The 121927-nt window shown below is 37.5% G+C and overlaps 2 protein-coding genes and 1 pseudogene across 6 annotated transcripts; all 3 read left to right on the plus strand.

Annotated features, from left to right (window-relative positions):
• The first annotated feature begins 39610 nt into the window (after window positions 1-39610).
• On the plus strand, window positions 39611-59495 carry LOC113440800 (arylsulfatase D-like). Of its 2 annotated transcripts, none has more exons than XM_026707424.2 (11): window positions 39611-40066; window positions 41770-41839; window positions 48041-48190; window positions 48924-49045; window positions 49434-49556; window positions 52120-52543; window positions 53436-53572; window positions 55043-55177; window positions 56986-57148; window positions 58371-58492; window positions 59027-59495. In XM_026707424.2, exons 2-11 carry the CDS (start codon window positions 41817-41819, stop codon window positions 59383-59385), a joined length of 1758 nt encoding a protein of 585 aa, XP_026563209.1. In that variant the 5' UTR covers window positions 39611-40066; window positions 41770-41816; the 3' UTR covers window positions 59386-59495. The 2 variants fall into 2 exon arrangements, with proteins under 2 accessions (XP_026563209.1, XP_087794507.1); XM_087938381.1 differs by having other exon boundaries at window positions 57112-57148.
• Window positions 59496-74592: 15097 nt separating this feature from the next.
• LOC113440799 (arylsulfatase D-like) lies at window positions 74593-93367 on the plus strand. Of its 3 annotated transcripts, none has more exons than XM_026707423.2 (10): window positions 74593-74684; window positions 75806-75955; window positions 77602-77723; window positions 79779-79901; window positions 82260-82683; window positions 83157-83293; window positions 88157-88291; window positions 88995-89157; window positions 91017-91138; window positions 91893-93367. In XM_026707423.2, exons 1-10 carry the CDS (start codon window positions 74638-74640, stop codon window positions 92258-92260), a joined length of 1791 nt encoding a protein of 596 aa, XP_026563208.2. In that variant the 5' UTR covers window positions 74593-74637; the 3' UTR covers window positions 92261-93367. The 3 variants fall into 3 exon arrangements, with proteins under 3 accessions (XP_026563208.2, XP_087794504.1, XP_087794505.1); XM_087938378.1 differs by having other exon boundaries at window positions 89121-89157; XM_087938379.1 differs by lacking the exon at window positions 75806-75955.
• Window positions 93368-103619: 10252 nt separating this feature from the next.
• LOC113440802 (arylsulfatase H-like) lies at window positions 103620-121042 on the plus strand (annotated as a pseudogene). Its single transcript, XR_015744550.1, has 11 exons — window positions 103620-103676; window positions 104439-104578; window positions 106184-106299; window positions 106962-107086; window positions 107812-107990; window positions 113151-113387; window positions 114094-114229; window positions 115062-115196; window positions 116872-117034; window positions 119057-119178; window positions 120392-121042. The product of XR_015744550.1 is annotated as an arylsulfatase H-like (transcript).
• Window positions 121043-121927: the final 885 nt, after the last annotated feature.

Below are 121927 nucleotides of genomic sequence, written 5' to 3' on the forward strand. Positions count from 1 at the left end.
GCATCATCCCCAACTGTTTGCTATCTTTGGCTATCTTGCCCACACCTGCTCTCCTCACAGCTATTCTCTTCCAAACAGCCCCAAAACAAAGAAGCTGTGCATCATTGAATGGCTTCACCTTCCCCATACTCCTAGGGCAACTATTACCTCCCGGGCCCTTCAGCTCGCCTTGCTCTGTACTAAGGGCGTCACCGAGCTAAGGCCCTACTCGCCATGATCTCCAGGCAATACATGTTCCCTTCAAACTGTCTCAATGGGACCCCCTTTTTCAGACATCTGATGTATTACAGGACGCTCTGGAAAATTGGATTGGTCCCATCTCTTGCCATCTTCCTTCTGACCCTCGTTTGCAGCTAATAAAAGCGGTACCTATTACCTTTTCCTCTCCAGTAGTTGCTTTTCCACTAACTCAAGCCATCACAATCTTCACTGATGGCTCTAAAACTCATGGTGCCTGTGTCTGGTATGATCAAGGCAACTGGCACAAGCAATTGACAAAGCCCCAATCTTCAGCACAACAAGCTGAATTGGCTGCCTTTAACTTGGCTTTGAAAACATTTCCTGAACAACCAATTAACATCATAACGGATAGTCTATATGTCTCCCAATTGGTCTTACATATTTTTGAGGCATATCTATCTCCTTCTATACAACCATCATTAATGACACTGTTGCTTCAGCTGCAAATGCTCATTCAATCTAGGACCCATTCTCTATTCGTAGCCCACATACGTAGTCATCAACATCTGCCAGGTTTCCTTTCTGAAGGGAACCAGGTAGCTGATACTGCTTGTAAAATACTTCCAATCAGTATTAAGATGCCTCAACCTTCCCCTCTATCAGCAGGGGAAAGTCATAGTTATTTTCATCAAAACAAAAAGGCTTTGGTTAAACAATTTGGCATTTCTCTGGAAGAAGCAAAGGCAATCATCCAACAATGTCCCACTTGCAGTTTGCAAGCAAAAACGCTTCCTCAAGGGATTAATCCCAGGGCATAGAGGCTTGTGAGACATGGCAAATGGATGTCACTCAATTCTCACCTTTTGCCCCTTGGAAATACCTTCATGTGTCTGTTGACACCTATTCAGGGTTTATTATGGCCACCCCTCAAAGGGGAGAGGCGTCAAAGCATGTTATTAATCATTGTATTCGGACCTTCGTAGTGCTGGGATCGCCAAAAATTCTAAAAACAGATAATGGACCAGCCTATATCAGCTCTCAATTCTCTGAGTTCTGCCATCACTGGTCCATTATCCACAAGTTTGGGATTGCCTACAATAGCCAGGGGCAAGCTATTGTTGAAAGGGCTCATCAAACCTTAAAATTGGCATTGCAACGATACATGGGGTCAAAAGGCCTTAAAGGCCCCCAGCCTCCCAGTATTACAAAATGTGTTAAATGTTTGTCTGTATACGCTTAACTTCCTCAATCTCACTGGCACCCCCTGTCTGCTGCGTCTCGACACTTTACTAAACCACCTGTTCCCACTTCGAGACCACTAGTCTATTATAGACAGTTACCTGATCCTGCGTGGAAAGGACCTGCCGAATTGATCACCTGGGGTCGAGGCTACACAGCGGTCCAGCTTCCTGACAGAACTCTTTGGGTTCCTGCAAGGTGTGTCCGCCCATATCACCGCCCACAACCAGCGGAGCCATCATCCAAAAAAGATGACAGCACTTCTCTTCTTCCTGCTTGGCTGTTCGTTTTGCTGGACTGATGGGACATCCACCAGCCTTAACGCCCACAAACCACACAACATCACATGGGTCATCAAGGACGCTTATGGACAAATACTCAACTCTACAACTAATTACACCGTGATTTCTTCCTATTTCCCCAAATTACATTTTGACTTTGCTGAAATGATTATGTATTATTGACAAAAAAATCATTTTGTATTCAGGTACAATTGTTTCCCAAAATTGATGTATATAACTCAGAAGATTTTGTTTCTTTACTAGAACCTAGACAATATAACCTTAGGGCAAAAAGAGAAGTAGTAACTGCTTTGATGCTAACTGTACTGCTGGGATTGGGGGCTTCTGGGACGGCCACAGGTATAGCTGGCCTTGTTATTTCTTATCAGCATCTTCGCCAGTTAAGTGCCACTATGTGCTGCTCTTAAAGAAGAGTGTTGTTTCTATGCTGATAGCTCAGGAGTTGTCCTAGATTCCATGAAAGAACTAGACACCAGATTAAGAGAAAGGGAACGAGCTTCACAACATACTTGGTATCAAGGACTATTTAACCTTTCCCCATGGTTAACAACATTGTTATCTGCTATAGCTGGTCCACTTATCCTTCTCTTGTTGGCATGTACCATTGGACCATGTGATAGGTAAATTCTTAGAAATCCTTAAAAGAAAATTTGGCCAAATTGATTCGGATTTATACTCAAAACAAAAACAAATTAATGCGCTAATAGAGAAAAAGGCCCTCTTGCAATTCTCCTCAGATTCCGATGACTCTGATAACGAGTTCACCAAAGATGCTGCCAAAGGGGAACCACGAATTCTCATGAACCTATGACAGGATGAGTCGGAGGACCTAGACTGGACATAACAGTGAGGATAGTGAGTAAATAGCCCTAAAAACAAGATAAAAACAGAGGAGATGTTGCGATATGACACATCAGTAGGAAGTCACGTAAATACACATACAATACATATATAGGGTGACACTATAGGAACAGCTACGTGTAAAACCTGAGTCACTTAGGATTAACCATATATGGCAATGTTTCCTGTTCCTGTACAAAATCCTGAGTCAGCTATAGCATAAGGATTAACCATATATGGCAGTGTTTCCTGTTCCTGTCTAACCTCATGTAACCTAAACCCACCCCCCTGCTTGCTGCACAATAAAAGAGAGGGGCAAAGTTTGCTCTGGGCTCTTTTTCCTCTCACCAAAAGAAACCTTTGTGTCTGTCATCTTTGCCATCAAGAGGAGCCCACCCAGACAGTCTGTCTGGGTGCAGGTCGTCAGCTGATTCATCCTGGTACTGGGACCCGCAACTCATCACATTGCAAAGCTGAAACTGGATGAGTTGCAGCAGGGAGTTTTGAAAACTAGAAGATCAAAATACAAGCATGGATGCTTCAAACAGGAGCTTGAAAATCAAAGGACAAACTGAGTTAGACTACGATAGGCAGACAGAAGTTTAGACCTTTTTATCCCAGCTACAGTATTTACTTTGCAAATCCCCTGCTTTGTTATTCTTCAGCACATAATTAGACAAACCCCTTGGGCTGAAATAGCTAAAACTTGTAAAAATTCACAGAAAGGAGCAAAATGCACAAATAGCTATGGACTATTTCTTGTAGTTAACAAGCAGTTAACAAACTGGTAGGTACAGGTAGTCCTCAAGTTACGATCACAATTGAGCCCAAAATTTATGTTGCTAAGTGAGAGATTTGTTAAATGAGTTTGCCCCATGTTACACCCTTTCTTGCCACAGTTCACAGTTGTTAAATGAATTGTTGCATTTGTTAAATTAGTCACATGGTTGTTAAGAGCATCTGATCACATGACCCCAGGACACTGCAAATGTCATAAACATGAATCACTTGCCAAGCATCAGAAGTTTGATCATGTGACCATGGGGGGGCTCTGCAATGGTCTTAAATGTGAGAAACGGTCATTTTTTTCAATATCATTGTAACTTTGAACAGACACTAAATGAACTGTTGTAAATCGACAACTACCCGTATTTTAACATTTTCAAAATATTTTTCTCTTAGTCTTATTTCAAGTATGCCTGGAAAGAAGCAGGTGGTTCATTCTTAGCCCTATGTATACCCTGAATTTATGTATGAGTTTCAGGAGCATTTTGATGTATAAAAATTATCTGAGATTTTAAGTCACAAATGGAAAATGAGCCAAAATCTAAGTCAGTCAACTAAAAAATGAATTTTCTGGGCATTTGATCAAATATAAAATGAATTCTTTTAAATTTTAGTTATTCTTTGCATATGAAGGCTTCAACCAAAAGAACTTGAAATGCCTTGAAACGAAATCCCTCAAAGCCCATCTCTAGTATTGGGTGGGATTTGTGGGTTTCACATCTGAAGTCAGTGTCTGAAATTTCTATAACAAATGAACACACAAGCTTAGCCAAAATAGAACTTCCAAGAAACTGAGCATGGGAAAAATTAGTTAATGGAATCCTTGTAAAACTGAATTGATGGCAACAATTCAAATTATATTCATCTACAGGTATACTTTTAAGTTAACATGAATTGAATCTGCATTTATGAGTAGTGAAGGGATTTCTGCATCAGTTTGTCTAAATATTATGCTACAAATAATATTTGTTTCTTTATTGATCAAATGTGTATGACCAGCTGTCTAATTATTGGAACTTTAGGTGGCCAGTTATAGTTTGCCATTTAATATTGTAGAGTTATTTGCACCATTTGGAGGTCTTAACTTCATAAGAGAAATTCTTTGTTAACCAGAAAACTAAAAACACCTTGCAAGAGTGTATATATTACAGTCTGGGAGCTGAAATGGCAGAACATCCCTCCAAAATAAACCCACAAATCTATCCCAAAGAAGATGCATAACATCAATTAAATTGCTGGATTCACACACTGTGCTAAATAAAAGCACAGGTTGTTTTAGTTTGGTTTTAATATGTTATGTGGTTCCATAAGTTCACTTTTCTTTGACTTTCTTTCAAGTGTCAAATGTTAGACTGTAAGATAGAAAAGACCATCCAATGCACTTCATAAAAGGAAATATATGGCAACGGCACTATGTTAAAAATCAACAAATTTTAAGAGGGGGAGAACACGAGATACTATTTCACCCTGAGAAAAATAAGTATACTTGAACAAATGTTGATTCCTCCATTTTAATTTTCACTATGTGGCTATCCTTTTCTACCTTACCTCTTCTTTGAGAATAAAAACCTGTGTAAATTGTATAAACTTTAATCCATTAAACTTTAGTCTTTGGTTCCTCCCAACATTGAAACATTGGCTTGTTGAAAGAGAACAGCCCTAGAGATACATATAAACTATTCATTTCCAGATTTACAGAACTAAGGGGATTGCATATGCTGGAATTTTTATATGGATTATGTTCTCACACTGTGGCAGGCTACTTCTAAAAACATGGCAATTTAATAAAAAAATGAGTAAATTGAGCAGTCTGTCATTTTAAATAAACTCAGTCATATGGTAGGGATAAATCTTCCAAATGCTGAACTTTTTATAAACTGGCTCTTTTGACTTCATTTTTTAAACACCTGAAATAGACTTCCTTGCTAGTGAATGGGACTATTGTGTAAATTAATCCTCTGTAGCTTTCTTTAAATAATCTAACTCTATATTAACATTGGCTGTAAAATAACTTGAGGATCCAGGAATAAGCTCGTGAGATAATAATATACATATAAATGTATTCACAGAACATTGAAGCATAAAATTTGAAGAAACTATTTAGGCCATAAAATCCACCCCACTGCTCATGTAAGAATTTAAATTAAAACATCCCAGATAGATGGCTATCTAGTTTCTGCTCAAACCATTCAGTAAGAGGAGCATGTTACCTCTCTCAGTAACTTGTTTCACTGATGAATTGTTTTTTCTATTTCTATCTATCTATCTATCTATCTATCTATCTATCTATCTATCTATCGATCGATCTATTCTATCCTATTCTTCAAGCGATATTTACCTTTCCATAACTTTATATATTTTGTTTCTAAATCAAATGAGCAAGAGCCCATGGTTTTGTCCCTGCTGGAAAACAGGTTAACTTTTATAGTTTTAGGGTTTTAGAATTTAAGTATTTATCCATGTCTTTCCTAATGTAGGTTCTTCCTGATTTTTTTCCTGTTTTTTTCACTAGCTTCAGCTATCATGACTAAATGTCAGGGATCATGAAAGTTACAAACATCTATATAAACTATGAAGGTACCATCACTTACTATTTTACATACCTGTCCTTAGATACTTTCTTACTAAAGGTAAAGATAAAAGTTTTCCCTGTCTAGTCATTTCTGACTCCAGAGGGCAGTGCATATCTCCATTTCTTAGCTGAGGGATCCAGCATTGTCCAAAGGCATTTCCAGGGTCATGTGGTCACTATGACTATATGCCAAGGGGCATGGAACTAGTGCAGACTAAAATTCACTTCCATGAATCAGACTATCATCCATTTAAAATTAATTAATAATTTTGTTTTCCACAGAATCACCAACAAGGTTGACAAGTAAGCCATGATGTAATTTCCTTTCTCTAATTTTCTGGATAAATTTTGCACCTGACATGCTGATCCTGGTTCTTGTTGATCTCTTGGTAGTATTCTTATACTCATAGCTCTTTGGACTGCTTCCAGAGAATAGGAATGGAAATCAGTTTTATGCTGGTTGTTCTCCTTTCTCCAGGACAATTCTAAGATCTGTGTCGATATAAATTAATTGACTGATGGATAGAAGGAAGGGAGGAAGGAAGGAATCAATCTGTTCTTCATTGGGCTAGTAGGAAGGATGAAAACAGCAGCAATGATTGCTTTTTGGTTATCCTCTAAAAAGTGGTACAAAAGGTTCATTGATATAAAGGTAGTCCTCAACTTATGACCACATTTGAGCCCAACATTCTGTTGAGAGGAAAACATTTGTTAAGTGAATTTGTCTCATTTTATGACCTTTCTTGCCGCAGTTGTTAAGTGAATCATTGCAGCTGTTAAGTTAGTGTCATGGTTGTTAAGTGAATCTGGCTTCCCCATTGACTTCGCTTGTAGAAAGTCACAAAAGGTGATCACATGACCCTTGGCTGCAACCATCATAACTATGAGTCAGTTGCCAAGCATCTGAATTTTGATCACATGACCATGGGGATGCTGCAATGTGTTATGTCTCCTCTTGGAAATTCAAACGAACAAACACAAAGCAGCCGTTTCACAATCAAATCAAACTGAAGGAAATAACAAGATAACGGCTGGCAGAAACTGTCAGGACTCCCCTTCAAAATTCAAACAAACAGAGAGCTCTTTGCAGTAACATCCTCATTCAAAATAGTCATTTTGTTTCTGGCGAAAGGCACCAGCTCAGCTGTGTCCTTTTATACCCATTAAGGCAACGTGCTAATTAACTGGCTTGCCCTTCAGATTAACGTTTCCTGGTTCTGACGTCAATCCACGATCTAACAGTCATCAGAGTCAAAACTCCCAACAGGACCAATCCTTCCAATCACAACACAATGGTTGTTAAGTGTGAAAAATAGCTATAAGTCACTTTTTTCAGTACTGTTATAACTTTGAATGTTCACAAAACAAACTGTTGTAACTCAAGGACTACCTGTATAGAAAGTTAGGCAGAATTAGTGCCTACTTTAGAAAATGCCATGGATGAATAGGCTAAAGATGCTAAATCATCTAAGAATTACCACTTATTACCTTTAAAAGCCCATGGACTGGGAATTAAAAGCAAACATACACTCATTAATATTTCCCTGAAAATTTTTGGTCAAAACCCACATCCTCAAAAGAAAATATACTACTGGAAAACTTCTCTCTCCTCCCACCATCCCACAAAATACCATCCTGTTTGACTGCTAATGATGTAGCTCTCATGCAAATTTGATATCCCCATTAGACAATTTAACTCACATAGATTATGTTACCTGTTCACAGCCCACTTTTTTAATATTCTTGTTGGAACTGGGATGAAATCCAATTTTAACAAAGTCATTATTGAATTGTGTACAATGCTTGGATGAGAAAACTTCATAGGTCTTTCAATTCTTACATGTTTTATAATGGCCTCCATTGTTCACAATGTCTGTTAGAAAGACCTTAAATTAAGCTTAATAACATGTTTTGCTCTTTAGAATAAATTTAAGTTTAGAATAAGAAAGTGATGTTTATAGTTGGGACAGCTAGATTTATTTTTATTTTTCTTAGCTCAGGCCCATAAGGGGCCAAAACTTTCTCTGAGGTTAACAACTCAGCAGATGCCTTCATCACATCTCTGCATATTCTGCTTCTTAGTGTGGCAGAATTCTTTAATGCATAGATTTGATAATTGAATGTATGGATGTAGAATCACAGGGGGAAAGGAAAGCTACAAACAAAAATACTACATCCATGCTTTTCCCTCTTTCAAAATATATATATATATATACATATACATATACATATACATATACATATACATATACATACATATATATATATATGTATGTATGTATATATATATGTATATATGTATATATGTTTATATGTTTATATATATATATATGTTTAGATTTACAGAAAACCAACTCTCCACTGAAGCTAATGATTCAGTACACTGCTTAATTACCTTTATGATGGCTTTTGAAATGTGTTCAGCTTCAGGACCCATCTTCCTTACTCATTCTACTTTTGAGGAATGTCATATTGAGATTTTTTTTTTAGAATTCTCCCCCTGTATCTATATCAGTGAAAATTATTTATTTATTATGGTAAAGGCATATCATTTTCCTCTGAAGCGAACATCCATCTAGCCAGGAAGCTTAGATTTTCATGAGACAGTCATAAATATACTGATGTTTATTTTTGCAAGATTTCTTGTGTTCAAATTTTCCTTCCTGGGCAACTAGAGTAACAATTAACACAATGAAGAAGAGGTGCTAAATTGTTTTCTTCTATATAATCTGCCACTGAGCTTCCGGATCTGGTCAAAAGGCATTCTATCTTTTATTATACTCCTAAGCATAAAATAATAATATTTAACACAGTTAAATTATCATTCTGAACTCAATTGTATCAAGACATTCACAGGATAATCCCACCACAATAATAGTTTCAGTACTAACTATAATTTCACCAAACATACATTAAGGAAAGAAGGAACTGTAGGAATAATTATCTTTTGGCAATTTTGTGATCCTTTTTTATTTTTTCTCAAACTGAGCACAAAGCTACCTTATTTATTGATTTAAAGCATTTACATAGACATTCCTCTCATAACCAACTCTGGTCAGCTCCCAATTAAAACAGCATAAAAACCCTGTTAAAACTATAAAACTAAACACATTTAAAAACAACAAAAACCTGGTGCCAAGTCAAATTTCTGATGTGCACTCACCTATTCTTATCCCAGTACTTGAGGGAAAAGCCAGGTCTTCAAAGCTTTACAGAAGGCTAACAGGATAGAAGCTTGCCAAATTCTAGGAAGAAGAATATTTCATAGGGTGGGGGTTGCCATGGAGAAGGCATGTTTCCTAGCTCACTGAGCCATGGTGGTGTAGTGGTTAGAATGCAATACTGCAGGCTACCTCTGCAGACTGCTTACTGACTGCAGTTTGACAGTTCGATCCTGACCAGCTTGAGATTGACTCAGCCTTACATCCTTCTGAGATCAGTAAAATGAGGACCTAGATCTTTGGGGGCAATATGCTGACTCTGTAAACTGCTGAGAGAGGGCTGTAAAACACTGTGAAGCTGTACATAAGTCTATGTGTTATTGCTATTATTATCTGCTATTATCTTAAATTAGTTAGAAACATTTTGCTATTTTTACTACTGATAGGTCTTGCCACCACTCTGAAGAAAAACAATCGGATATTGCTCTCCTTTCCAGAGACGTATTCCTATGTGGCCAATCACCTTCTTTCAGACCTGCAATATACTCAAACTTTATCACACTTTCTTCTCTTTTTAAAGAAAAGATCTTCAACATTACTTTATATAGCAAAGCAGTATAAATTCCCTGTATTGCTAAATTATGTTCATGATATACCTGAGCTATAAATTATTTTGTTGTATTGCTTGTCTCATAGGGATATTAGTCCTAGTTCTTTGTTTGCTAGTTCATTCATTCATAATTAATTTATGCTCCCTAGTGACAATTCAAAACTGATGGCTAGCAACAGTTCAAAACTGTATTTAAAAACAAGAAACAATAACATAAAAGTACAACTAATAAATGGGACCCATCATAATTGGGCAAGTCAATCCCTTAAATAACCCAGCCCAATGCCACGAAGGGTTTTATCAGTCATCATCAGCCCTTTCAATTGAACCTAAAAGCACACTGGCAACCAATGCAGAGCAGTGATGTAATATTCATTGATCTAGAGTGCACATAATTGTCTGCACTACTGCATTCTATATCAGAGATAGCTTCCAGATGTTCTTCAAGGATATCCCATGTGAATCACGTTGCAGTAGGCCATTTGTGGGCGTGACTGAAGCATGAGTGGCTGAGATCAGAGTCCAGGTAGGCCGCAACAGGCACACAACATGAAGTTAGTTTCTCTGGTAAAATACCCAGCTTGTACAAATTTATTCTGGATGCAAACTCCTTTCTCTGATTGTTTTCTCCAATTCTATTTCCATACACACACACAGAGAGAGAGAGAGAGAGAGAGAGAGAGAGAGAGTCATAACTGCATCTTTAAAGTTTGAAGTGATGCCTTCCCTATAACTCCTATACAAACTAATAATTACTTAAAATGTTTTAAAATATGTCTGTAGAATGCTTTTCATTATAGCTGTAGAAGTCTTTTCTCATCCTTTTGACTGAATTCATAAAAGAGGCTAAACAGTTTGTTGATAATAATGGCCTGCCACATAATCAATAAGCTATAAATCATGGCACAATGGCTAGTTTCATAACCTGCCAAAACCAAACAAATAATGATAGGATATAAGTAAATCATCTTTACAATGTTCTGTTGTAATAGTCTCTATATCTAAACCAATTAGACTTAGACTTAGAATAACTTTATTATCACTTTAAATGTATACTAATCAGCATATATTAAAATGAAATTTCATTGCATACAGCGATCAAAGGATCACCACTTCCAATATACACTACAGAAACATGACAAACAAGCAAATAAATAAATAAGCATATACCCACATGCCCATATATATTACAAGACACAGAGAAACAACACAGTTTAGTTTGGATATATACATGTACATCCCTAGAAAAATGAATCTTGTGAGTTTACTAGACCGATGGCATAGGGAACAAAGCTGTTAGGGTTGTCCTGCTAGAAATACTTTGAAACCTTCTCCCAGAGGGGTGCAACAGAAACAGACCATGAAGTGGGTATGTGGGGTCTTTAACAATGCTTTGAACTCTAAACACTTACAAGCAGCTTATATATTCTCAGCAGTCCTTGCCACTCTCTGTATGGACTTTGTATCTGAGGCACTGCTGCCACCAAACCAAACAGTAATGCAGTTTATTAAAACACCCTCAACTGTGCTTTTGAAAAAAAGTGGCCAGGGCAGAAGGAGAAAGTTATGCTCTCCTAATCCAATGCAGGAAATGAAGACACTGATTTGCACACTTCACAAAGGATGACATGTGGAGAGACCAGTTCAGATTGTTAGTTATCTGCACTCCAGATACTTAATACTGTTGACCATCTGTACAGCTGCATCCTTGATACTTAGTGGAGTATGACTATGCTGGCTCTTTCTAAAATCTACAATGATTTCCTTTGTTTTCTTAACATTTAGAACCAGGTTACTTTTATTGAACCAGTCCACCAAAGTCTTTGGTAGAACTTCAGGTGTTTATAGGAATAGGTATTTATTCCACCTATTCTTTTTTAAAAACAAAATTGAGTCAGTTTTAATAAATCATATTCAAAAAGACTATTCATAATTTTGGTGTTGCATCAACCAGCCCTGCATGCTAGCTTTCCAGGGAAAAGAGGCTACAGGCAGGCTGTCATTCACAACTCTTGAACACATTGTTGACAACAAACGGTTAAGTGACAAAGGCTTAATCTAGTGCAGAAATGCAGATAACAAACTTGGGTAGAACCTGGAGGCATTAACCCTGTTCAAGCCAAAAGTTCAAAAAATGAAAAATACTTTAAAATAGATCCCCTATTGTGCATTGTGACAAATGCCCCAAATATGTTTTCATAGTTATGTCTGCATGCAGGCATAACTGGAGTGTTTTGACAGTAATCCCCCTTAAACACATATATGCCATAGGTTCACACATCAAATACTGCTACTCCAAACAGGAAGAGGCAACCACAGAGAGAATGTAACTTTTTCCTCAAACTCTTCCTCCCTCCCACATTCCCCAGCTATAATTTGCAGTGGGTAAGACTATGCGTATATTGATGTTGAATTATATTGAAATTTAAGGTACAAAAATTGTTGATATGTGGTATCAAAACATTCGCTAATTGTTGTATTATATACTATCTCTGTTTTATACCAACAGCACTTAGACTTATATATTGCCACAGGGCTTTATAGCACCATCTGAGGAATTTACAAATAGCAGCACATTGCCCCCAACAATCTGGATCCTCATTTTACTGACTTTGGAAGAATGGAAGGATGAGTCAGCCTTAAGCTGATCAAGATCGAACTTCAGGCTGTGGACAAAGTTTGCCTGCAATATTGCTTTCCAAGTACTGTGCTACCATGGTTCCTATGTTTTTGTTCTTGGTGGACTTGCTCTTTTGTTAAGTTCTCAGCAGAAAGTGATTTTTTTTTCTCCTGAAGTCTATCTCTGCATGGATAGGCATTAACCATCCTTTATATTCAATCAAATAGAAATCAAAGAGTGGGGACTTTAACCTGGATGAACTGAATTTGAATTTAGTACTTGGTTTTGGATTATTCATAAAAGTCTAATTTGTTGATAGGACGGGAAGAACTTTCCAAAATGAAATAGAATGTATTTAAAAAGTCATTAGGCTTGAGGCCTATATTTATTTATATTTAAACATAAACACAATTAACTCTGTTGTGAGGTTAACAAATTACCAAGATGATTTCTAGTGTATACCTATTTTTTTAATATGAGTTTAATTTCTCTCCTAATTATTTATAGTTATCTAGCAGTCCTTTTGTTTGAGAATACCTATGGTGTATAAAATCATTACTAGTAGATTATGTGATCTACAAAATATTCAATACTTTGCTGGACAAAACAGTAACAAGCATGGATTCTCTGGAATAAATGTGAAAAAAACAAAAGGAAAATAGCTGCTATGATTTCTGTATAAATAAAGTCCTGAGAACTTGTGATTTATAACAACTTAATCCGCTAGCTTTAACTTCTCCATTTCTGTTTCCTATTATTGAAGTTCTAAAGATTGGTAATTGCAGTGTAATGTAGAATTGGCAGAGATTCAGCTCAGCTAGGATTTTATCAGGTTTTCCACTATAAGTATCTGTTTTGAAAAGTGTAGTTGTTATTTAGTGGAAATGAAATCCTTAGAGGGATACAGGATTTGGAATTCACATCCTTAAATACAAGGTTTTTACCTGTAGGATAAGAAATCTCTTCATCCTGTATCTGTGAAAGAATTATTGCCTCCTATACGTGTCTATGAAAATGAAGTACTTTTGATGTCTGGAAATTAAACATTTTCATCTGGAAAAATGCACTACTATTAGGAATAAGGTTACATTGTGATGGCTGTTCGGTTTTGTAAATCCTGCCTATTAGAGCTTTATTCTACTCTCCTTTTTGAAAGCCTACAAAAATCTTTTGTTTCTTTGTCCAGAGATTAAAGCTATTTCAAATATATGTGTGCTGATATTGTTCCAAAGAAAGGCAGGCAGGAAAGAAAGAGTGCTTCCATTGTTTCCTGTATGCTTCTGTTTTCATTAATATCCCTTCTTTCCAGTTCTTTGCACTGAATCAAGAATTACTATATAATGCCAATTGAGAGTATCAGAATGTATTAACTTTACGGATGAATTTATCAAGCATTAAGTCTGATTATTTATGTGGACAATTCTGAAACAATTATCCAAACTCAAGAAAAGATACTTCTCAGGCCATCAGTTAGAGGACTGCATTGCTAGGCAAAAAAAACCCCAAACCCATGTATACTATTCCTCTTTCATTATCAAAACTCCAATAGACAGCTGGGGGAGGCTGTGTTTCAGGGGTATCAAAATTAATCTTAGATTCATTGAAGCCCCATGGATTTGGTAATTATATATTTAATTGTACATTCTCCCCTATTCTTATGATTAAGAATGGGGAACAGGGAAGTAGAAGCAAAGGAAGAATGAAAAAAACCTGCCTTACTCCCACTAATACAGATACCTTCTATCCTGGTTGATGAAAGCTTTATATTTTAAGAAACACCCCCTTTGATTTCCATGTGATTGAATATAAATGCTTATCCATGCAGAGACAAATCTCAGCACAAATATTTATTATTTAAATTATAGAGCTGGAGGGACTTTGAAGATTTTCTAATCCAAGCTCGTGTTCAAGGCAGGAGTCCTATAACATCATAGTCAAATGGTTGTCTAGTCTGTTTTTAAGCAGATAGAGGTGGAGTACCCACCCAAAGCTTGCACTCATTGTTTATTTCCTACCCTCTGGTGCCTTAGAGCAGGGGTGTCAAACTCGAAGCCCTCAGGCCGGATGTGTCACATGTTAGCCCCACCCCTGCCCAGTTTAGCGAAGCGGGGAAAAGTCCCAATACATCATGTGACACTGCTGTGATGACGCGAGTTTGACACCCCTGCCTTAGATAATAAATCAATTCCTTCATCTTTATGACAGCCCTTCAAGAACTGGAAGACAACTATTATGACCTCGCTAATCCTTCTGCTTGATAGACTAGACATATCTAACTCCCTGAAATGTTCATCATATGATTTAGCCTACATACTTTTTATCATCTTTGTTGTTTTTTTCTGTACACTTTCCAGGTTCTCAATATCATTTCTGGAAGAAGCACCAGAAACTGGAAGAGCAACAGGCAACAGCTGGTGTGCCTAGAGAGATGGCTCTGCATGCCACTTCTAGCACGCGTGCCATAAGTTCACCATCATGGGTCTACTTTGTCAGATGCTTCACACACTATGTCCAAAGCCTGTTGCTGATCCTTCAATTACATTATCATAAAAGGCAATAAGGTTTGTTTTGCATGATCCATTTTTAAGAAACCTGTGCTAGTAATCACCTTGTTTGGGATCCTTTGCCACTAAAGAAGCTTATATAAATAGTGAAATTTCAATAATCAAACATATAATGGTAGTTAAATATCAATTTTATCATTTCAAGTGCTCTAATGATGAAATGCAGTAACATTCTAATCAAGTTGAAGTTCTTTATTAAATGGGGAACATATGCTACTATGAAGATTTCAAATATATAAGCACTTAAATATTAAAATCCATTCTTCTTTCTGGGTCATTTAAACAAAATAGATTAAGTGGGTACAACTGGAAACTATTTGTTATTATTTTTCCAGACCATTCAATCATGGAAAATATTCAGAATGGAGACATATAATTGTTTCAAAATCTGCAACATTTTCATTGTGTTTTTCTTATAATTCTCAAGCAATTCTACATGACACTAAGTACAATGCAGAATTATATATTATGAAACACTAGTAATATTTCATATCCCAATGACAATTCCCAATGACAATTCCTGAAGTGTTAATAGCAGTTCCATTTTGAAACATAATTATTAATTCCCAAGAAGTTTAATTTTCAGCTACTTGTTTCCATGTGTTGATTATGCCAGGTTGCAGCCCAATAATTTCAAACCTTAACCAATTATTTGACTTTGCTGTCTTTTTTCTTGCTCTTTTTTGTTAGGGCATATCAATCATCCAAATAAGTTCAGTTTCTTAGCAATAAATTTCCCTTTAGCAGAACATAAGCAAATGATAGCTAAGCCAGATGCATTGTGTGTTAATTACTTGCTCAAGACCAACACATACATGTAAAGCCCAATGGCTGAGTTCCATTGAGAAGATCCAAAATGGCTTAATTCTCCTTGCACTGTACTTGCAGTTTATTCAAACTGTCTACCATGCAGTTAATTGCTCTGCATAGGAGCATCCACAGAGCTATTATTGTGTATACTATGTGTGCAAGTGGCATATAAAGTGTTGGTTATGTTCTTGGAGAAAAACTGTATGCTTTCATATCCTTCCACATATTGATCTAGACTGGGAAAAACAAATCATCCTATTAAGTAATAATGTTTATAATTTCTTTCTACGTTGTATTTTCATTTCCTTTTGAGTAGCAGTTGATCATCAGCCACTATGAGGATTTTCTTATTTCTTTAATTTACCTTATTTAAACTGCTTTCTAATTTCTTTAGATTTCTTCATTACGTATCAAGAATAACTTAGTATCCCTGGTGGATAAAACCAGACACAGTAATTTTAAAAATTCCCAAATATGCTGTTGGATCCTTCTCAGATTAGAATGGATCTGGCCTGGATGCCAATTTGTTTTTCAATTATGTGCATTCTCTGAGCAAAATCTAACAATAGACCATAACCACAATGTGGTTGGATTTCCTTTTTCAAAGGCAGACTGCTCCTGTATCAGGTCTTCTGCCAAATCTTAATAGCTTTTTATGCAGTGGACAAAAAGTGGAACTTGAGTTGCATTCTCTTGGTATAAATGAAGGGATGAAATATCTCCATTCCAGATTTTAACTGGGAAGGCATCTGGCAAATATGCTTTTAAAAGTATCAACTCAATGGTAATTCCCAGGCTTTTAAAATATGTATTTCAAAGTAACATATAAAATACATCTATTTTGCTCCAGCACTGCATTTTATGGCATGACTAGGAAAATGAAAAAAACCATAGAATCTAAGAGTATACAAATTCTATTAATTGCACTTAAAAACAAAAAAAAATAGCCAGAAATGTAAACTGCTTCCCAACTTTAAGTTAAAATGTTAGACAGATCTGTATGTAGGCAGAAGTATATTGCCTTGGGATAAAAGTTGATAATTTTCTATGAAAAGGGGAGGGAGGGAAGGAGGGAGGTGGGGGTAGAGAGAGAGAGAGATTTCTTTTTTAAAAAATAAAGTTTTATTGAGTTTTAACAAAACAAATAAAACATCTTATTTGAGTACAGCATGGTTCCGGGTTATCACATTTCCATAGAGACACAATTTCATATGCATATTCATCTTACGTATTCAACTTCATATCTTATTACTCTTTTTCAAACTTCTCACTATTTCTCCCTTCTTTCACATTTCTTTTCAATATCTATCAATCTTTGAGAACAATTGAAAAGTTTCCCTCCCTTCTTCATTATTATTTAACTGTTAATAAGCATACCATTGGATAGTCATACAGTTTTATCTTATAAATTATTTACTATTAATAAGCAAAATAATTATTCAAATTCATTCTAATAACTGGTATAAATTTCCTTATAAATTTTTCACATTTCTATTCAATATTTTATCAATCTTTAGAAACAAATGCAATGTTTTCCTCTCTTCTTTATTATTGCATTAATTATAAATAAACATACCATTACATAACAATACAGTTTTATCTCATAGATTATTTATTTCATTTCTAACTCTTTACAGTATTCTACTGTCACAACACTAACTTTTGTACCTTTGCAGAATCCTCACTTTTAACTTAATTTAACCATTGTCTCTGTGTTTTCTAGCTGAGCAAATACCTTGAATCCTAGTACGTTTCCCCTTTTTCTTTATTTCCTGTTTTTGTCCCTCATAAGTAGTTTCCCTTTCTATCTTCCCCCCTTTTTCTCATCCCTTTTTTTATACCCTTCTCTCTCTAATTTTCCCTTCTGTAGTTTTCTTTTTTGCTTCTCCTTGCTGTTATACTTCTTTTTCAGACTATTTCTCTTTTTGGCTGTTCCCTTTGATCTCAAACTATTAACTTCTTTTGCCCTTTTTCTCCTTATTAGCACACTTTGCATTATTTGATCATTGAAAATGGCTTCTTCTTTGTCCTGCCCTTCTTCTTGCTCTTGAAGCTTTTCCTTTTGCTTTTCATAGTTCAGGATCTCCATTTCAAAAAATTCAAATACGAAGCCAAAGGATCTTCCTCCCCTTCCTGCATCTTCTTTCTGTTTTTTAAGACTCATCTTCAATTCCTTCAGGAGTGATGGCATTTTAAACACTTTTGAACAACCACCCAATTGACTTTAAGTAAAAACAGAAAAAGAAAGAAAAAACCAATGCCAAACCCTTTTTAAAAAAATCACCAAATGATTCCAGACTGTTCCTTCTTGTTTCTTTCCTTTACTTTTCCTTTTCATGGGTTACTATAACTTTTAATAAGATTTCAGTTACAATGTATCCTTGGGAGTCTTTTCAAAGTTTCACTTTTAATCCTCTTTATTTTTCCAGGTGGCACTCCATTTTTCCATTATTCCAAGTCCCACCCTTTTGCCTCCACTCTTCTCCTTTTTAGGGCTTTAAAATGACCAAGAAAAAATCTTTATTCTCCTTTTGACACTTAAATTTGCCTGTTAGTGTCAGAATAGATTAATATAAATTTATTCCGTACCATTTGTAATTGTCAATATAAAGGTAAAAAAAGGGTTTTTAACCTCCTTTTCTCTCTCCTTCGCCACTTAAATAACCTTCTTTCAGAAGTATCCCTCTAGGTACTTTTACATTCAGGGTACCTTGCTTAGATGTTCTCTGTTGTTTAGCCCGGTCTGTCCTGCTTACCTCTTTGTCCTCCTCCTATACAATCTTATCCAGTCAGGTTCTTCTTTGAGCTGGCCATTTCTGACCACCGCTGCAACCGCCTTCGGGGAAGGGAGTTTAGACCAGCCAAGGAGAAGAGATGTGGCTCCACTCCACTCGGCTAGCAATCTCCCCCCTCTTCACCACCTCTACTGGGTGGCTTCAGCCCAAAATCCAAAGGATTGGGCCCTCCAGCGGCGAGCACAGATTGAAACTGTGCACAATCGCAGATTTTGGTCTGTCGCTGAAGAGACCCAAACTGGAAGTCCAGAGAGAGAGATTTCTATGTTTAACTTTTCCCCTGAAAGATATTTTTCCCTGTATGTTACTACTTTCATAACCATGTAGACTTCCTCAAGTTTTAACAAAGAAAGCATAGAAGCACAATTCTAGGCCTTAGGCTGACTGCAACTGTCCAAGCCGGTTTCCCAAAAGTTATATGGTCCTAAATTACAGAAAATATGAGAGTGACTTAGCTGAGTAGTTTTACTCCCAGATCTGATACATGTGGCATTAGGGTAGGTGGAAGGCATCTTGTGGCAGGAGAGAAAAAAAATATTGGCAGGGTTTGGCTATAGTTACTGTGTAAATCCCATATATTTTTGTATGTTCTTATTTGTAGGTGGGCAATGGAAGACACATAACATCATACATGCCATTATGCCCCAACAGGTCATTTAATCATAGTGGCAACTGATATAGTACATAACATAAATGTCATTATTATGGTCTCCATCAGAAACTTGTGCTTCTATGGAAAACTTAACAGGTGTGAATCTGCAGTGGCCTAATAGAAAGCTTCCAAGGGTGCAGATATGAAATAGCTGTACATATGATGGATTTAATGCCTTCTTTTTCTTCTATCTATTTCTATGAATCATGTCAGGTTCAAATTTCTCAACTTAGGTCAGCTTGGAGATGAAAATTTTTATTTCTTGTCCATTAATCCATCCAGAATTGGTGTTCAATATGCTCCCATCTAAATAATGCCATGACAGAAATAGTCCTGCACAGAGACTAAGTCTTGTCTTGTCTACAGAAATTGCCCACTTATTAAATCCAGGTTGTTGAACTAGAAGGAGCTGTTTTGGTGTTGATTTCTATCACCTACATTGACTGCATAGTAATTTCCTTCTTGTGTTCAGGTCAAGCAAAGCTACGATATATATTTATAGAATGTTGTACTCTTGAGCACACACAATTGTGTCTTTTGATCTATGATTATCTGTTCATGACTTTGAAATATAAAAGCTCACATGCTAGTTTTCCTTCAAAGAATGTGGCTGGAAGCAGTTTTTACATGCCTCCCTGTAAAAGGTTGGGTACATCACGTAGCATAATATACCTTAAACCAATGATGGGTTGGGTTTGCTTCAGGCTGGCCTCTCCTCACGCTTGTACTATTTACTCATAGGATATAGTATAAAATTAGCTTTGCAGAAAGAGCCAAGGAGGACCCAACAAATGATTTGTCCCCTTTCCATTGTGATTAAAGTAGGGTTTTTCCCCCCCAGTTGACAATTATAGGAGGGACTTCATTCCAATTAGTTTACTATGGCTAGCCTGCAAAAACGCAGATGATCACTTAATAGAAGCAAAGGTACTGACAACTCTAATCATCTAGTGATCATCTGAATCTTTGTAGATCAGATAAAGTACATCTAATTTTTATCAATATAATGGTCACAACTGGTAGACTATATGCTAAAAATTTCAAGGACTTTTCATTCAGGTATATCAGGGGTAGAAACTATGGCCTCTTTATGACTTGTGGACTTCAGCTCCCAGAATTCCTGAACCAGCATGGTTGTAAAAGGCCATAGTTCCCACTCCTGAGGTACACGAATAAAGACCCAGGCTAGAGTATAGTTCTTCTTTAGGAAGAACTTATTTAGCTGTCTGGAACTGTGGAACTATCCAAACTTGAAGACATATGTTTCCACAGGGAAAAATAAGAGCTATACAAATGCGTATTAATCCAGGGCTAATGTTGCATTTATTAGTGCATTAATGCTGATTTTATGATAATATTAGCTACAACCCTCTGTTACCAAATACATTTATTTTAATAAAGTAAAATATTTGTAGCACTGATGATGTTAACTAGTTTGGGTAATGAAACAACTGGAAGAAAACTATCAAACTCAGAGCCAAAAACTGCACGTTTTTTTTTATTGTATTAGTCCAATAACCACACAAACTGCTAACAGGATGTTGGGAAAATATTATATACATCTAAGTTAATAACTTAGTGGAAATTTGGGTTGCCTTTCTGGATAGGAGAATATTCCATTTGGTTGAAAATAATCACAACAGAATGGACCCCAGCAAAAAGTGAGTTCTAAGACTCTTACTTTTTGCTGGGGTCTATTCTGTTGTGATTATTTTGTGAGAATTAAATAAAACATTCAAGAAGTTAATAAGTTGATTACATGAAAGAGGAGTGCTTGTTTTTGCTTAATTTGTATGAATTGATCAAAGCAGCAATTGATATAAAACAATATCCATTCCTGTTATCAGACCTACACCCAGATTCTCTTTTGTAATTCTATTCAAAATCTCAAAGGAACATATTGTATACAAAGTTCAATGGAGATAGTCATTGTAAAGCTTCTTGTAGTATATTTCTACCCTCTAGTGGTGAAAACATCTAGTAAAAATATGTTTAGATACTGCTATCTATTTCAGGCTTCCTTCAAAGGGAATTTCCCTCCTGTCAGAACAGGATTTCCAGAAAATAAACTGAAATTATATTTATTTTTTCCTGTTTGAATTCCTGAAGATGGTTGAAAGCTTAACTATTGAAGAACAGAATTCAATGCATCTATTAAGTTATTGCTGTGAGTATGAAAAACAGAACACCTATTCAGAAATCCAGCAGACAGCAATACTCAAATTGTACCAGGTCTCATTCAGTAGCTGCATCAAACCCAGTTCTTCTGTGCATGCCCTTCAATTCCATATATAGCAAAAATTGAAGTGGGTTAGTACTCACATTCATCTGAATGGAGGCATAACAATCTTTGGATTGTGAGTCCTGATTGTGAACTTCAAGACAATGGGGACAGTTTTACTTGCATTCAAATGTACAAGGCAGCAATCAAACTGAAGGGACAAAAAGTAAGAATGCATATGAGACATAGGTAGTAGTTGGTCAAAGAGCGTGGCTTCAAAAAGTCAGACAAAAGGCCCAAGTATTCATAGGTTCTTACAACATAAAAATTAATAATTCTATATTACACTGTTTATATTACATTTGAAATCCTACCATGAACCAGTCTGGTCTAATAATTAAAGCATCAGACTAGAATATGGGAGACCATGAGTTTAAATCTCACCTTACCATGAAAGTCAGCTGAATGACTTTGAACCAGTTATTTTCTTTCAGCCCAACTTACCTTATGGGGTTGTTTTGATGGGGAAAATAGGAATATAGAACATCAGAGTTAGAAGGGAACTTGAGGTCTTTTAGTCCAACCCGCTATTCAAAAAGGAGAACCTATACCATTTTGGACAGGTGGGTATCTAGTCTCTTCTTGAAAGCCTCCAGTGATGAAGCACCCATAACTTCTGAAGGCAAGCTGTTTTACCAGTTGATTGTTCTCACTCTTACAGTAGTTAATTTCTCCTGAGTTCTCCTTGGTTGGTCCATCCATTGCTTCTTGTCTTGCCTTCTGGTGCTTTGAAAAATAGGTTAACCCCCCTCTTCTTTGTGGCAGCCCCTCAAATATTGGAACACTGCTATCATGGCACCCCTGGTCCTTCTTTTCATTATACTAGACCACAGGTGTCAAACTCGATCACATCACAGGCTGGATCATGATGCATCATGATGTTTTTTGCCTTTGTGGAGCCGGAGTGGGTGTGGCATATCTGGCTCATGGGCCATCAGTTTGGCAGGGCTGTACTAGACTGAGCATTCTTCATATGCTTTAGTCTCCAGTCCCCTAATTTTATTTGTTGCTCTTCTCTGCACTTTTTCCAGAGTCTCAATGTCTTTTTTATAATATGGTGACCAAAACTGGATGCAGCATTCCAAATGTTGTCTTACAAAGGCCTTATAAAGTGGTACTAACACACTTGATTTTATTCCTCTGTTAATGCAGCCTAGAATTAAATTGACTGTTTTGACAACTATAGCACACTGCTAACTCATATGTAAGTGATTGTCTACTAGGACTCCAAGATCTCTGTTGCGTTTACTGCTATTGAGTCAATAGCAGTAAATTCACTTAATGTACCTGTACATTTGTTTTTTCTTGTGTAAGTTTAAACCTTGCTTTTCTCTACATTTAATTTCATTTTTGTTAGATAGGGTCTAGTGTTCAAGTCTGTCAAGATCCATCTGGATTTTTAGCCTATCTTCTGGATGTTGGCTATTCCTGCCAGCTTGGTCTCACCTGCAAATTTTCAAAATCAGAATAGATACTGGAAGTCTTCTAGGCCAAACCCCTACTCAAGCAGGAGACCATATACTATTTTAGATGGGTGGCTATCCAGTCTTTTCTTAAAAACCTCCAGAACCTCAACTTCTGAAGGCAAGCTGTTCCACCTCATTGTTAGGAAGTTTCTCCTTAATTCCAGGTTGCAAATTCCAAAAATAGAAGGGAAATTTATCAAATTCCAAATGGCCTAAAACAAAATCTTGGTGTACTTCTGCTTACTTATCTCCATGAGGATGTAGCTCCATTAAGGACTACATGTTGAGTCCAGTTTGTCACCCAGTCAAAAATCAACCTGGCAATGATGCTGTCTATCCCACATTTTTGTAGCTTACCAAGAAGTAGCCTACTTTGTTGAATGCCTTGCTAAAGTGTTAAATATACTATATCCACAGCATTTCATGGGTTCACTAATTTAGTAGCTTTTTCAAAGAATGAAGTAAGATTTGTTTGGCATTTGTTTTGTATTTTTGACAAACCCATATTAGCTTCTGATTATAACTTTGCTTGTTTCTAGGTGTTCACAGGTCTATTACTTTATTGTCTTTTCCAGGATCTTTCCAGGTATTGATGTCAGGCTGATTCGTCTCTAGTTTCCTGGAGTTGTTTTTTCCCTTTTTGAAGATGGGAACCACATCAGGATGAAGAAGGTATGTTGGATACATTCACTGCCTTAACTTATTTATAAAAATAACAATAGTGGGATACAAATAAATAATAAAAATGAGCTGAATAGTGCTGAATCATACTTCTGTCTGTAATAACAAACTAAATTATCTCACTACAGGTATCAGACATCTCTAGAGATTAGTAAGCAGCAGCAGATTTTTCCCTCAGAAATGACTATTTTCCACTCATTTATGTACCTGAATATTTCTTTTAAATGCCATAATTTTCTTATCTTATGGCCTTTGGATTCATCACTTTAAAGAGATCTCATTTATCCACTTTTAATTCCAAAACAGTCAGAAGAGGGCACTCCATTAAAGGAGGTAAAAAAATTGTTCCAGCCTTATAGGAATCAGGTCAATTCAGTAAGAAAAAAATTAGATAAATTAGATGTGAGCTCCAGAATCATCTTCTGTGTTGATTGAGGCTATCCAAGCAGTGAGTCTATTTCCCTCTGTCTCCACCCCAGTCTTTGCAACCTTATGGCCATGGATAAAAGAAATTTAGTCTGGAAAGCAGAATGGAAAATCTGGTCTAATCAAAAGAGACAGCATTTTCTAAGGGGAATTTGGGCTATTTTCTGAATAAGACTGAAAATATCAACCCCAGGAAATCTCTGACAATTATAGAAATTTTGGAGGGAAACAAAAGACAGCTAAAGAAAAGCAGGCCTCCTTTCTTCAACAAATTGTGTTTCTAAGAAGCAGAACATGTATTAGAAAGATCATCAGAAATCACTTTGCTAAACCTGAGGAAACACATGATAAATGAAGAGTTAGCAGATTTGGATTCATGGCCAGTGGAAAAAGTAGTTAAAATAACTTGATCTAAAGAAAATGGTAAATCTATTTCATTTTTATTGCAATATAAATAAATGCATTTAGCTTAATTTGGGAAGATAATACTATAATTAATTATCTTAATTCTAGAAATATTTAATGACTTGAACCCCACAACATATTTGTTAAAATAGGAGGCTGAGTATGTTACAGAAACACTAAATAGCGATCAATTATTCCAGTCATTTAAATGTAACCCAAAGCAGAGCTAACTGCACATAGATTTAAATAAACTCTACCCAATTGGACATGTCTGTGAATTCCTTGATGAATCACATGTTTACTTATTTAATCCTTTGAGAGAAAGAGCATAAAAGCAGAAAAGTTGAAAATGTGTATCTCTCATTAGGAATTCATTCTTAAGATTGGCAAAATAAACAGAATTGTCAAGCAAAAACTGATTAGTTGTAGCATGTAAGCACATTGTCATGAAATGTTGCCAAATGAGCTCATGGGAGAGAAAATAGGCAGGATTTGAATTTTTTCAATGGAGACTTTATACCCAGTTAGTCTGTATGTTGTCATAACCCCAGTAAATTGAATTGACTGGTATAGTAGTTACTGGGTTAAGCATATTATCAATCAGTTATCACTGCCATAATAATATCCCTTGCTAGATTTTCCCACCAGAACTAATTGCTTCTGAATTTCTCTGCCACTTAGTGACTATTGTCCAAACAATATAAATGGTTTTCACGGCTGCTTTCTTTTCCTTGATCTAGGAAAAGGTGTAAAGAAGGAGTGTCAAACTCACGTCATCACAGCAGCATCACGTGACATATCGGGACTTTTTTCCCGTAGCTAAACTGGGCGGGGCCCGTGAGTTTGACACCCCTGGTCCAGTGGTGGGATTCAAATATTTTTACTACCAGTTCTGTGGGTGTGGTTTGGTGGGCATGGTAGGGAAAGGATAGTGTAAAATCTCCAGTCAGAGGTGGTATTTGCCGGTTCTCTGAACTACTAAAAATTTCCACTACCATTTCTCCAGAACTGGTCAGAATCTGCTGAATATCACCTCTGCCCTGGTCTAAAGAAAAAGTTGTACTACATTTTTGACAATCCAGGCTACATTTCTTGTTCTTTCTTATACTTAGTTTTTCAGAATGTCAAAGCAGCCAATCAGGTCAATGGTATTTTAGGTTGGTCAAATGAAAACAGTTTGCTAGGAATGTCAGTTCACTCTAATGCAGTTTATGAATCTTGAGCTGTTGACTTTATCTATTTAATCTTTTGTCAGTCATCAATATACTATTAAAATTCTCATGTTTGTAACTTCTAATTGGGCACAATTGTGCATAATAGGGCACATTTTTTAATCAATATACCTTAAATGGGATAACTAAATGTCAAGACAGATTTGCACTTTCACCTACATTTTTCCTTCACTTGCAGCTTGACAATAACAGGGAGGGGGTAGATGAAATACAAGGGTGGGAGAATGGTATTCAAGTTTCCACCAGCACCACTGCATGGCATCTCAAGGACACACCAAGCAGATGTCTCAGAATGGCTGGCTGTTTCCTGTAACAAAATGAACAGGAGTGATTGGTGGATGTTTTGGACCGTGGGTGGCCTGGAGGGAAAAGGCAGAATTAACTGTGCTTGTTTTTGTGTGGGAAAGCCAGAGCTGGCTTAGTTTCTTCTGTGCCAATGTTGTTTATTCAGTAAAGTTTTAGAGTCTTGGTAAAATAATGTCCCAGAAGTTCCTTTATCTTGGACAGTTGACACTAACTTGCAAAATCCAGTACCCACGATACCAATGAGATTAAAATTTTGCGAAGTTGCTGTCATACTTTAGTGCTCTACACTACCCCACTGCCAAGATCATGTGATTGTGATCTCACATGTGAAGTTCCCTGGCAGCTTCCTACAAGGAAAGTTAATGGAGAAGCTAGCAAGTAGCTACAAATATGTTTTGTTCCCACTGCTTTTTTGCTCCCTATGGACATTCTGTTTCTCTGTCTAGGTAAGGAAGTATCCCTGAAAAAGTGACCCATTGGATCAAGAGTTGTCTAATTTCTTTATAAGAATAAGAAACTGCTATGGTAAGTTAACAAAAAGTGTCATAATTATAATCTAGTATTTTGATATTTGAAAATTACCAAGATTACACTTTACGATTGGAGGATTCTAGAGACAAGTTGAATAATGTAGAAATTGGATGGAGACTACAAGTAATTCAGTGAAAAATTGATTTGGCAGCTCCAGTAGCTATAGCAATAACGCTTACTTCACAGTGCTTTACAGCCCTCCATAAGCAGTTTACAGAGTCAGCATATTGCCCCAACAATCTGGGTCTGCATTTGACTGACCTCAGAAGCATGGAAGGCTGAGTCAACCTTGAGCCAGTAAGGATTGAATTCCTGGCAGTGGGCAGAGTTAGTCTTCAATACTGCATTCTAACCACTGCGCTATTATGGCTCCTGGAAGACAGACTGTGTATTGTTGAATTGCATCAGCAGGAAGGTTGGTTGATACATGTAAAAATGTACTGAGCAGTTGACACTAATTAAGTTTTATAGAATGTCCGGGTAAAACCAGGACACCTTCTGAAAAAAGACATGCTCCAGGAAAAAGTGTGCTGAGGAAGAACAGTACTGTGGGAGTCCCAACCAGATCATCCTTTGCTTTGACTGGGATTGAAAATGATGGAAGATAAGAGCATCAAAAAGGTTGCTTATCAAAAATAAGTAAGAGTCATCCATCATCTTTTCAGTTTGGGCGAGTTGATAGTCCAGTATCAGTTAATTAGACAAGCATTTTATTTAAACCTAGAGAGGTAAATAAGAGTGGAACTAGTAAATAAGAAATTGAAAAGTACACACATATATATATAGCATGCATCAGATTGTGTTAAAATTTCCTGTCTTGAAAAGCTTTGTAGAAAAAGGCAGGTCTAAAGAAAAGAAAAGCTCATTTTGTTCTTTTACTATAGATTATATCTATTTTCTCAGATGAGAAAAACCTTTAAGAGTAGAGCCAATGTGCAGCCTTGCTCGACATCTTTCTTAGTGTCAGTGATACTTGCAGGATGGCCCTGAGGGTGACATCTTACCTTGATTGAGGCTCAGAATGCCAAATTATTTTTAGTGGTCTCTGGATAGATTAGGTATTTTCCTGAGTTAAGTTGGTCTTCTGTAGTTCTTTCCCAAAATAACAAGATTCTTTATTTTTGTCACTGTGACTAATGTCCACATTTTCAGAATATTATTATTTTTTGGCATTATTTCCAATAGAAGTATCCATGTACAGTTCCTGAAAGTATGCCTTCCAGAACTGGAAGGGGGAGGGATTTGGCAGTCCACCATGGTTGGACTGTTGCATTGGGAACTGGATTTTATTTTAGAAGGAAAATTTCAAAATGCACCAGGCAACTTTGTTCATGATCCTAGAGAAAACATGAACAGTTTCACATGTCTTCTTGCTATGCCCTTTTAATATAACATGGCACATTCAGTTAATAATTTTACTTCTGACTAAGCCATGTAAGATCAAACAAAGTGATAGTTGCTATTTTTCAACTGACAACTCAGCAAATATCTCCAGAAAGTCACTTCAATTCATTCTCTAGTCATCTTGATAATTTGCTTTTCCTAAGCTGATTTATCTTTCTTTTTCTTTTTAAAAATAATTGTCAGGAGTGTCAAATTGGCAGCCCGTGGGCTGGATGCATCACACACAGGCCAAGCCCACCCCATCTCTGCAAAGGCAAAAAATGTTGCTATATGTTATGTGATTTCATGTGATTTGATCGAGTTTGACACCTGTGTTACATGTGAACTCTTAGTTTTGCCATCTGACTGTAAATTTAATTGAACCATGTTTCAATATCTGTAGCTCTTTATAATTTCTTTCCTTATGTATATATGACTCTATACACTGCCTTATACTGTAATTCAGAAAGGAACTTCTGATTCAAGGAATTGTTACTTGTGTATACATAACTACAGTTAGCATTTCACAAAGGTTATTATTTTCTAAATGCCAGTTTATATATTTTATTTTATTTTTATGTGTATTGTATTGTTTAATTCTCCTTAAGATTTCTCTGCAGAAAATTGACCTGGTCCCTGGAGGTGCAAAACTCAGATTTAGGATCTGATTCAGACAATGCAAAGACTATCCTATTCCCAGATGTTTCTTTTATTTTGTTCAGAAAAATAACAAAAATAAACAGTTGGAATAATTGAATAGACCATTAGATTTACTTTTCACCACATTTTTACCCTCTCTCTTTTTCTTAATAAAGCCTTATTATTCCATTATTGTGGTATGAAACTAACGTCTAAGGGACTGTTGATTTCTCTAGTGACATACAGGTTTAGCTACTATCTTGTTTAGTGACCATTACAAATTATGATGTTAATGAAAAAGTAACTATACAAACAATCCTTGCATTTATGACTTTTGTGGGTCTATCAAGCCAGGGAAAACTGAAGTATCAAGCACAGTAACAGGTTCACTTAATGACCAAATTGCCAGTCCCAATTGTGTTCACTAAATGAGGACAACATGTACCTCAAAACTATAAGGGCCAGAGAGGTATACTCCAGACTTTATTTCTTTATTTTTATCATCTTTTTCTTTTCTATTGTCAAGTAAGATAACATTTTGTTGATGCTGTGGACAGGCTTTCATTATCCCAGAATGATGATGTATTTACCTTTTGTCACATTAATCCCACAAATAGAATGGCATGCAGAATTATGCCAAAAACTGGGTTTAGCCCATTACAGAACACATGCAAATATATCATTCTTAGATGATCCAAATAAAATCTGGTATAAATTGGATAAAAACCAAGCAATAATACTATGAATCTGTCAGGCAGAAAGGAAAAGCTCTCCATGACATGTTTATGATGTTCTATTTTTCAATCCTGTCAGTGACTTTACACCCCACCTAGTTTCAAATAGAACTAGGCATATTTCTGCGAAAAAAATATTGTCAACTAATTGAAGGTAAAATTACTGTATGTTTGCGTAATATGGTCAAGGGCTCAGCAACTGGTATTTTTTCATTGCTAGACTGAATATTTCTCAGAAGAGCAGATCATTTGCAATCCCTGTGTTGCTTCTGCTATCTCTTTCCCAAGTTACTGAAATAACTCCTGACTTCTCTTCAAATTAATGGGTGATGAATCCTAAAAGGGGTTTTACTTACTTTCAGGATACGTACTAAGTATAGGAGATTTTATTATTATATAATCTTTCTCCTCATTTGAATCTAATGGATCACCAGTAATTCAATCCTGGATCATCCATCTTCCTGGATTAGAGATTGAGTACTACGGGCAAAAACAGATCATAGGCATTCTGGTTTGCTTTCAGCTAATGTATCAATGAAAGTAGTAACAAGTGTTTTGTGTCATACAATCATTTCAACATGAAATGATAGCAGGGGGATGGGCTGCTGCTGGTTTGCAGTGGTTCAGGCTAACCTGTTGTTAATTTTAGGGCCAGTTCAGCAGACTGGCAAATCCCACCACAGGCTGCCATTGCTCTGTTCCGCCCAAACCGACCACTCCAAACCTCACCTTGTAGATCCACACAGGCCTTGCCTTGTCTCCTTTGGCGACTCGTGTCTGGCTGGATCCACCCTTCTTCACCCAATCCAGCCCTGCTCCACCCAACCCCGCCCCTCGCAACCCCACCTTATAGATCCACCCGCTCCTTGCCTTGTCTCCTTTGGCCACTAGGGTCTGGTAATGTTGGAAGTTAGCATCCACCCTTCTCCTAGAAAAATGACATATTTTAGGAAATATTACAAAGGCAGAATATTTCCCCTAAAAGAGAAATTTAACATGTAGGCAGAGCTGAGTTTCCTCCCACCTTTGTTAATGGGCCATCAAGGACTGAGCCAGCCTTTTGTTCTTGCAAAACTGCCATAATGGGCTTTTAAATACTTTTGTGAAGGCCTATTTTACACTCAAAATGGCAGTTTGTCCTGCTTGGAATTCTGTACCTAAACCATTTCTAAAAATTGATGTTGCAGGCCTTCTGTAAGGGTCACTGAAATTAGTGGCAGAGAGCAACATTACCAGTTTTTGACAGATTTAACAGATTAAAAGAGTTGGAAGGGACCTTGTAGGTCATCTAGTCCAACCCCCACCCCAAGCAGGAGACTCTACACCATTTCTGACAAATGGTAGTCCAATCTCTTCTTGAAAGTCCCAAGTGATGAAGCTCCCACAACTTCTGAAAGCAAGTGTTTTATTGGTTGCCTGTTCTCACTGTCAGAAATAATAAACAACCTTTTGGTATATATCTCTTTTTAGGTAATTAGGGCAAAGAAGTGACATTGAGTTGGCTATGCCCACCAGTGACATGACACCCAGCCATGCCCACTCAATCACATGACCACCCGGCCACACCCACCCCAGCCAGTCATTAGTCAGAAAACCTGTTGTTAAAAAATTTGAAGCCCACTGCTGAATGATAGGAATAGGCCACTCACATCTGGCTGGCTCCACCCCACTCCACCCAACCTCGCCCTGCCCCACCTTATAGATCTACCCACTCCTTGCCTTGGAACAATTTATTGGAACAATAAATTCAAATATTTGGGGGATAGGTTAACTCAGCTTCTAGCATAGTAGATTGGACAGGTTTTTTTCTGTTGCTGATCACCCACCAAGAATCCATCTGCTTGTCACAGTTAAATCTTATTATATTCATTTTCATCCCAACTTGGATTAAACATTCAAGTACTGAACCGGCACAATCATGATTTTGTCTGGCCCAAAGAATAAAAGAACAGACGTAGCCATGATCTGGATCCTGGCTAAAGTTGTGGTATAAAGAAGCCTCTGTATGACTGTTTTCTCCTCTGTTATGAAATATTATGATAATTTTTTTGCCTGTAATAAGTAACATATTCATTTGATCTTCCTTATTAAAGTTCAAATCTTGCCATTGTACACAAGAAACAGCAGACATTAAAGTAGTTCCAAGTCACTGTGACCTGAAAGCATTAACTTTGAGGTGTATAAGCTTTATTTTGTGAGATACTGTGATCCTGTAATAATATTTGATAGTTCATTGAAATGTAATTAAAATTGATTTTTTGTGTTATGGGCAACTGTACCATTCTGTGATAAAGACACTTGATTATCAACAATAAAGTGAAGTTTATGATGTTGATCTTTTTATTCAAAAACTGGATTATAAAATAGCTTATGATAGTTTGGATAAGGATTATTCAGGATCACCATTTTGTCTCAAATTTAGGGGAAATTTTACAGTTGCCTATGAAATCTGAGAAATCTGGGTGTTTTCAAAGTTTTCTTCCCTACTTAACCTCTGTTCCAGTTCATGGATATGGCTAAGCAATAGGAACAAATACCAATAAGATATAGACGCATTACATTTATCTTATAAATGCAGCCCAATAATGGTGATCTAAAATAAAACTAATGAATTCATTCCATGCTTATTGCTAAACAAGAGACCAACTTTTAACCAGAATGCTTTTACCAAGGAATCAAATTTAGACATACATTGCAGACAGCAGGTTCTGGTTGTCAGAAAGGATCCACAATTTTTTGAACTTATTATTTTATATTTAATATGAAGGATAGGGAGAATGTCTATAGTAATTTCTGATTCTTATACCAAAGTTATTTGTTTATTTTAATGTATTATGCATCTTCAGTGTAAAGGATTGGTTACTTCATTGTGGAGAAAAAACATCTAGACCCGTGCTGGTGAACCTATGGCATGCGTGCCACAGGTGGCATGCAGAGCCATTTGTGCCAGCATGCGAGCTGCAAGCAAACTTACCTCACTGTGCATTTGTGTGCCTCACAGCTGATTTTTGGCCAGATTGAGGCCTTTTTCAGCCTCCCAGAGGCCTCAGGAAGGCTTCTGCAGGCTTTTCAGGATGAAAATTAGGCCCACTTTGTCACTTCCTATTTTTCTGGAAACACCAAAAGTGATGAAATGCGCCTAGTTTTCAGCCTGAAAAGCCTGCAGAAGCCTTCCTGAAGCCTCTGGGAGGCCAAAAAAGGCTTCAAACCAGCTGAAAATCAGCTGTGAGGCACAGTACAGGTAAGGGGGTCAGCGGGGGTGGGTGGGTAGGGATTGCGTGTGCATGCGTAGGGGGCATGGGGGGCATACATTGCCTTCTGGGTGCTGGCATGTGAGCACGAGCATGCAAGCACGCACACAATTTTTGGCACAGGAGCCCAAAAAGGTTAGTCACCACTGACCTAGACTGATCCTAATTATGAAATTAAGGCAAATTTAAAAAGCGATACAGATATTGGGAAAATTATCAGTCAAGAAAAAGATCACTATGTGTAGTTACCTTAAGGAAGTTTTATAGTTTGCATAACATGCTTAACTGAATACAGATGATGATTAGGAAGTTGCACCAGTACTATAACCCAACTAATAAATTAACACAGATGGGTCAGTTTTATTTTAAATTAGTTCCAGGATTATCTGGAGCTAAACTATTTAAATCAGGGGAGTCAAACTCACACCATCATGGCACAACAAGCCACGTGATGTATTGTGACTTTTCCCCCCTTCACTAAACCAGGCGTGGGCATGGCCAGCGTGTGACACATCCAGCCCGCAAGTTTGACAGCCCAGATTTAAATAATTTAAATGGTGTGTTCAATGTATCAAACTATTGCTTCTAGTAGATTTGCTGCCTTTGAGGTTGAAGACAACTATAAACCAGAAACTTCTTCAGAGAATTGGAGGACTCTTGAGATAGCTTCATCTGGTTTTCAAGTTACTACTCTCTCTCTCTCCTAGCCTGTTAGCATCAATCTAAGAAATTTCAAATGATAAACCTGTGTCAGCTGAGGATTCAATATTTCAACATAGAGTAGCAAGGACAGTTCAAAATATTCTTGTATTTCTGTGGTAAATTTCAGAATTGCTATATTTTACAAAGCAATCTTACAATCCATTGCAACTAGAGCGATGGCAAGGGTACCACTATGATCACTCATTATAAGGGGAGAAAAATGGTGAAGAAACACTTTGATTACTTCATATACAGCTAAATGGCCTGTTTTATCTGTTTCTTCCATTGTAACAATGGTTTGTATCTTGCTGTAAAACAAATTGTTTGCTTAGCACTTTAAATGGGATTAACAGGCGGGTGTTGGCAGCATTCCTGAGACATACTTTGCTCTCTAAGTTCCTGAAAAGTGAGTGTTGTCATATCAGCATAGGATCTATTCCTTGTCTATTTAATTCAAGACATATACAAAGGATTTTATTTCAATTCAAAATTACTTTTTCTCCGCTAGGCATCTGAAAATATTTTTCTTTCTACTCTTCAAATCAAAGCCAACCAAGCCTTCCAGACTTTTAAAAGAGTGCCTCTATTCTCAAATAGGGTTAATTATCCCAAAGGTAAATTGTTTAATTCCAGCATACATGTCTCTGATCCTTCAGGCAAGGCTAAAGACAAAGATTAAAATAGACACCGCTTATCCTTTTGAATGCAAATGAGACACCATTATCACAGCAGCCTTATTTGCATTCTAGTCCTACAAAAGTGTCACAGCCACACGGAGAAGTCTAATTATAAAAGAAAAATCCTTATAGTCATTGTCCTCTTTAAAACTCCAAATAAGCACTCTAGTGTTACAGAAATACAATCATCCAGCAGAAAAATATAGCTACATTTGTATCAGCTGTTGCTTAGATAAATAACATAAATAACAATTTTCTTAATCTAGGCACTATTTACAGCTAAAAAGAAATATCAGAAACCCTCCGGCTCTGGGATCTATAACCCGGCATAGGCACTGGATATACTATGACAATGAGGCAAACTGCTATATGCTCATTTTTTAAAAATATATTACATAGACCTAAGATATCCAGCCAAATATTTGGCCTAGGACCATGATGGCTAACCTTCTGGGCACTGAGTGCCCAAAACATATGCATCCCTAAAATGCAATGCACACACATCCCCCACGTATGCACCCCACACATGTGCCCTGCCCCCACACATGTGCTCCACACATGTGCACGTGCCCTGCACATGTACCCCACCACCCCCCTGGAAGCACCCACTTCCCCCCACCATGCATGTGTGGCAAAGACCCAAAGATTAGCTGGCTGGTGGCAGGTGCACCCATGCACATGTGTTATGGAGCTGAGCTGGGGCAATAGCTCACATGCCCATAGAGAGGGCTATGCGTGCCACCTCTGGCACGCGTGCCATAGGTTTGCCATCATGGGCCTAGGAAATAAGAGGAGGATGACAAGATCAACTCATGAAAAATTTAGAAGATTATCACCCAAGTTAAGATGTTTTAAGTTCATTTACAGGAAAAGTTTCATTCTTGCATATATGGTATGTAATTAAGTAATTTTATCTGTCTCTTTAACATCTGCAATGTTAACCTTAATGTCTTTTCAAACTCAGCCTGCAGGCTATCCACCCCACACCATCTCTCCATCTTTTATCCTCTATTCTCCATTCCTATGTCAGACCAACAATGCCTTTTCTGGGAGTCACCAACAAAGGGGTCAGGGTAGCCCTATTCTCATATCTTTCAGCCCTGCCCAGACAACTCCACAACCTGTAATTAACCAGTTGAATGGATTCATGGATAGCTGCACACACACACACACATACACACACACGCACGCACACACACACGCACACACCATTCAGAATCAGAATAACATCCTCTTTCTTTACCAACTTCACATAAAGCTTCTGTCAGGTTTCCAAGTAATGAAATCCATTCAAAAAGAAAACAGCAAAGTCCATCTTCCATAATAATTTCTTTTATTTAGAATAGCATCAAATTGGCAAAGTCTATTGTAATTTGGGATCTGACACAACCTGGAATTATACCACATAATATTGGAAGTTAGAAACAACCTCTAAAAGTCACATTCTCGAATAGAAGTAAATCAACATTGCATGGTATCATCAAACTCCACCTCCAGGTCTAGCAAGGTCAGCTTTCATTCCCACAGGAAGAAACACCACCTATCTTAAACAATTCTCTTTATCTCCACTCCTCCCACTTTAGGAATGTGGTGAGCCTGAAACCCTTCCCCCCAATACCAGCAAACAGAAAGAAAGAAAAAGAATATATTAAAAGGTTAAATAAAATAGCTACATGTCAATTTTGGGCTTGACATGCTGCCCCCTCATTTGAAAAGAAACTCCTACAACAACATAGAATACACAAAGATTGAAATTAGGTTAAACACAATAATATAATACGCAATTTAACTTCCTCTTCCACATGCAGGATTCGCCTTGGGCTTGGAATTTTCCCCCAATCTATCCACATTAACTTTCCAGCTATTTACTCAAGTCGCTTGTGAAATAAATAAATAAATAAGATATTGTAACTTCCCACTAGAGTCCAAAATTTTCTTAACCTATAATGTTCATGCCCCGCAATGAGCAAAGGCTTTGGAGCTTCATGTGCTGACCTCAATGGGGAAGTCACAAATGGTTTTAACAAACTACTATGAAAAACCCATTGTACTTTTCCCAATAACCTAGGGAGATTAAGCTTCACAGTTACCGGGTTTAATTACTTTAATTATCTGAAAAGGCCCTATAAATTTTGGACTCAATTTTCTAGAAGATAAATGTAACTTCAAGGGGTTAACAAATAAATGTTATCTCCCATTTTAAACTCTGGTAGCTGCGAACGATGTTTGTCACCTTGCATCTTGTGGATTTGTGCTGCCTTACTCAAAGCCTTTTTTGTGTTTTCCCAGTACTCCTTAATTGCATCCATCCATCCAATTACTGACATGGAGGGGGGTCCCCTCAGCAATTCAGGCATGGGAATGAACTCCATCCAGTATTAATGTGGAAAGGATTTAGCCCAGTACTGATATGTACAGCATTGTTATAAGCAACCTCAGCAAATGGTCCTGTCAAGCCCAAAATTGACGTAAGTGTAGCAGGGGTGGGATTTAAATTTCTTAACAACTGGTTCTGTGGGTGTGGCCTAATTTGTGGGTGTGGCTTGGACATCATGTAATGGGGTGGGCGTGGCTTGCTGACTGGGTATGGCTTGGCGGTCACGTGACTGGTTGGGCATGGCTTGGTGGTCACATGATCAGCCAGGCTTGGCTTGGTGATCACGTGACCAGCTAGGCATGGCATATACTTTTTTAAGTATAAAAAAAAGATATACCAAAACAAAAGGTAGTTTATTATTTCATGTCTTTAATGCTTAAATAATAAAAAGGTACACAAAACTAGATTGTTACATTTTAAAATATTAATCAAAAACTATTACATAACAAAACTTTACAAGAAACAATAAAACTGTTTAAAGTACTACTAAATTGCTTTTTTATTGGCGTCCTCAGTTAGTTTTCTTTTGTTTGACAAAATGATCATCAGCTGTGTGATGTGCCCATAACCATTTCTTTACTATAGGAACAGGGTCCCATTCTTGCAGAGGTAAGCCAATTAGATTGATCATCAGCAGGTTTGTTATATTGGAAACCATTAGACGACTTCTGCCCTCTGAACCTATTATGTTCATCTGTGAGAAATCCCTTTCCGCTTCTGCTGAGCTGACTGAAATAGTTCTAACAATATCTATAGCCTTTTTAATGCTGCAAAGAATTGTATATTTTTCCGAATCTTTTAATACATTTTCTATGAAATAAATCACAATAATCATTAATATTGATTCACAGAGCAATACTGATTTTTTTCTGAAATTTATTCCTCAGTTTAAAAAACTGGAATATATGAATTAGGTTCAGTATTGGGCTCTGCTAGTACTCAAAACAGCTATTCAAGATTGTGTCAAGGTTAGAAAAAATGGTAACGCAACATATAGATTTAAACTTTAAAACCAGAAATATTTTTGTTGGTACCCACATAAATAAAGGGAATATAATACATATTTAATTTTACACGTGTTAACAGCAGCTAGAATTATGTTTGCACAACAGTGGAAAAATAAAGAGATCGCTATCAATGAAACTGTAATTAAAAAATAACAATGTGCAAAAATGAATAGAGATTGCTATGTATTAATTAAATATAAATTGTTGATAATTATAAACATGTTGATGTGACTCCGAGATTTGAACCTGATCAGTCAGCAGGTGGGTTCGAGCGATGAAGAAGATCTGGCACTGAGATTCGAGCCTGCATTATTAAGTGACTTAGAGGGGAGTCAAGTAGAGGGAGAGGAGTTGGATCTGAGATATGAGCCTGAATTATTGGAGGTTTCAGAGTCCACTCCTTCCCCTGAATCTACTTCCCTGATTGCACCTCAGGTGTTAACTGTTAATCAGGAAAGTGTGTCAGAGGCTTCAAGCGGTGATGAAACTGCCGGATGCTGGCTGGATGCCAGAACTAGGAGAAGATTGAGACATCAATCTCAATTAGAAAAGAGACATCCATTAAAGGATTAATTAATGAGACTGACACGCCCTCTCTCAGAGGATATAAGGGAGCGTACGAGTTCATAATCTTTGCTGGAAACAAAGTGGATTTTGCCTTGGAAAGAAGTGCATCTGACTACAGCATTGTGATTTACGAACAGAATTGCCAGACAGATTCTAGGAGGATTGCCAAAGGACTGTGATAACAGAGCAATTGAATCTTCTGTCTCTGGTTTTGTTTGCGTAAAGTATTTGAACTCTGTAACTTGAGATTCTCACCTGTGGATACAGGTGGGACAGAACATAATTAGCAAAATTATAAATAAGCTAATACTAAGAAATTTAGTTAAAAAAATTTGTTACACTTTTGTTGTTACATGTTGATACTTGTTTTTCCTTTGTTTCTTCCTAAATGATATATGCCCTGCCTGACAATACTTATTCATAAAAACAAAACATATAGTAAAAAAATAAATAAATACATAAAAAATATTTTACTATCATTGTTCCATGTTGATACTTCTGTCTGTTTCTCCTTTGCTTTTTCCTAATAGGAAAAAGCAAAGGGAAAACAAGTGTCAACATGTAACAATAACAGTAGTGTAACCAAAAAAAAACATGTATGCATTTATTAATGTTTTTAGTATCTCTACTGTTTTTATGATTAATAAAAACAAACCCTAAACTAAAAATTATTAAAATTAATAATTAATTTCATTATTAATAGATGGATTTTGCTGTTTTCTTTTCCCATAATAATTTATTTTATTTAGAATAACATCAAATCGGCAAAGTCTCTTGTAATTTTGGATCTGACATAACCCAGAATTACACCACACAATATTGGAAGTTAGAAACAACCTTTAAAAGTCATATTCTCCAATAGAGTAAATCAATATTGCCTGGTAGCATCAAACTCCACCTTCAGGTCTAGCAAGGTCAGCTTTCATTCCCACGGGGAAAAAAACACCACCAAGCCTAAACAACTCTCTGTATCTCCACTTCTCCCACCTTAGGAACATGGTAAGGCCTAAACCCTTCCACCCACACAAAGAGAAAGAAAGAAAAAGAATATATAAAAAGGCTAAATAAAATGGCTATACATATGTCAATGTCAGGCTTGACAGCTTCCCCTAGGCTAGTTCTTGCTCTGTGGTACTAAGGCCCATGCAGTCATACCTTTCTGCCAATTCCATGGGAGGGGGCATGTCCCTCAGGCAATTAACATTTCCCACTGAAGAAGTTGCAGGAAAAAAAACAACCACCATGATATAATAATGTATCTGAGTTGGTAATTAACTAGAATTAGCTAGGTTTTAAAGTAACATTGTGCTGAACTGTCCTGTGATTTGTTAAACATTTTCTTCATCTAAAAAGAGGCTCTTGTTTATCTCATTTGTGAGATGCATTTGAAATTTCTTTACAAAATTCATGGAAGAGCTGGCATCTACTACATGAAAATCTCTTGTTATTCCTCTCATTTGAATTACAAAATAAACATTGAATAATTTGGGGGGGAAGAAATTGTATAGAATAGGATAGGGCATTAGTGTATGAACACTGCAATTCCAAGAGTTTGCAAACACTTATGAAGAACCTTGGTTATCATGAAGTATAACTAAATACAATACAGGCATAGCACATCAGTATAAGAAACAGGAAAGAAGGCATTATAAAATTATATGCCTAATTACAATTATATTCAAAAAGTTACTTTTAAAAAATAGTCTATATTTGTAAGAAACCCTCCTTGCTGAAATGCTGCAAAGCTTGTTTTTCCTGTAGCAGCTGTTTTGATTTCTCCTAGATGGAACGCTTTGAAAATAGCTCATTGTGTTCATTACTGTTTTGGAAAGACTTCAGTTAAAGGATGTGACGTCCTTTTTTTGGAGACTGGGAACTAGCCATTATGCCGTGTGAGGCCGAACTCTGAAAAACCTCTCTGTTCTCTGATCAGTCCCATATGGGCAGCCGAATGTTAACTGATGTAATCAGCAAGTTCAGGTTGAGAAAGGAAACAGAGATGAGCTTGTAGAATTTCCCACGTAGTTTACGTTATCTGCTATCCTGTCCTCCCTTTACGAGGCTTACAAGTACGCATGAGCAGATGGGATTAATGTGAGGAATTTCTTATTGGCGTCCGGCAGAGGCTGATGAAAGATGCTACGCACGTGAATGAAGTTCAGCATTCTTGAAAAATTAGGCATAAAGTTTGCTCTCCAGCCAAGCTGTCTAGTTGCTATTGTGGCTGTTGCTGCTGCTTTATATCTTGAGAACTGATGAGTTTTCTCCAGGTAATATATTAACTCTTTTTTTTTTTCAGATTAAACATAGAAGCAATTTGAAAATCCAAATGTACTTCTGGCACGGAAAAATAAACTTGCCAGAGAGTTTAAAATAGACTGGCTTGATAACATCTATTACAAGTTTCTCTGCACAAAATATTTCTTTCAAAAATGCTTCTTTGGACACGATTGCAAGAAATGCTTTTTAAATTGCTGCTGTTTTAATTGCTAATTTAATTCTAAAAACATGGACGTTACCTTTTTCTTTTTTCTGACTTAATGAGATGCCATATAATATAAAATAAAGTTATGTTAAAATCATATGCAATATGCTTAGCTTAATGCAAACGTTTTTGGAAATGAGATGCCATTAAAAAAAAGAGATGTTCACAAGACAAAGATCTGACTTAGTCATCAGTGTACTACATAGTTCAACCCAGCAAAAAAAGGTTAGGGTGCTGAAGTTCATCAGATGCTCTCTCAAAATTACACCATCTCCTTCTGTGGAGGGTCTGTTTTACTTTGTCAAAGGGGTTTCTGGTGCATGTATTGCACACATGCAGGAGCTGCTGTTAACCAGACTGGTTGATTGAGATAGATCATCCTGAGTCCAGTGACTCGCCTGCAGGGTTTTTCCCTGTCAGCCTTGAAATCCAGAAGCACTAGCTCTAACTTTATTGTATGGTTACATTAACAGAATCTGGTAAGTTTGAAAGTCCTTCTCTCACCTTTGCAGTTGATGACACTGGTGAGGGTCCCTTCTGAGACATTTGCCATATCCCCATTTCTTCTGCGGGCTCAACTGCCTCTGGTCTAGTCTATGGCTCTTCCACTTATCTCCTCAGGGTCATTCCCACATACCAGTACAACATCCCTCTATTATTCATAATTTTCTATACATTTCAAAAGATATAATTTTATAAACTCTGTATGTGTGTGTGAGAGAGAGAAGGAAAGTATGCCGCATCCACGTGGAAATATCTCTAGAATTTCTATAATGTGTACCTCTAACTTTTCCGGCATATTTTAATGACATGCAAAAATAGCCTGCAATAAATTAGAGGGTCCTGGATTTAGTTGATTTGTCTTGATCACTTTTTATTGTAGGAAAGCATCTTGGTGTGGGCTGTGCCTAGCAGGCTATGTGTTCAGGGAGGTATGAAATGGAATTTCTTGTGCTTGTTTGTGTGCAATCATGTTTTATGCCCACATTAATATGTGACTTCTAAAAGTTTGGTAGCATTTATGAATAGAGATTTGGACAACCAGGAGTTTCACAATTAGCAGCATATTTCAATGCAACACCTATCCATCTTTTAGAGTCTGCTTTTAGCCATTCCAGGCAGCATGAAGAATGATAGGCTTTATTTTCAAACACAGTGGAAAGCCATCAATTTGTAAAGGGGCAGCACTCTAAAAGCCTGAACAAGTTGAAAAAAACACAAATATACGAGGAAATATGAAATAATTTGTTTTATCTGGGCAGAAGCATGGTGAAAGAAGTTAATCCCTCTTTCACTATTAAAAGTTATCTGTAAGAAAACTGAGGAAGAAAAAAAGCACAACCCCCCCCCCCTTAGCTTTCAAATGATTTTCATTGGCTGAGAACATCTGTGAACAAACTTTGAAGGAATTTAATATTTATAGCATGTCAATACAATACAGTTTGCAATTATCAGGATTTTCTCTAATATTGTCTTGTTTTCCTCTAGCCTCAGATTTCTCATCTGTCCACAACTTGACTTTCCTGAAAGAGATCATGGAGTGTTGTGCACAATTCTGGTAAATAAAACAAACATTATTTTCTTTATTAATTTACTAAGGTCTCAATATAAATGTATAAAGTAATCTGGCACAATTGCATTTTATAAACATTTTAGATTTAATACTTTTAAATTTATTGCAATCCAGTATCAATCAATATGGAAACCAGCAAAGTGGGTCCCTTATTCACCATTAACTTCTTTAACACCTACAATTCCAAGAAAGCTGGCCTTAGAGATTATAGAGTGAAATTGCCTGATTAAAGTGTTAAAGTGTCTGATTACTCATTTTGTTTTATTTCACTAGAATCCAATTATATATTAATTAGTTTTTATTCTCTACTGCAGAATGTCAAACTCGTGACACATGACATATCACAACTTTTTTCCTCTTTCACTAAACCGGGGATGGGTGTGGCCAGCACGTGATACATCCAGCCCACGGGCTGTGAGTTTGACACCCCTGCTTACTGACCGAGTACTTTGCAGGTAGTCCTCAACTTACAACAGTTCATTTAGTGACCCTTCAAAGAATAGAATTCTTTATGGCCAAGTGTGATTGGACACACAAGGAATTTGACTTGGTGCATATGCTCTCAGTATACATAAAAGAAAAGATACATTTGTCAAGAATCATCCGGTACAACACTTAATGATAGTCATAGGGTACAATAAGCAATCAAATCATGCTAGGAAACAGTCAATATAAATTGTAAGGATACAAGCGACAAAGTTACAATCATACAGTCACAAGTGGGAGGGGATGGATGATAAGGAGTGATGAGGAGATTAATAGTAATAGTAGTACAGACTTTGTAATAGTTGAACAATGTTGAGGGAATTATTTGTTTAGCAGAGTGATGGCTTTCGGGAAAAACTATTCTTGTTGAGTTAAATGGCACTGAAAAAAAGTGATTTAGGATTATTTTTCACACTTATGCCCATTGCAGCATCCCAGCTGGATGCTTGACAACTAACTCACTTTTATGACAGTTGCAGTGTTCCGGAGTCATGTGATCCCCTTTTGTGACCTACTGACAAACAAAGTCAATGGGAAAACCAGATTCACTTAACCATGTTCCTAATTTAAGAACTGCAGCAATTCACTTAACAAAGGTGGCGAGAAAAGTTTTTATTTTAAAAAATTATAATACAATGGGAAGAAAGAATAAACAACAGAAATGAACCTCTCATATGAACCATCCAAGCAACAAAACCAATGATGATCTCTCGGGACTTAAGAAGAAGGATAATGTAAGTAATAGTAACAGTGTTCACAGAGAAGCAAGCCTCTGCAGTGGGACCTAGACAGACTGAGAGTGAGGCTTAACTAGCAGCAGAATTCTCCATCATTGACTGTAAGGAATTACAGTGAGAGCTCCTGAGCTGCCAAGATTCAGTAACTTCTCAAGGCAGCTACCATTTGTTCAGGTGTTGCAACCACTTCAGAAGGCTGTTAAGAAGAGATCCTTTAAATCAAATACAAATCCAAGGAAAAGAGATAGCATGGTGGCCCTATGTACAATACAAATGCATTATAAAAAAAAATAAAGAACAATTTGGCTTTAATATGACCTACCAAGAATTAGACAAGATCTGGCATGGAGAGGAAAGGAAATTGATTAGTAAAATATATAAATATCTTTTGGATTACAAATTAAAAGAAGAAACAGTTAAGGAATATATGATAATTTGGCAAAAAACGGCCACAGTATTGAACTAGACAAGTGGGAACATATTTAGGGAATAAATTACAAATTTAACTTTGTCAGTCTCATACAAAGAGAATCTGCATAAAACGGTGTTTTGCTGGCATCTGCCCCCTGCGAGACTGTCTAAGACGTTTCTGAATCTCCGGCCAAATTGTTGGAAGTGTAACTGCGTCCAGGGAACATACTTTCATTTGTGGTGGACGTGTCCATATGCCCAGAAGTTGTGGAGAAATATTAAAAATTGGATTCTAAACATAACTAAACAGGATGTAAAATTTGAACCCGAAACCTTCTCGCTGGGTATGATAGATTTAAAAATAGAAAAAAAAATCAATATTTAATCCTGCATATTATAACGGCAGCGAGAATAAGCTTTGCACAAAATTGGAAACTATCTACTGTCCCTTCATTAAAAAAATTCACGAGTGTGCAGAGAGGATAGTCTAACTAAATTATTAAAAAAGAAAACAAAGATAGTGACCACTATAAAATTTGGAATTGTTGGTATGAATGGTTAAAGAAAAAGCAATATTTGACCACTAGATAAGCTATGGAACTATGGAAGATATGCATTTAATCATAAAGTATTCTGTGAAATTAAAACATTAAAAGAACAAGGAAGGTATTATAACAGGGCAGATCACGTCAATCTTAGGGGGTGAAAAAAAAGTGTAACCAATGCTCAATACCTGCTGCAAAATGTATATATGTATGTATGTATGTATATTTGTTTGTTTTTAAATGTTTTAAATATATTAATCTTAAATAAACTTAAAAATTTTTAAAAAGAAGAGATCCTTTAAAATGACAATATTAAAGACTTTGTATCCAGCCAAAGCTTCCTGACAGCCTAGACCAGGGGTCAGCAATCTGTGGCTCTAGAGCTGCATGTGGCTGTTTCATCCCTCTGCTATGGCTCCATTGCTCAAAATATGCATCACAACTGCCAATGTGCGACACCCACTGGCATGTGATTTGTTGAGTTTTTCAACCCCCAGTAGGCCAACCATGGATAAATCCAAGAAATGAAAAGTTTCAGAAGAGAACAGAACATTTAATTCACATACATATGCTAGTTTTGTGGCCATTCAGCAAATAGTCAGACAGAGAAAAGGTTTTGTGGCTTTTGGGTGGTGTTTTCTTTTCTGTGGGAAATGGGTCCAAATGGTTCTTTGAATGTTTAGGGTTGCTGACCCCTGGCCTAGACTGTAATTTCAACCTGAGAATGTTTAACTGCAATGGAGAGAAAAGTGGAGTTTCTGAAATAGTTATTTGATGCATTCATGCCTAATTAGCAGAGACTATGACTGCACAACATTCTTGATCTAAAAATAAGCTGCTTCCAGATAGTCCTTGACTTACGACCACATTTGAGCCCAAAATTTCTGTTGCTAAGTGTGATATTAAGTGAATTTTGTCCCATTTTACAACTTTTCTTGTCACAGTTGTTAAGTGAAGCACTGCAGTTAAGTTAATGACATGGTTGTTAAGTGAATCTGGCTTCCCCATTGACTTTAATTGTCAGAAGGTCATCAAAAATGGCCACAGGAACCCAAGATGTTGCAACTCAGGATACTACAATATGGGTCAGTTGCCAAGCATCTGAATTTTGATCATGTGACGATAGGGATGCTGCAATAGTTCTAAGTGTGAAAAATGGTCATAAGTCACTTTTTTCAGTGCTGTTATAACTTTGAACGAACTGTTGTAAATCGAGGACTACCTTTATTTATCCAAAAGAAAGATCTTAATCTTAATCAATGAACCAAGTGGGAAAGGTGACCAACTCCCACTGCTACATGAAAGATGGAAGATTTGAAAGCAAAAACAACTACTACACCCTCCAGAATAATCAGGTGTGGGAGGGTAGGTTTTGTTTTGTTTTACAGTTTAAACTCCCTTTTTACAATCTTTCATGAATTCAAGAAACACCTGTGAGATTCAGAGAAAGCAATTTTGTTCTTCTAAACTTAGTAACTTCACTGTTATTAATATATGGCTGATCTATTGGAAGCAGTCCAGCTCTCAGTCCAATGGGCAGCAAGTGAATTTTTCTGACATTTAAGCATTCCACAATTTCAAACATATTCTTTAAAATGAAGCCCTTTGGAGATACTCTTTCTGCATTTCCAAAATATATATTTTGTCTGGCATTTTGTCTTTCCATCATTAAAATACTAACAGCATCTTCAACCATGAAAAGCAACAGCTGCAGGTAAACATAAAGACATCAGACCAGAAATGCCCTTGAAAGTCAGTTTCCTTAGAGAACAACCTTAGATAATGTTTGAAAGACAAATGATATTGAACCTCTGATACTTTTGGAGCTTTGCTAGCATCTACTGAAGAAACTAGATGATCTTCACCAAATCCTGTCTGTAATGCATGAAATAACTTTCTACTAATAGATTTGGTTTCCCCAACTTCTTTAGATGGCTGCAAATAAGGAAGTGCATTGAGTCCTTCCATAATACTTTCTGAGATCAGAGGAGCTGAAGCCACTATGAAATCTGCTTTTGATATATTGTGTCACATGATTTTAATGTAACACCATAATTTTCATCACTTCAATATTCATATTAGTTTTATTTGTAGATTATAGTGACAATTTAAAAATATTTTAGCTATTTTGTATTATATTTTATAATATTTTTAATCATTGATAACACAATGTATAAAGTACTGTATTATACTCTGCTGCACATTTGGATGTAATCAAGTTTTAACTATCACTTGTATTTTCATAATGTCAACCAAACATTTTAGCAGAAACCATGTTTTCATAGTTGCATTAGTAATTCTAACTTTCACAACAAGATCGTTAAAAATTTCATCACTTACCTCATGCTAAAATAAAGAATACTGCTACAGTTCATGGGGTATTGGTTTAATGATATTTGAAATAAAATTATAACACACCTCTAATTTTGACCATTTTAGCAAGAGCTGCATAGGTATGTTAAAATATACCCTGTTTGTTTGTTTTTATTCCTGTTCTTAATTTACAAGTTTCTAAACTGTTGTGTACATTAGAAGGAAGGTGGTGATAGGCAAATGTATATACAAGAGAATAAATACAGTCTCTTCAGATTTTGGCAGTGGTTTGCTTTCCAAGCTTCTTTCAATTTAGTTTTTCAATGTTTCAATGTTTCATTACCAGTCTAGGTAACATCATCAGCAGGATTTTCTCATCCTATTCTCCTTAGTTTATAAATGTTTTGTGTGGTCTGTTGTAGAACGGCAGAAAGAACCGAGGCAAAACTCGGAGCGAACATCAGCTGTAACTTTATTGACACAATAAAGGGTTGCCACGGCTGCCGCGCTAACAAGGCAGCCAGCTGGTGGGCAACAGCTCATGATGTTTGACAGCTCCTTTTATAGCGGGCTGTCAAACGGCATCAGCCAATAGGAACGGTCCGTGTTCCCGCTAGAAACACGGACCGGAATGAAGACTTCAGGTTACTCCATTGCGAACGCTATATGGTCAGTTGGTCATGTGATTGGTTGTCTGTTTGGAGCTATATTTAAATCCTGAGCAGCTGATTGATTCTCTCTTGATTGGTCATTCAAATGGTCTGGTTTCTTACATATTCATATACTGGATCTATATTAGTATGCTTGTTCATTGTTCCTTTGATAGAATAACAGGCTTCAATAAATTCAGATGTGAGACGGGTGTTGGTATGACCATGATTTTTGTTCCTTCCCAATGAAACTGGTGTTGTTTATTATCAGTGTGATTTGAGATCAGGGATTTTTTGTCAGGCAGTTTAACTGCTAGTTGATGTTCATGCCCCTTGTTTTCAATTGCCTTCCTGTGTCTACTTTAAACCAAGAAGAATAACAAGCAATGGCTTGTGACTTTGCCTCTTCTGCCTTCTTATGTTCACTATGGGTGGCCAAGAAATTCATTTAATCCGTACTTGAGATTCAAAAATTATAGTTTACTGAATGCTGCAATGCAGTCTTCAATGTTTTTTTTTTAAAAGTATACTTGGGAAAAGAATTCTTTATGGAAATATAAAGCATTATGAAAATATTGAAGCCAAGTCATTTGTTTGAAAACTTCAAAAGCTCTCTATCTTGGGCAAAAGTGAAGAGAAAAATGGCTGCTTGAAACTGCACTGTTTCATGCTAGTAGTGGAGTCAACGTTCTTGACATCTGTGTTTTAGCAATCCACAGCTGAGACTTAGTACACATTATTCTTTGAATCCTTAAGTTCAGATGGGTTTTTTTCTGCCTGATGTATTTTCACTGCTTTCTAGTCTGATGCATTTTGATTTCAGTAAGAAAATGTGGGACAACACTTTCTGAATACCTTTAGGCAGAAAAGAAACAGGCTCTCTCAGTTGACATTAATGTCCTTGAGACTGAAGAACAGCATATTCCTTTCATACAATCTAGTCCATTGTTGACTTGTGCAATTTTATAGCCATCTAAATATGTATGAAGAACAGCCTTCCTTGAGATCTTGTTAAAATGTCTAACTGTTCTCTCCTCTTTTTAGGAGACAGCAAATTTTAGTTCTAATTTTCTGCTTAATTCTGAAGCCAAGTGGATTGGATGCTTTGATCAGCTACAAGCCCAATATTGTCATCTTATTGGCTGATGATTTTGGCATTGGAGATCTAGGCTGCTATGGAAATACTACAATTAGGTAAAATATTTCGTACCAGTGCCGTATTTTATTCATGTGTTTATTTCATAGATCCAAGTGCAAATATTTGGAAAACTTATAGGGACATAACATAATAATTGGAAAAAGATCATTGAGTAATCATGCTCTTTCTGTACACAGCATAAGAATAGATAAATACGGGTAAAGTATTGCCTATAATCTAGGAATAGATATATATATCTTAGAAATTGTAAAAAAAAAAAAGTTATATGCCCAGTAATACTTATAAGACTATTATATGTATTTCCAAGATAACAATATTATGGATTTTTCCCCTCTAAATTTTAACTGTTGATTAAATTATTAATTGGAGCTGGTCAGCTTTTATTCCATGATATTAATAGAAACAGATGTTGAAACAGTTGTGCGATTTTTCAGATCCTGCAGGGACTTCTTATATGGCATCTGTCTACACTGCCTTCATATCTAAAAATCACCAAATATTAGCCGCTGTTTCTGAAGGAGTATAATCCTTATGATCGTCTTTTTCCATTGTATAAAATGTTTCTCTCTGTTTCATTACCATTACCCAAGTTACCCCTTTGCTGGAAGAATGATCCAACAAACATGTTCATACTTGTATGTTTCTAAATTTAAGTGAATTTCAACACAGGCAAGAATGCTCTGCTCTGTTTTTAAAGTGGCTAATTGTTTTCTGTTCCACCCCCCACTTCCCAACTGTTCCAATGAAACTGTTGACATCTTTTATTAGGACTCCTAATATTGATCGGTTAGCAAAAGAAGGGATTAAACTTTCTCAGCATGTTGCTGCAGCTCCCCTTTGTACACCAAGCAGAACTGCTTTCTTAACTGGAAGATATGCAATCCGATCAGGTTTGTTATCATATTTAAATATCACGTTTCTACATAATAGTGGGAAATCATTTTATATGGAATATTATTATCTTGTGGTAAGTAATAATATTATTGTCTTGGGCTAAATAATTGGTTGAGCTCTACCATATCTTCCAAAAGCAGAAGAGTTTTACAAATTTCCAATGTTTCAGAATTTAGATTATAATTCCAAAAAATGTAACCCAGCCTATCTGGAAGGCTGTTGAACAATAAATTTACTGGATCTCTCTTTTCCCAAGAAAGTTTTCAGCATTAACTGCCTACTGATTTTTTTTTTTTAAATGACACTAGTTGCATAGATGGTTGACCGATTACAGTCCAGAGATATGGACTGGTTATCTTCTTTTAATTTATGTTTTAAATTTAGGTATGGAAGGAACTGTTGGTTATCGTGTTCTTCAGTCACTTGCTGGTTCTGGTGGTCTTCCTACAAATGAGACCACTTTTGCAAAGATATTGCAGAAGCAAGGCTACAGCACAGGTTTAATAGGTAAGGGCATTATGTCTGGGTAAAAGAAAAAGCAACATATTACATGGCTTTTCCTTTGATAATTTTAATCAGAACTGTCCTTTCTACTAATAACTTTATCTGAAGTTTCCAAGTAAAACAGAAGATTTTATTTAGCCTGGTTTGGTAAGAAACATATGCTAATATTTTAATTTGAGAAAATATTCCATTCAATTTACGATTAACTAAGCACCTGGTTGCAAAATTAATTTGCTTCAGTTGATGAACTGAGCTGAAATTATTCTATAAAGATCAAATAGAAGTTAGAAACTGGGGTTATTCTAGATAAAGGATAACATGTTATCTTAACACTTAACAAATGTTTCAGCAACTATAGCAGCCAATCACACAACCTGAAATCAGACCAGGACTCAGAAAGGCCAGTCCTCCCTCAGACAAACTTCCCTCAGACAAACCAGTCCTCCCTTAGACAAACACAATCCAAAGTGTATTAAAGATGTCAAATGGGGACAAAACATTTGCAACCAAATCGCCAAGCTTGGAGCTCAAATCAGTGACGTAATTACCCACCTGAGCTACTAATATTCAAATCCCATCAAATTTCTCAGTTATTAAATTAATTGACTATCTCCATATTTGGGGTGGATCATCAATAGAAAAGAATAATTAGGAATGAATTATGAATAATTGAATTGAATTGAATTAGGAATTAGGAATAATTCATACAAATTCAAAAATATTTAATCCCATCATATCTGTATATGATTGATATATACATGTTTGGTATTCAAGAAAATAAGTTATTGTCTAACAACTTCCTTCTTTTGAAGATCAAATTGGTTAATCTTTAAAAGATTAAACAAGACTTACAGTAGTTTAATCTTTTGATTAAAATCAATTTATTTTAATTGAAAGATAGAAGATTGTTAGAAGTCTTGTTTAGATAAACCTTCTTATTTTTTAATATTTGTTTCCTGTGAAAGATGCCTTGTATCATATTTTTAATTTTTCCTATTGGATTATTATGGTTGATCACACAGTCACTCAGATGTTTGCCATTCCAGGTTTCTTTTATTTTTCATTTGGTCTTTCTTGTAGGCCAGTTTAGTTATTATGTTTTAATTAATAATTATACATATATTTTGGGTTACCGATGTAAATCAGTTGATACTTTTTAAGTGTACATAATAAATAATAAAAAATACATACATAAATTTTTGTGTCTGTGTGCATGTGTGTGTGTGCATACACATAGACACTTATATACATACATTTGTGTGTATTTTCTTTATTATTCTATATATATGTACAAGTAATCCCGGGTTATGAGCGTTCCCTTAGCAAATGTTTGAAGTTATATGATCAGGACCCCCTAGCATTTCCAAACAAGGCCTACAATTGCACCCCTTATAAACAACCACAGAGATTCTGCAACATTTGTCTGGCACATTGCTGGCCGAAATGAAGCTTCTGAGGGGCGGATCCACCCTTCCAAAGCCCTGTTCAGACATCCAGAGCTTTTCCAGGCACCTTGCCAGCTGAAATGAAGCTTTTGAAGGGTGGATCTGCTCCTCAGAAGCCCATTTGGCTGTCCAGAGGCTTCACTCGGCCCATTACAGGCAAAATGGGGGCTGGATCCGACTCTCCAAAATTCTGTTCGGACCTCCGCAGGCATCCTCCGGCCTGTCAGAGGTCAAAATGGAGCCTCCAGGGGCTCCATATTGATCTGCAACAGGCCAGAGGAGGCCCACGAAGGAGCACATGAGGCTGGAGAGAAGACTGCTGGGTCTTCACAAGATGACACAGCGTGGTAGATTGTGTGGGGAAAGCAATTTGGGGAGCATGAAATATTTCAGTGGGTCGGAGAGGCCCTATGTCAGTGATGGCAAACCTTTTTGGCACTGAGTGCCCAAAGCACGTGTGATACCCAAAATGCAACACACACACACACTGCATTTGCACGTGTATCCTCCCGTGCATGCACCCCACCTCCTGCACATGCCCGGCAGAGACCCAAAGACCAGCTGGCCAGCAGGAAGCGCACGTGCATACGCAGCGGAGCCAAGCTGGAGTGACAGCGTGTGTGCACACAGAGAGGGCTCTGCATGCCACCTGTGGCATTCGTGCCAAAGGTCTGCCACCACAGCCATATGTGGTCTTAGGCAGATGGCCTGTTCTATCAGAAGCCGCCCCATGTCCTTCCCCATCATGAAATACCTCATGTGCATTTAACAAGTCTGGCATTCAATTAGAGAATGCATGGGCAAAAGGAGGGAGTGATCTTGTTCAAGGTACAAGATTCACTCCCACAAATCTTCGGGTTACAAATTGAATGGACAGGCTATATATGTATATATACAGGATTGACTACCTGTATACAAACATGCACACATTCACGCAAAATAAAATTTTATATATACAATAAAATTGTAGCTAATTTTGATGCTGCAAAAATAGAATGTTTGAAATGAGTTTTGAAATATAAAAAAATATTGTTAAACTAAACCTGTCCTTGTTATTGTTACTGATATTCATGTCTCCTTTGCTTGTTGTTTTGTCTTGTTTTCTTCATTATGTATTTCAGGAAAGTGGCATCAAGGTATGAATTGTGAATATCGCAACGATTACTGCCATCATCCATTAAATCATGGGTTTGATTATTTTTATGGGGTACCATTTTCACTAATGAATGACTGTGAAATCTCGCACCCCTCTGAGTTGAATCTGCCACTGCAGAAGAAACTCTGGCTTTATACTCAGATAATTACCCTTGCTCTGCTGACCTGTGTAGCAGCAAAATTAACTCGTCTTGTTTCCCTCAGTTGGAAAGCCATCTTCTGTTTGGCTTTGTTTGACTGCCTCTTCTTCATTTCCTGGTATTCAAGATTTGGCTTTTTGAGACATTGGGAGTGTATTATAATGAGAAACTATGATATTATAGAGCAGCCAATGAAAGTAGAAAGAACTGCATCTCTTATGCTGAAGGAGGCCATTTCCTATATTAAAAGGTATGTTATTTTTTGCTGGAAAAATGTTATTTTTTTATTTAATAATTCGAAACAAGGAAAAGTATTAATAACAAAAGAGGAAACACATTAAAATTGTTTGTCTGCTTCATCTATATATAGATACACCACTTAAATATAGATATTATATAGATATAGATTTGGTGTATGGGATGAATGAATGAATGAATGAAGGAAGGAAGGAAGGAAGGAAGGAAGGATGGATGGATAGAGAGAAAGATAGATAGACAGATAGAAAGATAGATAGATAATAGATGATAGATAGATAGATAGGTAGATAGATAGATAGATAGATAGATAGATAGATAGATAGATGCAACAGTTTTAATAAGAAATAGCTATTATTTATTATAATTGTGCCATATATAATCTACCTCTGTAAGCCATGCATTCATAAGTTACAAGCAACTTATTGCTGTTATTAATGAAAGCCTCATTTTTTTAGGGGTAATCTATTGGATACAGTACAATGATAAGTAAAATTGAAACAAAAAAATAGGTTGATCACAGATAGCTTCTTTTAACAGCTTTTTCTTGCTTTTCTGAAGCATCAAGAAAATTAACATTAGCTTTTAGCTAAATATGGATTAATTAATTGTAAAGATATTTTGAAATTCAACCAAGGGCTGTGTGAATCTAAGCTGAGAACTATAGTACAAATACAATGCCCCTTACAGAGCGAGTAATCTTGAAATACTAGAGAACAAGGAATCATGTTGAGCTTTCATAAATAAGAACACAGGATTATTGGAGGTTGGTTCAAAGCATCAAGTAGTAATAGAACAATTATTTTGCAAAGTATTAATTGCCCCTCCCCCAAATAATAATTTAATTGAATAATTATTAAAGGCAAATTTTCCTTATTCTTTTTTAGAAAGAAACAAGGTCCATTCCTCCTCTTGGTTTCTTTCTTGCATGTTCATACACCCCTGGTTACTACAGAAAAATTCATTGGCAAGAGCAATCATGGATTATATGGTGACAATGTAGAAGAGATGGACTGGATGGTGGGTAGGTACTTCTTAGTTATATTCTTGATTTTATCTCTAGGCTGTCATATATATCAAAAGATACCCCAAAGCTGTGTGTCTATATGTGTAACTACAATTAATAAAAAAGTGATTAAATCATTCAAATGTTATGCTATTACTAAGAACAAGAATTATATAATATTTATGTAAAAACATACAGTATGTTAAAAGTGATCAGCAAGGACACTCTGGGAAAGAGATGAATATTTATTGTTAGTAGGCATACATTAAAATCCTATACATGCCTACAGGTAGTCCTCGACTTATGGCCACTATTGAGCCCAAAATTTCTGTTGCTGAAACATTTATTAAGTGAATTATGCCCATTTTATGACCTTTCTTGTCACAGTTGTGAAGTGAATCACTATAATAGTTGAGTGAATCTGGCTTCCCCGTTGACTTTGCTTGTCAGAAGGTTGCAAAAGGTGATTGACATGACCCCTCAACACTGCAAATCGTCATAAATATGAACTAGTTGCCAAGTGTCTGAATTTTCATCAGGTGACCATGGGGAGTGTGAAAAATGTGTGAAGAATGTAAGTGACTGACACAGAATCAAAGTACTCTGTCTCAGTTATTGAAATAAAACCAGTGTCACAAAGCAGATAAAAATTAATGAAATTAAATTAACGAGATAAAATGAGATAATGAGCTAAAATAGAATTTAAAAATAAAATAAAGTCATAAAGGTAAATAAAAATAGAATCAAATCAAAATGTTCCTGGCAAGGTTCTGAAACAATAAAAACATTGCCAGCTATTAACCATAAGAAAGTATAATACTCTAATCCATTATGAGGTTAAGGTAAAGTCAAAAATAATCAATACAAGTTGAAATATGAAAGTGTATTAAACTTCTGTCATAGTTCATAGTATGATTGACAGTAATGATGTACAAGAGCTTTTGTTTTAAAAGCAGTAACAATTTGCAATAACAAAGGTGTTCATTTTATGGGAATTTTTGGCATCTTCTTTCAAAACTTCAACTTGCAATTCATTGCAACATGCCAGGACTAAAACTAAAAACATTAATATAACAATTTGATTGAAATATCAAACAGGATTATGTCTGCTGACAAGAGTATCTAAATAGACATCACCAGGGATTATGCTGTCCTCAATGTATTGTTTCATGTCAAATATGCCTTCTAAAATTGCAAATGAAGGTATGGATAAATAGTATGGAAAAAAGTGATTGTTGGAAAGAAACGAAATTCATAATCTGAACTTTGGGTCTTTTAAAAGATCTAGCTGTAAAAGCATGCCCTTAGGCTCTCTTACCTGCACAGTTCTTGGAATTTTGTTAGGAAAAGTTAGTTTTTAATTTAATGAAATAATGTAACAATATTAGCATAATTCACAAACTAATCAAGATCACCAAAAGTAGATGGTATAGTAGAATTTTGCTTGGCTTAAAAGTTAGTGATACATAAGTGATGTTCACTTTACAGGAAAAATTTTGGATACTCTTGATAAAGAAAATTTGAGAAACAGTACTCTGACATATTTTACTTCTGACCATGGTGGACACTTAGAGGCTCAGGAAGGAAATATTCAACGAGGTGGTTGGAATGGTATATACAAAGGTGAGAGTAACCCTCATATGCTTCCTTAAAAAGTTGTTTTGCATTTTAAAAGCCATGATACGTTACTTGAAACATAGTTTAAATATGAAACATAGAAATTTGGGTTAAGCACAATTTAGTAGATCAATGAAGCATGCATCTGCTGTCATAAGTTGCAAAATAGGAGTTTAATTCCTACAAATAAAAAACTTCGCTAGAGTGAAATAAATTATCAATTTAATAGAAAATATGAAGTTATCTATGGAAAAGGCAAGTTAGAACATAGCTTCTTGCACAATCTACAGGATGAAAATATGATTGTTAAATCTTTTAGATCTCTTAGTTCTTCTTGATTTTCTCCTTTTAGTATCCTCTTTGGGTAATTAGGAAGGAATGTGGACAAAAGCTTTTATCCTTGAAGAAAGAGCTGTAATAATAACTCTATGATGTCCCACATAGATCCATCTGAGTTAACAGTGTTGCTGTTGTTATCCTGGAAAGATCTATTTTGCAAGACCTAATGATTATAAGTCCCCTGGGTAAAAACAAAGCATGACTAAGCAGTGTTATATGTAGATCTCAATGTGCTTATGAATACCATCCTGACCATCTACTTGATTTACTGATCATTTGTGGGACTGTTTCTCCCTAAGAATATCTAGATCAGATAGGGTGGGCCTGCTCCAGCACTCCACAGCGATTCAACAGATCTCCTCCCTCCTAGCCTTTTGGAAGGCCCTTTAAGACCTAGATTTTTTACTGTGCTGCTGGGATTGTAAGAGTACAATGAGAACAATATGGAATAAGGTTAGTTGCTGTGGGGCATCCCAAGGGGAATAATTATCACTCAAAATATTTGCTTATTGTTTTATGATTTTTGTGAGCTCCCCAAATTTGCTTTAAGATAGATGGCCATAGAGAAGATTTCAGTAAATAAATAATTTAGCTTTATTTTTCTGCTTAGTTCTTTTCAGTTGAAAATCTAGATAATTGTTCATGGGTTCTTGCTCTAGGAGTTTGATGTCCTAAAAGGGTTTCTTGTTTATAAGACCTATTGACCGTACAATCTAGCTAAGATGCAAAGTGTTAGAAGCACTAAGTTCTGGCTGAAAGTTCTCTGTGTTTGCAAAGCCTTTCACAAACACGGGCTTATCAAGAAATCAGCAGCAACTGCAAGTCTAATAAAAGACTTTCTACTATTGACCTCACCCCTTTCCTAAGAGGTCTGTAGCCTACCGTCCCTGTCCTATTGTTTCTTTTATTTTTCTTATATGTACCCATTTCATGTATTCATAACTATGTATATACTTATACCTATTATCTTGTAAGCAATTGACAAATAAATAAAATAAATAAATAAATAAAAAGAGGCTGGCAAGAGGGAAGAAGATGAAGGGCTGTTAATATAAAGAAGGAGGAGGAGAGGGGGGCTTAAGTTGTTGTCAACGCTTAGAAACCACATAAATTTTCTCCCTAAAATCTGGTGTGTCGTCTATTCCAGAAGTGCTCTTTACTACTGTATTTATTTATTTATCAAATTTATACAGCTTCATAGGAAGTGACTCTGGACCACATACTATGTCTATCTGCCTTGCTGCTGGTCAACCTTTTCTTTGATTCCTTTCATCTTTCCCAGCATTAATCTTCTCCAGAGAGCTAGATCTTTGCATGATGTGTGCAAGGAAGGATAATCTTGTCATTTGTGCCTTGAGTAAGAACTCTGGGTTCATTTGTCCATGATCAGATATTTAACCCATACATACATACAGAGAGGGAGGGAGAGAGGAGAGGAAAGGAGAGAGAGAGAATATATTGTATGTTATTTCAAGGTGGAAAAGCCATGGGAGGCTGGGAAGGAGGAATCCGTGTTCCAGGATTATTTAGATGGACAGGAGTGCTGCCGGAGGGCAAAGAGATTGCTGTACCAACAAGCTTAATGGACATCTTTTCCACAGTGGTTCACTTGGCTGGTGAAACAGTGCCACAAGACAGGTATGGATGCTACAGAACTTAATATCTTCCAATAACTTAATATCATCTTAATATCTTTTGGGTGATCCCCAAAACTAGTGAAAAGTATATAATGGTACAGACCTGCTTTGATTCTGATTTACTGACTTTCAGAATATTTCAAACTGTTCCTTTCATTCTGCAACTATGCTGTTTTTATTCTAAAAGAAGAAAAAAGATGGATGAAGCAGTGGGAAAACTTGGGGGGTTTCAAATTAAAGAAGTAAATATATTTTGCATAAATGTTCAGAAATGAGGTAAGACAGTTGCATGATCAAAAGTAACATAAGCAGAATGTATTTGTTCTTCATTTAGTAATACAAGTCCAGATGGCTAGGTGAATGGATGGGAAGTTGTTTGATATTGCTGAACTGCTATTCTTCCCATGGAATACACTTACAGTGTCCAAAAGAATAAATAATCCTACTAGAAAGTTTTACCAGTCTTACCTACATAGCAATATAATGGAAAATAATATTTTGGAAGTGTTTGAGAGAAAACTGAGTATTCTTCTTCTCATATAAAGATCTCATTAAAAGTAAGATTGACTCTTCATGGGCAGCAATAAGAAAGGAAACAAATATTTCTCTCTTTTTTTTAAGAAAAAACAGTTTATATCACATATTTGATAGTTTATGAAGACTCCCATCTAAGGAAGAAAGCAATCCAAAAATATCCTTTTAGTTGATGTGATTTAAAGCAAACAAGAAAAAGGTTTAATAAATGCATCAGGGTGAGGAAGAACTGTTCTATCTTCTCCCTTGTTTGATATAACATAGGAGAACTTAGGAAATGATGTTCTTCTGCTATGAAGTCTCTACCACTCATCTTATAAGAACTAATGAATCAAGATAGCATAAAAGTCTGTTCACTTGTGCTCAATGATATTAGTATTTTGTACTCAGAACATCATCCAGAAATTCTAGTTCACTTTAATGAAGGCTGCAAATCACAATAATATTTAGAAATTGCAGAAGTAAATAGAGAATCTTTTCTGCCTGTAGAATTCTCCATATATTTTCTCCAGAAAATTCACATGTACAACTATTTGGAATTTCAAGTGATTTTGACTATATTTATATATAGCCAGTGTCCAGCTATATTCATGCAGTGTATTAACAAATGTTTTATTATGTGTTATTAATGCAAGGTTCTGAATTAGTCCAAATCCATCTGTTTAACTCTGTGCTTGTTGTCCTTTTAGGGTAATTGATGGCCGGAATTTGATGCCTTTGCTGCAGGGACTGGTTCAGCATTCAGAGCATGAATTTATGTTTCATTACTGTGGAATATACTTACATTCAGTGCGGTGGTATGAGAAGGAGAGTAAGTATCAAAGGCTCCTCCAAACAAAACCTAATTTATCTGGCCAAGCACTGTTTCCTTAAAAGCTTATAGTGTTTTAGCTTGCAGGGTGATGTGTTGAAATGACTCAAAACTGATGCAGACTGATGGTTTGCATTTTAATTTGACATTTCTCAATTGGATCAAAATGTATCCGTCCACTTTTACTCCTTTCCAAATCTAGGGATGTCAAAATAAATTGTTTTTTTTTTTAAATAGTTAGGGTTAGGGTTAGAAATCACAGAGAAAATCTGCAAGCAATATGGATAGGAAAAGAAGTGAAGCTATATTACAAGTAAATGTATTATCTCTTTAATGTGTTACAGAAAAATAAAAGAGTGGAACAGTAGCATGTTTATTTCTTAAAAGAGAATGCAGCTGATAGGTAACATAACAAGATTGCATGTCTCAGTTGCCAATCTAGAATTAAAATAGTTATATTGGGGGAAAACTAGACTGTTTAGAACATGTTCATAGTTTGCTTCCATTTTAATATATCAGATTCTTTTTTATCAGGCGGAAATGTGTGGAAAGCCCATTATATGAGCCCTATTTTCCAACCTGAAAGATCTGGAGCCTGTTATGCCGTTAAGTACTGTCCATGTTCTGGAGAAGGAGTCACCCATCATGATCCTCCTCTACTTTTTCATCTCTCAAAAGATCCTTCAGAAGCCAAGCCTCTGTCAGCAGACAGTGAATCACAATTTTACACAATTCTTGAGAGAATAAACAAAGCTGTAGAAGAGCATCGCAAAACTCTTACTCCTGTCCCACCACAGCTGTCTTTCTACAACATTGTCTGGAAACCATGGCTCCAGCCATGCTGTGGGTCATTTCCATTTTGTTATTGTGACAAAGAAAAGAACAATACGTAATACAGTCATCATTTTTGAAGTTGTTTGTCTTTCATGTTTTATCAAGTCTAGAAAAAAAGCCTTCTCATAATGTAGCATTCACAAGATGAAATAAAGAGAAGAGTTTAAAATGTGTTGTGCTGCAAAGAAAGATCCCATCTCAGCGTAGATGTGCGTTTCCTTGTAAGTGTTTGTGTTTCCAGGATTAATAATATAAATAAGAAAAGTAGATTGCCAGTAGTCCAATGAATATGAAGAACCTTTTTTAAAGGGGAAAATGGACAGAGAGCTCTTGATAGAACTTAGCAATTTCGCTTTAGTTCAAGGGCATAGGTAGGATTTAGCCACCCACTAATATTCCTATTTTAGTACTATTTCTGCCAATCTGTTTCTCTGCCTAGACAGCCATGATGTTTAGTTGGTTATAATCATCCACCAGATGAGTAAGTACATCACTTCCTGATCTTCTAGTTAGATCCTGACCTTCCTATCAGGATGCCAGCCTCTGCTTACTCAACTCTACTGCCTGCCAAAGCCTGCTTCTCCTTATCACAGTCTTTTAACTTCCTGCTAACAGTACTATTTCCGCTTTTGCCAGCCTGCCTGATCCTTGTTTATATACTCAGATTAATTCGGGCTGGGGAAAAATAAGGCACCAAATAAATAAATCCATGGATTAGCTCCTAATATCTCTTAAGGCAGGATAGAACAAATGTATAATAAACACTGTTTTATTTTATTTAGATAAAAAGCCTATAGCTATCCTTTTTAGCTCAAATCATACATAGTGTGTTCATCTTTCCAAAATCTTTTTTAAACATGAAGAATACAATAAGCTGAATTTTGGAACATATTTTTCTTGTTTTTATTTAAATTTCATTGAAATTCCTCATATAAAATAAACATAATAGAAACACATGTAGAAACAAATCTGCAAATTCCAAACTTAATATCTAACTTAAAAAAATATAGTGTACTTTCTCTTTCATCACAGATCATTAACCATTATTTATTAATTTTATACTATGGTAAACACTGTTTAAATTTTCCATTATCTCCCCTTATTTAATCTACAAAACCCTGTATCATCCCATTATTTTCTCTATCTTAATTCATAAACAGACTCTACTCTTTGAGAAAAGCCTCTGTAAAGTTCTTTCTCGTTAGTCATCTTTGTTTTTCCATATCTGCCAAGACCATAACCTTAAATAGCTAATCTTCAACATTTGCAGTTTATTTTTCCATTTATGTGCATATAGTAATCTTGCCATAGGGTTTTGTACAACAATAAGACAGTGCTTTTTACTCAGTTCTTCTTCCAAAAACTCTTAAAAGTACAGTTCTGGTTTCATCTGTAGTTTTCACTAATGTCTTGTGTATAACCAATCAAAAACTTGGGGGGGGGGGCACTTCACAAGTCTGCCACATATGGTAATAACACTCTTTTCCACAATTGTAACATTTACATGAATTTTTTAAAATATATTTCAGTTTCATAGGTATAATTTTATTAAATATTTTGTCTCAATTTAATGCACAAAATAAATTTAATATTTTAGTCCATATTTTGGGGGCCTCAGCAAGGGGAATCCCGGCACAGCTGATCTTATCTACAGCTGATTATCAGGAGGGGAAAAAAAGAAAAATACCTTAGGCAAATGTCAGGTAGGCGGGCGGGATGAATGAGCATCAGGTGGGAGGGCGACGGGGGGGGCATGGCCAGCCAGAACTTACTACCGGTTCAATGACCCACACCAAATTCTTGCTACCAGTTTGCCCGATCCGTTGCAAAATGGCTGAATACCACCACTGTTCTAAATGTAAAAAACTATCATTACTCACTTTTTTCAGTACTGTTGTAACTCTGAATGATCACTGAATGGTTGTAAGTCAAGGAGCTGTCATGCCCCTGTCAGAATCTGATTTAGAAGGGAAGGCCGAACAGCTGACAGGGAGTGGGAGTGTGGCTCCATTGCCTGTGGAATAAACTGGGAAAGGATGAAGTCTGGTTGGGCAGAATGGGAGAGGAAGAGCAAGGGAGAGGGAATTCAGAGGAAGATCCAGGCCCACCCACCCCTTCATCCTAGGTCATGCAGGGAGCAATGGAAAAGGGAGCAGTGTGAGTTGCATGGCTTATGGGGGAGGAAAGGGCTCTGATTCCCTTCATTGGTTGCAGCTGGAAACACAGTGTTTGAAAGGGGAAGCTGTACGCATTGAGCTGTTGGGAGCAAATCGTGAATTTATCTGATATCATGGCTTATCTGTATTCCTGGCATCTTCCCAACTGTGTGAGTTTTGCCATGTTTTCAAGTCTGAAAGTCCTTCTCCTGCCCTGTCAAGTTAATTACTGCAGCTTGGTTTGTTTGGATTTTTTAGTTACAGTCTTATGTACCTTGTTTTGGATTGAATTTTCTCCAGTTAAAGGCTATTCCTAGGAGAGTTTTTCTCCAGCCAAAAGTAACCTGGACATTGAGGGCAAAGTTGGAGATAATAAAGGGACTCTTCTTGCTTATTTGACTGTGTTGCCTTTGTGCCACATCCCAGGTCATTGCAGGAGCATGTATACATGAGCAAATCCTCATAATTTAACCATTGGGGAAGGGGATGCTGTCCCTCTCCTATGAAAAGCTTCTTGGGTTAAAGAGTATAATGACATCTCTGAGACAACTTCTTTTTATATTTATTCTAAGTTTTAATAGGGCATCAGAAAACATTTTTGTAACTGTAGGATAGTTGGGAGCTTAGGTTTAATCTGAATGGAAGTACAAAATATGAGGAATCATTTTTCCCCTTTTTGGAAAACATTAACAGGATTGTGTGAGTGTTAACAATTGTGACACTTCTTTCCATTTATGATCCTTCAGAATGTCTATTGCAGTAATCATGCTCCTCCTCCTGGATTCAGCAACTCTTGGCCTCCTGCAGACAGCCTTTTCTACCCAAAATAAGTAATCTCAAAAAAGAAAGGGAGGGTAAATGGTTTGAAAAGACAGGTGTTTCCCAGATTCCTTTCTTCCGTCAGGAAATGTGTGACATCTTTGCCCAGGTATTTTTCCCTCCAAAGCCAAAGCACTCGTGCCAAAAAACAACTGTACAAAAATACTGTTCTTTTCTTCCAGATAAAAGAAACAGGGAAGTATCTGATATCTAGTGCCAGTTCTGCCCTCCTAGTTACAGAGAGGTTGCAAAGAAATTACTCCAGAGTTACAAAACAATTTGACTGGTTAATAAAAGAGGATGTGATCATTGACCCAATAATCAACTTGTAGGAATAGAACAAACAGATTTATCCCATTTACCCATTACTGCCCAAACCCCATTTTCTCTGAATTTAGCCTTTCTTCAAAAATACATTCACTTGAAAAAGCCGTGTGAATTCTTTCTTGTATATAGAACAAATATAAACTTGATATCCATGTGTTACAGAATTATTTCAGGTAATATTTAATCAAGTTTTTCAAATGGTGCCAGTTCTGTGTTAGCTTGTCATTAAATGCAAAGTTTGGAGTTAATGGCAGGTAAACCTTTCTTTGATAAACGTTTAATGAATTTTTCATAGGCAAATTACTTACTTGAACAAAAGCCTCATAAAGTTATTTTTAGAAAAGCTTATTTGTTATATACATAGGATTGTATTCATATTGGACTCCATCCAGACCTGAGTCCTAGTGGACAATCATTTAAATATGAGCCCAAAGTGTGCGGCAGCAACCCAAAGAGCCAATGCAATCCCAGGCTGCATTAATAGAGGGACAGAATCAATATCACGTGAAGTATTAGTACCACTTTACAAAGCCTCACTAAGATCACACTTGGAACACTGTGTGCAGTTTTGGTCACTACAGTATAAAAAAGACATTGAGACATGGGAAAGAGTGCAGAGAATAGCAACAAGGATGATTAGGGGACTGGAGGCTAAAACCTATGAAGAATGGTTGCAGGAATTGGGTATGTCTAGTCTAGTGAAAAGAAGGATTACGGGCTGGGCTTCCGGGTTGCCAGGCTTCGGTGACAGCAGGGATTTGCATTTCTTCGCGATCCCTGCTGTGCTCGCCGTCTTGGTGCCTCCAATCCAGATGGATTTGGAGGATAAGGCTGCCCTGTAGAGTCAGCCGAAGATAGGGAGGATCTGGGAAGGGGTTTGGGAGTGTCGCAGACCCCCTCCCCACCCAGTTTTAACCTCCTTTTCTCAAGGCGATGCAGCGGCGGTCATATGGCCGCCACCAAGAAGCTGGCAGCTGGAAAAGATTGCGCAGGAGGTGTGCTGAAGGAAGTGAAGACAGAGAAAGCTTTTGGCTGAACCGGGACAACAATTAACATCTGAATACCCTGGAACTTTGGCTTTTCAAGTGATATATTGTTTCCCAGAGGATCATTAAGCTGCGGTGGAAAGTAAAGGGAAAGTTTTTTCTCTCCTCACTTTCCTTCCCACGGAGACAGCAGATGGAAATCGGAAATACCCGTTTTGGCAGTAGAAGGTACTAACTTTCAAAATTGAAGCCAAGGGGAAATTACATTCCTAAATACTGATACTTTAAAACTCAAATCTTTTTGCTTTAAGTGGGAAGGAAGAGAGGTAAATGATTTATACTAACGTTTGTTGAAGGAGACTGCTTGGAGTTTTATAAGATTAGAGATTAAATCGCAATAAAACTTCCAAAAAATGTCTTGGAATTATGTAATTGAATTCTGCCCCAGGAAGAGCAAGTAAGAAAGTGAAACAGACTGTGCTGACTGTGCTGACTTTGATTGCTTGATGACTTTAACTATCTTTTGAAAGACTAAGAAAACATTTGGATTGTTTAAAAAAAAATCCTTTTCTTTTTACAATGGTATCTTTTGAAGAACTGAAAATGCAATTTGAAAGACTAAGAGAAGAGGAAGAGGGCTCTTTTGGATCTATCTTTTGCTTTTTAGAAATGGCGATTTCTGCTTACCAGGAAATGCAACAAGAAAAAGGCTGGGACGATGAAGAAGAAGCCATCTTTAATGGACATATGATTTTTAAAAAGCGTAAAAAGGAGAAGAAAATCAAGAATTTAAGTTCTAAAAAAACAATTAAGAAAGGGAAAAGTAAGGTGAAAAATCGATATAATGATAGAAAGCAATGGAAAAGAGGAATACAACAGAGAGGGGAGATTAAAAAGTTGGAGATTGAGAGGTGGGGTAAAAAGGTTAGATTTGATAAGGAAGGAAGGGACAAAGCGAAGGGAAGTTATAAAGACTTTAAACAAGATGTTAATAAACAATTTTTTTTCAGAGATAAAGGGTAAAATATAATTTAAATAGAGATTCTGCAAAGGTACACAAGACTGTATTTTATATTTGTATTTGAAATATATGTTAATAGAATATTGTAGGGATTGTGTAATTAATGTTTAATTAACTAATTTGTTATGGAACACTATTTTTAATATACTATAAGATTATTATGTTTTTTATTTTAAAATGCCATGTAGAATGTACTAAGCAGAATCAGAATAGAAATAATGTTTAATTTTAAGTGTTGAATTTGGGGGGAAAATAGAAAGGTGTCATACTTCAACCAGTCATTACAGGAAAAAGTTTGTGTTTAAGAGAAAGATAAATGGATAATTGAAAAAGAACGGACAAAAGATAAAAGTGTAATGATTTAAATTGAGATTAAATAAATAAAGTAGAATTAAGAGAGTGAAAAGAGGGGAGAAGATATATGTAAAATGTAGAATTTTAAATAAGATATGAAATAGTATGTAAGCTGAGCATGAATTTAATTTTCGTCTGTACCAAAAGTTATAACCCGGGGTTAAGCCGCTTTCTAAAAAGAAGTTTTATATTTTTATGTTATGTGTTTTGTTAGTCTACATTTGTCTATTGAGGAGTAATGTTGGATAAGAACATATGAAATAGTAACAATATGAAATATAGTAATATGAAATATATGAAAGTATAAGTTTAATGAATAAAATTGAATAGAAATAAAGGAAGAAACAGTAAGAAGGTGGAAAACAGTAATAAGATATGAAGTTGAATATATAAGATGCATATTAAGTTGTGTGTGGAAATGTGATAATTTAGAACTATATTGTACTTAAATGAGATGTCTTATTTGTTTTGTTAAGTAGCTGTTAGAAAAGATGTTTTATGTTCTTATGTTTTATGTTTTGTTTGTGTACTCTCTTTGAAAGTTAATAAAACTTTATTTTTTTTTAAAAAAAAGAAGGATTACGGGGGACATGATAGCAGCATTCCAATATTTGAGGGCTACCAAAAGATGAGGGGGTCAACTTATTATCCAAAGCACAAGAAGGCAAGACAAGAAACAATGGAAAGAACTAATCAAGGAAAGAAGCAATTTATAACTGAGGAGAAATTTCCGGACAGTGAGAATAATTAACCTGTGGAGTGCCTTGTGTACAGAAGTTGTGGGTGCCCCATCACTGAAGTATTTTAAGAAGAGAGTTGAACAGCCACTTTTCTGAAATGGTGTAGGATCTGTCTGCTGGAGCAGAGGGTTTGACTAGAAGATCTCCAAAGTCCATTCTAACTCTATTATACTATGTTCTATGTTCCCAAAAAGAATTGGAAGATAACATTGAAACAAATATATTTTCTTCTGTGTTTCTTGTTCTTGTTAAATTAAAGCCTAAAACAGAAATCAGGAAAAATTAAGGAAAGCCATATAGTAAATGTTTGTTCCAATGAAAAATTCAGAATGAACAAACAAGTATTAAATAAGACTAACCAGAGGATTTGTGTGTGTGTGTGTGTTTACATTCCAGTTAGTATTGACTCCTGGTAGTTGCCTGGTCAAGTTCCTGTAGTTTTCTTTGCAGGATTCTAGAAGTGATTTGACATACCCTCCTTCCTAGGCCTGAGAAAGAGGGACAGGCCCAAGGTTACTTGCTGGCTTTATACATAAAGCAGCACTATAACTCATGATCTTACCATTTTTAGCCTTATGTTTTAACCACTAGACCAAACTCAGTCAGCAAGTTACTGTAACAAACTCTAGTTAAGAATAAACCAGAAATGCTTCGCTGACTCAGTTAACTGTACACATCAGCCAGTGACCCTGCTTTCCCTGCCACCAATCTCGATAAGAAAAACCAAAGGTGAATATTTGGCTTTTAAACTTCTTACCAATGAATGTCTCCAGAGACTTGTGTCAGTTTTACTAATAGTATTGTCATTAAATCACAGCCTATGAAATAATCCAAGGGTGAGGAAAGTGATATTAAAACAGGACAGAAGGAAGTTCTGAAATCTCTTCCAAATTTGCCTCTGGTTGCACCAAATGAAGCTGCTTAACACGTTCAGTGGAGGAAATGCCAGGTAAGAGAACTGTAAGCAAGTTTGCTTCTGATACTCATTTTGTAGATGAACTTCCTTTTTACCACAGGATTTTTTGGTATCCTGCTAGATTCTTTAGTTGTTGTTTCTAGCTGTTTTTGTAATTATTTCTGTGAGTATTTTTTTTCATATAATGGTGACTGAGTGTTCTTTAAATAATGATACATAAGAACAACAGATTGTGTTGACAATTAACTTTCTAAGGCAAAATTTTATATTCACTCACCCAGCCATAAATCCAGCCCAAAAGGCTTCACATAAACAGGGATAGGATTATGCTGGAATTTATTTATCTGAGAAAAGTGGGTAGTTTTTCAGCAATCTGAGAAGAAGGCTGGGGATGGGACCTAAGACTGAAAAGCTGGTTCCTTCTTACATTCTTTTTATACAGAAAGTGATAAGTTTAGCATATTGTGAGAATGATTAGTTTGTGATTCAATAGACAATGATATCTCAGTGCAAAGATCTTTGCCTGCCACAGACCAAATTCTGGTTCAATTTATTTCTTTGCATAAGCAACATTGTTATACAAATGACTAAGGAAATTCTGTGGTCCTAAAACTGCTGCCAATTATCTAAAAATAAGGTCTGATGCCAATATTCTTTGGGTTAGTCAGGGAGGAACACAGCAATTCTGTAAGAAAAAATGAATTTGTTATAATGATATTTTTTTTTTGTATTAGATAGGACATATAAGACATTTTGTTTGGGAAATATTTTAAGTTTGTAATAAAAGGAAGGGAAGGAAGGAAGATGGGGTAATCATATGGTCTCACCATTCTCTCCCAAAACTCTGAGTATTTGCTGCTGCTACTTTGTTCTCCAATTATTTTTCTTTTTCATTCTTATGTCATTCTTTCCCCCCTTCTTTCTCATTTTTCCTTTTTTCAATTCTTCTAAGGTCCATGTTTAAAGTTTTATTAATACATTTAATGCTATTATTTTAATGCTATTTTTATTCAATTTAGACAATTTAGATTTTAAAGTGCTAGCTTTAAGTTGGCTTCTTAAATAAGAGCAATCCCTTTTTGTAACGTTCATATTACTTTTCTAATATAATTCTAAAATAATTAGAATCAAATGTACAAATATATATATTGGAATGTCAGGAATCTGAGACTTATACTTAAGAAATTAAAACAGAAAAAGAAGAAAAGAAATTCAGCTTCTTTCCAAATAAAACATTTATACTTACAAGAAACTGGGTGGATCAGATTTATATCCATAGAAACTCCATTAATTAGAAATCAATTGGATATTGATTCTTGATGTGTTTTTATTTAATAGTTTTGATAATATTTTATAAAGTGGAAGTAAACCAGATATTTTGCATAAATGTTTTCCAAATCCTATTCACTACAGATGGTCCATAAAATTTGGGTAATGTATTTAATATAGTTTTGTAGCCACCAATAAATTGAAACAAAGCTTCCAAAAAAACCTGACTACAGAGTTGTAATATCTGGTATTCATATATTTAATTTGATTAATCTATGGAGACAACCAAATATAATTGAATTTATTATAAAAAGATCTTCACTGGCACATATTCTTATCAGAATTTTTAAAAATGTATCTATACTGAAATACAATTGACTGAATATTGATCAATAGTCTCTTATTAGAATATCTGGTCTTGCTATGATGTTAATATTTTTTATTTATATTTGTATGTCCTCTAATTCTCAACAAATAAAAAAAGTTAAAACCAAAGAAAAATAAAAAGTAATAAAAATAAAGAATAGAAGATGGCAAGGGTGACATTAAAAAAGGAATGAAAAAATCTGCACAATTCAAGGGGGTGAGGCACCCTGTCAAGGTCTGTCAGTGAGCCAGACCCTTTGAAGCACCAGCAGGAAGAAGGCCATCCAAATCTCATAGGAAACATTCCAGGTACTGATATAGAGAGGTTCATTTCTGGGGACCTGATAGATGGCATTGTTTTATCAACAGAACCCAGAGTGCACCAATCCTGGCAGTCCAAATTGACCAGGTAGATACTATGGGAGACAGGCAGCCACTTGAATAACTAGGCCTTATGCCACATAGGACTTCATAGGTAGTGGCCAGCACCTTGAATCACATTCTGAAGCAATGATGATACATGGATATATAACTTTCATTTTAGGTTTTGAAGATTAGTATGACTTTGTTGTTACAGAAATGGCTTGAAATATTCAAGAAATGTAAACCAAAAGATGGAGCTGTAACTTTTTTTGTACTCTGCTACACTGCAAAAAGTCAGAAATCACTACTTTTTTTTCCACTTTCTTTTTCTCTGCACCTCTCTTCTTTTCTCTTTAATTTATTTTTCATAGAAAATTTATTTGTATTTTATCTTATAACAATCTTTAATAAAATATTAAATAAAAATTAGAAGCAGGTATGATAAAGCAGAATGGAATTAAAGATCACAGTGGAATCTAAGATGGCATTCATAACTGTCACGGAGTGAATATGCATGTCCCAGGATAATGTTGCAGGATGTAATCTGGGCCTGTCACTGGGACCAGAGGTTTTGTCTTCTGAGCTTTCAGACTTGGGCAGGAGTCCATCTTCAGGGAACTTCTCTCTAGCTGTTCTTTGTGTGGTATTTATAATGCCTGTTGTAAGTGGCTTTTTAGAAGTTGATTGGGGTGTGTTGATGGCTGGTTTTTAAGACATTAGCTGTCATCTGCTTGTGCTGCCCTGCCCTTGCCTTCTAAGTTCTCGACAGGCTGGTGGTAAATCAGCACTCCTGTTGACTGATGAGGGGCCTCTTTCCCAGGCTTCAGTCACTTCCCAGGCTGAGATTCCATCTTCTCCGACATATTGTTCAAAATGGAGGAACAAACAGCTAGGCAATTACCATTTTTAGATGTACTTATCAACAGACAAGAGGATGGAAGCCTAGAAACCACAGTTTATCCCAAAGCCATCAAAACTCCATGCATTCTGAATTCCAACACAAGCCATCCATTGACACACAAAAAGAGTTGCATCAGAAGACTGTACAGCAGTGTGAGAACCCACTGTAATACCCAGCAAGCCAAACAACTGGAGAGTAGGAACAATTCAACCAGAATGGGTACCCACTATTATTTGTCACAAGACACAAGATGGTGGAGAGAGGAAGGAAGAAACAAGGTACAAAACCAACCACACGGCATGCCTTGCCATACATCAAAAACATTTTGGAAGCTGTAGAACATAGCTTTTGAGATCTGCAACTAGGCATCACACACCACCCAGAATTACCACACGAGGACAAATTATGCATTGCAAAGGTCGCTTGGAGGTGGCAGATACTTCCAATGTGATCTACCGAATCCACTGCAACTGTCCCTGTGACTGTGTAAGAACAGATGGGTAGGAAGCAAGCTATCAGATTGCAAGAACACAAGCAAGCGGTCAGATGAGGAGACTCAAACTCATTAGTAACCTCACACTACAATGAACAAGAACACACATTCAATTTTTCAGCTACTAAGATTGTTGGACAAGCAGACACAAAAATAGCCAGGGAAGTATTAAAGCCTTGGAAACAGGCCCTCATTAGTCAGCAGGAGCACTGAATTACCACCAGCCTATCAAGGACTTAGAAGGTCACGGTTGGGCAGCATAAGCAAATGACAGCCAATGACATAAAAACCAACACACCCCAATCAACGTGTAAAAAGGCACTCACAACAGGCACTATAAATACCACACAAACGGCACACATTCTTCTTGAGAGAAGTTCCCTGAAGATGGTCCATTTTCTGATTTAAAAGGAGGCAACCAAAAGTTGGAGAAGAAGCTACAACATTTCAATAAAACTATGGCATCAGAAGGTTTTTTTATCCTGTATATGATTGTATTAAAGAAAACCTCTACCTATGACAATTTGTAGGACATTTCCTTTTTGAAAATTCTAATCTACTGGTAATATTGCTCTTATTTTTACAGTTGTTCTCCAACTGGTTTGTTTATTTCCATATTATTTTCCAAAATTTGGGTAACCAGCATGTCAAAACCTAACATTTTGATCCTAATGGCAGATGATCTTGGAACTGGTGATCTGGGATGCTTTGGAAATGAAACTATCAGGTAAACGTTACAAAAAAAAAGTATATTTTTAAAACTAGGTTTAAAGGAGTTTTTAAACACTGTTCAAGAATAATGCACTAATTTCTAATGGGGGATAATAAGGAAGCTAAATTAAGTGACATGAAAATATTGTCTATCGGTGCAAAATATCTAAGAAGCCATATAAAGGATACATATACAGTTAGGACTACAACATGAACCATAGATGGTACATGTCTCAGTGACACTGCATGCATCATGATTATTATATAAGCAAGCAGGTACCTAGATACAAATAGATATTTCAGTATAGGAGATGGATCTCTTGTATTATTATGCCTGTTTGCTTAGAAAAACACAAAAATAGAAGGTACACAACAGAAGCCCTTTAATTTGACTAAGTTATCCAATTATGCATTTCCAGCAGACTTCAAATTAGGAATATCAGTTTCCATAAGGTATTAGATTCCCATGTAGTCCCATTCAATTTTGCCATCTAGTGGCAACAGCAATTGCTGAGTTACATCTGACTTGCAAAGCTAAATCAGCCACACAACATCTTTGAGCTGAGGGAGAAAAAAGAAATTATATTTCTGCCTAAGTCCTTTCTTTCTACATGTCATGTCTCCTTTGTGTGGCGGAGAGACAGTCATCCACTGATGTCAATCAAATGACTCCTCACACTCTTAATATATGCAACCCAGATGCAGGCAGGTAAATTTATGAATGTACATGCAATGCATTTGGTTCCATAGGAGCCAAAGCAGCTTCTGTCTTGCAAAAATTCATATTCAGTGCAGTATCTGACACCATGGATATATGGGAAAGGAGGGCTTCTCAGGAATGCTTATGTGGTACGTATTTGGGATTAATAACAACTGAATAGGAAAGATAGAATTGATTCAAATTCATCTTATTTGTTATTGATTCAAATTCATCTTATTTAACTTGTTAAATTAGCAACAAGTTAAACAAAATCAAGAATGGCTTTTGTAAACAAATCAAAGAATTTTTTTTGCTAAGAGTAACAAAGCGATATGTTTCTGTAAGATGAAAATGTGTAACTTTTTACATTTTTCTGTTTTCCACCGAAAACTGAAGTTCTTATGCTTCAAAGTTTCCAGATTTTTTAAAAAAAACTCTAATTGCATTATGCCTAAGGACATTTACCCATGCGGTAGAGCTATATTAGTATTATCCTTCTCATCTTTCCTATTGTCTTCTTTTATTGGTATCTTATGGTTATTACTTTGTTGTTTGTACGTACACTGAGAGCTTCTGCACCAGAGGCACATTCCTTGTGTGTCCAATCACTTGGCCAATGAAGAATAAAAATACAGAATACCATTCAGGATTTTTGAAAAAACAAAACTCTTTGGGATAGACTCAGAAGTATCTTACTGCAACAATCAGATACCATCTAACAAACAATTGACTGTTTCTTACAATATGAACAATATTTTTATAGCCAATACATTCTTGAAGTGAAAAAAGTCGAATTCTATTGTTCTTTAGAAAGAAATAGTTCAAAGCATGATTTAAAATGGAAAAACTTTAGGAAAGCTGACATGTTTAATCATGCTTTATTTTTAATTGATTTTCTGTCTTTCTCTGTTTCTTCCTCCCTCCTGGACAAAAGGTGGAAGTCTCTGGGAGATTCATTATGTGGCTCCAAACTTTCAACCAAGGGGGTCTGAGGGATGTTATAGAAAGATCATGTGCCCATGTTCAGGAGACAATGTGACCCATTATAAGCCTCCTTTGGTTTCTGACCTCTTAAGAGATCCTTCAGAATCAACTCCACTTTCCCCAACTTCTGAACTACGTTTTGACATCATTATAAGCCAAGCTGAAGAAGCAGTGAGAAAACACCAATTGACTGTCACTCATGTCCCGAATCAACTGGATCTTCCAAGTAATCAATGGGAAAAAAATCCGCAACCATGTTGTGGAATTTTCCCTTTCTGTTGCTGTGATAAAGAAACCAATTAATTCCTGATAGAACTGTCAAAGAAGCAATGTTGTCTGTCTATTAAAACATTTTGGATATCTTGAAATCGTGTTACCGATGGTTACTGAATGGCTTAAAAATTACCTTGGAGAAGATAATAAAAAACAATATTTTATTTTTTTAAAAAACAGATTGTATACTAAAGGGGAATGAATAATATTTAAATTTTTAATGAAAGAAGGAACAGTGCTGGTCACTTTTAGCAGCAGAATTTAATTTGCTCACAGTGTTTCTGAAATATCCTAAGATATAAAAAAAATCACATCTTCAAAAAGTTAGGAAGCCTTGGAAAACAGAATTCTAGAGGTGGGGCCATCACCCCAAAACAAGATTATTACTGTCACCTAAAGAACATCTGCACTGGAAATGAGACCAGCAGCTAATTCCCTAGACCAGGGGTGTCAAATTCACATCCACATTGGGTGTTCATAAGCTTGACCTTTGAAGTAATGTCTTGGTATTTCTCACTGCCACAAACTATATCCTAGGAAACACCACACCTGGATTTCCCCACAGCCACTCAAATCCTGGAGTGATAAGTTCCTATACTATGTGTTGCTCTGTGGCCATTGCTAGATAGAGGTAAAGTATACATAATTATTAAAGTACTCCCCTTGGACCCAGAGTGTCAAAGCATATGAATGGAATATTAAACTTTTCCCCTTGGAAATAAACTACTTTCAAGGAATAAGGATATATTTATATTTTACAAGAAAAGTATAAATTGACGAGGTAGGCAGTACATAAATAAATAGATAAATAAATATAAAATAATAATAATAATAAATAAAATAAATTGTATAAAAATATATTTAGTCTTAAATGTTAAAATGCAGGTTTTCAGTGCTGGAAAAGACTGTTGTACCAGAGTCCCCAGAGCAAGGCATAAATATGATCTGCAAATGTCAATATAAGAATTCCAACAGACCACAAGATGGCGCAATTTGCTACCAAAAAGGAAAATGTTTTTTAAGAGATCAGAGTCAAATAACTGCTTACAGAACAGAAGAAATAGCAAGAGCATTCAGTAAGCAAGAATAGAATAGAATAGAATAGAATAGAATAGAATAGAATAGAATAGAATAGAATAGAATAGAATACTTTATTGGCCAAGTGTGATTGGACACACAAGGAATTTGTCTTGGTGTAAATACTCTCAGTATACATAAAGAAAAGGTACATTCATATCTACTCACAGGTGATGGTTCTCAAATCTTTCTATATACAGGCACCACTAACTTCAAACACACATACAGGAGAGAGAAAACCATCAAGGCAGAAGTAACTATGTAAGTTTTAATCAAGTACCTTTCTGTGAACAGAAAGTAATAATGAGAATTACAGATGTCATCACAAATCTATACCGATACTATTTAAGATTACATTGCTAACCTCCCAGTCTAGTATTGTTCTTCAACCTACTCTTAGTATGATAGTCTTTACTGCCAACAGACAATATGAAATTCGTATCAATCCTTTTAATGCAGGTATTACAAAGAAAATAAGGGGACCCTCATTCAGGCAAAATGTATGGCATATTTTTAATTTATGGCATAAATCAATACTTCTATGAGAAATCTGATGGTATTTTAGCTAGAGCGAAACCTCGGGGAGGAAATCTGAAAAATCTGACGGTCTAAGATTGATCTTTGAGGGAAAGAACATGTGTTTGTGTGTCACTCTCGCTAAAATACTGTATTTTACTGGATACTCTTATGGGTTAGTGAAAAGAGCCGTGTCTACACTTTTGCTTAAGAGTGAAGTTTTGTCTCGGTCTCTTAATGAACTCTAAACTTCCTAGCTGGAGTTTAAGTCCTTGGCAGATTTGCTCAGATCCTGCAGTGAGTGCTGGTTTTCTTCCGGGGAAGGAACAGGTTTTGAACATGGGGATTGCTACACCTCTGTTGGGGCCCTTATTTCTGTCTAAAAGGTGGGCTTTATTCTAAGCTTCCTTGAATCAAGACCACTGATGTTTCTTTCTGTGTACACATCTCTTTTTACTTTTTTAAAATAGCTTTTAGCATAATAATTTCTTGCTGCAAAAGTTTACCTAATTGTTTCATACTGTAACATGCTAGATTAGCGACAAAGGAAAACATACCCTAAATTTATTTCATCTTTCTTTCTCTTTCCCTTTTTCTTCTAATATAGAAAAGCTATCACTGCAAATTTACTAACGCAAATCTTTTCTTTACGACACTTTAAATAGGTGGGGTTTTTTATTAATTAAAAAGTTGTGTAACTCTTAATTAAAAAGGCTGATCATTCTACTTGAAAAAACAAACAAGGCACAAATATCTTAAAAGGATTGAAATATGATTATTTTTCCCAGCCCTCTGCTTTTATTTGTAGCCTGGTATATGTAGCAATAAAGAAGCTGTTTTGAGCATTTTCCCCCCAGCATTAAATGTTTGATCATATTAAAAAGAAGTTCTTTTACACAATTTTTCCTAGTCAGGTTTTAGATAAAAAGACCTAAAGGAGAAATAAAGTGATGCTGATAAAGAAAGAAAACAACAGTTCTCCAAGATTGCTCAAATGAGGGCCCAGATTGTTGGGAGCCATGCATTGACACTGTAAACCACTTAGAGAGGGCTGTAAAGCACTGAGAAGTGTTATATAAATCTATGGATTATTGCTATTGTTCTCAGTCTAACCAAATAAACAAAAATTGGAAAAATTAGTTAGATTGAACAAGTACACTCACCTTGCTTGTTTGACAGACATTCATTTTACTAAAAGACAATTGTAAAAGTGTTACAATATTCATTTGATTCTATTAATTTGACTTCTTACTGTATACACAAAATATTTCAAAGGGTTATATGGTTTTTAAACAAAATCTTATCTGCAGATGGGATCTGTAGTTTTCATCTGTTATTGGATCTTGAAACGGTAACTGCAGGTATCAACTAATTGTACTAATAAATTATAATAAATTTTGGCTTGCCAAAAACTAATTCTCATATACCTTAGTCTCTAGGATGTTTGTGTGTGTGTACTTGACATCTTTTTACAAGTATTATTTGCTTTCCTTAATTTTGATTTCAGAATCTACTTGGTGACCCTCTTGGCTTCTCTTATATTGCTTCATACCTGTAGAATGGGTGCAGCTCTTGATTCTAAGCCAAATATCATTCTGATGTTGGCTGATGATCTTGGAATTGGAGATATAGGCTGTTATGGTAACACTACTATCAAGTAAGATATTCGCAGATGACTTTTATATTGCTTTAAAGCTGGTTAAGCAGTTGGACAATGTGCTTTATTGTAAGCTACCCTGTGAGAACAGTGGCTATATAAATTTGACAAATAAGTAAATACATGTATATAACATTGGTGAATCTATCCAAATGTTTCATTTAACTTCATTTGATTTACTTAATTTACTTAATCTACTGCATTAAGTCTTATTTGTGTATATCACTAAGTATTATGCTTAAATAACTTTCATGTATGATTATTTAATCTGCTACATATTGCTTTGGTGTACCCCAGCTGTCACACTTAAGTTTTGTTATGCATAGAGCCACACAACCTACAGATCTCCCAAATGAAGATATGTCTGATTTCAATTCCCATAATTGCAAATGAGAACACGTGGAATTATGGAATCCAGAGAGCAGCAGGATAGGGAACATGGCTTCAACCTTCTCAACTTATGCGTTTACTTCTATTTTATATTTTGTTTTGCTGTAATTAATCCTCTTTCAGAATTTAGGACTTTTATGAATAATTTTCAGAAAGTAATGTAAAGTAATTGAATTTCAGTCAATTTAAAGATTGCAAGTAGATGTCTATTTTTATACAATATGCTAGTTTATACATGTTAAACTCTGACTCATGGAGCCAGTCTGATTCTGAAACACTAAGCATTATATGTTTATATATATCACATGGAGTCAAAAACAATACTGTGATTTAGCAAGATGTGTAACCCAGTCTTCGATATCCCTTGAAACATTGTCTTTAAGAAATGTAAGAAAAACATGAGTTGTTTTCAATCTGTATTTTTTAGGACAGAAATCAAACAGAACAGTTTCAGGCCTTTTTTATGTGCTCCCACCAAAATCCTTCCTTCAATGGTGGAAGCTAAAAACAATTTAGGACAGAGCTCATCAAAGTGGAAAATCATTTTTCCATTCTTTTTGGGCGATTTTTCTCCTCCATTGTCCTTGATATGCTGATATAATTTGGCTTAATTTCCTCCCCCCAAAATCCTCTGGATCTTTCCAATCAACTGCCTTTCCCACTACATTTTCTCCTCCTTCTGCCTTCTGCCTTTAGAGCTGAGGATGACAACGCAGCTGGATGCTGCCATATGGAAAATTTTCCGCTATGGACTTTGAACTCCGTAAGAGGCTAAATACATGATATATCTTGCAGACTCTTCCTTCCCAATGCATCCTGTTAGATATTTACATATGCACCTCTGATTGGCTGGTCAGAGGTGGCGGGAAATTAAACAGCCGTCACTGGTTGTAACCGCTGTAAAAGGAGCTGCTGCGGCTGTTGTTCTTTGTTCTGAATGATACAATAAACAGGAGTAAACAATCGGAGCCTCCCCACGTTCTCTCGCCCACAATTTAACACATCCTATTCGATGCATAGATAGCAGAAGTATAAATATTTTGCAGCAGCAATCAGGAACACAACCACACATAGATACTACTTCCCACCTAGCAGACTCTTCAGCTAGAGCATCTCTGTATGTTGTTGAAAGTACAAGCATACCAGTCAAATCACTTTGGCTATTGCTATATTGTTTTACGTTTTATAGTTCTTTTTCTATGACTAGCTCCTTTTTAGTTACCTACTTACATTAACATTTTATATTTTTATTGTAGGACCCCTAACATTGACCAACTAGCAAAGGAAGGAGTGAAACTTACTCAGCATATTGCAGCAGCCTCACTTTGTACCCCAAGTAGAGCGGCTTTACTGACTGGCAGATACCCCATCAGATCAGGTAAAGGAGTGGTCTTTTTTTAATCATAGAGTTGGATAAATGAAATCACATAAACCAAATGTGATATAAAGGATTTAAGGAATGGGACTACTATAACATAACAATGACATAACAAAACAACTGGGAACAGGAAAATATATTTGATGCCACAAAAACAAAGATAACAGAGCTGTGATGGCACAGTGGTTAGAATGCAGTATTGCAGGCTAATTCTTCTGAATGCCAGGGTTCAATCCTGACCAGCTCAGGGTTGACTCAGCCTTCCATCCAGAGGTGATATTCAGCAGGTTCTGGCCAGTTCTGAAGAACCAGTAATAAAAAAAAATTGAATCCCACTACTGCTTTCATCCTTCCAAGGTCAGCAAAATGAAGATCCAGATTGTTGGGGCCAAGAGACTGACTCTGTAAACTGCTTAGAAAGGGCTGTAAAGCAATGTGAAGTAGTATATAAGTCTATATAAATGCTTTTGCTATCAATATTGGGAACACCAACAAGGAAGATTATTCTGTAATATTCATTAGTGTTCTTGTAATATAGTACAGGTTTTGCATGTTTTAGTTCTCTGGCATGTATTCCTTTGACTGTCTTTTACATGCTCCTTGGGGATGCTTCAGTTCTCAATTATTGTTAAGGTCAAAAGTACATTAGTTCAAGCAACAGACCACCAACTACTGCAAATGATAAGGTAATTCATAGCCATTCATAGTCTAGGCTACACAGTGCCATCATCTACTACTACGCTACATATTGCATATGTGTATTACATTTGCAGTCATTGCCATTGTTGTAGACATATGTAGCTTGTTAATGAAAAAAGGGAATGTAAAGAATGCAACCTTTAAACAATTGATAGCTACTTTTGTCACTAATTTTGATATGAGATGGGCAGTTTGATATGAGATCCGCTTTTTTACAGCAGGCAACATATTTTATTTTTCTGGACAGATCAGGGGTGGGGGAAGGGATGCTGAAAGTGGAAATACAGGCTCTTTCTCTCATTCTCAGATTCAGCTGACACTTGTCTTGACCAAATAATTGGATTATGATGGATATGTGATCATAATGATCTGATTCTAGTGAATGGGTGCCAGCTAACTCACATTTCTGATGATTCCTTCTTCTTCTCATTTCTCGTAAAGGCATTTAGAGCCAGCCTGAGGGAAGTTACAAAAGACTTGATTTAAGGAAGGATTTGAACAACAATTACACAATCCAGAGATCAAAGCCAAACATGAAACAGAAACTCAAAATAATCTGAGCTTTACTTTGTTTAGCGTAAAATACGATCAGAAGAAAACATGGACAGCCTTGCAAGATTCCTACACTGGGGTTTGGATTTAAATCTGTCCTTTTAACTGTGGTGTTATAATCCAGGCACAGAAAGTCTTTTATTTCCTTGCTGGTTCCTTTATCTAGCCTTCTTTCCAAGAACATCTCCATCAAGTGTTCATCAGATGCAAGCAGGATTACAATTCCCAACTTCTAAAACAGCATGGGCATTAGCTTGGTCCCTGTCATTTTGGTTGAGAAGTTTGGGAGTCAATATCCAAATTAAGCTGAAAGATACCAGCACAGAGAAGATTGGTCTATTGATTCTGTAGTCTAAGTTTTGTGTTTGATCTGGATCACTTATAATAATTTGCAAATGTTGTAGAATGTGTTTTCCTCATGCAAACTATGATAAATCACATATATATAGAAAAAACCAATGCAGATATGGTACAAATTCATTTGTCTGATGAATCTGGTGCAAATTTACTGTTTTGCTTTAATGCCTTCCAGAAGTCAATAAAGTGTATAGAGCATAAGTGTCATGAAAACATTAACCATTTCCCTTTTATTTTGAAGGTCAAATCATCTCTTATGTTTTCCCATCTTGGTGTACTTGTACCTGGTGCTTATTACATAGTATAATATATGCAAAGTCACTGTGTAAATGGAGAGTTACATGACTACATTCACTCAATGAATTTGTAGAATTGGATATATTTCCAATTAGAAAATGACAATACCGTTTGCTACAGATTACAGGTAAAATGAATTTGTATTTGCAGGCATGGCTTCAAGAAATGCCTATCGAGTTTTGATGTGGAATGCTGGCTCAGGAGGACTTCCAGTCAATGAGACAACTTTTGCCAAGATGCTACAACAGCAAGGCTATGCCACAGGCCTTATAGGTTTGTAGAAAGTTATTATAAAGTTTCTATATGAGTGTTTCTCGATTAGTTAACCTCATCAGTGCTAATTGAGGAATTCTGTGAGTTGAAGTCCATACATATTAAAGGTATGGGATTGAAAAACACTGCTCTAAGATTTGGGTGTAAAAATAAATACTAAACCTTAGAAGCAGAATTTGTGCATTACTATATCAGGAATTGCAAATATCTCTCCATCTATTTTTTTTTTTTTGTCATTCTCACCTACAAAATAGAGGCAAAATTCTCTATTATCACCTATAAAATAGAAAAAAAATCTTTTTTCCAAAAAAAGAATGCTATTGGACTAGACCCAATATATTTTATCTAATATATTAGATCAACTAGCACTAATATATTAGATCAACTAGCACTAATATATTAGATCAAATATATTGGGTCTAGTCCAATAGCATTCTTTTTTAGGAAAATATTTTTTTTTCTGAATTTTCTTCACTCTGGATGTTCTGACAACTAATTTTAGATGTATTTTGAAATGATATAACAGCATAAGAAGGCATTGTTTTCTTTGTTTCTTAGGCCTAAACATATAAAGACATAAATGTAAAATGAGCTCTGGCTATTGTACTAACTGCTTCTTCTAAATATAGTTGCTACTGTTCATTAAAAGTTCTATTTCCTATCATCAGTATGAATGTTATGGGGTTTGAGAATTAATCATACAAGAGGTTGGCAGACTTTTTATGCAAGAAGGAGAAGATAGTTGCATGAGATTATTATACTTTCAAAGAGGATCACTGTATTATTACAAGCTTTACTAATTAATCTAGTTAATTAGATTATATTAATTAGTTAATCTATTAATTTTATGTTGCTAGTCAATGTATGATATGCCATATGCTAAATAATAACAAGATTTGGGAAAAATAATGATTTTCGTTTGGGCAATACCCTGGTAAGCCTCTTGAAAGTGCCATTGTTTCTGGTTTCTGTTTTGTAAACTGACACAGTGATAAGACAACAATATTTTTCCTCATTAGCAAGCATTTTAATTAAAGTAGAATGTAATGATATTAGAATCACTAGACCAAGCCAGGAAATCACCTTCATAAGATGGCTAAAATTACTGATATAGGTTATAATAAAAAAAATTTCAAGTCTCATTGTGCTGTACCTTCATCATTTTCTTATACTCTAATGAATTAAGGAAGTTGACTGGATCATTTCCAAATATTTTCTCATTTTTCAATTTATTTATTTTTTGCCTAGCTAACAGTTCTTGTATATTTATGTCAAGGCCAACCTTCTTAATCTCTGCAAATAATAGGATGTACACAGCCATATTTAAATAAGAACATAGAAAAACCTGCTAAATAAGATTAATGGCCCTTCTGGTTCCCACCAAGGTCAACAAGTTGCTGGGGAATCCACAAGGTAGATAAAAGATCCCAACCCCCTTAATTATCTATGTTAGGACAAGGCAAAATACACACAGTTTCCTCATTCTGCACCAGAGTAATACATTAACTGCATAGAGGTTAAGACAGTGTCAAGTTTCACATATATGGCTATGAGCATTGTGAGGAATATGAATAAATTCTACAATTTACTCAATTTATTCATGTAGGCATGGTCGTGATTCAACCAAAATAGAGGAAAAACACAAGGACAGACCAAGAGGTAGTTTCTAACGTAAATCATCCAACCGGTAGTTACACCAGTCAGATCCCATTCCTGGAGGGAATTTGTGTATATACCATCCAAATAAATTGATTAATGCATAAATTTGCAAGGATAATTAACATATTTTCTTCTGGTAGCATAGTAATTTAAGATATTTTGTAAGAAATTTCACTAAATGCTAACATAATTCTGGAAAAAAAAAAAAAAATAGCCTGGTAACTGATTTATGTTTGGAACTAAACCTAAAATCATCAGATTTAGCATTACCTAAATATAATATTTATCATAGAACTCCTAGAAATATATAATATCTTCTCAAGTCATATCTGTTTTGACTTTATATTCTTTCATCTCCATAAAAGTGAGTATATCCTTTAGAAGTGGACACTGCAAGATTTCACTCTCAGTTGTACCATGGAACAAGATCATCAAGTTTAATTTTCTGATAATTTTCAACACAAATATTCTTTCTTTGTAGGAAGTCATGTAAAGGTAACATAGTAGGTTTACATTATTGTTAAAGAATAGTAGAGAAACAATATAGTGAGACCATTCTTCAAGAACACAGTTTCTGTCATTTTAAATTTAGATTTAAATGGAAATGGGGGATATTTTTGGAGTACTGTGTTTACTGAGTACTGAGATTATCCCAAAGAACAAATCTGACTAAGTAATACTTTCCATTTTGATTTTCAGGGAAATGGCATCAAGGTGTAAACTGTGATAGTAACAATGATTATTGCCACCATCCTTTGAATCACGGCTTTGATTATTTTTATGGCATGCCCTTCACACTTTTCAACAATTGCCAGGATAACAAACCTCCAGAACTGGATGGAGCCTTTCAAGCTAAACTATGGTTCTATACACAAGTCATTACTTTTGCAGTACTCACATTTTTTATTGGAAAAATTACTGGGTTGGTGTCCATTCCTTGGAAAGTGGTCCTCTTCCTTGCTTTGTTTAATTTCCTATTTTTTGCTTCATGGTACTCCTCTTATGGCTTTGTGAAATACTGGAACTGTATCTTGATGCGCAACTATAACATCACTGAACAACCTATGAAACTAGAAAGAACAACTTTTGTTTTACTAAATGAAGCACTTTCTTTTATTCAAAGGTAATAAGTAGATCTATCTAAATATCAAATACCAAAAGTCCAGGTAGTCCTCTTACAACAACTCATTTAATGATGGTTCAAAGTTATAACAGCACTGAAAAAAGTGACTTAATGAGTGTTTTTCACACAACCGTTGCAGCATCCCCATCATTTTGTGATCAGAATTCAGATGCTTGGCAGCTAGTTCTTATTTGTGATGACTGCCATGTCCTGGAATCATGTGATCCCCTTTTGTAGCCTTCTGACAAGCAAATTTGATGGGAAGTCAGATTCACTTAACAATCATGTTACTAACTTAACAACTGCAGTGGTTTACTTAACGGTGGCAGGAAAGGTTGTAAAATGGAGCAAAAGTCACTTAACTATGTCATTTAGCAACAGAAATTTTGGCACAATTGTGGTTGTAAGTCAAGGACTACCTGTATAGAAATTTGCTAAATGGAATCTAAATATGATTGTTTTGTTTGTTTAAGTAAGAAACACAAGCCATTTCTCCTGTTCGTTTCGTTTCTGCATGTCCATACACCTCTGTTTACAACTGAAAAATTTGTTGGAAAGAGCAAACATGGTACATATGGAGACAATGTAGAAGAACTGGACTGGTTAGTAGGTGAGTTGCTTCTCCTGCTACAGAATAGACTTAAACCTGTCTCAAGAAGGATTAAAATATGGTTAATCTATGATTATATAATTGTCTACCCTTTATTTCCTGTTTTGAACAGCAATATTGTCTAGAATTCTTAAGTTATTTCTGACCAGTTGGAAGAAGAAAAAAAGAAACAATTTGAAGTGGTTGGGAATTGGGAATATTATATATTTAATTTTTCAGATGTAGTTGTGTGTGTTATGATGTCCCATCTCAATCCTTGTGTGTTACTTTCCTAATGAAATAGGGAGTTGTCTTAGTGTTTTAGGCAGGATAAAAAGTTTCCTTAATGGTACCATATACAAGACTTAGAATACTGTTATTGTCACTTTGAATGTACACTAATCGGCATGCACTAAAATGAAATTTGGTTGCATACAGTACCACTTCCAATATACACTACATAAACATGACAAAATAAATAAATATAAAATTATGCTTATATCCACAGAGAAACAACGCAGTCTAGTTTGGATGTATACATGTACATGGCAAGAAAAACAAAGGAGAATGCAGCTATAGCAGTACAGACTGGTTCATCTGTTCTGCTGTGCACATCTAATAAATATATATATATATTCATGAATATATATATATATATGAATATATATTCATTAGATATACACAACCTTGACAGGCTAAATTGTTCATTAATTGTAACTTGATTAAAGTGCTGGCCTGCCCACATCTATATTCATAACACTTTCCAACATAACCTTGAGGAGTATAAAATTTTATTAGGCTTTATCACTCATGACCTTAGGGAACAGTTGGGTGATTAGGAACAGTTTTACAGTGGACTGTCAGAGTTCATGCAAACCTAGCAATGTATGTCCAACTAGAAACTCAGTTTCTCTCTGCAGTTCATATTCCAACTGGTGGGGCCCAGGAAGAGAGTCTTGTCTGACGTCGTCCCTGCCCTTTGGAATATTCTCCCTCACACAGAGAGAGATCAGGCAGGCACCCACCTCCAGAAGGGTTTGAAAACTTGGTTTTGCTGTTTTGTTTAGGGCTTACAGAGGAGCACACCGCCCCAGGGCCTCTGAAGGACCACCCCTCCTTTTAATTCCCTTTTAACATATATGCATTTTTTTAAAAAAAATTATACATACAGTTGTTATGTTATAATATTTTATTCATTGCGAGAGTAAGGGGGATTTCAAAATTTGATAGATATAATAGGTTAGACTGAATTAGATTAGATTATCTTTAGATTAAATTAGATTGAAGATGATAGACAGACAGACAGACAGAGATAGAGATAACTTTTCAGGTCCAACATTTCATTCCTAGACTTTTTATACCATATTTTAGGTAGATTTCTGACTGTTTGCTTCCCAATCTTGAAGATAGACTTCCAGCTTGAAGGCTTACTAGCATGCTTTTGTTGTCAGAAGGAACTTTCACACAGGGGAGAATTTTCTGATTTCAGAATAATTTCTCTTCAAACTGACTACAGTAGAACCTCTGGTCACGACCATAATTTGTCCCATAACTTTGGTCACAACCCGATTTGGTCATGAACCTAATTTTGGAAATTCAGCACTTACCAAAAAATGGTGCAGAAGGGGAAATCGGCTGCAGGAAAAAAATGTGAATTTTTTGGTCAGAACCTGATTTGGTTGTGGTCAGAAGCATTCATGACCACAGGTTCTACGTATCTCCTGTATTTTATCAAAGTGACCCTAGGCCCCCGTTGTTCAGGAGCATCATTTGATAGAGTTTCATTCACAAATAAGGTGTTCTGACCCAAACCTTGTTCCAGGGAAGCAAACACAAAACAGAGGTAACAGAAAAAACTTTTAATGATTCTTTACGAATTCCGTTCCTTCACGGTTAAAAGGCTGTTTCAAATTAATTATCTCTGATAAGAACGAGCCTTGCCAAGGTGGTGCAAGGCTGCCAAGAATACTAGATAAAGTGACTAAAAAATATTTCAAACACAAAGACTCTCTAAACACCAACCAAGATATTCCAAACATCCACAAGGCTTGAGTGCAAAAACTTCTTTGCTTCCTGCAAAGAACTCCAGTTTCTCAGCTGGCTTTTATTTCTTTTTTTTTTTAACAAACTTTATTCAGTTTTTCACATTGAAAACAAAAATCTCTTTTTAGTGGACAACATATTTCCGGGTCATCATCTTTATATACAAATATGACAACAATTATACACTGATATATGCATACTTAATTCTATTATTGCCTTTTCCATTCCAAATTTTCAGTAAGGAGAGAAACAAACACATTAATTCTGGCCTCTTTCATTAATCTCAATCGATTTTGTTTCATTTCAATTATTTCAAATATAATCCTTTGGTATTTGTTTTTAAACATAAAGATAAACAATATGTATTTGCCTAATAATAATAATAAAGTTTGATTCTAAATTCTTTCATTAATCTCAGTCTAAACATCTTTTTATTTCATTTCAATTATTTCAAATATAATCCTTAATATTTATTTTAAAAATAAAAATAAACAATATATATTTGCCTAATAGTAGTAATAATGAAGTTACCAATGTCTCTCCTTGCTTTTAATAATCTATATTAAACTTATTAATTTAGCTGGTTCTTTAGTCTGTCATATTCCCTTTCCATTACACATTTATTTTGAATTCTAAATTAATACAAATTTTAACACACCCACACAAAAAGAAAAAAGAACAAATATAAGTTTCCCTTCTTTTACTATTTTGAGTGTGACGCCTTAATGATTAGAATATACCTTTATTCCCTCATCTTAATTCCCAATAAACCATTAATCATTACATCTTTTCAATTGGATTCCACAGCATATCCCCCCCCCCTTTAATAAGAGTTATCAGTATCTATATTACCCTACTTTCTAAATATTTTTAATTGCAGAAATATTCTTATTACCCCTTGTCACCCTGTGGACTCCCCTTTATAATTCATCAACCATTATCTCTGAAAAAGCAATTTCTTTTCAACATTTTGCTAGTTCTGTGTTTCTTTCTTTCACATGCCTGTTTCTTACTGCTTCTCCTCCCCCTCTTTTCCCCATATCTTTTCTCATTCCAATTTATGTCCCTCTCTTTCTTAATATCTTCCTTTCCCCTTTTCTGCTGAATCTTCCTGCCTTTCCTAACTTCACAGGTATTCCCTTTTTTAATTGCTTTCTTAAAACTCAACTTTTTAACCTTCCTTCTTTCCCCACTTCTTTGTAGCGTTCTTTGTTTTAATTGTCTATTTAAAATGTCTTCTCTTTGAGTCGATTCCTCCTCCTCTGAGAATCTTTCTTCTTGTTCTTCAATCGCCATTTCCATTTTTTCTAGCACAGAGCAAAGTGATTCGCCTCTTTCCTGTAGTAATTCTCTCATATTTTTAAGTTCCATTTTTAATTCCCAAAGAGATATCATCATTCTTATATTTTAAAATTGTTAAAGTCCACAAAAAGAAACCACTTTTACTTTCCTTCTTTCTTCTTTCAGTTTTTTAAAGTTCTCAGTTATTCCAGTCCAGGGTTTATACCAAAAACATCAATCAGTCCCACAATCTTTCCTTGCTTTTTCTTTTATTCTGGTTCTGCTTTCAACTTCTAAAATTCTTACTTTGTTTCAATATTTCTGTAATGTTATATCCACACCAGTTCATTCAAAAAACAGGATGCTTTCCCTTTTATTTGAACCAAATTTTTATCAAAAGGTGACACTCTCCATTATACAAAGTCTTCACCTTTTTCCCCTATTTTTTTATTTAAGGTTTTTCGAACCTCATATATATTCCAACACAATCCAGTCTCCAATTTGTAAACTTTGTTATTATTATTCTTTGACAATCTTAAGTCCAGCTTTAGTTTTATACTTGTTTATTCCCAAATTATTTTAGTCCAATTTCATTAAATCTTTAATTCCAGCTTCTTCCTTTCCCGGATCAAAGCCCCATTTAGCTGTCAGAAATATTTTTCTTTTTTTCTCTATCCCTTTGTAATTTCGCCGCTCACTTTTCTTTTCTTCAAAATTCTATGTTACCTTAGTCCCAGGGTACTTTTATTTAGTTATATTGTCCAGTTGTCCTGGTTCAGATGTTATCCACCTCTTTCTTCCCTCCTGCACAAATCTTAATCGAGCTGAGTCATCCTCTCCGGGATGGCCATTTTAGACCACCGCTGCAGTCGTCTTCGGGAGGAAAAAAAACCAAGCCCAGGGGGGGGAGATGCGGCTCCCCACAATCAGGCTTGCTACTTCCTCTTACTCCGCTGCCCCTTCCTCTGCCCCTCCAAGGCAGTATCAGCCCCTAATCAGAATGATTGGGGCTCTCCGACGAAAGAGCACGTGCGATAGCCGCAGAGAGTTGCGATCTACCGCCTGTTGGCAAGGAGGCTCTGCCTTCTTCCAGCTGGCTTTTATTTCTTGAGGGAGGGGCCATTACCTTGCAGCCTTACTCCCAAGTCACCCATGCTGCTGTAGCTGCTCTTTCCTTCGAACAGCCCTGCGCACTGGGCACAGGCTCCTCAGGAACCTCTTCATCACTGCTGCCAGCGTCCACAATCTCCGAAGGCAGCATTCTACTCCCTGATGGTCCTGGCCCCACCCCTGCATCACACATAGGCCTCTCATCTGAGTCCTCACTCTCTGAGACCTCAGGCATCCGCACCTGCTGCAGGCAAACCACAACATTTCATAAGGTTTGGGATCTAAGTTAGAGATGGCAAATTCACAGGATTATTTTGAGGAAACAATGTCTTTTTAAAGGGAAATATGGTGAGCACCATGAATAATTAAAATATTATTTTTGTTATTCTTTGAATATTTTGGTATAATTCTGTATAAGGTGGATCTCTCTCTCTCTCTCTCCCCATGCAGGTCAGATTCTTAATGCTATTGACAAGGAAGGCTTGCGAAATAGCACCTTTGTCTACTTTGCTTCAGACCATGGAGGACATCTGGAAGGTCAAGAAGGAACAATACAGGTTGGGGGTTGGAATGGCATCTACAAAGGTGAATAAGGCAGTAAGACTGTCTGTCTACCTAGAATTTTGGAAGTCATTCTTCTGACTATATTCCAGGATCAGTACATAAGCATACCCAGTGGTGTTCAAGTACACATTTCTTTTTCATTGATAGCCTCTGTAGATTGGTATCTCAAGAAACTAATAAATGCTAGGCTGAATTATACACACGAACAATACCTGCTGACTTGGGCACAATATAGGAATATTTAAAATATAGGAATAAAAAGTGATTCAGATTATAACTAAAATTGATGAAGCTGAGCTTTTTTTCCCAATTATTTTATTCAAAATGATTAAAATAGAAAATAAAAAAGTTAAATAATATTTATTCTTTTGTATTTTCTATTTTAATCTTGTTGATTAAAGTAAAAATTTGAAAGTATATTTATTTGTTTCCACTGATTTTCAGATGCTTTGGCTCAAGGGAGCTGTGAGTGTTTAAGTTGATGATTAAGGTATTAATCATTTACATAAGTTTCAATTTCATTCTTTCAATCTGTTTTTAGTAATCTTTGTAATGTTTGAAGAAATTTGGACATGCTGGTTCTTTTCAAGCAATTGTTCTTTTCCAACACTTGATCTTCAAAATGAGAGCAAGCGTTATTCTCTGTAAATATATACAATATAATATTACAAGCCAATTTAGTATACCTGCTAATAGCTGCAATTATGTTGTGTCCATAACACAGGGGGCAAAGGCATGGGAGGCTGGGAAGGAGGTATCCGTGTTCCGGGCATAGTTCGATGGCCAGGAATGTTGCCAGCAAATATTGTTCTTGATGAGCCAACAAGCCTCATGGATATTTTTCCCACAGTGATTCATTTGGCTGGAAAAGATGTGCCCCAGGACAGGTATAGAACCTGAATTCTTACTGTACCTATATTTAAATTATTCATAAGTGATCCAATAGTTTCTTTATCAATATATATAATAGAATCTTGTTTCTTCTGTCCTTCTTTTGAAATCAATATGGATTAATGGGCAGTTTCCAGATATCATTCCTAAAATAGTCCTTTAAAGAAATTGTTCTTTGCCATTTACTCAAAATTGCTTAACAATAATCTCCAGGATATCTAATACATCATCTAGGATTATGAGTATTACATCAACTGTGATCGTATATGTGCTGAAAGCATTTTCTGCAGTTTCTTTATAATACTGATGGTGCTGTAAAGCTGCTTCCTTTGTATCTGTACCATTTTGTCATCTTTGCAAATGTTTATTTATACATTTTAATTAATTACTTGTTCCCCTGCTGAACACTGAAACACAGTTTTGTTTACTGCATAATACACTTAAAGCAATGTTTCTCAACCTTAGGAACATTAAGATATGTTAAGTCCAATTCCCAGAAATCCCTAACCAGGAGCTTCTCTGGAGCACTCTGGAAGTTGAAGTCCATGTATTTTAAAGATTGAGAATAAGACACAGCAAATTATTACAAATCCTGAAACAAGTGAGACTAGATGACAAAGACATCTGAATCATAAAGAATCTATATTGGCATCAGGTAGCAAATGTGAGACCAGGCCGAAAATACTCAGATAATAGAGAAATATGAAAAGGGTTGTATTCTGTCTCTGTTGCTTAATATCTACTCTGAATCCATTTTCAACAAAGCACTAGAAAACATTGAAGCTGGCCTTAAAGTAAAGGATCAGCAATTTAAGATATGCTGATGACACAGTTCTGCTTGCCAGTAAGCATGAAGACCTTCAGTTACTCATCACAGAGTCACAGAAATATCTGAAAAATACGACTTGAAGCTTAGCACATCAAAACCCAAGATCATGGTCATCAGCAAACAATTCATTACTTTACCACCGATAACTTTAGAAGGAATGCCACTAGAAAAGGTTGAAAGTATCACCTATCTTGGTTCTAATTTACATGAAAGCTGGAACATGACAGCATTCTTCAAAATGAAAAAGGTCTTCTGAAGTCATAACATAAGCCTAAGATTGAAAATCAGGCTTGTCAGATGTTACCTATTTTCTATCCAGCTCTATGGAGTGGAGAGTTGGTCTCTGACAGAAAGTCACTTGAAGAGACTAGAAGCATTTGAAAGGTGGGTGTACAGGCAGCTATTACATATAAGTAGGGTTGACAAAATCAGAAATGAGGAGGTGATAAGATGCCTGGGAAAGCCAAGAGAAATCATCAAAACCCTAAAAAAGTTAAAGTTAAAATATTTTGAACATTTGATGTGATACCCAGAAAAATACAGCATACCTCAGTTAATCCTCCAAGGAAAGATTGAAGGTAAATGAGGTCTAGGCAGAAGAACATCATGGCTTCAAAATCTAAGGGACTGGGTTGGACAAAACTCAACAGCACTTTTTCGTGTGGCTGTTGATAAAAATAAGATCACCAACATAATCGCCAATGTCCACAAGAAAAAGGAGATTGAGAAATGCTAATTTAAAGTATTGCTTAAGTAGCAAGCAGTATGAAAATTATACTTTTCTCTAAAAATTATTTGCATTTTTAGAAAGATTCTATTCAGTTTATTTCAAAAAATATTATTTTTAATATATTTTTTAAAATATAAGATATATATAGTCCATCTTAATATGTATATTAACAACATGCAGAAAAAATATTGGAAAATAATTATCTGTCACATTAACATAGATTTGATCGTATCAGCCTAAATATAGGATCTAATTTACTTACTTTTGGGTGACTACTATTTCCTGTACCACTGTAGAATAATTGATGGAAGAAATCTTCTACCTTTATTGCAACAAAAAGTCAAACACTCGGAACATGAATTCCTGTTTCATTACTGTGGAAGTTATTTACATGCAGTGCGGTGGCATCAAAAAGACAGTGAGTGAAACGGGTTCTCCTGCATATATCCCTCCAAAATAACATACCCACATATCACCAGAGAATTATTTATTTAGTCACTAACACATAATCATAAAAGACCATAAGTATCTAAAATTACTTTGAGAAGAGGGTGGGGTGAATGCAATCAGAATTGTGAGCAAAATAAGAACACTGAGAAACAGGAGGGAACAAATGCACAGGTAATGATTTATCCTGTAAAGAAATGCCTAAGGCTAATCCGTAAATAACTTAATACTACTTTGTACGTGAGAAAATGATCAAAACCAATGCAAAATAATTATTTTGTTCAGACTTCTTTGACTATAATTTGTTAAAGAAGCCATGGTTTATACATGAAAGTGACAGTTTTTATACAAAAGACAAACCATGTTGAGGCTTAGTGCAAGATAAAAATCACATTTGTATCCTGGTAAAAGAGCTTTTGCATTGGGTATGACGATGATGATGATGATGATGATGATGATGATGATGATGACGACAATAACAACAACAATAACAACAACAATAGAATTCTTTATTAGCCAAGTGTGATTGGACACACAAAGAATTTGTCTTGGTGCATATGCTCTCAATGTATATAAAAGTGTACATAAAAAGAGCAGACATGACTTTTTGGTGCTGGCAAGAACTTTTTGTTTGATATCCAAAATGAAAATAAATCTACATATTCTTCATATCCTATCTTCATAAATACTTTGATACTGTTTGTTTTATGTTTTGTTTCTAACAGGTGGTGCTTTATGGAAGGCTCATTATGTGACACCAATATTTTCCAGTGAAGATGCAGGGGGTTGTTATGAAAAAGGAATCTGTCCATGTTCTGGAGAAGGTATCATCCATCATGTTCCTCCATTGTTGTTTGATCTCTCAAGAGATCCATCAGAGGCCAAGCCTTTATCAGAGACCACTGAACCACTCTTTCAGGAAATTCTTAAGAAAATAGATGAGGCCGTGGAGAAGCATCACAGAACTCTTACTCCTGTCCCACAACAGCTCTCTTACTACAACATCATTTGGAAACCATGGCTCCAGCCATGCTGTGGGATATTTCCATTTTGTTGGTGCAACAAGGAAGGTACTAACATCAATTCAAATTAATATAGACTACCCAAAAATGATATTAAATGAAAATTAACTTTAAAACTGAGTCTCAACCACTCTTTAGGTCAAATGCGTGGATCAAGGAAAACAAAAAACTTTGGTGTTTTGGAAAACAAAAAGCTTGTAATTCCTTCTTCTGCAAGGACACCAAGAAAACAGTCAAGCAATAAAAATAAAGTCAGCTCTAAACTGAGTTTAACGGAACCCTGTATTTATAGTAATTTCCCCTTATTGCCCGGTATTATCTGTTATTACCCCTTATTACCCACTCACATTCATAGTAGTTAATCCTCGTATCTTAATTAATCCACCATTTGCTACATTCACATCAACATTTCCGTAACAAAATGGCTCCCCCTCAATACACCCTCTGTGTTTATTATTCAGGATCATTGCTGGTGAATTGGAATCGCCATCCTTCCAGATCGATATCATCATCAGAGCTCCATTGGTCGCTTGTGTTGCGTGGTCATGACAATGAGAATTTCAGTTAACATTATGAACTTCTTCAATTTGATACGTTTTTTCAATTAAGATTGCTTGTTTGTCAAGCATTTATTCCTTATAATCTTTCTATCTTTTGTGGATAACAGATTTTTTTAAAAAAAAAATTATTGAGACAGTACTGGGATTATTATTACAAATTCATGTATACTTTACCAAATGGTCTTAGCAAAAGATCATTTACTAAGACTAAAAGGCATATAATTCACCCTAATGACAGTCAAACTAATTTGTACCCAGAAGATCTAAATTTATCCTGTACTTATTCACTTAAAAGGATACAACATTCTTTTCATAGAAATACACACTAGTGAATGAAAACATAACTTTGAAATGCATATTCCATAAAATATACTGTATACACCCAAACACATTAATGATAAATCTACAATATATTCCCTTGTAATAAGTTGATATACCCACCATCTTCAACATTAATTTTATTTTACAAATCCCTACCGTCTTCTCTTCTGCAACCATATGAAGCTCAGAGGCATTCATAATTTGGTTAGAAATCTTTTTTCTCTCTCAAGACATCCTAATTGCTGGGAAAGTGAGGGAGGGAGGGAAGGAATGGAAAGAAGGAGGGAAAGAAAGAAAGAGAGAGAGAGAGAGAGAGAAAGAAAGGAAAGAAAGAAAGAAAGAGAGAGAGAGAAAGAAAGAAAGAAAGAAAGAAAGAAAGAAAGAAAGAAAGAAAGAAAGAAAGAAAGAAAGAAAGAAAGAAAGAAAGACATTTTTTAAAATGTAAGATTTTCACAAGGCAACAGTGGAAGTGATGGGGTGTGCCCCAAATCCAAAAGTTGCAAGCTATATACATGTAGTGCCTCTGTACAACATGAAAGAGGATACAGCCAGAACACCTTAGTTCTTAATCTGGTAATCTTTCTCTTCTTTCTGACCAGACTTTATATTAAGATAGAAAAATTGATGAGCAGAAAGTAAGCATATTCATATGTAGGCACTTATCTTGTCACTTAATTTATCTTTTATAATCTGTGCAAATAAGCAGTAATAGTAAAGCTTAAAAGGAGGTGAAATCACTTGTCTTTCAGGATTTCTACTAAACTAAAAGCCAAGCTCAAGGAATGTAAGAACATACAAAGGGGTCAGAAGCTGTTGCCTTGCAGCTGTCTGGTCAAGGACATGTTATACAGTCTAGACTGGTGGTTCAAACATTAAACTTCTGAATTTAAAAAGGTAAACAATGATGAGTTAATTTTTCTAATAGAAAATACTATTTGTAGCTCAGGATTGGACTGTGAAATAAGGAGTCTCCATTGCTGTCTCGGTTGTTTGCAGATGTTTCAATTCCCAACAAGTAACATCATCAGTACAAATTTTCTGTTGCAATTTGTCCTCTGATTCTCTTAAAAAGCAGGAAGAATCATAATGCTGTATGATATGCCAAGTTTTTAAAATAAAGCTTTCTCTCCCAAACATGGCAACTCATTAGTTTATCACCATGTCAGAGGTGAGAAATATTCCATATATGCAAGCAGAAAATACACCATATTGTAAATAGATAGAGCAAAACAACCTGGATGGTAAAATGCAGAAAAGAGCAAACCACAATTTTTGCTTGGTTCAAAAGGGGATGTGAGAAGCAGGGAGAAGAAAGAAATAGAAATTTAAGGAGTTTCAATTACCAAGTAAGGTTTATATATTCTTCAAACATTCATTCTCAAAAAAATAAGCTGTTATCACCAACTCAGATACTTGTGCCATAAACTGGTAAAATGTTTATAATGATTTTCTTCCTCGGCTCTTATCTATAATTTAATTGAATGCATATCACTTAGAATGGGATTCAAATAATATTAATATATTAATATCAATTTGCATGGTTATGATTTTAAAGTAATACTAAGTACTTTAAAGTAAAGCAATTGTCATTTTGTATCCACCTGTGCAATATTAATAAAATTTTGCTTTATGAATTTTGAATAGTATCAAGAACATTAAATAAAGTTTTTTTTAAAAAAACTTTTTCTTGCTACTTTGATCAGTTACAGAACTATATAGAAGAATTTAGTTCTATTCCTAGTAAATTTACGTTGGAAACAAGGACAGCTTCATTTGAAGTGTTGCTTGCTTGAGAATATATACATTCACAGTTAGCTGAGTTATAACAGAAATGAATAAGAATGGAAAACTAGATTCAGGCAGAAATGAAACACAAATGACCATTCCTATATATTTCTACCAATCTCTCTGTCCCTACAGAAATTCACTCTCATTGTTTTTGTGTTCTCAATTTTTTTAGCAAATTATTTGAGAAAAAAGACTAGCAATGATAAGCCTTTGGTTTTAGAAGCTGAACTGAACTTGAATTCAGATGGGCAGAAGTGAAAGAGGTGAACTGGGTAGCTCTGTTTGAACCAGTAGAAGCAAGAAAACATTTTTAGACAAAATATGGAAAGGTAGGTAGAGGTTTCCTTTCTGTTTGAATGGGAAAGATAAGGGATAATATGTGCCTTGACCAGTGATGGCTGACCTTTTTCATGTTGCATGCCAAAAGTGTGCTCACACGCTTGCATGCCTGCATCCATGATACAATGCGTGCACGACCCCCCCACCTGTGCATGCACATGTGATCACACTGCACGCCTCTGCATGCACGCACAACCCACCCCCTGCGCTTATACAGCAGATACCCAACAATCAGCTGGCTGGCAGGGGCAGTGGGGCTCTTCCAGGTGACCTCTCGCATGCCGGCAGAAATGGCTCTGCATGCCACTTCCGGCACGTGTGTCCTAGGTTCGTTATCATGGGCCTAAACAAATGGTCAGTGTCCTTTAGTCATGCTGAGATTAAGCAGGTCATGCAGCAACACTGTTATGTCCCTGGAACTTAAAGAAGTTCCCACTCAGGTCCGTTCGCGCTGCGGGGGCAGTTGCCCTCTCTCTCATTGGCTGGTTCTCCCCAGCAGCCAGCTATAAAAGCAGGCTGCGGGGTCCAACCAGTCGCTGATCGCTGCGAGCCAGTTCCAGGCTTGGCAAGCACGTTCAGTCCCTTATTATCCTAATAAAGTATTTGTTCCTCCAATGCCCTGGTTCAGCCTCTCATTACCCGAACGTAACACTGGCGACGAGGATGGGATGGCTACCAGAGGCACAATGCAACCGCTGAAGCACTAGCCGCTGATCCGCAGCCAGAGAGAATGATCAGCAGGCAATAAGAGCAAACGCTGATCCACAGCCAGAGAGAACGATCAGCAGGCAACAAAAGCGAACGCTGAGCCGCAAGCCAGAGAGAGCGGTCAGCAAACAGCGAGAGTGAGAAGCGTCTGTAGCCGCTAGTTAGCCAAGCTACAGGGAAAGTGAAGCGCTGCGAGCCGCAGCCGCTCGTTTCTTTAGGCGCGAAATTCAAACGGCTGTCATTTGAATTTCCGCCCTAGAAGTATAGCGCGGTGCTGTATTTCAAAGTCACTGACGCCCACGCAGGCGCGAATTTCGAAGCGCTGCCAATGGCCGTTGCAGCCTAACTTCGTGTTAACCCAGAGAGAGAGAGAGAGAGAGCTGCGAAAAGTCTCTCCAGAGCTGAAGTCACTTGCCTGCCACAGGGACAAAAACCTTCCTGTGCTGCCCCAGAGAGATTCTCTCAACAGATTATACAACCTGATTTTTTTCATTATGAACTCCAACCCAGTTTTCCCAGCGTTCAAGCCGGATGAGGAGAAGTGGGAATCATACAAGAACCGCTTTAACCATTACATCGACGCAATTGGGCTGGCTGATGCAGGGGAGCACCGGAAAAAAATCATATTTCCTGATCTACTGTGGAGCCATCGTCTTTGATACGGCCACAGCACTCGTGGCTCCACGTGAGTTAAAAAACGTTCCCTGGTCAGAACTGTTAGAAATCCTTACTAACCACTATTCTCCTAGACCCTCACAGATTGCCAGGCGGTTCACCTTCCGAATGAGGAAGCAATCAGACAAAGAGTCCATCAACCAATACATGGCTGCCCTCAGGACTGCAGCCCTCCATTGCGGTTTTGGGACCTACCTGGAGGACATGCTCCTCGATCAGTTAGTCTGCGGAGTCAAGGATCTTCACCTCCAAAGGCGCCTACTCGCTAGGAAGGACCTCAACCTCGCACAAGCCGTCGAGGAAGCCCTGGCAGCAGAGCTGGCAGCACACTCAGCCACCGAAATCCAAGGTCCTGCTTCCAAGCAAATGGCAGTTCCAGTCCACTCCGAAGAGGTGGTCATAGAAGAAGACCCCAGCGATGTGACCAACATCCACCGCCTCGCCCACGCCAGATATCCGCAGGTAGGAGCCAAGCAAGAAAGCATCAGTCCACCCAAGCACATCACCCTGTGCCTATCCTGTGGTGGATCTCACCTGAGGGCCACCTGTAAATTCAAGGGAGCCACCTGCAACATTTGCCACAAAAAGGGACACATCGCTAGAGTCTGTCAAGCCGCGCACAACTCGGCACAAAGACACCCTGCCTTTTCACATTCTGGACCACAAAGGCAAGTATTGAACTGTCGCACTCACCACCATGCTAAGCACGCTTGCCATGCCATTAGTAAAATCTCTCTCTCCGTTTTGTTAGAAGGTAAACCTTGTCGCATGGAGGTTGACACAGGGTCAGCGCTCTCAATTATTTCCTGGAGCACCCTCAAGAGACTACAGCCCAGCATATCCAGAAACCGGCTCCAGAAGTGCCAGTTCAGCCTGAAGGACTACCAGGGGAAGGACATTCCTGTAATGGGCAGAGGCAAGTTTCTTGTTAATTTTAAAACTTTCAAAGGCCACCTACCTCTAGTGGTAGTTAATGGCAACTTCCCCACACTTTTGGGGCTTGATTGGTTTCCCCATCTCGGCCTAGGGTTAACAGGAGTCCATGCTGTCTCAACCTCTGACACTGACTCCTTATTCGCTGACTACTCAGACGTGTTCAGCGATGAGCTGGGGTGTTATAACGGTACCCCTATCTCATTCTCAGTTGACCCCCAAGCAGTCCCAATCAGGCTAAAACCTCGTAGAGTCCCATTCGCTATTCGGCCTAAATTAGATGCGGAACTGAATAAATTATTAAAACAAGGGGTCATTGAGCCAACAGATTTCGCCAAATGGGAGACGCCCATTGTCACACCCCTCAAAAAAGACGGTAGCCTGAGAATTTGCTCGGACTACAAAACCACAATTAATAAGTTTTTACAAGTTAGCGCTTACCCAGTGCCCGTCATTCAGCATTTATTACACACTTTTGAACCTGGCAGCATTTTTGCCAAATTGGACATGTCTCAAGCGTATCAACAGTTCCCTGTTGACAACCAAACAGCGGAACTCCAGACCATTGTCACACACAGGGGTGCCTTCCGATGCAAGCGTCTCCAATTTGGCGTAAGTGTTGCCCCAGGCATTTTTCAATCCCTTATGGAGCGGATTTTGCAGGGCCTCCCTGGTGTAGTACCCTACTTCGACGACATCTTAGTCTCGGCCAGGGACAGACCCCAACTCTTCCAGAGAGTTCGAGCAGTGTTAGAGAGGTTCAGACAGCATGGCCTCAAGTTAAAAAAAGAAAAATGTGCCATTGCCACTAGACAGGTGGACTTTCTGGGTTATAAAATTGACGCCTCAGGCATTCACCCCCTGGAGTCCAAGGTTAAGGCAATTCACGAGGCACCCACGCCAACCTCCAAAGCGGAACTGCAGGCCTTCTTGGGGCTATTGAATTTTTACGCATCTTTCCTGCCCCATAAAGCATCGGTGGCGGAACCCCTGCACAGACTTTTGGATAAAAAATCGTCTTGGCACTGGGGACACAAAGAAGACTCCGCTTTTCGCGCAGTCAAATCACTACTCACGTCGGAGGCGGTCCTTATTCAGTTCGACCCCAACCTTCCATTAGTGCTAGCAGCAGATGCATCCCCTTTTGGAATTGGGGCAGTGTTAAGCCACAGGCTCCCCAATGCCTCCGAGGCCCCCATCGCTTTTTTTTCCAGGACGCTCTCTGCCACAGAGCGCAATTATAGCCAAATCAATAAGGAAGCTTTAGCAGCTGTCGCAGCAGTGAAGAAATTTCACGAATTTCTTTTTGGCCACTTTTTCGAGCTGGTCACGGATCATAAGCCTCTCCTGGGTCTACTAGCTGGTGACAAACAGACCCCTCAAGTCCTGTCTCCTAGAATGACGAGGTGGACTCTTTTCCTAGCGGCATACTCGTATAGACTCACACACCGTCCAGGTAAAACATTGTCCCACGCAGACGCCCTCAGCCGCTGCCCCCTGCCTGCTCCAGCTGAGGATCCTGCACCGGTCTATGCTATCTTTGAGGTCACCCAATTGGACCTCCCCATCACTGCCCTTGACATCGCTGCCAAATCCAAGGCAGACAAAACGATCGCCCAGGTACTGGACTGGGTGAGGAGGGGGTGGCCGGGCGGTGATGTTGAAACCAAATTTACACCTTTCAAGACCCGCCTACAGGAATTATCCAGTTTGCAGGGCTGTTTGCTGTGGGGCACACGAGTGGTCATCCTGACCTCACTGCGTACCCGAGTTCTGGAAGCGTTGCACGAAGGACACCCTGGCATCGTCAGAATGAAGGCATTAGCACGCAGCTACGTATGGTGGCCGGGCCTCGACGAAGACATCATCAGATGGGTAAGCTCCTGCCATCCCTGCCAGGAATCCCGTCCATCCCCTCCAATTGCCACCCCCACTAAGTGGGAAAGCGCCAGCACACCGTGGTCCAGGATTCACATCGACCTGGCAGGCTCGATGCACGGCAAAATGTTCCTGGTGGTCGTGGACTCTTACTCTAAGTGGATTGACATGGCACAACTATCCACAACCACCACGCAAGCGATTACCAAGGTATTGACTCGCCTGTTTGTAACACACGGGCTACCAGACTCTATTGTTTCCGACAATGGCCCCCAGTTCGCATCGGCCGAGTTCAGCCGTTTTGCTGCCAATCTGGGCATCCACCACATCTTCACGGCTCCCTTTCATCCTGCCAGTAACAGGTTGGCAGAAAGAGCCATTAGGACCACTAAAGAAGCTCTAGCTAGGTTCAACAAGGAAGACTGGCACCACAAACTCTCCCGTTTCTTGATGAGCCAGCACTCAACCCCGTGCACAGTCACTAATAAGTCCCCGGCTGAGCTCCTGATGGGCAGACGCCTGCGGACTGTATTGGACAGGCTTCACCCACATTACTGCCCTGACTCTCCCCTCGCTTCCACGTCAGGGGTTAGGCATTTTGTCTTACAGGAAACCGTGTTCGCGAGGATCCCAGGCGAGATCGTGGCCATCACCGGACCCAGGTCATATCGAGTCAGACTGGAGGACGGCCGAGTCTGGAAAAGGCACCTGGACCAGCTGCGAAAGCGCCACGACACTCTCGTTAGCAGTGACTCAGGGTTACAGACCGGGGGCGAGGCCACAGCATCAACTCCACATCAGCACCAATTCCGGTGACCTGCCTACACCAGCAGCCGAGCCGGAGAACCCGAACACGGACCGCGACCACCAGACGGCTGACCAGTCCGAACCAGTCAACGAGAGCACGTCTCCAGTGACCAGCCCTACGAGTCCCGGGTCAGCTCTGACCGAAGGACGCGTTCGTGACTCCCTACCGATCCAGCCTTCCACTGCAGACTCTGAACTGACTGACAACTCACCTGAGTTGCACCGTTCTGGGCGCCAGCATAAGCCTCCTGCGTACCTTAAAGACTATGCGTGTTCGCATCTGGGGGGAAGGGGTGTTATGTCCCTGGAACTTGAAGAAGTTCCCACTCAGGTCCGTTCGCGCTGCGGGGGCAGTTGCCCTCTCTCTCATTGGCTGGTTCTCCCCAGCAGCCAGCTATAAAAGCAGGCTGCGGGGTCCAACCAGTCGCTGATCGCTGCGAGCCAGTTCCAGGCTTGGCAAGCACGTTCAGTCCTTTATTATCCTAATAAAGTATTTGTTGCACCAATGCCCTGGTTCAGCCTCTCATTACCCGAACGTAACAAACACGATCCAGCAATCAATGTTTCAACACTTTGCAATAAGGGTCACAAAAAAAATGAAGATGAACCTGCCACTTTGCACGTACAAAGGAGCCAGGACTTCGATCAGAGTGTTACAACTACCTGTTCCCTACCAAAACTAGAACATAATTTGGCGGTGGGGTGGTTGAATTGTTGCTTTATATGTTGATTTTATATCTTTGAAGTTGATTGGAAAATGAGAAAATATGCTTTAATTGTTTTAATTTTTCTCCTAAACTTGCTGAACTGCTTTAAACTAATGGGAGTCTGTTAACCTAACTCTTTTAGAATTCTAAATAACTGCATATTGGTTGCTTTACAAATGAGTACTGTGTTTCCCTGAAAATTCAAGCATTCCAACCATGGACTTTGAACACTGCTATTCAAGGCCTCTGGTCAATTTTTAACAATGATGATAAACCCTGAGATATGCTGTTATTTGTATACGTTATAGATATGCTGTTATTTGTATTCTTTGCTCTCTAGTGAAGAATGTCTAGCCAACTGAGCCACAGGGTTGTCAGGTAAGAAACATGATTTTAACATGGTTCCGGGGTAGTTCATTGTGATTGTATCAAATGTGTTGCAGCATTGTGAACTAGGCTGGCACTTTTTCTACATGTGTCATGGTTTGCTCAAGGTGGCATGAGTCTCCAACCCTGCTTTCTCAACATGAGACTGTGTGAACAGTGCTTATGCTGGGTAATTTTTAAAATAGAACAGTTTCAATCTCAGAAGATCTCAACACAATAAGGTCTAAACACATTGAGATTGTTGACTGAAAAGGTACTTGTAATTTCTCTAACATGGGACCTACATCTACATACCAACCTATCATCCCCTCCTTTTCCTTTTGTTCTTCACTGGACCCCAATTTAAGTTCTCCATCAGTGTAGCCACTCTGAACATCTGATTAAATGACCTGCAGACCACAAAGGCCTTTGAATAAAACATGTCAGGAGTTACCAGACTCCTGTGTTTTTTTTAATCTACACATAGATATTTTTAAATGCATTTCAGATCTGAAAATCAAGAAGTGAGGAATGGAGATCAATTTCATACTTTAGTTGCTTGTTTTTCCCCCCACTACCAAAATCTTCTATATAAAGGTAGTCCTTGACTAATGGCTACAATGGACCCCATTTTTTTGTTGCTAAGTGAAACATTTGTTAACTAAACTTTGTTAACTTTGTAAACCCAGCTTCCCCCAGTGACTTTGCTTGTAAGAAGGTCACAAAAGGTCATAAATACATGCCAGTTACAAAGTGTTCAAAGTTTGATCATGTGACAATGGGGATACTGCGGCAGTTGTAACTGTAAAAAATGGTCAGAAATCCCTGTTTTCAGTGCTTTTGTAACTTTGAACAGTCACTAAATGAACAGTTGTAAGTTGAGGACTACCTATATACTTTAATCTCCCCCCTTTTCAGGGAAGATTAGACATGCCATTGACATGCTGATGGGGCCCTTTATATACATCTGCTTTAGGATGGAATTGTGTGCCCCAACACCGTTGATAATGGACCATAGAAAACTTTCCTTTCCAAGTCATTTGTTCTAGGACCAACTCTCTTCATACTCTACATAAATGACATCTGTGATCACATTAAGAGCAACTGCATTCTCTTTGCAGATGATGTAAAGCTGTTCAATACCACAGACAATACTGCTACCGTTCAAAAAGATCTTGACTATGTATCAGAATGGTCAAACAAATGGAAACTTCAAATCTCAACAAAAAAATGCTCTGTCTTACATATTGGCAAAAAAAAAACAGAAAATAAAATACAGGCTGAATAGTCAAGACCTTGTTGATGATCCAAGCTCTGTAAAGGACCTTGGAATACTCATCTCTAATGATCTAAGTACTAGAGCCCACTGTAACTACATAGCCAAAAAGGCATTAAGAGTTGTTAACCTAATCTACGTAGCTTTTTCTCTGGCAATATCACATTACTAACTAGAGCATACAAAACATTTGCTAGACTAATACTCGAATACAGCTCATCAGTCTGGAACCCACATTACGTATCTGATATTAGGACAGTTGAGAAAGTCCAGAAATATTTCACAAAAAGAGTTCTCCACTCCTCTACTTGTTGTAGAATACCTTATGCCACCAGACTTGAAATTCTAGACCTAGAAAACTTTGAATTACGCCGTCTTCGGTCTGATCTAAGTATGGTATATAAAATCATGCATTGCAATGACTTACTTTTCAATGAATATTTCAGCTTCAACCAAAACAACACAAGAGCACACAATAGATACAAACTCAAGGTTAACCGCACCAAACTTGATTGCAGGAAATACGACTTCAGCAACAGAGTGCTCAATGTCTGGAATACTCTACCTGACTCTGTGGTTTCTTCTCCAAACCCCAAAAACTTTAACCTTAGACTGTCTACTATTGACCTCACCCCTTTCCTAAGAGGTCTGTAGGGGGCATGCATAAGCACACCAACGTGTCTACCATCCCTGTCCTATTGTTTCTTTTATTTTTCTTATATGTACCCATTTAATGTATTCATAACTATGTATGTATTTATACCTGTTCTCTTGTAAGCGATTAACAAATCAAAATAAAATAAAATAAATGTATATGGCTATCCAGCTTAGCCCATGTCACTGTTGATGGCATACAAAAAGAAAAAAGAAAATCATAATCAACTAATACAAAATAACTTCATTAAATTAATTTAATTTATTTACTGCTAGGTGGCAGCAAAAACCAATGTAATTTAACCTCAAAAATCAAAACTGGTTTGGAAATTCTGGTGGCAGTGGTAAACTCTGCCCAAGAAATCACCAGGAGTTGAGTAAAACTGGAAGATTTTATCTAAACACAATCTGGGGAAAGATGGTCCCAAAATAAAAATTCAAAATATTGGATGGAAGACTTTTCTGTCAGTTCAGGTACTGAAGGGTATAAATATAGATAGATATGTATAAATATTGTATGGGGGTTTTTTGGTATTGTTGAGAGAATGCTGAGACAATATTAAATTGTACGGTGAAATGTTAGAAGACCAATCACTATTCTGTAGCTTTTAAAATAACCATTTTAATTTATGATTCAAAACTAATTTCACTAAATATTGAATCATCCCATATATCCATCTACAGTTATCTGTCTATCATCCATGTCACATAATATTTGTTCATTGATGTGAGTTTCCTGGAAATTCTTGTGTCTTTCAAATTCAATTTCAACTATCATTAATTCGGTTCAAAATCCATGGTTCATGTCATCATTATAAAAGATAAAGTTCAAAATCTGTGTAGTTCTGTCTTTTTTATTATTATTCCTGAATAGATGCTGTCTTTTTCATACTTGTAATTGCAAATGTCCAAAAGAAGATCAGAGTTTATGAAAGAAAAAAAAAAGGGGGGGGGGGAGGAAATCAAGGCTGAGATTCCCAATAAAAGGGTAAGGATAAGAGTTCACTGGAAGCTTCATTATAGCAAGTCAGATTGTCAGTCGATCTTAATTTAGGACAGTCCACAGTGTGGCCGATCTCCAAACTTCACACAGGACTCTTTTCTGCACCTGTCTTGAGATCTAGGAGGTTTTGAACACAAAGCATGTGGCATACCAGGGAACTAAGTGTTTTTTTGTAATATTTTCTATCATAAATATCCCAACCATATAAACTTCTAATTCAAATTGTTTTGTTTCTGCAGTCTAGTTGGTTGGATGGTTTCCTCTTTATTTTCTCAAACATATGGAATAAATGCATCAAGACCCAATATTTTGTTGATAATGGCAAATGATCTTGGAATTGGAGATTCAGGATGCTTTGGTAATAATATCATCAGGTAAGTGTAAAGTTTAAAATGTGCCAGGGATATTCTGTGACTCTAGAAACCATGAAAGCACAGTTCAGGAAAATATGCAATGTTTCTAATGAGACGGGAAGAGAGCAGAAGGAATAAAATAAATAAGAAAATGAATGTGTCTTTAAAACTGTCATACATGAATAAGTTAGACCCTTTTCTATTAAAAAAAAAACTACATCAAACAGATAATATTTTGCCTGCCAAAAGTGGCTCAAAGGAATCACAATTTTTTACTTATTAGAGGTTTTTAATTGTATGTTTTGGATAGGTATGTGGGACAGCAAGAAAAAAATGCAGACAATGGCCAATCCAACCTGGAAAGGGAAAGTGTTAAGATGTCATTCCAAATGTGTGATTTAAGCCGCACTTCCTTTACCTGTAGAACGTATGCAATCCACATTAAAAACAGGTTTGCTTCAAGGATTCAGTTGCAGTTCCCATATTGACAAGCAAAAACTTTACTGAACTGCTGCCCAGCTATATTCTCCCTCTCCTGAAAGATCTAGTAATTTGACTGAAGGATTTGCAAGGCTGAACCATTTTCCCCCCCTGTGGACTACTTTATGCTATAAGGGACAAGCTTGCCATAAACCAGTGTTATTCAAACTTGACAACTTCAAGATATTGGATTTCAACCTTGGCAACTTTAAGATCTGCATATTTTAACTCCCAAAATGTCCCATCTATCATCTTAAAGTTAAACACTGCCAGAAACTGTCTTAGCACTCACTACTGCTGAGTTCCTTGGCCATTCTGGTTTTGTGTTGCTTCCCATACCCGTCCCTTTGCTGTGGTTGGAGAACAGCTGCTAACTGTCAACTGAAAATTTTATTTGCCATTATCTCAGTTACACCTTTGAGGTTTTTACTTTCTTGAAAGTAAAATTCTTTGTGGCTTTGATCATTTGCCTTTCAATTTATACCATAACAAGTCCATGATAGAAGCACTGAAAAGTTTGTATAAATTAAATTGGAAATTGTAATAATCACTACCAGATTTTTATAGAAGATAAAATTATAAAAATAGGCAAGTGAAGCAAAGTGCAACTATATATTATTGTGAACTTTTTTTCTGGAATGAATGGGTAACAGATATCATGAATAAAGAAAAGAATAAAATAGTTGTGCTTTCAAGCCAATGGGTTGATTGCTGTTTTTAATTTACATTGTTATCAGATATTTACTTAGCTTTTGGTTTAGATCTCAGTAAAGTAGTTTGTTTATGAACCTTAAAATAGCTAAGAATTTTCTTGTAATTTCTATTTCCCAGACCTAGGAAAGTGGTTCTGGGCATTATGATTTGGATGTTTTCAATTATAGCCTTTTGAAACTCGAAGAAAACTAAAAACTAATGACAATAACAACAACAGTATGTCTTGTGACATCCTAAAGGTTATTACAATTCACTTAATTGTATTAGCTCTCTATATATTGGAATAATAAAAACATGTAATATAGAACAATCATTTATTATCAGTATAATTCCCAAGACTAAGTGTGTATCAAAGAAAAGTTCATTTGTTTAGAATGGTAACAGTTTTCCCTAATCATACTTTACAAGACAACTGTTGGTTTTTCCTTACAGGGCTCCTAATATTGATCAGCAAAGGAAGGTGTAAAACTTACTCAACATATTGCTGCAGCTACAACGTGTACACCAAGCAGAGCAGCTTTTCTGACTGGCAGATACCCTATCAGATCAGGTTGGCACCTCCTGTAGTAATATATGTGATAAATAATCCCTGACAGAAAGGTTTGCTATTGGCTTCACTGTACATCTCTAAAGGAAGTAAAAAAAAAAAAACCTCTTATTTTTTTAGATCACAATATTGTTGGGCAGCCACAATGTAACCCAGGGCTGTCCAACCTTGGCAACTTTAAGACTTGTAGACTTCAACTCCCAGAATTCCTCAGCCAGCCATACCAATTGGCAGACCCAGATCTTAACAACCTTCTGAGGATCACTCGCCTCTGGGGATAAAATGGTGCAAAGGAACAGTTATGATTTTATGTGCCATGTGAAAGAGGACAGAGTGTAAAAAACTTTGTAAGAATTACTGTTACCATCCCAAAAGCTGCATAGAGAACATAGATTAACAGAATTGGAAGGGACCTTGGAGGACTTCTAGCCCAACAAAATTACTCTTGTTTTTATAAAAATGGTCAGAATGCATATTGTAAGCCTTCAACATCCCCAAACCAGGAAAGCTGTTAACCTTTCATGCCTGCATTGCTTTTCTACTGCAAGATTATTCTCACATTTCTGCCTCTGACTTGACAGCTTACAGCCTGTTTATCACTTCCTATGAGGTGGGTAGCTTACGTTGAATATAAAACTAATTCCTTTCTCCCGTTTATATTTTGGGCATGATGTCTCAAATCAAAGGACGTGTTTTGATTTGGACTGGTGCCTCAGGAGGCTTGCCTGTAAATGAAACAACATTTGCTAAATTGCTTCAACAGAAAGGTTATGCCGCTGGTATTATAGGTACAATATATATATTTTTTAATTTGATTTGTCAATCGCTTACAAGATACAGATATAAGAATAAATACAGTTTTGAATACATGAGATAGATACTTATAAGAAAAATAAAAAACAATAGGACAGGGACAGTAGGCATGATTGGTGTGCTTATGCACGCCCCCTATGCTTTATTTGTTTCTCTTTGTTAAATCTCGTGTGTCTGTAGAAAGGGGGCAAGATTACAGTGAAGACTATTGATGTCGGGTTGTTTTTGCATTCTTGCTTTTTCTTTCTTTTTCTTTGCTGAAGTTTAAAATTCCCCTACTGTTAAGTTACTGAGGTTACTTGGAAGGTTGCACAATAAATCTGTGTTTTCTTTTCTGTTTTTTTACTAACTTTTCTATGGAAAGAAAATAATGGGGAAAAGCTGGAAACATATAGATAGGTTTCAGTGCAATTCTGAAAAATGTTGTGAACTTGGAGGTAACATGTAATATCAGATAAAAATATTGTCTGAAAACAATTTATTCATTACTACAGTACTTCTTTCACTGGATTAGTGGGGAGGGAGGGAGGGAGGAAAGAAGGGAGGAGGGAGGGAGGAAGTCAACAATATTCTATTATTCATTTCATGACTAAATTTGATATCATGTTGTCTTTATAACATACCTGGAATCAGAATCTATTAACATACAATAAAAATCATTATTTAGCTGGTGACTACCAATCAACTTTTAACTTTTCAGGAAAATGGCACCAAAGTGTGAACTGTGAATCTCATAATGATCACTGCCACCATCCTTTAAAACATGGCTTTGATTATTTCTATGGTGCACCACTTACCCTAATAAATGAATGCCAGTGTAATAAGGATCCAGAGGTGGATGTACAGCTGCAAGCTACCTACTGGCTTTGCACACAGATGATTGCCTGTTATGTCCCCGGGATTAACACAAGTTCTCTATCAGGTCCGTCCATCCGGTGGGGGCGTTTGCAACCCCCATTGGCTGGCTCCCTTCGACAGACGGCTATAAAAGCCGGCTGCTAGGTCGAGCCAGCCGCTGTTCGCTAGCTAGTCTGCTGTTAGCTGCAGACGCGACAGCCCCCTTTATTCCCTTGAATAAAGTGTGTTACAGAATGCTCTGGTGTGGCCTCCCCTTTCTTCAGAACTTAACATTGGTGACGAGGATGGGATCTGGCCAACCAGCAGCAACTAACAAGAGCTGAATTCACACACCAAACGCTGAACCGTAGCCGCGTCGCTGAGAGCTCGGTCAGTTGTGAATTGCGGAAGTGAAAGCAGAGCGTGTAGCCGCTCGTTAAAAAAGCTACGTGAAAGTAGGGCACTGACAACCTCAGCCGCCCAGCATTGAGCACAGAATCCAACCGTCACAGTTCGGATTCTGCTGTTAGCGAAGTTCCGGCGCTGCACTCACAGCCGGCAAGATACAATTAGGCGCGCATTTTGAATAGCTGTCAGCACGGGGCTACAGCCATAGCCGCCTACGCCCTTGTAAGGGCGCGATTTTCAAACTGAAGTCAGTTACGGCTATACAGCCATAGCCACATAGAGCGTGTAACCCAGAGAGATCCTATAGAGCTGAAGCAGCACTGCGTACTGCAGCTGCCACACTTATCAGGGCCATTGCATTCCCAGTGAGAGTGGTCAGTCTACAACAGACTGAACTTCAACATGAATTCAAATCCAGCATTTCCACCATTCAAGCCAGATGAAGACAAGTGGGACTCTTACAGGAACCGCTTCAATCACTACATTGATGCCATCGGTCTGGCCGATGCTACAGAGAACAGGAAGAAGTCGTACTTCCTGAGTTACTGCGGGGCCGCAGTATTCGATACCGCCACAGCGCTATTCGCCCCCAGAGAGTTGAAGAACGTTCCTTGGTCCGAGCTGTTGGAGACACTCTCCAATCATTACTCCCCAAAACCATCACAGATAGCGAGACGCTTCGCCTTTCGTATGAGGAAGCAAGCAGATGGGGAATCTGTCAATCAATATATGGCCGCTTTGAGAACCGCAGCACTCCACTGCGAATTCAGAAATTATTACCTAGACGATATGCTCCTGGATCAACTCATCTGTGGAGTCAGAGATATAAAATTACAGAGGCGTTTGCTGGCCAGGAAAGACCTCAACCTCACTCAGGCAATCGAAGAAGCTTTGGCAGCAGAACTAGCAACTCAATCGGCCGCTGAAATTCAAGGTAGCGCAACCAAAGCCAACCCGGTCACTGTCCACTCCGAGGAAGTGGTAAGCGAAGAAGACTCCATCGAGCACTCAGAGGTCCATCGCCTCAAACCCTTCAAACAGCCTCAGGTAGGAGCTAGACTAAAAAGCAGCAGCACACCTAAACACAACCTGTTGTGCCTCTCCTGCGGAGGGTCCCATGCAAGAACAACTTGCAGGTTTAGGAACGCCACCTGCAACAATTGCAACAAGAAGGGCCACATCGCCAGGGCCTGCCAGGCAACGCACACAGCGCCACAAAGGTCATCATCCTTTTACTCTCCTTCAGAGCCACCCAGGCAAGTAGAAAATTGTTATACGTGTTACCAGGCTAACCATACCTTTTTGACCCCTAATAAAATCACACTTTCTATCCATCTAGAAGGTAAACCCTGCCTTATGGAAGTCGACACCAGGTCAGCACTCTCGATCATCTCGTGGAGCACGCTCAAGAAAATACGACCTACCCTGTCCAGGAAGCAGCTCCAGAGAAGTCGCCTCACCTTGAGGGATTATCAAGGGAAGAATATTCCAGTACTCGGAACAGGCAAGTTCCTTGTTAGATTCAAATCCTTTAAAGGCCATCTGCCTTTAGTGGTGGTGGATGGTGCCCTCCCTAGCCTTTTGGGGTTGGATTGGTTCCCCTATCTCGGCCTTAGCTTAACGGGAGTACATGCTGTCTCACCTTCCGATATCGACACCCTATTTTCAGATTATGCTGATGTATTCAGCAATGAATTGGGCTGTTACAACGGTACGCCCATCTCTTTTTCAGTGGACCCGCAAGCTGTTCCCATCCGCTTGAAACCACGGAGAGTACCATTTGCTCTGCGTTCTAAGCTGGATGCAGAACTAGATAAATTGCTTAAGCAAGGGGTGATCGAGCCCACAGATTTTGCTAAATGGGAGACTCCAATTGTCACACCCCTTAAAAAAGATGGCAGTATAAGAATGTGTTCTGACTACAAGACCACAATCAACCGCTATCTACAGACTAGCGCATATCCAGTCCCAGTAATCCAACACTTACTACACACATTTGAACCGGGAACCATATTCGCCAAATTGGATATGTCACAGGCGTACCAGCAATTTCCTGTGGATAACCAAACGGCCGAATTGCAAACAATTGTCACCCACAGAGGGGCATTTCGATGCAAGCACCTCCAATTTGGCGTTAGCGTCGCCCCAGGTATTTTCCAGTCATTAATGGAACGGATACTGCAAGGCCTCCCTGGCGTAGTTCCGTACTTTGATGAACATCTTGGTTTCAGCCAGGGACAGACCCCAACTTTTCCTCAGAGTCAGAGCGGTATTGGATAGGTTTAGGCAGCATGGCCTCAAACTAAAAAGGGAAAAATGTGCCATCGTCACTAAGCAGGTGGACTTTCTTGGGTATAAAATAGACGCCTCAGGCATCCACCCGGTGGAGTCCAAGGTCAAAGCCATTCACGAGGCACCCACTCCTTCTTCCAAATCAGAATTACAAGCCTTCCTGGGTCTGCTAAATTTCTATGCGTCGTTCCTACCCCACAAGGCGTCAGTAGCCGAACCGTTGCATAGACTTCTAGACAAAAACACTCCATGGCATTGGGGACCCAAAGAGGAACACGCCTTTAAGGCAGTCAAAACGCTAATCACTTCAGATGCTGTCCTAATTCAATTCGACCAGCGCCTCCCTCTAGTCTTAGCTGCAGATGCCTCACCTTTTGGAATTGGGGCTGTTTTAAGCCACAGACTCCCCAACGGCACTGAAGCTCCAATCGCATTCTTTTCTCGAACCCTGTCAACAACCGAGCATAACTATAGCCAAATCGACAAAGAGGCCCTAGCCGCCGTTGCTGCGGTCAAAAAATTCCATGAATTTCTTTTTGGACACAATTTTGAACTTGTCACAGATCACAAACCTCTGTTGGGACTCCTCTCTGGAGAAAAACAAACACCGCAAGTCTTGTCTCCCAGGATGACTAGGTGGACCTTGTTCCTGGCGGCTTACTCGTACAAACTGGTTCACCGCCCAGGAAAAACCTTAGCCACGCCGATGCTCTCAGCCGCTGCCTGTTGCCAGCACCCATGGAGGACCCGGCCCGGTCCATGCAATTTTCGATGCCAGTGAGTTTAACATCCCAGTCACCGCCGGTGACATAGCTCTCCACTCCAAGAAAGACAAACTTATCGCCCAGGTCCTGGACTGGGTATGGAGGGGGTGGCTGGGCAGTAATCTGTCAACTGATTTCTCACCGTTTAAAACCCGCCAGCAGGAACTTTCCAGTTTACAGGGCTGCCTACTATGGGGGACCAGAGTGGCCATTCCAAAACCGCTGCGTACGCCCGTCCTGAAAGCGTTACACGAGGGTCACCCCGGCATCGTCCGGATGAAAGCATTGGCTCAGAGTTATGTATGGTGGCCCGGCATGGACGACGAAATCGCGAAATGGGTAAGCTCATGCTGCCCCTGCCAAGAATCCAGGCCAGCACCACCGATTGCTACCCCAACCAAATGGGAGAGTGCCAACGCACCGTGGTCACGATTGCACATTGACCTGGCAGGTCCCTTCCACGGCAAGACTTTCTTAGTGGTCGTGGATTCATTCTCCAAATGGATAGATGTGGCCCTCCTACTCACTACTACCACCCGAGCAGTTGCCCAGGCTCTGACCCGTTTATTTGTTACACATGGTCTACCTGACACCATAGTCTCAGATAATGGCCCCCAATTTGCCTCCACAGAATTCAGCCGGTATGTCACCAACCTGGGCATCCGGCATATCCTAACGGCTCCCTTTCACCCTGCCAGCAATGGGTTGGCAGAGAGAGCCGTTAGGACAGCGAAAGAAGCATTGGCAAGATTCACTCAAGATGACTGGCACTCTAGACTCTCTTGTTTTCTTTTAAGCCAACACTCGACCCCTTGTACTGTCACAAACAAATCCCCCGCCGAGTTACTGATGGGCAGACGCTTAAGAACAGTATTAGATAGACTGCATCCCCACTACTGCCCTGACACACCAATTGGTTCTAACAGTATAGTCAGGAGTTTTATGTTACAGGACCAAGTGTTCGCCAGAAACTACGCAGGCGATCCACTGTGGGTGCCCGGAAAGATCGTGGCCATCACCGGCCCAAGATCATACCGCGTCCAGCTAGAGGATGGTCGTATATGGCGGAGGCATCTGGACCAGATAAGAAGTCGCCAGAGCGAACATGCCAACGCCGATCCAGGGACTCCGGTGACTGTCCAATCGCCGCATCCGAATCCCAGCTGCGACCTCCAGAGTGACCAGTCATTACCAGCCGAGCCAAGAGAACGGACGGTAGACCGGGACCGTCCTACAGAGGTGTCAGCCGTTCCAACCAGCGACACCACCGGGTTGCGGGACAATGACAATTTAACAATCCAACCCGGGGGCTGTGACCATTCCCATACGCCAGACCGGGCCCCAGTTCGATCCGAGGGTCCAGCAGAGCCAGTTCCGGACTCCCAGAACTCCATGCCACCTTGTGTCTCGCCAGAACTGCGCCGGTCTGGATGCTCGCACAAGCCACCCGCTTATTTAAAGGACTACTCGTGTTCGTATCTGGGGGGAAGGAGTGTTATGTCCCCGGGATTAACACAAGTTCTCTATCAGGTCCGTCCATCCGGTGGGGGGCGTTTGCAACCCCCATTGGCTGGCTCCCTTCGACAGACGGCTATAAAAGCCGGCTGCTAGGTCGAGCCAGCCGCTGTTCGCTAGCTAGTCTGCTGTTAGCTGCAGATGCGACAGCCCCCTTTATTCCCTTGAATAAAGCGTGTTACAGAATGCTCTGGTGTGGCCTCCCCTTTCTTCGGAACTTAACATTGCCCTCTTAGTGTTTACTCTTCTTCTAATAAAGATGACTACTTTGTTCCCTGTCAAATGGAAAACAATTGCTTTCATAACTTTTTGTGGCATATTATTTTTTATTTCCTGGTTTGCCAAGTATGGATTTATAAGGTACTGGAACTGTATGTTGATGAGAGATCACACAGTTATTGAACAACCTAGAAAATGCTGCCTCCAGGATAGTGAAAGAATCTGTCACATTTATTGAACAGTAACTAATGAAATTATTAAACTAACTTCAAAGTAACTCTTTTTTCAGATTGGATAGAAATCAATATGTATACCAAAGGCATGATCTAATTGGTTCTTTTGTAATCAAGAAAGCTTTGAGTTGGTGTATCTCATATGCCACCAATGCCCATCATTTGAGGATATGTGGTGGACAATACCCACAACAATCCCCCTGTCAGCAGAGACAAATGTGTCTCTCAGTCTGGGCAACTGTAGCAGAGACATACTGGGACTTCTAAACTGAAAACCTTTTTGATGGATGCTGGAAGTCATCCAGACTGGGTGGCCATGATCTGGATATTGGTGAGAGGGCCCTTAAGGATGTCCAAAGCAAAGTAACACAGTCACTTTCCTTCATTGTTAAAAACAAATAGACTTTGTAAAACAGCTTCAATGAGGTGCTACCTGCAAAGGTTTGTCAAAGCTTGGCTGGGTCCTATTAAATATTATTATTTTTACATTGTGAATTTCAATAATAGAGATAAAGTAGCTTGATTGGAATGATCAAGGGAAGTGATGAAAGAGTTGTTAAGATTTATTGTTCACACTTTTAGTGATTGTACACCAATAGAGAAGCAGAAAAGTTTGGGTATGTGCTAAGTTGGGTATTTTCAACTATGAATCTTATTGATCCATGGCTGTGTCTGCCACTTAGTAGAATGAAGTTTTTTATATTTATTTCTCAGAAACAAAAAGAGACCATTCCGCTCTTTGTTTCCTTCCTTCATGTCCACACACCCTGCTTCACCATAAAGATATTTCATGGGAAAAGCCAGAATGGTTTATATGGAGACAATGTAGAAGAGATGGACTGGATAGTAGGTAAGTAACATTGTTTAATGTTTAAAGGCCCTTCTGCCAATATCCACACCACAGCCATCCAGTGTGGATGACTAGTTGGCATTCCCCAAGTTAACCAGGGAATTCTGGGAGTTGAACTCCATATATCTTAAAGTTGCCAACCTTGAAAAACACGGATCTATTTTCTATGGGTCAAAAAGCTGGGAATTCTTTTCCCTCATAGTTTTCTGGAATATATAGTATACAGCTTTAAGACTTGTGAACTTCAACACCCAGAATTCCTGAGCTAACATGACTGGAGGAAGAATTCTGGAAGCTGAAGTCCACAAGTCTTAAAGCTGTCAAGTTTGAAGACCCCTGGTATACAGTAACTTCTTCACCACTCAGCATCTTTCAGTTGAAGGAAATATTTCATTTGGCAGCTGATTCCGAACCCTTGGAAATAAAAGCTTACCATTCTCCACCAGTAGGTCCCATTGCTAGACCTCAAACATGCTCCTTTTTCATCCACATCTAAATTTTCAATTGACAGACACAATACAAGAATGTCTCTTGTATAACCTTGAAATAATTTGGTGGCACAAAAAAGTTAGAGCAATAGTCTTGTGAAACTACAGTACATTTTTGTACCCTCTGTGTGAGTGTTTTTATATGGATCACATTATAGTTACATTTAAATGTTTTATATTTTTATATATTGTATATGTATATTTTATATGCAGATTTTCTACATATTTTTGTAATATTTTAAACTGACAGTACATTTCAACATCTGACAACATAATGTATAACATAATCTAAAGGCAATGTTTTGTTTCATTTTAAATCGTGTGTTGGACTTCTAATTATTTAGGAAGAATTTTTGCTGCTGTTGACAGAGTGGGATTAAGGACCAATACTTTTACTTATTTTACTTCTGATCATGGAGGATATTTGGAATTTAGAGAAGGAAATATCCAGGTTGGTGGTTGGAATGGTAGATTCAAAGGTATGAAAGTTTTGTTTCTGTTATCTATGCACTTAGATTATTGTCATGCCTCACATATGGGCTCTCTTTGAGAAGTATGGAAACATGAGTTTCCAAACATAAAGACAGTGGTTGTAGTAACCAATTATTGTGGCAATATTGTATGGTTTTTACTGGCATCCTGATCATTTTTAGCCTGCTGATTTCACCTTTTAAAGATTTTTATACGTTGAGACTGGCCTACCTGAAAAATTGCAAACATTATTAGTTTAAAAAAGCCTTAGACAAGTTTCTTCCTGAAATTCTACTTCCCCCAAAGTTTCACTACTAATAGCACAGTTGGTAGTGCTGTTCCTTCTCTGTCTAACGTCCCTTAATGTCTTATTCCCCCATCCCCAACCTGAAAGTGACCTGAACATGGCTGGCTCAGGAATTCAGGGAGCTGAAGTCCACAGCAGGGGTTGGATTCAAAAATCCCAGCAACCAGTTTCGCTGCCTGGTTGCTGGGTGGGCATGGCTATGGTGGGCATGGCTTTCTGGGAGGGCCATTTTTTTGTCCTCCCAAGGGTCTGGAGGCCTCCCCGGACCCCTTGGAGGATGAAAATGACCTCCCCCAGGCTCTGGAGTTCCTCCAGAAGCCAGAAACAGGCCCATTTCCGGACTTACAGAAGTCCCATTTTCCCCCTCCCAGAGCCTTCATGCAGACCCTGCACTTAACTTAATCGAAAATAGGCCGTGTGGAGATTCCTGGGAGGGGCAGGGTGGGTTGGGTGTGGCCAGCCAGTTGGTTGAAATACCAGTTCAGCGAACCAGATGAAAACTTAACATCCAGTTTGCCCAAACCAGTCCAAACCAGTAGAATCCCACCCCTGGTCCACAGGTTGTAAAGTTGCCAGAGCTGCCCACCCCTGCTCCTGTGGCTATAAGCCCAAACCTGCCTCACCCACCAGTGGCTTCTAGTATTTCCACTGAAGTATTTTCTAGTATTTTCACTGAAATATTTTGCCAGGTGTGAGGGTGGCAGTTAACTGAATTCATAAATGCAGGTGTTGGCACTTTATTGGCAGCTTTGTTTGACTGCCATCACTGATTTGTTACTGCTGCCAGTATTTTAGAGTTGGTTCTGTGACTTGTGGACCATAACTGTTCTACTCCTAGCCCTTGAATTTCATCAATTTATACCTCTCTGAATCCTAGATTAAAAAGCCCTTTCAATAATAATATTCAAGTTGATGGAATAAGAGGAGCAATTATGGTTTGGTCACTTTTGGACACATTGCAAATATTGTTTTATTTCCAGGACTTTTTAAAGATTTTTAAAATCTCATTTTTCCAAGTCTTTAAAATGTTTAGGTTCATTCGGAGGGGGTTGCTTATTGTTTTAGTAGTGGTTTGATGTATTGTGCCACACATGGGATATTTTCCTGTTAAACCTATAACTTGCCACAATCATGGTTGCCTTTAAGCAACTGTCAGAGAAAAAGCATAGAAATGAAATGAAGAAGGAAATAGTGATCTATAAAAGTGGTGAGTTGTTAATCAACAAGGGTCATAGCTTTCCCACTGCTACATTAATGAGGTTATTTTTTTTTTTTTTGTCTAAATGAAACAGGTGAACTGTAGGATAAAATCAATCACTGAGTAATTTTGACTTCATACAACTAATATCTTTTTCCTACTGCTACTCCTGATGCAGATGGAAAGGGCATGGGAGGCTGGGAAGGAGGAATCCGTGTGCCTGGAATAGTTAGATGGCCAGGAAAGATCACTCCTAACACTGTTCTTGATGAACCCACAAGCCTGATGGATATTTACCCCACTGTGGCTCATTTGGCTGGGGCATCGGTGCCACAAGACAGGTATGCATTTTTGTTCTAAAAGTGATTGAGAGGTATTCAATTTTAACTAAGGCAAATATCTAAAGTTGCAAACTTTATTATTGTCATCAAAGGTTTGCAGAGGTTTGGGAGACCCCCTATCTAAAATTCTGCTCAGTTCAGAGAACCCCCAAATCCCACTCCTGGCTGGCCCCGCCCCACCCGCCTCACCCCTCCCAGGAGTCCCCAGGCGTCCTGTTTTGGATGCAGGTAAGTGCAGGGCACGTGCAGAGGCTCAGGAAGAGTAGAAAACGGGCCTCCTAGAAGTTTGGGAAGATTGGAAATGGGTCCGTTTCCAGCTTCCAGAGAGTCTCTGGAGCCTGGGGAAGCCATTTTCGTCCTCCTGGAGGCTCTAGGAAAGCCTCCGTAGCCCAGGAAGGGCAAAAACTCCCCCCCACCATAGTGCAGGAGGCTGACTAGGCCATGGCCACCATGGCCACACCCACCTGGGCAGAGAACCCATTGCTAAAAATGTTGAAGCCCATCCCTGATTGAAAGGTATTCAATTTTAACTAAGGGAAACATGAAAAATATATTAAATATTAGGCTGTGAAGGTTTAATTTGGAAGACGCATGGGGGAACCAGGGGTGGGATTCAAAGTTTTTAACAACCAGTTCTGTGGGTGGGGCTTAGTTGGTGGGTGTGGCTTGGTGGTCATGTGACTGACTCAATGTGGCCAACTCAACATCACTCACATCAAGGCATGCATCTCCTTGCCTGGCATCTCATGACTGTGGGGATGCTGCAACAGTCATAAGTTTGAAAGATTGTCATACGTCACTTTTTTCAGTGCCATTGTAACTTTGAATGGTCACTCTACAAAAGCAAAGTACCAGCAAAGGAGGGGAAAAAAACTCCAGAGACGGTCCTGAGACAGGAAGTCAAGTTCTTCCAAGAACGTAATAAGGGTTAACAGAGAGGCAGTTTCTGTAAGCAACACCAGAATGTTTCCTTCCTGCCTTCCTTACAGGATCTGGCCAGTAATTTCTTCTAACACCCGGTTCTCTGAACTGCTTAGAATGTTAACAACCGGTTCTAGCAAATAGGTGCGAACTAGTAGAATCCCACCCCTGGGGGGAACCTAAAAGCACAAATGCTGCACGGTGAAGCAACTGGCTTTTCTTTCTTTTTTCTTTTTGTAGGATGTAGGTGTAGAAGTGGAAGATATGCCTTTTGAGTACATTACCCATCACAGCCACCAGCAGCAATTAGGTTCCCAGCATAATATGTTCTACTGTCACATGGTCCAATTTGAGGACAAGTAACAATAGAAAAACAAATCCACCAGGTGTGTTAGATTCTGCTTGCTTTCTAATAAACTAACATACTTTTATAGACACTCATATAAACCGTAGATGAACTGCCTAGATGAGTTTTGCAGGCAGCCCTTTTACACGTTTTTTTTAATTAGCATGTCTTGACAGTTCTGTAAATTAGATATATCAAAAACAAAAGATAATTTTGCCATTGTAACAACTTATGTATTCTAGGTATGAGTATGCATTTCCCCAACATTTTTAATCTATTTACATTCATTGCAGTGGTGGGATTCAATTTTTTTTACTACCAGTTCTGTGGCCGTAGCTTGGTGGGTGGGGAAGGATACTGTAAAATCTCCAGTCAGAGGTGGTTTTTGCCGGTTCTCCGAACTGCTCAAAATTTCCGCTAAAATTTCCTGACCAGTTCTTCAGAACTGGTCAGGACCTGCTGAATACCACTTCTGATTCATTGTAAGTTTTATAATTTACATCAAATTCTTGCACAACTTCATAGTTCTCCTTTATGTAATTACAACAAATCTATTAATACTATCTGCGGAACTGGGGGAGGGGTCAAAACTTACTAGGAAAAAAGAACTGGTATTAATGGTTTTTGAATTCCCTTTCTCTGCCCCTTGTAGTCCTGGTAATTTTCAACAAACTTAGATTTAGCCTTGAACTTTTTGGCAGCTATATCAGTTAGGGACAGCCCTTTCACAGACTTATCATTCCTTTTTTATTTAGGATAATTGATGGGAAGAACCTAGTACCTTTACTGCTGGAAGAAGTTCGACATTCGGAGCATGAATTCATGTTTCACTACTGTGGGTCATATTTACATGCAGTGCATTGGTACCAGAAAGAGAGTAAGTATAAATTGTCTCCCTTGAATATATGCTGTACATTTCCAGTTGAGTGTGTGTGTGTGAGTGTGTGGGACAGAAAGTACAAAGTCCACTATTTTCTTTTTCCTCCATTTAATTAATATGCAATGCCATGTAGCTTCTGTGCCACCACTTGTCTTGGAATGCCAATATGATGTTATTTTGCATAGCCCTATATACCCCTTTAGTCACAACTATACATCTTCATTTTAAGAAAGTGCCATTCAGTACAGCATGATTTTTCATTTAACATGGATAAATTCATGCTTGCAAACTGTAAATGTGACTTGAGCTGTGAAGAGATTATCAGGCAGCCCTAGTTTGTTCCTTGATACAGTGTCTCTTCTAAGGATTGCCATTCTTGAGTTTTTCATTCTACTCTGCAGTTACTTTGTGGTTCTGCAAAATTGAAAAAAAAATCACTAAGGTTTGACTTAGTTTCCTTTAAAATATTTTTTTTTTTAAGTTGCCTGGCTATCAGTTTTGTTGGAAGATGTGCTTTGCAAACAATCCATGTATATTGCTTGAATTTGAAAATGATCCATCATCCTAGTTAATTATAAGTTTAACTCCATAGCCAAGTTTATGACTGTAATTCTAATATATTTGGCAATGCTGTTGTATGAATATAAGACTATCCTTACCACAAGTCAGTAACTGAATTTGCATGAAACGATGTTCCATACTACATTTATTGAATCAACCCAATTTCCTGAGGTCACATATAAAATCATAGCCAAGTTGGTTGAAAAATACATGGGACCCTCTGGGTAATGAGTGAAATAAAAATAACAGTCTAGCATCTTGTGTTAAACTAAACAGAAATAGAAAGCCACTGTAAGCAGCAAATACTTAAGAGAAAAAGGAGGTAGGAACTGATAGATAATAGAATGGTTTCTGTCGTCTACTGCTTGCCCTGCTCCTCTAAACCTTGAGCCTTTGGTTCAGTGAATGAATGCTAATTGGATGGATGGGTGGATGGATGGATGGAAAAATAAAATAAAATTCAACAGCTTGAAAAGGAATCAATCATAACCTTTTTTTTCTGACAAACTATCAAGGCCTAAACCAAGGTGGGAAAATGTCACAGAAGTAAATAGAATTAGTTCAAATCTCTTTTCAGTGTTGAAGATAGACTTGGGAAAGACAAAAGGATTATGTGATAGGTACTAAGTATCCTTTTGTTCTCTTAAAGGTGGTGCGCTTTGGAAAGTCCATTATGTAACCCCAAACTTTCAACCCCAGGAGGGTGGACCCTGTTATGGAATTAAAATGTGTCAATGTTTCGGTGATGAAGTAACCCATCATAACCCTCCTTTGCTTTTCAATCTTTCACGTGATCTTTCAGAGACCAACCGCTTATCCCCAACTTCTGAACCACTATTTAACGTGGTCATAAGTCAAATGGCAACAGTAGTGACCAAACATCGTAATACTCTCACACCTGTCGCCCAACAACTTGATGTGTACAATACTGTTTGGAAGCCTTGGTTGCAGCCATGTTGTGGGACATTCCCTTTTTGTTGGTGTAATGATGAAAGCAATAATGATATCATCATTAAATAGATTTTAAGAGAATTATTGAAATAAAGTTGGTGAGAAATAGGACACTCATAATGTTCCTTAAATGAGTGAATTACAATGATGAAGTACGAGCTTATTTTGTCTGCAATTGTCATGATTAAACAATGAAATAGTTAATTATATCAAATTAGTTGCCTATCCCTTTTTAAACGCGACAATTGCTTCTTTCTTTGAGACATGCCAAGCTATTTCTTCATTTTTTTCTTAAATGGATCACCTCCTTAACAATGTAGTTTTTACTTTCTAGACACATGCTTGTAGGCAGACAAATATTTCCAAGCAATTTAAATTTTGAATCAACTGCAAGAAGCAGCAGCAGCGGAAATAGATGGAAACATCTGTTCTATGACAAGTGTTTGCTTTCTTTAAAATGTTCTTTTCAGATCATTTTAAGAATATAATCCACAGTCCATAATCTGACCTTTATGCATTATTATTACTAGAGACCTCTTTAGTGTCACTTTTCCTTCCTACCTTATCTATTCCTTCACATTCTTTTAATTAAGAGAAATAAATATACAGCCGGCATCCTGCAAAACCAGGTGTCACCCTCCAGCATAATCTCTGTTTGCAAGAAACAAAATGGATCCTGTGTTGTAACAGAAGTAGGTAAAGGCCTTACAATTAAAATAGTGCCATTATGAAAGATAATGCGGTTCTCCACTGGGACCCTAGGCCAACTGACAGAGCCAGGTCTCCAGGACCTTAGAAAAGGTCAGGAGGTGGGATGTCGTGTGAGCGGCGGAATGACTGAGGCAACATGAAGCAACATCAGCTTTAAACTTTATTAGAATAATAAAGGGTTGCCGCGACTGCCACACTAACAGGGCAGCCAGCTGGCAGGCAACAGCTGATGCCGTTTGACAGCTCCCTTTTATAGTCAGCTGTCAAACAACATCAGCCAATAGGAACAGTCTGTGTTCCTGCTGGAAGCACGGACCGGAGTGAAGACTTCAACTCAGTCTTTTCAGGATAGAATACTTCTTTCTCCCCGAACGGAACACGTGTAGTCCTTCAGATAACTCGGGCGCTTGTGCAGTCGGTCAGATCTTCTCGGCTCCAATGGTGCTGCTGCAAGATGGGACTCCTCTGCTTGGCGGGCAGTTTCTGGCAATACAGGAGCAGGTTCTCAGCTTCAGACAGCTCG

The sequence above is a fragment of the Pseudonaja textilis genome, chromosome 8, assembly GCF_049901715.1.
Source record: "Pseudonaja textilis isolate UNSWEBS1 chromosome 8, rPseTex1.2, whole genome shotgun sequence".
NCBI lineage: Eukaryota > Metazoa > Chordata > Lepidosauria > Squamata > Elapidae > Pseudonaja > Pseudonaja textilis.

Coding starts and splice junctions, on each gene's coding strand:
- LOC113440800 (XM_026707424.2), top strand. CDS start 41,817: ATGGAGTGTTGTGCACAATTCTG. Junction 48,191..48,923: donor TATGGAAATACTACAATTAG/GTAAAATATTTC, acceptor ATCTTTTATTAG/GACTCCTAATATTGATCGGT. Junction 55,178..56,985: donor TTGGAATGGTATATACAAAG/GTGAGAGTAACC, acceptor TGTTATTTCAAG/GTGGAAAAGCCATGGGAGGC.
- LOC113440799 (XM_026707423.2), top strand. CDS start 74,638: ATGGGGATTGCTACACCTCTGTTGGGGCCCTTATTTCTGTCTAAAAG. Junction 82,684..83,156: donor GCACTTTCTTTTATTCAAAG/GTAATAAGTAGA, acceptor TGTTTGTTTAAG/TAAGAAACACAAGCCATTTC. Junction 91,139..91,892: donor GCGGTGGCATCAAAAAGACA/GTGAGTGAAACG, acceptor TGTTTCTAACAG/GTGGTGCTTTATGGAAGGCT.